At 37.9% G+C, this 114,440-nt stretch overlaps 2 protein-coding genes across 2 annotated transcripts; one reads left to right on the forward strand and one right to left on the reverse strand.

Moving 5' to 3' along the window:
• Nucleotides 1-2,100: 2,100 nt before the first annotated feature.
• Nucleotides 2,101-67,657, reverse strand: lhfpl6 (LHFPL tetraspan subfamily member 6). Its single transcript, XM_005796826.3, has 4 exons — nt 67,352-67,657; nt 64,781-65,281; nt 9,155-9,253; nt 2,101-2,878 (listed from the first exon to the last, which is right to left on the reverse strand). The coding sequence occupies exons 2-4, from the start codon at nt 65,163-65,165 to the stop codon at nt 2,760-2,762; spliced, it is 603 nt and encodes a 200-aa protein (XP_005796883.1). The 5' UTR covers nt 65,166-65,281; nt 67,352-67,657; the 3' UTR covers nt 2,101-2,759.
• A 917-nt stretch (nt 67,658-68,574) lies between these two features.
• cog6 (component of oligomeric golgi complex 6) lies at nt 68,575-97,178 on the forward strand. Its single transcript, XM_005796825.3, has 19 exons — nt 68,575-68,757; nt 69,160-69,303; nt 69,762-69,833; nt 70,161-70,219; nt 78,653-78,764; nt 79,589-79,671; nt 80,152-80,222; nt 81,691-81,784; nt 83,062-83,190; nt 85,709-85,800; nt 86,060-86,124; nt 86,239-86,330; nt 87,449-87,566; nt 88,321-88,452; nt 88,709-88,876; nt 90,254-90,361; nt 91,509-91,562; nt 92,739-92,818; nt 96,835-97,178. The coding sequence occupies exons 1-19, from the start codon at nt 68,623-68,625 to the stop codon at nt 96,980-96,982; spliced, it is 1,956 nt and encodes a 651-aa protein (XP_005796882.1). The 5' UTR covers nt 68,575-68,622; the 3' UTR covers nt 96,983-97,178.
• The last annotated feature ends 17,262 nt before the right edge of the window (nt 97,179-114,440 follow it).

Here is a 114,440-nt window from a genome sequence, read left to right on the forward strand (position 1 = left end):
GTCCTTCCTCACACTTGCACGTCATAATGTGTAGCCTGGAAAGATGCGAGGCATAAACATAAGTATGACTTAACTTTAAATATCTTAACATTATTGATCTTATCCTTCACCCGAGGTGGCTTTAAACGATCATATAAAATTTTGGCTCATATGAAGCAATATTCTGAGAGTAAAGGAAAGACCATGAGCTATTTGCAAAGCACTAAACGGGGCACTCTGACAACACAGCACTCTTTTAAAAATGTAAGGCTTTGTAGAGCTAATTGAGTCTCTCTTCAACTTCTGTGTATCACTCAAGAGGGAGCAGAAGGTTGGTTTTCTGTTTTGAACAGAATAAATTTGGTGATGACTCAGTTCATTCGTCATAGTTGACTCTCCACACAGAGACAAATAAAATTCCGTTTGAAACATATTGAATCAAAGAAAGTAAACTTTATCTAGGATTCATTTCATTTCAGAAAATGTTAAATATAAAAGATGACTACTGGCCTGTTGAGCTTGTGATTTGTCTTAGTTGAAGGTCTAACATGAAAGCAGGTGCATTAAGTAAAACTGACTTTTTCAGACTAGCGACAGCAGCAATTAGCAAACACCTCAAACTGCATGTCTGCTGAGCTAAGAATGGAACCATTTCTCAATCCATTGCTCCTATGAACAGCTGTAAGTGACTTAATGAAAGAGTATTGTTATGATGATGACGATGTTATCCTACAGGCAAAGTGTCGGGAAGAGTAGGAGCTTCGTAAAGAGACTGACTCAATTTTAAGGCGTCAATTTACAAAATCAAATTTCTTTTAAGTCATGCTTTACATGTACAACACTTCTGTAAGGTAACTGAATGTAACGTAGTTACTTGATTGTGCTATAAAATGGCACTATGTGCCTGGAAAATACATATTGTTCTTTTAAATGTTTATCAACTAAGACAAGGCTAAAAGTGATGCCCCCTTTTTAAATCAGATAGTCAATTTAAAGGACATGTCTTTTAATAAAAGAGGAAATAAACATCTTTGGGATGATCTGTGTATGCAAGAAATGTGTGGTCCTCACTACATAACCAAATTATTCTGCCTAGAGTAAACGCATTCACTTGTCAGTCTCCATTCATGACTATTGCAAGGGAGTTTTAATGTTGCTTCATCAGAGCAGCTGTACTTTCAAGTTTGCACACATTTTGCATGTTTTAATACAATCAGTCGCCGATTTCTCACACTGAAGGGTTGCACCCTGTCAGTCTGAGGTACCGGGTGTCGGAATCAAGGAGTAAGCGCTCCAACTTGACCCCAATATGTCTGCCTTTGCTGATGAGGCAGCTGGTTGACTCACTGCAACAATCGCTGCTGATATCAATCAGCGCCGTAGATCAGAGCGAGAGGGAAAAGGAAGCAGAATGCAGAGGAGCTGTGCTAACATATTAAACATCAGATCGTGCACCCAGAGATATTTCTCAAGTGAGAACGGAAGGGAGGGGTGTGTGTTTCCATTTTCTGCTCAGTGCTGAGCATTGTGAGAAAATGGAACTGCTAATGAGGGCCAAAGCACAGTTGCATTGTAAATGAGCTGACTTTGTGTACACGCAGGCGGGGATAAGGTGTTTGTTAATCAAAGGAGGAAAAATCATGGAGGAGTAAACAGCTGAAAATAGAAGGCGAAAAGCTGGGTGCAGCTCGCTCCTCTAATGACACATAAGGCCGTGGTAACAGCTACCAAGAGGTTATCGTTATTGTTATTCCCACCATGCATTCAGGTTCAGGAACTGTGAGATACCCCCTGACATTGAGCTGGTAGGCTGCTGGGAGCAGAGCTGCTCAATTTCCCAGGGTGTGATTAGATCGCAGGCTTTGTCTGGACCATTTTAGGGCTTTGAAGCTGAGAAACCTGATCAAAAAGGCAAATTCTCTGACTAGAGGTCATAAGATTTAGCTAATTAATAACAGGAAAAAGGTTACATTCACAGAGCTCATATGTAGCAAATGCTCCTAAGATAAGGAAGTTGTGGGAAAGGCTCTTTAGGAATGCGAAGGCCTTCCCCATTTTGCTCCAGGGCGTGCTTTAGTCGAAGGTGCAGGATTTGTGGAAAAAACACACATGAAAGCAGGATTTAATTAAACATTTATTTACAAAACAAAAAGCATGACAAAGAATATTCTGAGAGTGAATACAAAACACGTGATAACATGATAAAATACATTACCATACACATTGTATATCTTATGGATGTGTTAAATAAACTCTGCTTAAATGTCTGATATTTGAAAAAAGGCTGAGCCAAGGAGGGTTGGCAGCCAATTTTCTGGACTGCTTTACATTATTACAGGTATTATTGCATTTCAGGTTGTTTAAGGCAAGAATGGGAGACACAGAGGAGGTGGGAACACTTCAGGAATAATGAGGGAATATATTTTCTGCTCTTTACAGGCCACACCATCACATTAAAATTAATGAATTGAGAAGATATAGATAACAGAAATAAAGGAAAACATAATGTAACAACTTTACTAATACGCTTGGTCCATACATCTTTCATTTAGGAACATCTTTTAAGAGAAGTTTTCAGAGCCATGTGTGTGCTGCATTATGAAACAGTCCCTGCAGTCGTCAGATGAGACGCGTCCCGAAGATTGTGCAGAGCACCGTAGTGACTTGGCGTCTGCGGTGCCTGATGTGCTGTATTTGTCTGAGTCCACACAGTTGGAGTCCCCTCCCTTTTGTCATACCGCCCAAGGTCTCAGTCTGTCCCTTTCTCTCCGATTCTCTTGTCAGTATGGGTAATGCTTCTGCTTCTTCCCGGCAAAGCAGGACAGCCAGGTGCAAAGGAGCATGGCAGTGGCCGCCCCCGCCCCCGTGCAGTAGTATGCCCAGCCGATCTGACAAGAACCTGCAGAACAGAGCAAGGGATTAAAGGAGAACATTTTTTTTTGGTCTTGATTTCAGCTGCCTGTGAAGTTGGGTAGCTTCTTCGATGTCAGATATCTAAGAGAAAAATATTTTCTAAAAGATACTTTCTAAAAGTTGTATAACTAGCAGGAAAAAAAGTCAAAAGTGAAAACTTTGACATAACATAATTTGATGCAGTAAGCGTCTTTATGTTGTCCTAGTTACACCACTTCTGTCATATTTCAAAGGTTTGTTGGAACAGTAAAACAATGGTGTTATATTTCTGCTCATGTATTACATGACAGACGGTGGAAGCTTTTATAATGATGGTACATAATAAAAGAACAATGCTATTTTTCTGCTAGTATATATCATGATGAATTACAGATGGACCAAGTGGAGAGTTCCCCACCACATTCACATCAATTATGCAGAGCCTGCACCTTTTATAATGATGTAATAGACTCTCTGCTTCAGATTTCCTGCACTGCAAAAGCTTCAACACAATAGTTGTTGTTGTAGTTGTTGTCACAGTAGTAAAGTTACAGCGCTGAACTAAAATTTCACAATTAAAAACATTTATTCTTCCATCCTGGTAAATGAGATATAAGACTGTTAGTATTTAAATACTTGTTGAGGTTAAAGTTAAGCTATATATACTGTATATATATATATATATATATATATATATATATGTATATATATATACAGCATACACTAAACATACTGTATTTTATAATCCCATAAACTATAATGGTCGTTAGCAAACAATTGGATTTTCCACATACATTTCTGGGTATTTAAGAGAACATTTGGGGAAGGAACATCAACATTAATTATCCATAGTTTTATAATTTGGTAATTATATTTATGTATGTTTTTAAACTGAGAGTTGTGTTGCTTTTCTAACAAACTGTTGGGGAATCTATTATTACAAAATAAAATAAATAAATACAATTTCTGACAGGTGTGCTGAAACTGAAAGACTCCATGCGTCTTAAACAGCAGCTGGAAATGTTTCATTAAAAAAATGCATAAGATGGTGTATAATCTGTATGGTGTGTCTTGGGTATACTGTAGAATATGTTTGACCCTAACATGTTAGTGTGAGTTGAAAGGAATGGAGCCAGATGCTTAACATTTTTGTTCAGGCTGCTCCTACATTTCCCTCTTGCGTGTGAGAATCATTAAAACAAAAGTAAGGAGCAAAGTTTAACCTCATTCTCCAACAGTCTGGTATGCGACAAATTAATTTAAAGGACTTTTAGGAATGCTTTTGAAAGCACAACATTACTGCAGCATGTGGAAATAACTTTTAGAGAGGCACGTTTGGAAAAATTACGCAACATTCGCATTGGCTTTTGATGTGTTGTAATTGTTGCAACAACTTTCCATAACTATGTTGCTCATTTTAGAATTCTGATTTTTTGTAAAAAATGGGACAGATTAAATGTCTGACATCATACAAACACATCTGTTGTACTAGATATTGATTTCAGGCCACTAATTTAAGTAATATTTTGGCTATCTGAACTGTGTTAGCTAAAGTTGATGCATGCATAACCAATAAAATATACACCATAATGTTATTATCAAATAGAGAGGCTTCAAGAAATTGGCCAAAACTTAAAAACCGAATCTTTTCCAATCAATGAACGTACCAAACCTAAGAGTTTTCAGGTTAGACTAACAACAACACACTTGGGTCCCAATGCTGTTAGTAAGTGAAGAAGACTCAAATTGAGCTATTTTAAGCACGTAGCACATAAAAACCTCAATTTTATCTGACATATGCAGACATGTTTACACATTGTTGAAATAAAGAGAGAGAGAAAACGTTTAAAGCAGAAAGCAGACACAAAAGAGTAAAGTTGATATTTTATGTTTTTGAAATTTTGACCTCTACTATTAGACATACTGGATTTGAAAATCTACATTCTCAAAAGAATACATATAGACAGGTGTTTCGATATGGCTAACTAACTAATGAACTAACTAACGAACTAACTAACTAAAACATTAATAAAATAATATTGTTCTGACTTTCCCTAAAACTGTGAATTTCCATTTAATTAAGCTTTTCTGTGTTACGTCTCTTCCTCTCTCACATAATCTCCTGGTGTAATGTCACCCCAGCTTATGAATATTTAATATTCAGTCACAGTTAGACAGATTTGCTGAATTGCACCAACATCAAATAATATTGTTGGTGGATGTCGCAGCTTTTCAGACCGTTTTACCAACATTGTACACCTGATAAAGCCTTGAAGTCAACAGCAGCTGCTTTTTAAAAATATCATTACATTCTGGAATCTGTTCTCCCCATTTGCATGAGAGTATCATTCTGATGCATATTCAGTAATAAACCTGGTAAATATAAATAATTGTGAGGAAATCTGTAATGATTTCAGCAATAAAATTTAAGTGCCTTTGTGGTTCAGTCATACTGACACCTTGACCAATAATTTAAGAGTTATGACAATTTAAATATTTAAATTCAGATAGTGGGTTTAGAGCAAAATAAAAAAAAAGCTGAATAGGAAGCTGAATTGCCAATTATGCAAGAAGCTTGTTTTAAAAGATATTATGACCTAAAATTGGATGGAAATAGTAAGCATTGCATGAACAAACCCTGTCACTTGTGTTCTCAGTGCAGAAAAAACCTTCAAAGACCGAATACAAGGTAATTATTTTGCTTCATTGTCACACTCCATAAAAAATAATGGACATTATTCATAAATATTTTTGTGTGTTTATGATTTTAAATGATCAAAGTGAGAATATTTCATTTACAAATACCCTGTCTGGTCAAAGCAGAGAGAAGTTTTGTTTTTTTATGCTTTTTCATGTTGAGATCTTCAGATGCAACACACACACCCAGCGTTGGTGATCTCCAAAGGCATTTTGAACTGTCGTCTACACTCCTCATGATTAATAAATGAGAAAGAGGAATTAATTTGTGTGAAGATCTGTGTGAAATCTGCTGCTCGCATGGGACAAAAAAAAGAGAGAAAAAAATCATCAGCCTGTCATGTCGCTTACGAGAGCAACAGCAGCTACAGTCTGAAACAAGAAAAAAAAATTAATTTGCCAGGAGCAGCAAATGACACTCTGAAGCAAGCATGCTTGTTAACAATAATGCTCAAACAGTCTGCTATTTCAAAGAGGAAATCACAATGTGAGAACTGGATACCGAACATAATTACTTCTGATGGCATGCTCTGGATTTAATTGGGAAGGTAACTAATCAATGAATCATTGCGTTGATTAATATGGAGAAGGTTGTTATATAGATCCCGTCAAATTCAAATGTAGACATATTGACAGCTGTTTACTATACGAAGCCGTAATTTGTTTGACACAACCTTTTTTTTCTGCTGCGTTGGCTGTCTTTGAAAGCTGCAGAACTGCAGGAGAACAAGTATAATTGGTGTTTTTTGTCTTGTTAAAGGACACAGTGTTCACTGATCTTTCATCCAGCTGTTCTGGGTAATTTGTCAGAACAATTACTGACAGAAGAATGTACTCTCATGGCAGTTTGTGTAAACCGATGCAAAATAAACCTATTGATTCATGTTCTAAAACGTGACTTTCTTTGTATTCATGTCAGGGAACATGAAAAGGGGAAAACAGGTTGTGGTATAGTTCACGGTAATAAAGAGATATGGTGTTTGGAGTCAACCGACATCTGTCAGCAAGCTCTGCGTGCTTATATATAATCTATGATGTTGTCTGCAGAAAGAAACCAAAAGGCTGGTTAGCTTTAGAATTAGCACGAGCCAATCATGGGCGGGTCATGCCTAATAAACTGACCTTTACTTTATGTGCCCTTTTGGTTTTCCACAAATATAACATCAACCTGAAAGTTCCTCATGTATCTAAAGCTAATCAGCAGTTGCTTACAAAAAAGACTAAAGGCCAACTGGCTTGCAAGTGATAAAGTAGTAACTCCAGTGAGTAAACAGAGCAAAACTTATGAGCTCGTTTACATGTTTATTGCCTCTCAGAACTTACAGTCCAGCAGTGGCTATAAAGTCTGCTTGTCTTCTGTGACTTATTTGAATTTCAGAAAGATGGTTCTTGCCTGCCGTCCAGAAACAGAAGGGACAACATGCAATTATTGCTGGCCTATTTGAGGTGAACTAAATATAGCAGAGTAGTCTAGCATGTCACTGTTTTCACCAGGGCATTTATTATCACTAAAGCAGAGGTCATGTCATTATTTACTAAACTGAAATTAAAGCTGAAGCAGGTATCAAGAGGAGTTTAAGTTCTTCTAATCTGTCTCATACGATACTGTCTTGACATACTGACATTATTAACAAATATATAGAAAACGTTTTTTTTCTACAAAAGTTACATATTGCAGCTTTAATTTAATGATGTAAAGTACGCCCCATTAGTTGACAGACACATTTGACATGAGAATGGAGAAAGAAAAGCATTTATAGGTTTGCCACCTTAACATGATGGAGGGGTTTGTGATTCCCCCCATCATAACACCAATAACACCATTATTAGTGTTATGGTTTCCTTTAGAAAATTAGTCTAAGAGAAAAGGTCAGAATAAGAGCTACTATTCAGAGATTTTAAGGGAGAAAGACAACATTTGCTGGTGTACCCAACCCAGAATCAGCACTAGAGGGGGTTTGAAATTGTGTTTGTCATTCTGGGCCCAAAAATGGGAGAGTGGCCACCTCCACATAAAGCCCACAGGAAGAAATGTGGACTAATGGTTGACGTAAACATCGTTCTGCCTTTATAATTCCAAAAAGCAGTGTTAAGTATCTTTCTAATTGTCATGTAGTGAACTTCAACATTCACATTGCTGAAACTTGAACAGCAAAGTAAAAAAATAGATATTTTAAACTTGAGAATAATCTTTCTCACTGAAGAATGATGGACTTCAAATACTTTGGGGATGGTCTCATAATCAAGATTGATAGGTCATAAAATTGTGTTTCTAAGATCATTGCTAATGTCTTTCCTCCGTGACACTCATTGTGTTTACACAAACCTGTATACTCCAAGACAGCAAAAGATAAAACTCTGTTTTAATGTACGTGGTCAAACAGATTATGGTCAGTTATTCGTGTGCATTTGGTTAGAAGCAACTGTACAGTATATTGAAATGAAAGTTTTTACATATAGCTTTTCCTTTTTTTGTCTTATTTTTGTTCAATTAATAATACAGATGTGGAAATTATTGTGTATTTTTAGACAAAGTCAGCTGTTTAGAAACTAGTAAGGGACAGATGAGTGTAATTATATTCTATTTAATGGGGATTTACTTTATTTTTGAAGAACTAGGGTGTAATGATACTGTCAGCTAAAATAAGTTTTCTTTTTCAAGTTCCAACTGGGCACAATGGTAATTAAATGGTTGTTTCTGATCTGTGATGTTTCAGTGGCTCTTGGTGGTAAAAACACTTCCTAAGAAACATTTTATGTAATTAATAACACTAAATAAAGGTTATGTTTTATAGAAGTAAAACTACATATAATACCGGTTTATATTGAACATTTCCAATGTTCTTGTGGAGTCTAAAATCCATTCTCATACAAGTGTCCATTAGAAAAGACTTGAACAAATTACAGAATTAATTTGAAAAATGTCATTAAAATTCAACACATAACTGCATTTCTATTTAAACACAGCCTGTTTGTCAGTTGTACAATCTGAGCTCCAAATGTCGACTCTAAACACAACACAATCAAGCCAGCCTAATGAAAAATTTCAAAATGGATTGTCTTGCGTTATTTGTCTAAATCCTACTAAATATCTCTCCCTTCTCCCCTCTGAAGTTTGCTGATGAAGCAGTTCTTAATAAAATATTTAAATGAAGTAAAACATTCAGCACTATTTGATTAGCATCAAATATAGGAGCAGTGAGATGAAAAGATCTCCTGCCTCCCAAGTGTCTGATAAAAAAGCATATTACTGTCTGTGAGTTAGACCTGATAATGCCAGCTGCATACAGAGCGCAAGTCGAGTTCCTAGTTATTCTCGGCACATATTTATAGCTGTAACCAGCAGCTCACCAGCTAGAGGAGGATCGGCTGACTTTATATCATGAATTTTAAACACCAGGAAATCACGGCTCTACAGAATATGACAGCAAGAGAGGCAGGTGTCTGTTTTCTGAAAAAAAAAATGGATTGTGTGTCATTGCTCAGACAAAGTACATATCTCTTTCCTAGATTCTTCGCTTATGGGACTAAAACACCCAGTAAACACGAGACGAATTCATGAATTAATGAATTTGTAGTTTCTTACCCAATTTAAATTGGCCTGAGCTGTTGCTGCAGGTCTGCTGGACTTCTTCACTGTCCCATCCCAGTGGATAGAGTGCACAGCCCGACCCAATGAGCAGACCTAAAGAAGAAGATGATGAGAAAATGATGAGGCGGCTGCAGTAGAGGAGCCCATCACAGGGGACTCAGAAATATCACAAAACATGGCTGGAGGCTGAGAAGACACGGCTTATGAAAGGAAACCTGCATCAAGGACAGACTCTCATAATTAAGCTCCTGGAGGACGGTTGGCATTGCTTTATGGATGGATCCCTCAGGGTTTACATAATTTGGAAACCTTTCATTGATATTAATAAAAATACAAAGCAACATGTTGCGTTTTTGACATCATTATTTCATTATTAACAGTTTGCAAAAGTGTTCATGCCACTTTGACGTCAAGTTCAATTTTGAATATTCGATTTAATTTATCTGGATTTTATGTAGTCGACTTACACAAAGTATCACATAGTACTAATAATTCAGTTTTATTTTTATACACTTTTTTTTTATAGAAATAGCATACCATGAATGTATCTGGACAAGGTATTTTTTTAGTTTCTAAGATAGCCCAAGATTGATCGACTGAAGAAAACCATCTTGAACATGTTCTATAGATTTACTGCCTCCCCAACATAGTTGGCAGCAAACTGTGCACACAGTTTCCTACGGGTTTCTTCTATCTACACTTGGTAAAGGCCAGATTGTTTGGATACATGAATAATTGTTGCTCTTTTAATAAATTAACCTCATTCTTACCTATTCAACTATTCAGACAGTGTTCTTGAACTGTCTCAACTATAGTGCAAGCTGCACTTTTGTGAATGATTTTTGTAAACTCTTTTCATTTCACTTCCCAGTTATGCACCACCTTTATTTGTTTATATGATAAAATTCCAACTAGATTATTTGCTATCTGTATTTACAACATGTCAAAATGTGGAAAAGGTCATGGTGTATTTTTTATAAGCAACAGGAGAAAGAAGGATTAATTTTTATTCTTTCTTTTGTCCATGTCAGATACCAGCTTGGGCACAGCAAGCCCTAAACCATTCCCCAAAAAATTCTTTGTAAAATGACACGGATTGTGATTTCACACTTCATTCCATTTTTACTGCAGCAAAACAAAGCACTCCTCAGCCAGCAAATCATCAAACTCGTGCAAATTAACAGCAAACATTATGCAAATCGCTTGGCAATTTCTCACACAGGCAAGAGTGAAAAACACAAGCGTTTTTTTCCCCCGCTACGCAATAATTACTGTAAAACTCAGGAGAATCCTTGAGGGACTGCTTTATGTCAGTGATTAAAGAGACTTATGACTGTGCTTAAAGCTGCTCACAGAGACAAGAGTAAAATCTAGTCAAGGCCATTACATTAAGGATTAATATCCTCAATATTTGCCTGTAGCCAGGTCCTGACAAGTTATTCCCTGAATGTCAAGGACTGTCTCTTAAAATTATCCTGTGGGGGCCCCTTGTAGGTGGCTCTGCCATCACATTAGCCTAATCCTCTCTGATGCGTCTGCCCTGCTATCAGTTTTGGGATGTGAGGATGGCAGCTGAGGAGAAAAAAAAAAGAAAAGCAAGAAAGCACTGCCTTCCAACATGATTAGCTGTACCATCCAAGGCTGCCTTATTACATCTAGACTTGATAAGAAACAGAAATTAATCCACATGCTAATGGAGATGGGCCAGACAAACCGACTAACATTTGGGGCGGAGTGGGGAAAGTGAAAAAGACATCTGTGTTTTCTCCCTCCCCATCAAAGTCAAAAGGACAACGTGTTTCTGATGCAGTTGTGTGAGAAAAACAGAGTGTTTGACTGTGGTAGTGCTGCTAGAAAATCAATTCAGTGAAACTCTGGCATACTGATGAGAGCAAGGGGATATAAAACAGGCTTTGGCCAAGTCTGTATCATTACAGCTGAATATCAGCGGGGGAATCCAGGGATATTCACATATGCAATAACTCACCCATTTCTCTTCAGAGCTTTAAGAGAATTTCAGATTAGTCTTTGCTGCACCCCGAAAAATTACAACATTTAGCTGAGCATGCAGGAAGAGTAAAACACAAGCAGGGCGCATTAATCCCTTGTTCAAGCAGCCACAGTGTTACAGTGATAAACCCAACACCCAACATCCTGCTAGGTGGAAAAACACACATAAACAGCAATTTGAATATTTTTAGCTATATAGTGTGATTTAATGTGCTAAGATTCAAGGTTGTAAGCATATAGACTGTAAAGCTTGCCAAAGTGATTACATATACATGACTATTATTAAAGAAAATCTCCAATTCTCTTTTAAGTGCAAGACACAGATGCACCAGCATGTAATCAAATTGAATGTCTCTGCAGCAATACAGAAGATAAATAAAACAAATGTGTGATTAAGAAAAATATTGTTATGTAAGCTTTCAAAGAGCAAAATTTCCATTTCTTTAAGAGAAAAAGCTCAACATGTCTGCTGAAAAACAATCAAACTATTAAGTCGCTGTAGACACAAAACACACAAAAAGCAAATAAAAACTTTTTTAAATTGTTTAAAATTTTAAACAATTAAAATTTTAATTTTAAAAGGGCAATCATTTGATTTTCTCTCTTAGACCGCAACCCCCTTCCTCCATTATTATTATTATTATTATTATTATTATTATTATTATTATTATTATTATTATTATTATTATTATTATTATAGTAGTCACAGTTCTGATTACAGACGCTCTCAGTGAGTGCCAGCTGGAGACATCCTCGAAAGCTAATTTTAGGAAAGGGGACCAGAAAAAAAATCAGCAATGAAGGGATTAAGCTTCTCGGCATCCCTGGGAAGGCTTATTATAGGCACTGGTTCGTGAATAAACAACTGTGGGAGAATGACAAAGAATTTGAATTCTATAAATGTCAGAAAGGCTTACAAAAAGCACTTGCAAATTTTTTATACCCCTGTTTAGCTGAGTTGGTGGAAATGTTTGTATTCTCAACTGATAGTCAAGGTCTGAAGCTGAAAAGTTGGAGAGTTGCTGCTCTAGCTTGTTGGAAAAAATGATGCTACTGATTGTCGCACCTACTTTACACTGCATGCTTCTCTGCTCCACTATGTAATGGACTCCACAGTAATTAGGCACCCATTCTAGTCAGGGAGAGCGTTTATACTGCCTCCACAAAGCTGAGCATGACAGCGCCATGTGAAGCATATCCACGTCGCCATCCGTCAAAATTAGGACTGAACTTATTTTCCTGGACACCAGAGCAAGTATGGAGTCCTGTGGCCTCCTGGCCATGGAACATTAACCAGATCTTACCCAAGCAAGACTGTATGGTCACTTTTCAGATTTATGTGTGCTTTCTGGATGCTTACATCCTTGTTCTTCAACTGAATTTGAGGGGGGGAGTATGGGGTGCCCAAGATTCTTTTAAGTGCTACTCAGTCCCCGTACAACCACAGAAAGACTTGTGTCTACATTCTCGGCACAAAGTTGAGTGTGGTTCCAGTGGCCGTTGGATTCTGTCAGGACTGCCATTTCTCCCCAATGTTCTCTGTAGCTTTTCTGGACAGCATCTCAAGGTTTACTGTGGAGAGGGAGTTGTCTGGCTGGGGAACCTCTGGGCTCATCTTTGATGTTTTACCTATGATTTGGTTCTGGTTAAATCAAGCAAGGACTTTCAATGTATGGAGGAGTGGTTTGTAGTCTGAATGCCTCTTAATGTAAAAAGGAGGACTGCTTCCTCCAAGCAGGGGGTTGGTCTTTGAGTCAATAGGAGGAGTTCAATTGCGTTGTTGATGATAAAATAGAGTGAGAGCTGACTATGTTGGTTGGGGTCGTGTATGCAGTAATGCAGGTCTTGCATCAATCTGCCAAGATGAATGAGTAGATACTGTAACATGATGTATACATTTCACCTCTAAAATCTAAATCATGAACGAATGGATGGATAATTTAAAAGCAGAAGGAGAATTCTCACAACAGCAAATTTATTAGTCAATTTCTTTCATTTGGCAAAATCAGAGCCGGTCAGACTACAAACAGTTGCTGCTTCCAGCAATTTTAAAATGAGAACTCTCTGATCCTGCAACATTTGAGTGGGTGAAATCAACGTAAGGCCTCACAATTCACCATGACACCATTAAGACAGACATGGCATAGAACAAATCACTGTGGGGGCAGACAAATAAAAATATGAACGAATCACTAAGGTGCAATTCAGGTCTGTGTCTAATGTGGTCCCACGTTCCTCGTTTGGCTTTTATCTATTCGATTTATTTATTTTTTCTGGAGATGGATAAATCCAGCAAATCTCATCCTCCACACTCAGTATGCGGGCTATTGAAAACTGGAGGTAGGAAAGCTGCAGACTGGGATGTGGGAAAAAGATTAGTAAGAGTATAAGACGTTCTTTCACAGAATGTTTGCGAGCCAAAATGTTAAAAACATGCAGAGCTTTCAGAGGCAACTACCTTTAGGCTGTTATTCTGCATGCACGCTGCTGTGCAGAGATACTTCCTGTCCTTTTCACCAAAGCTAACACCAACACGCTACAATTTGCACAAAAGAGACATTTGGGGATTTGTTTCATTTCACGTGTGCTTGTCAGCTGCTGGAACACCTAAGAGTTTCTGTAGCTGTTTGAGCCACAAATGAGTGCAGTCTGGGTAATTTGTTTCTTTCATGAGTTTGATAACCCACCAAAACTCTATCTATCTATCTATCTATCTATCTATCTATCTATCTATCTATCTATCTATCTATCTATCTATCTATCTATCTATCTATCTATCTATCTATCTATCTATCTATCTATCTATCTATCTATCTATAGATATAATCGAAGCATTTTTCAAATTTATAGTTTACTTTGCTTTATAATAGAACTTTGTTTTATAAATAGTTTTCTCAAAGGCATGCCTGGAAAAAGCTCTTTCTGTCATACAGATGGAGAGTTTATTAAACTCTACAGGGACTTGAGGTAAAACTGAGTGCTTGGGTCAGTGCATGGGGTTAGGTTGCTAGCTTTAACTTAAAGTGATGTCAAGGTAGCTCTCAATCTACAAGTTACAAGGCAGGATCCTTTATTTTGGCTGTGGTCATTGGGTGTGGGGGCTTGCAGTGTTTGGGTGCTTTGGGTTTGTGAGGAGGCTTGCTGGGTTGTTTGCCCTCTGCCGCCTCATGGTGCTTACTGCTTCAGATTTATATCTGCCCCATGCTGTCGAGATTTGTAGGCTTGTCGAGATTAATTGTATGATAAATAAAATGAGCTCGATAAATCAAAATGTGGTCGATAGTTTCAAGGTGCAAGATTGATTGTGTGAACTCTCGCATCGGTTACTAGCCAGGCTCATGGAGTGGTACCACAGAGTGAAGTATGAAAGCCCCATGAGCAAGAGCAAGCCAGGAAATACTGGTTTAAAGTGAGGGAACACATCTGAATTCAAACCGAATGGCCGTGGTGAGCCACTTAACCCGCGGAGTCGGCATCTTGCATTTGTTGTAAAACAGAAGCAACTAAACATGGAAATACAACAAATATGTATCAACACTAAAATTGTAATCATCTGATTCAGATTTCCCAGCTTGGAAAAAATAAAAATAAACTACAACCAGCGGTAGACTGTCTTACTGACAGTCCACCGTCAATGGGGTGTATAAATGACAAACCAAACACAAAAAGTCCAGCCCAAAATTAATACCGTTTATTTAAACGATAAAAGATGCTGCCCTTTAATCCTATTATAAAACCAGCATTTCAAAAACTACTACAAATATTTGACACCCAGTAGTAGTAAATGTAAAAGTTTACACTTTTTATTAGTCCTAACTGGCACTAAACAGTCTGTTTTCCCAATCTAAGCCTAATGATTAATATATTTTGAAGGGCAAGTTTGTTTACAGCGACTTCATAATCCATTTTATTTGTTTTTCATTTATTTTTTGAGATATTTAAAATGTCTTCCAGTTCCAAATCTAAATTTTCTTCAGAAATTAGTTCCTTGATCTTTGAAAGAGTGTATTTGCATTGTTATGGCATTTTATACTATTTATTATTGCCCAGCAAAATTTGCTATAGTCACAGGTCTACATATTTGTTCTTCAAATTTGCTGACTTTTAGGGACTGCTCCCAGGCTTGGTTGAAGTGCCTTTGCTAAAGCCTCTATACTTTGACTTCAGACAACATCTGCCTTTATATCTGTGCGTAGATCAATAGAGGAGCATGTATCATTACATGAACAAACAAAAAAGCATAATCCAAATCAAAAAGCCAAATCAACAGAGAAGATTTTCACCAGACACAACCCAAGCCTGTATAGACAATCCAGGGAGATTGTGTAAAAAGGAATGGTCAAACATCTCTTTTTATATAGTCCAACTTTGTAAAAAGAAGTAATAGTCAGTATCAAAAATCATTTTGACACCAGGGTTTTTGTTTGAAACAATTCTTATCTTTATAGAGAATTGTTAAAAAACCAATTCTCCCCTGAAATGAAATGAAAGAAAAATGGGTGGTATTTTCAGATATTTTTATTATGAGACCATGCCAAGAAGAATTCATTTTAAAGCTTTTTACACATCTTTACCAGGGGGACCAATAAATGTAGCAAGCACTGTACACTTAGTTCCCTTGACTCACACTTTCTGAAAACTGCAACATGAAAGCAACAAGATTGAAACAACACTAAAGTCTTCATTTTACCACTTGCAAACCAGAGGTTACATTTAGAGTTAAAATTCTAATTTCCTTCTGCTACTAAGAACATCCTTAGAAATAAAGCATCATCTATATGAACAACCAGATTTTTTTGTGTAGTTAGCTTCTTCCACAAAAACACAGACTGGAAACCTCCCCTTTTCACAAACAACTTAACTTTGCTTCAAGCAAAAGGTCGTCTCATGATGAAATTGTTGCAAGACTTCACAAAGCTACCACGAGAATAGTTCAGGATAAATTCAACAGAGGGCTGTTTTATAGTCAACGCGGCTGCTCCATCACACTGTAGAAGAGGACGAGTTATAAAAACTGACAACACTGTACTCTTCCTGAAAGGTTTATGGTGACTCCAAAGAGCTAGTTTTCTTTAAAAAGCATCAATAACAACATCAGTTAAAAGTTTCATTTGCCTTCAGCTTTCTGGGAGTTTAAAAACGGATCCATCAACACATATCTTGGAGAACTGTTTACTTTGCACTATGTGTTTTGCCAATAATCAATTTTTTTTTGTGGCTTAGTTGCTATGGCAGCCAGCTGATACTTGATGGAGTTCAGTGGAGGAGGTGAGGATGAAGAGGAAAGGGTCAGAATGAGTGTACCATGCAGAATATAAAAGGGCAGGCCAGCTTATTCACAGATTGAGTTTCAATTGATCTATGCTCAGTCATTATCAGGCTCACTATCACAGGCCTAATGGCTCCTATGAAAGACTCATGTATGGACTGTGGAAGAAAGAGAGTTAGGTTGAATAGACTTAACCTGATACAATCAGCTGCACATATCCAACATTCAGTTCATGAGTTCTGCTCTAATATAGCAATCTTTATTCTTGCCTCAGATTTCATCATCATAGTCGAGTTGAGTTTTGAAAGGGAGGTTTGAATGCTTTAAAAAGCACACAGAGAACAGTCTTATTCTTCCAGGGCTGCGCTCTTTTTTTTCTGTCAAAGCTTTTTACCTGAATGAAAAACTAACCCCTTTTCATATCCCCTCACATTCTCTGATTTGCAGAGTTGCGATGCCTTTTGTCCGGCCCTCCTGCTCTCTTCGTTGAGACCCCAGGAATTTCTTTACCCTCCTTCATACTGAGACAATGCCATTCAAGGTTATCATTCAAGAGGCCAAAGAGGGCAAGGGGGAGAAAAGGCGTCTGTTAAAGCTGGGGAGACTTTTGGTGGCCAGGGAATTGGGGTTGGGGAAGGGCTTGAGTAACCCGGATTATTGTAAGACATTCCCTTTAGGGTATGCGGGATTAAGTAAGGAAATCTGAGAGCAACTTCAAACGGCAAAATTACAGACCTGAAAAAACCAAAATAACTTTCACTCTAATATATCATTTGCTCAGACTTTATTTCATTTTTTTCTTTATGACAGCTAGTGATTTAAAAGTCCCTGAAAAACTGCACATTCAGATCAGTTTGAGTAGATATTGTTAGTATATCAATGTCAGACTAACATTATCCTGTCTCTTGAAAACAGAAGACAGGAGACATTTTAAATTAAATACTGCATTGAAAACTTTTCCTATGTCACTCACATGAAGCTTTCAGAAGTTATTTGACTTGCATGTTTAAAAATGTATTAAAATGGACTAAAAATGTTTAGTCCATTTCCGTCCGATTTTCCAATTGTCCGACAACCTTTGCAATCGGGCTGAGTATTGGTCTAATTGTGGTGCATTGTGCACTTGGGATAACAAGAAGTGATTAACACCTCACAACTAGCTCTTCATTAGCATTCGTATGGTGGAACGTAAATCAAACCCCTTTGAAATTCTGGTGCTGAACTTTAGAAGCAGTGCCACAAGCCAAAATTATCTGAAATTCTCACAAGTCACTCACTGCAATGCTTTACAAGGAAGTATACGAGTAACTTTGCCTACTATGATTAAGTGCCACAAGCAATGTAATATGTTATAATTATGCCTAGATGTTGCCTGCTTGAAAGTGGACATGCGAGTAAAAAAGACAGGCAGAAATTTGAATATTTGAAATTATGATCTCAAAGGAATATGGAACATTCTCTTCTTGTCAGATTTAAAGCGACGTGTCGCAAACACTTGTACTGTACAAACCGCCGTTGAGTCCGAACACTGGGTTGTGCAGTGTGAGAACATGATTTGTGGGTTATAAATTATTGAACCCTGCATTGTGGTTGTAGAGTTTGAGCTGTAGTTGAATGCAACAACTGAAAATATGTCAGTGTAAGCACAGCCTAAGGAACCCTCTCGGCATGTTGAGGCCTGTCCGCTCCCTCACTTGAAACCCAAGGCACACATCAACATGTTCAGCATGCACACCTACATTTCTTATCATGTTTCAATTCTCTCTGTTGCCTGACTTGCATCAACACAGTCACTTTCAGAAGGGCTTTAAGCCATGTGGCCACTGCTTCCAGGGAAACATGAAGAGCTTGTCTTTTTCTCTCTTTGAGCGAGATGGGTATCTGGAGTTTTGTTTGAATAAAGGAGAAAGAGATGGTGGTTTGAGTGGGTGGGAGCAAAAGAGGGAAGGATTTATTTAAAGTATGACAAGAATGTGTGATAAGTAATGTGCACAGCAAATCATTTAGCTGCATTATGCTACCAATGACAAGGACTAAGTGTCATTTAGCCAATAGTCTAGGCATTGATGTTGTATCAATACTTATTGATTTATAAATCTATAATACTTTACTTCACAGCTGCTGCACATCACTGAAAAAGAAAATTACCTCAAAGAACATCCACTTTTCTTTGTTCTTAAGTTGATTTTTAAACTCAAATGAAAATAGAGGAAACAATATTTGACCAAGGCACCAACCTCAGAGCTCTGACACAAACAGCCTCCGACAGATCACGAGGACGGCTGCAATTGTCTCTAGGAAGCAAATCATCCCTCTGCCACCAAAAGGTCAAACTGATGAGTCAGACAGTGAAATATTTGGGCATATTAATATGAAATCCTCTTTTTCAGCTACAATATTACAAAAAATAACTGAATTTCATGAACTTCCAGCTAAAACTGCTGTGAACATAAACACTTAGGAAGAGCATTTTTACTTTTTACAATCCTACTACCATCATACTTGGGAGGAGTTTGGTTTTGTTTGACACTTTGGGTTTAGGTTTTGTGCTATTTTTGATTCATGTTGTACTTTAATTGCATTTTTAATTATTATTATTTTAAAATATAAACTTAAAGTAAAACACAAAAAAACAACCGAGAATACGAAGTGGTGCAGCTTGGAATAAACTGTATATTCTGATAACCGGTTCTCTAAAACACTGTTCAAGATTTGTGAAGCATTAATGCTAAAATATGCAACTAAATTATTTACATTTGTCATGAAGATTTCAGCTCAGTATATAGTGATGTTACTTCTTTCACAAAAATCAAAAGAAAACACAAAAGTGTACAGAATAAGCCAATGTAGTCAGTCTAAAATTACCTACCTATGCAATAACAATTAATCCGACAGCATACTTAACACAGTGTGTGATAAATACACAGCTGTGTGTATTTGCCAAGGGTCAAAAAAGTTGACACTTGGCACAAAATACATTTTACACGAATGTTGAGTGCAAATGAGCCTTATGTGGCTGTAAAAAATTCTTTTTTTTTCATTTTCACCTTATGGTTGAAAAGGGACGTGTTTTGTGTCCGACATTGTTTTTCAGGTTAGTTATTTAAAAATAAAACAAATTTAACTAAGACTTTTCCAAAGAACAAATTACACCTTATGCTAAGACACTTGCAGGTTTTCTGCAATCTTCCCTAAGTGCCAACATACTTGCATGGCTGTGACATTACTGCTTGTTTGCTTTGATGTACAAATGAAAATCTGAACAGCGCAGCATTTTTTTTAAGGTGAACAGCTAACCTGTCAAATGAAGTAATGAGATTATGATTATAGCTGTCATTTATCTTGCTGTCTATCTGTTAACTGTTATCCTTGCACCCAAAATCTCGTGAAAAGCATTAAAGTATGAGCATGCTGTTATAACAGTTGCTTTTAAAGAGGAGCCTCTTACTATCAAAAGTACTTGAATGTTAAACACGTGAAGTTTTTTGAAATAAGCTGCTTTTATTCTGTCTCATGTGGATATTTTTCAGATCAAAAGAATCAAATGAATTCCAAAATTATGCCCAGTGTGTGTTCACCTCATGCCTTTCAACTGTAACACTTTTGTTTCTTTTTTCTTGTTCACCCATCAGTCACCAGTCGTGGCCCCAGGGCGGAGCGAGCTGTTTGTTTCATTGATCTCAGTTCAGTGCTATTGCTACAGGCATTTGGGTAAAAGCTGGTCTTATCTAATCACACTATTCATTTGTCACAGCTCTTGCCTAAAACCAGCAATTAATAAACACACCAATTACAAGAGCAAAATTAACTCCTGCCTCATTAAGCAGTGGTCAAAACAGAATTAAAGGTCTACAGCTAAGGAGCACAAAGCACTGAAGGGATCTCACACAAATTGAAAACGGATTGCTCTAAGTGTGAAGGAAGTCATTTAATGGAGAACATTTTCTAACAAGGTAGGAAACAGAAGGTTTTTTTTACTTAAGGGCATAGATTTTTTTTTCTGTTTTTTTCACCCTTTCCAAGAACACCTGGTCTCATCTGATCTCATATTGCAAATTGAACATTCTTTTTCCTCCTTAGGAGACGTCAAATCAAAACCTGAGAAAGGTTCAGCAGCATCTAAGAAAAGATCCTCTCATTACTTCTACTAAAATGCAAAACATACCTCTTTAATGATGTATAAAGGAGAATCAGAGGCATTAAAATAGTGAGAATGTTTGATTTAAAGTCTGTTTTTGCCACTGACTGCAACTACACTCTGTGCATTTTATATTCCTATTTCATTTTTCACGGTAAATAATGAATTTCAAAAACAAATTGCTGCTCAAGTTTTAATTTAAAGTGGACTCACATATACATGGAGGTTGAGGACCACAACTGCCTGCATAGTTGAAGCCTGCAATGACTCAAGACCCCCTCTGAGAATGTTTATAGCAGCATAATGTTATAGTTCAGACACCACTTATGCTTAACATACATTAATATATAGGAGGAACCAAATTAACACTACAACGGACGCTAACATAATTATTTATGCCTGTTGCAAAAAGCAGTTAATCAATTAATTACATGATAAATAAAATGAAATTGATCATTTCAATTTTGATGATTTTTTAAGGTTTAAGGTTTTTAGCTGTGTTTGAGATCCTAGTCCAGTTGTCCACCATGTGACTGTCATTAATCTGAAAATGCTAAAACAAGCTGCACAGTAAAGCCTGTTTAGTATCAACAGTCATTGAGTGGGAAGCTCTACTTCTACTGACATCTTCACGGTAAACTTATTTTGCAGCTGCCTACATGGACAAGCCAAATGCCTTCAGGGGAAAAGTGTCATGGCTGTCAGTGTTACTGGTGCATTAGTCAAGGCTAGCAGAATAATCAAGTAGGACTAAGTCCAAGTTTCTTAACTGGACCTCAGTTCAACAGGAAGATTGTTGAAATTTGGACACAGTTAGGTGTTCCACAAGGACAATCAAACTAAACAAGTATCAAAACGATTTTAGAAATTGATAAAAGATGATAATATTTCTCTTCCAATCTCAGCTTTGTTAATAATGGGTAAATAATTCCTAAGAGATCCATTCAATTGAAAATTTATTTCTGAAGGGTGTTCAAGCATCCAGCTAGGGTTATGCAAGAAGCTTGTTGATGGCTAGAAAAAGAGTGTGGTTTCTAAAACATGATATGAAATCTTAAACCAGATTTTAGTGGGTGTGTATTTACATATTCAAGCTTTTTGGACCATTAGATTCAGACTTGTGCACCCATTTTTTTGACAAAGTTGTATGATCCTTCCCTAAAAGATGCCGATTTAACTACATCTTTAAAGCCCCACACTTAACACAACATTTGTGCCCATGATGACTGCAAGCAAACGCTACGAAAACTGACACTGACATGTATACCAGACTGAAATGAAATTCAAAAATGTGACAAGGATTCTCTCCATGAGGGAAGAGAGTGGAGTGAAGAGAAGTTGAGATGCAAACAACAAAGCCAAAGGGTATGAAAATCCTCCTCAGGGTAGGATCCACATTATAGGGTCCTGGAAGTGAGCTGTTCTAACTGGGTCATGTCTGATATGTTGAGCTGCAACCTCCTCCCACTGACACAGCCTGATCGAGAAGCATGGCAGTTGGGTAAATATACCTAAAGCAAAGCATTCCACTCTTAATTACTCTTTATAATGATCTGTAAGCATGCTAATGCCAGGCCTTCTGGGGAGAGGCATATCAAAAGATGCTGAAGTCAACAGTGTAATATTCATGGTAATCACATCCAAATATGCAATGAATGTTTTAGTATCCACCACGCATTACCGCCAGACTTCAAAATGCCTTTCTGACAGTACTGGGGCTCATCGTGTGAGCAGCTTCATACCACAAACACAAAGAGCCTTCTTTCAAAAGACAATGCAACGCTTCAGGGATCGAGCAAAAATTGACTCCCACTGGCAAGTGGACTAAGTACTTCACAGCCTGTGTTTAAAGTCCCACCCTGCTGATTTCATGCCTGCTTCTGGGGGACACACACCAACCAGGCTTAATAACCCCAGGGGGAATCGAGCTAAATTGTGCTTAAGCAACTTTACCCTCCTCCCAAAAATCGAACATTCACTAAACTATCAGGTCACTCAGACAGCCTGGATTTTAATGTCTGGGTGTGATATGAAAACCATTCTGGAACAGTAGAGATCTCAACAGGTCATGAGCCAACTCTAAAGTCTCTGAATAATGCTGAAAGCATTTCCATGATTTTAAATAAACTGCTTAGAAAAACGATTTAAACTGCTCTGACTTTTCCACATTTTGTCATATTACAATAAACTTTAATGTATTTTGGGGGGATCTTATGTTATAGACCAACAGAAACTTTAGCAAATTGATAATTTTCTTTAAAAAAGAGCAAACAAAATTTAATCAAAAAATGCTAGAGCCTGCAGTAAACTAGAGATGGACTCAGTCAGTTGTGGATGTAACTGCAATGGTATGTGGGTAAGCACAAAGTGTAAGCACAAATTAATGTTATTTTTCAGATTTTTCTTTACAGAATATATATATTTTTTTAAAACGTGCTTTTCCTTCTAATTCATAATAATACACAACACTGTATGATCTTATAATCCAAAATAAATGCATTCAAAATTGTGGCTAGAATGAGGCAAAATATAAAAAAGTTTCTTTGTTTATATAATTTTTGAATTGTACCCAGTAGAGCTAAAGCATTAAAACCTATTTAACATTATGTTTAATGCTGAATAAGTTCTAACAAAACAATTTTATTCACTTTCTTTTGACAGCTATGTCTGCTTTTCTGATCCAAAGATGCTCCTTAGTTTGTGACGTTGTTTTCTTTTTCTTTTTTTTTGTCACGCCCTTTTTGATCTGTACAGGAAAAAATAACCTTTTATGAGTTATCTCTTTTGCATTGACAGAAAGAGGTTATGCAGAAGCTCAAGTAGCTCCTCTTTCATTACACGCTCTTATCGTGACATTTGAGAGTCCCTAAGAATAAAAGAGAATGGCAGAAATAAGAACATAATATATAACATGTCAAATCATCTGAGAGCAGAACAATAGGGCAACAGGAGAGGGAGACGGAGATCAGGGTGTGCAGGGCATTTTGTATGGTATTGAATTGGAATAGCGATCCTATAATAATATCATAATATCTGGTTTATCCTGTCCGCTCAAGGATAAAAGTTATTTCTGCTTCAGTGACTCCACAGATTGAAAATAAACAGATGTCAAGAAAGGCTACCAGTTCTACTTCATATGCTTTGCGATTATTATTCTGTTTATGTAGCCATGCGGGGAGGTAAAGTGAAGGAAGAAAATGTTACAGAAGAAACTATAGCCTGCTGGCGATGGCTTACAGACAAAGTGTTTGCCCTCTTACAGATTTTTCTGTTTAGATGTTTTCAGTCACACTTAAATGCTTTAGGTTATATAAATCCTTCCTTGTGAAACAACAATTGCCCCCTAAACCCAAACACTGGTTTAACCACCCTTAGCAGGCAGCAAAAGCTGTCACCGAGTCTTTTAAATACTTGATAAAAAGCATTATGCAAAATAAACTTTAAGGTTTTTATCATGTTACAATGTCATTCCCTCATCAAAAGCATACCCAGACTATTGCTTGGACTCATTTATACAAATTTGAGAAATTCTTGAATCTCCTCTATGAAGCATTTGGGGGTGCTTTAATGCACACTTATACAAAACTCAGTCATTTTACCCAAAACTTTGCCTTGGAGCTGCAGCCTCCAGCAGAGCTTCTGCCTCACAGAGCATCCCTCCTCACCCTACAACTCCCCCCACACAGCTCCAACAGACTAGCGGCAGTAGCAATAAGCAAACATCTGGTAAACTGAGCTTGTCATAAGGAGAAGTGATGTTGTGATGACATGCTGAAGAGGGATTGTACGAAAAGGTAGGTTCTTAAAGAGACACAGGCCAATTTCTAGGCGTCAAATACAGCTATGAAGAGAAGTCAATTTTTTTCTAAGTTGTTATTAATATTTGCAGCATTTTCATTGCGGTATAAGTTACCACTATGTGTCTGGAAAATGCATAGTACAGTCCGTTTAATTTAATTTCCAGAAATAAAGTGTATTATGCATTTTAGCAATATTTCATTCTTATTTAAGTCTAAACTTGGGCTAGGACACTCCAAAATCTTAATTTTTTTTTTTTTTTGTCATTCAAACGTGAGAAGGCTCTTTATTCTCCAGTGGTTTAGGCATTGTAACACATCCTTGATTTCCATTTTTACCAAGATTATTTCCTGTCGGTCAAATGCTCACTTTAAACAAGGCAACTAAGACCTGCAGTGTTTTTGAAGGTTTTCTGGGTTCTTTTGTGACTTCCTGGAGAATCAACGATATGCCATTTTGGAGTAATTTTGGTAGGTCTGTTAGTCCTGGATGGTGCACCACAGTTCAATATTTTCTCTGTCTGAGCATAATGACTCACTGTATTTCACTGCAGACCCAAAAGCTTAGGAAGGACTTTTTAGCCCTTCAAAGACCAATAGAATTAATTTACTTTGCTTTTCATCTGTTCTTCAATGTCCTTAAATGTGTCACTTTATAATCTTATCTTAGCTTTGCATACTTTGTGTTGTCAGACAAGTTCTACTGAACTAGATGGAGTTAATCACCATTAATTAAAAACTTAATAGGGGGGCAATTACATTTTCATATAGGATCAGATTCATTTTAATAACAGTTTGTTACTTAATAAATGAAATAATTGTTTGAAAACTGAATTTTTAAAGTTTATTTATGTAGGTAATCTTTGATGTTAAAACCTGAATGTGACAAACAAAACTAAAAGCTCAGGAAAGCTGTAGAAATCCTTCTACATGGCTCTACATCTTCTTGACTGAGCTTTTAAGAAATCTTATATACAATAATAAAATCGACAAAAGAATAAATCAAGACATTTCATTATTACTTGTTTGCTTTGCTTTGGGGATCAAAAATGTCTTGTGATACAACCTGATGACGTGTATAGACCCTGCAGGGCTTTTTTCTCAATGAAGTGTTGTTTTCTCCGAGCCAAACATGATGTCTTTATTCTTGCTTTAAAATGTTTCTCCATATGAGTGTTTATGCAAACTGAAACTATAACATTTATGGAAATCAGGCTAGCTCGATGAGAACACTCAAGTTGAGTACTTGCAGGTGGTGTACTGATGGAGCAGTTTCAGTGAGCCATTACAGAAAATGCAGAAAACACACCCGCGACTATGCGAAATGAATCCACTGTTTTTCTTCTTAATGCTCCTTTGTCTGCTATAGGAAAATGTGACTAGTTATGATGTAAAGCTCAGTAAACAAATGAAGTGTTCTTCAGTGTGATGTTTTTTAATGAATCTGAAACTTTTAATGGGAATGAGTTCTGGACAAGTTTTCCGTTTTTTCATTTCGCTTTGCACAATAGAGGCCAAAACACCTTTCCTCCCACACAAACACATGGATTCAATCATGCAGAAGGCTTTCATGCCTTACGAGGCACCTTATCACATGATCCAGAGTTTAGAGCACAGCCAGAAGAATGAAGAGAATCGATATTTTTCAAAGCCCCTTTTAGATTCTATTTCTAAGAAATGTTCTAAAGTAAAAAAGAAAAAATGAAAACATTTAAGATTTGAGAGCAGTCCAACTTTCTACTGCTAGGCTTAATCAACATGGCAGTGAAAGTCAGGAAAGTTTTTACTATGACATTATTCAGATTTTGTTTTATCTGTTATTTTGTTCAGTCTTTCATAGAATATTTCATTTACTTAAAAGAATAAATAAATTCATTACACACTTGTGTTTGTTTCTGTTATTTAAAAAGGTCTAAATATTAGAACATTACTTAAATCACTTTATTGAGCCTTAAAGCAGAATGGTAATGCAAACTTCAGGCAGAAAGAGCCTCTTGCTCCAGGGCAATAGTGCTACCAACTGCATCAATGTGCAACCCAGCTGGAAACACATTTTGTAGAAGATATATAACTTTGAAAACAAATTTAAAACTGACAATCTTACAGAACCTATCTGAGGATCACTTGCTCAGGCTTATTTGGTGAACAATAAAAGCCTTGAAAATAAATAAAATTTGTGATTCTGCTGAATTTTATCCAGTTAACATCCAATAACCAGGTGACTTCCAATCTTATTAAAACAGAACAGACTATTTCAGAGGTGCAGATGGATTTGACAGAACCTTTTTGATATAGTCATCATGTATGTAATTTGTGACCTGGTGTGATTGACAATCTCCAGTTTGTTTCTACGGAAACCAACTCCCTAAACAGAAAGATTAGTGATGACATGCTAATTTTTTAGCAATTTCCTGACAGACTAATTCTGTTGTCTACTATTTAAGTGGTTTTATTTGCAACTTCCTCGAGATGCTGTGCTAAAAAGCATTACTCTATGGCAATTATATGCTAGAAAGTGTTTTGCTGAAAAACTACCACTTTTAGTTACTCTAAATCAGTGGAAGTGGTTTCTGTTAAGAAAGAAATCAGAAATTAGCTTGAAAATAGCTTGAAAATCACACATTATAGCCAAGGGTACATCTTTAGGGGTCAGCATTTTTTAAACATTATTCCTGTATCCCCTTTAATGAGACGTTTGGCAGCGAAGGAGTAAATTACAACCATGTCTCACATTAAGATTAAAATTATCTGCGATCTTCCTCAATTATACAAGTTACGCCCCAAGTTTGACTTATATTACAGAGGCAACAGAGCTTTATAAAGTCTCATTATAAACTTCCATCAGTATTCATGAACATGTGCGTCTCTCCCTATAGCTTAAAGTGAGAGATAAAATATGGGTTTGCTACACTGATGATGTGTTTGAGATCAGCTTTATGGGATAAACTGTGCAATTTCACACTGAAATTAACTTTTTCGTTATTATAGAACTCTGGCAGATGAGGCAGAAGAGCTGTCTGTAATGTCCACAAAGATTGTTGTTCACTGTTGAATGAAGTCATTCATAAAACCTCCTCCTGATTGAATCAATTTGAGTGCTGATTGCTCCATGACTGAACCGCCCAAGATCACCCCACCCCGCATATCCCAACTGCAGACTTTCAGGCATGATTATTTTTTTTTTTTTCATCCGCCGTGAATGTTGATTACTACACCTCAGTTATGGCAGTCTCACAGCCACTAAATAGCCTGCCAAGGACTGTCGAGAATGTACCGCTAGAGATTTCAGGGCTGGTCTGTGTGATTGATTGAGCCATAAAGTGTTTGTCCATGGGGCTAACAGGACTTGGATAAAAGATTAGAAGTCTGGTGAGTGTTGATTAATGCTACAGGATATAGAACTCTGGTCAGTGATGCTGAGAGACTTATATTAACAGGGTCTCGGCAGCAAAATACGTCCAAGCTCAATTGAAGAGGTTTGAAGTCAGAGAGAACACAACAATTGCAGGGTATCCCTGAGACGAAAGCTAAATCAAAAACAGAGCTGTCACAAGGTCATAATGAAACAAACATGTGAAGTAGGACAGCAGGGAATAAACCAAGCGTAGAGAAGCGAATGGCAACAGTCTGTTTTTCACCACACAGTGTCACAATTTTTCACATTATAGCCACAAATGTGGCTATAATGTCTGTGTATTAAATTGGGATTAAATATGCGCAGATAAGAAAAAATATCTATGGTTTTTCTTTTGTTTTATAAATATGAATCAAAAACGTGTCTTATGAATTTATGATTGCTTTGACATGACTAAATAAAATTCGTGACATCTATCTGTCTGTCTATCTAGAGCAGTGTTTCCCAACCCTGGTCCTCAAGGCACACTGTCCTACATGTTTTAGAGGTTTCCCTGCTTTAATGTGCCCAATTCAACTGATTGCATTTCAACAAACGCCTGTTAATCAGTCATCAATTGAAATCAGCTGGACTGAAGCAAGGAAATACCTAAAACATGCAGGGCAGTGTGCCTTCAAGACCAGGGTTGGGAAACACTGATCTAGAGGTTTGTTAGTCAGTTTCTTAGATGGCACGGGTAATAAACAGTATCAAGAAGACAGAGGAAAGAACAAAGAAACAGTAGGTAGCTCAAAGATAAAGCTTCAAGTTCCTTTCAACTTGTGGAGAAGTTCAAAGAAAGCTCAGGTTATAAAACAAAATCCAGAGCTTTGAACATCTCACTCAGTTCAGTACATCATTTGTAACAGGAGAAACTACACATACACAAAGACCGGGCTCAATGCCTGCACTGATAAGGAGAGCATTAATCAGAGAAGCAGCCAGAAGGACAACGAGGAGCTGCAGAGATCCACTGCTCAGATAGGACAGTCTGTTGGCATGAACGCAGCCAAAGAAATCTTCAAAGTGTCATTTGTCAAATGCCATGTAGGGACACAGCAAATATGAGAGAGGGTGCACTGGTTACATGAGAACTAACTTGAACTTTTTGACCTACTTATAAAACATCATGTGTAGCAGAGCTGTAACTCTCTAAAAAACCAATCCACAGTGTGAAAGTTGATGGAGGTGGGATCACGCTGGGATGCATTACTTCAGTATTTAACTAGAAATTTCACATCCCATCAGAGTTGATGGGAAGAGGGATCAAGTTAAATACAGGGCAATCATGGAAGAAAACCTCATAGAAGCTGCAAAAGACTTGCGATGTAGTAAAGGTTTGCCTTCCAGCACAACAAAACTAAACACACAGCCAGAGTCAAAGCCTAGACTGATTAGGAATATGTTGCTAGATTTGAAAACTGTTGCTCACGGGCCCTACCAAGTCAATCTGACTACGCTGAGCAATTTTACCAAAAAGAAAGGGGAAAAGAAAATTTCCAAATTATCCCAAAGGACCTGCAGCTTTGCTTTTCAAGGTGGTGGTGATCTTATTGAGTCAGGGCGGTTGAATACATTTGCATGTCACAGTTTTATATTGTGAAATAATTTTAAAACAATTTCATTATTTTACCTTCAGTTCTATGTACCACAATGTGTTGATCTCTCACATAGAATCGAAATAAAACATCAACGTAAGTTTATGGTGGTATCATCAAGAATTGTGAAAATATATATTTTTTCTTGTACAATGCATGTTTTTATCTTGATATTGAAAATCTAATGAAAATCTAATGGGGAAAATATACATTTCTCTGCATATTTATACAGAACCCTGTCTGTGTCAAGCAAGGCCCCACCCCCTGGACTTAGGCTGCCTGATTAGTATTCTGTGAATTCATTTAGACACAATCGCTGATGTCTGGGAACATGGGAGTTTTTGATGGAGAGGAGGTGGAGTTCAGCCCCCCAGCATAAGTCTCTATAAAGAAGGGGGAAAAAAACACCCCTTCCCCCAAACCTGAAGGTCACCCTGTCCTTACTCTGCTACTGATCTGATGATTAGACACACAGCAGTTTGGGGGATAAAGGCGGGGTTCTGTGTTAGAAACACATTCATCCATGTTGTGCTGCCAGTGGCGAGCATGATTCTGAACATGGTCAACTTCTAAGGGCAATCACTCAAAATTCATCACCCAGGAGTTATCGCTTTTCTTTCTTTTTTTTTTTTTGATGCACAAATGAGATTATTTCTTCCTGCAGAGAATCCGTCACTCACATTTCTCTAACAATTAAAATCAATGTTGTGATGAACAATGGGAGGACACACAAAAGGAGGACACCAGGTGAACTATTTCAGCCGCTCAAGCGTTTTATACATTTGGGAGGGCGAGAAGAGAGAGGGTTGTTGGGAGCTTTGGATGCATCCCAGCAACTTGGTGATGAATCATTCCTCAGGGAGGCACTCATACATTTCAGCCAGATTAATAAAAAAACACCAAAAAACCTGTCCCGCATGAGAGCTTTGCAATAATAAATCACAGGCATGCAGCCACGCTGCAAGAATCCAGTAAAGTTTTGCTTGGCTCTCCCCTCGCTGCTGGACTGTCAGTCTTGTGTGTGTCCCTCCTTTCCCCTGCTGTTATCACTTTGATATACTGCATCTCTTTTTCATTACCTCCCTATCTTTGGGAATAAATTCAAATTATAGGAGAATTATCAAAGAGAAGCTCAAACACTTCTCGGTATTGCTTTTATACGCCTTTTTGTCTTGTACATCAAGTTTATATTCTTAGGTTTATGGCTGCAATAAATGGTTGAAAACCTACGGAAATCTCAATACCTTTTCCATTAAGATAATTACTATAAAATATAACAAGAGAGAAAGAGAATTCTGTGTCATATCTTTTTTGTTATCACTACAGGGAAGAAGTTCTTTGATCCTCTGTCTCTCACTCACCGAGAAGAGGGAAAAACGCAGCCAGGACATGGGAGCTGGACAATTTCCATAAAGGGAAAATTAGCTGAACAGAAGAGGAAAAAAAGAAGTGAGAACCCCCAGCAGCAGACGCATCCCTGACAGGAAAGTAAGCTACTGAAGCAAGTGTCAAGCAAAATAAATTGTCAAAGTGTTTTGACAAACCTTGTGGTGTCTGAATTTGTTATGACAAGAGTGAAAATTAAGTTACCGCACACAGAGGATGCCAAATAGTGATCACAGGCATCAAAGTAATGCTGACTTCATCAGTAGAGCCAAAGTGTGTGAAGGAGCGAGCTTATGTGTGAGAATCAATTCATAAATGTGGCCCTCTTTGTTCAGTGCATGCTTGAAATTCCTTTCTGTATCTTGCACAGTTTTTGTCATGGAGCCAAATCTAAAAAAGGTTTCCTCTCAGAGAGCAGCAGAGCATTTTGTCTCCAAAGGTCCCTTTCCTACTTTTGCCTTCAAAGCCGAGGAAGGGTAGATGCATCAACTGAACAGCTCTACAGAGCCCTACCTAGGCAGAGCACTTTCATTTAGGAAGAAGGCTGCACTTCAAAGGTAAACCTATGGGGTCGAGAGGGAATAGAAGGAATAAAGAAGATCCTTTGCTGGGTAAGAAAGTATTCTGAGACTGACTCAAGCTGATCCATTAAGAACGATGGCAAACAGAAAAAAGACAGCTGCAGCCACTCAAGTTCAGGTGTGAAAAACTAGATTTAAAATGTATTTAAATTGGTCTTATGATCTTTACTTTTAGTTTTACTGTATCCTGCAAAAAGTACTAAGAAGAAACATTTGAACCCACAAACCTCAAGGTAGAACAAGCTTCAAAGTACAGTAAATAATCACAATTATCAACCAATCGCAACCATGAGTACTTTGTTGAATTACTCCTTTTGCTGAAGATTCATGTCTTTTGTGCTATGTCTATTCCTGTTTTGCACATTTAGCTTCAGCAATGCCATTCTTTTTGCAACCTGAATTGTGGATCTCTGCAGCTCTTCCAGATCTTCCATAAATCTCTTCGCTGCTTCTCTAGTCTCTGCTCTCTTTGCCAGTCTTTCAGTTAGGTAGACAGCCATGTTTTGGTAAGTTTGCAGTTCCATTTTTAGACTGAACATTGTTCCATGAAGCATTTATTAGCTTGGGATATTGTTTTAATTTTTTAAGGAACAGATCCTTTAAAATCTTTGAAAAAATATAAAGACAAACCACAAAAAAAGCAGAAGGTGAGATGTAACTATTATACAAAGTCTATCATGGTTGATTTGTGACATGTATTTGAGCAAAGACTGCAACAAAGAAAGCTGTGTGTTCCTACAACTGTGACTAAGACGAGGGGCATATTGCTAAGGTTTAAAGGTAGCCATTACTGCTGAGAGTTGCAGCAATGGGATTAGAGGTACCCGGAGGGCACAGATGGCACTGAAATCCTTTGAGTCGTTATGAAAAGGTCACTCATAACACAGGAGAGCCACCCACCCACACCTACTCGACCACCCACTGCCTGCTACCAACGGACTCTTGAGGCTAGCTCTTAGATGCCTCTACAGTCTTCTCAACAATGCTCCAAAGTAAGTCTTTAAAAGAGTCAGAAAAGATATGGATTTAAAATGGTAAATGACAGTAGCTTGAGCCTGCAGTGTCAAAGACAAACACTGAATTCACTGAGAAGTGCCTTAGAGGAAAGAGATTTGATCAGATAGCTGAACAAAAAAGGAAGCAAAGACATCAGCATAAAAGACACTGGTTCTGAAAGAGCAAAGAAATCTACTTTTGGGAACCTATTAACTTAACTTGAAGGGCAGGTTTGACCTTTTCCCATCTCATTTATGCTTTAATTTTTCTCCATTACACTGCAAGAAATTATATTGCATTTGCTGGGTTACGTATCTACAAAAAGGAGACTACCCTGTCCCTACTGTTTTGTTTTGATATACTGCTGCGCATGTTTATTTCCTGCTACCATACGGATGCCTCCTCCCTGGGCATGGGTTCCTCCAGCAACACCATATGGCAAGGCCAACGAGGCAGGCAGTGCTCTGAAAGGCAAGCTCTATGTCTTAGTTGTTTTCTTCAGGGAATCTATTGTCATTTCCAGGTAATACGATATCAATCCAAAATACAAGTAAAACCATTTCATGTGTGAGCTACTAATAAAAATGATACAATTCTATGTAGAAACACCGAACAACAGCTGGTGACCCTATTCAACTTCTAAAAACCTGGTGTATTGCACATAATCATTTCTTTGCATCTAACTATACACCTCATCACAGACTACTTAACCTTTCTTTAGACAACGCTCTTTCCTAATGATCTCAGTTCCACGTCTAAATGAGCACTCTTGGTGATTTGCAAAACATCTACAATCACAATCAAACCAGGTCACACAGGGAAGCCTTTATGTATCAATTTCATCATACCAAAAGCCTGAACTGTGGCTACTCCTGCTGTTGTAAATGTCACAGAAATGTGTTTTCGGTGGAAGAGGCTATTACAGGGACACATGATCCACATCATAAAGGAATTCTACAAATCACACAAACATTTCTTTAAAAATCTGAATGTATCCGAAGTCAGAAGCAGTATTGTTGCTGGTTGCTAACATGCTTCCTTACCTGTGACAAAGCATTTATGTTAAAAATGTACCAAGAGATTGGATAGTGTTGGTCTATTTTCGGCTCAGCTCTGACATTAACTGGCTAGTAGGAGACTCAAAAATCCAATCTTTTTCCAAATAATGAACACCCCTTATTGAGGGTGTTTCCGTACTTCACCCAAAGCCAAACAGTCAGCATGGGGTCACGTGGTTGCAGGGCGTTCATATTTGCACACACCTTTCCACTGAAGTGGGATAGATGACCGGGGGACATCTATCCCACTTCAGTATACATCACGCTCTAAGCATATAGATAAATGGTCAAAGCGCCACACCTTTCTGCAGACAGCCTCCTCTGTGCATGACTTTACAATTTCCAACCAAGAGTTTTTAGCCTTTTGACAATCGTTACAGATACATCCTGAAGAATCATACAAATGTACATAATTCCTAACTGTGTCTGATAAACACTCCTCAAAAAGTATAGTCATCTGCAGATACAAAATGAGATAGTCGAAGCAGACTAGTTGAAGCAAAATACTAACAGTACTGTCAAAGCACATTTCTGCATAAAACATGGCCAAAAATTTCCTACCAATCACACAACACATTGCAGCTGCCTCACCCTGCAGTAGAGCTGGGTGGTGCAGGTTGTGCTTTGCCCTCGGTATGAAAAAGGCTTAGAAAAATTTGCACTTTTAATCAAACCTTCTATAAAAACATTTACCAACCTTACATCTTTGATACAATATTACCATGATGGGACAAATTTCCCCGTGGAATTATCACTCTGACCTGAAAAGTGACAGCAAGTTGGTACTTTGTTCTAATTTCTGCGAGGTTCATTGCAAGATATTTTGTTTTTCACAAGTTTGTCTCAAAGTATCAGAAGTCACCTGATTTTTTTATCTGTAGCATATGGATTTAAAACTGACAGCCAACAGCTGCCAAAAAAAATCAATAAACCATTGGGAGCAGTACCGATGAAATAACTCATATTTACATCTACAGTAAAAAAAATTGTTTCATGTAGCTGCTTGAAAGTGTTGTCAGTGTCACGCTGTATATTTCCTCCCGTTTGAATTTGAAAATCTGATGTAAAGCATAATGTCAGCAGAGTGAATGTAGACTTCATCCAGTGAAGTGCAGGGAGACTTGAAAGTGAGCTACAGTACATGAGTGAAAGAAAGTACTGTCTGTCAGCTACAGCACAGCGTGGTTGAAATTCTTGCCAGGCCACACTGAGCACACTGAGTGAAAGTTGAGGCTTGGCACTGGGAGCAGACTGTTTCTTCCAAGACGCAGAAATTACAAGGTGCACTGAAACCCTATTTTTTGCTCATTGCGTAATAATAAAAGTTGGACTCAAACTTTTGCATATTACCTGGGGAATATTGCATCTACACTTTGTCCCAGTTAACACCATTTCCCCCCCTTAATTTATTTTGAGAAATACAGTTTGTCCCATTTTGGTACAGCTGATGTAACAATGGAACAAGTTTGTGGAAGGAAGTGTGAAACCAACTTTGAGAAGAAACTCCGCAAATAGATTAACTCCACCCTGCTGGCCAGACAGGAATGTGGAATATGTCTTTTTTATTGTAAAGACATAAGGATGATTTGGACTCCACAATTAAACTTTTCCTGAATAAACAACTGTCAACTGGAAGCTCATTCATACCAGTAAGGTCTTACCACAGCATGTAGAGTTTATAGATGTAACATGTTTAAAAGAGAGTTCATACATTTTAAGAAACAAATATTAATATTTTCTTTTCCACACTTATCTGAATGTGAAGATTAATTTTAATTAAACATTAGATATTAAAGATTTGCAGACATCTCCAGACAGCAACAGTCCCCCTTTTAATCACGAAAGAAAAAATATCTTTGCTGTAAAAAGATCTATGGTAAAATTGGGACTGTCTAATTAATTCAGCCGGTCCAGATTACATCCTCCAATGAACTCCTACAGCGTGAAGATGGTGTGATGGAGAGGCAGCACCACCCCTGACATCTGCGACAGATTACAAGTTGTAATGTGCCAATGATAAACGTGTTAACACGGGGCGGTGATGAATTTGACACAGTTTCCCTGTGGAACATGGATCTTCCATAACACGTCTTTTTACTGTCTCTACCTCCTGACGGCTTAATTGGTCTTCATGAGGAAACAAACAAAAACCTGCAACACAAACATCTAAAATTGTAAAACTCGCTGTCACAAATTGCTTTCTACTTTCCTTTTGCCTCTTGTTAAACATTTATTTGAAACGTAATTAGGCTCTGAGCCTGCTGTAATATCGGACCATAAAGCGGGATGATGCGTTTTATCACCTGAGTTAATTTTCATTGGGAATAAACTGTTTTTGCACAGTAAAAAACATGAGAATACAGCTCCCAGACTGATGGCATCTCCCGCTGCCAGGGATGTTTGGGTTGTGCTCTGTGCTAAACTGCACGCCTTCATGGATGACTTAGGAGGAGAAATCCAAAGCATAAAAAAATTTGCTCCTTTCTATCCACGGTGGTTGACCACAGCATATGCTGCTGCTTATTATCTTACATGTCGGCTTGTTGTGCATTGTATTTATAGCGGGGAAAAACTTGATTTACACTCGCTCCATCTGGTAATGTCGTGTGGGGATGGGTGCCACATCTTCCGTTCTTCAGTGTAAAGCATCTCCTCCTCCTCCCCCCATCCTTCACTGCTTCCTCGCTTTTATTTAAAGAAGACGGTGAGCAAGATAAGAGGGCTTCACTCTTCTCTCTCTGTTTTTCTGACACCAGCTGCTGCACCGTTTATGATGCTAGCTGGGAGGAAATGGGGAGGAGGGAGTGAAAAAAAAAATCCCTCCCACTTTCTTTGGTGGTATGTAAAGATTCCACAAGCGGCCTCCAGAGCTCCTTCCCTTCCCCCAGCCTCAGATCCCATCAACCTTCAGCAGTCCCTGAAAGCGAGTGGAAAACGGCAGAGGTAAAGATGCAGAGGCTAGGAGTGAGAAGGAAGTATATTAAATACCTTTTTAACCTTCAAATTCCACTCTGAATTTGTTTTGCTTGGAATAAAGAAATATGCAACTGATTTGTGACGTTTTTGTACCTGTACAGGTAACAAGAAAAGGCATCAATTTCTTCCATCTAAATTTGCTCAACAGGGAAGGTGAAATTATCATCTAATAAAGTGTCTTAAGTTACATATACAAAAGCTGCACCTTCAACGGGAAAAACAATTAGATAAGTAAAACTGTAATTAGGGACTGGTCAACTGTCAATATGAAACTCAGATTCAGATTACTGACTGCATCACTCTAATGGTTACTAGGCTGCCCAGACAATAACACTTTTCGGTCTGGATGGTTTTACTGAGGGAAGAATATTTAGATTAATGTTAATATTTTCTTAGAGAAATTGGAATCAGCTAAAATTCAGTGCTTTACAAAAGCTAGAAATCACAAATCAGTCAAGTTCTTTTATTACTTTACCAATAAAAATAAAGTGTTGTTCACTTCAACCGCTTAGACATGACCCCATTTCCTCTGTAACTACATTTTAGAGGGCATCATAATACCTCTTAATGGGAATGAAAGTCATCGCAATGGACAACTGGTAACGTGATCTTCCACCCATGACTGACACTTAGTTGAAATCTTTCTGTAAATGCTCTTATTTCATTACCCTCTAATGTATTCTTTACTCAGTGTACTAGAGCAGAAATAAGTGATACAGATGAAGGAAGGGAAGGTTCAGAGAAGAGCTGCTATGACAAATGCCTCATTTTGTTTGATAATTTTCTGATGATTAAATAAAAGAGCTGGAACTGGACAATCTCTAATTTCTAATAACACAATCAGTCAGCGTCTGTATTCAGTTCAAACAGGCTTCCTTTCCCCACATTGTTAGAGAATCAAATTTACTTGGGTTGTATTTGACTTTTACCAGGATAGTACAAATGCAGAGCTCTGTCTCCTTGTTGGGAATATGTCATTAATTTTACTGCAAATAAAAAAAATTAAAAAAAAAACTTTTATAGAGTAGTTGCCAAATGAAAGAATTCACAATTGACTCTGTCTGGATGTCACAGTTTGATAGAACCTACATTTTGACATGAGCCAGTATGAGAGTTAGACTTTTTAAAACTTTATATACTGGACCATACTTGGTATTTGAGAAATGAGCAATGTATCAAATCATATTGATCAGTGCAACTTTAGCCTGGATACAGTACAGTATTTAGTAGGCTAATTCAAAGTGAAATACATTTCCAGCTTATGCATTTGACCAGTTGGATGGACTCACACCATCTTTGATATGCATATCCGAGATAGTGTAGCAACTGAGATGCTCAGCCTCATTAATATTTGATGGAAAAGAAAGAGAAGGAAAATACTCTTTAGCTGCAATTGATATTGTCAATGCAATATTAAAAAGTAATGTTCAAAATATTAATGACTAAATTCATTGCCTTTTGAAGTTTAGTGAGTGCACTGCACAAGCTAATCAATGTCTTCCAAATGGTAATTTGTTGTAAAATCTTTGCACAGTGAAGAACAAACACAGTGATGGGGAGCATCTTTTGCAGATTCTCCACCATCTGTATGAGTCTGCATGCATTCAGGACTGATTTGTTTGCTGTAAGCTACCAAGCTATGACTGAAATGTACAAAACGAAGAGAATATTTAAAATGTTTCACCGAAAATGTGCAATGTGTGAGCAGCTTCCAAAACAAACTGGTGGCAGACATGATAACAGGAAGCTGCACAAACAGCCCCCGTTAGCGAGGCTTCCCAGGCTATTTGCTCATTGTCACCTCAGTGTGTGAGCACCGTCACGCCTGCTTGTTGCCTCTGAGGAGGCCATTGGGGGGGAAAAGGGCCATCTTCACTGATTTTCTTATCCATGCTCACCAAGAATGTGCTGAGGAAAGAGACAAGTCACTGGTGGCCAGATGAAAGCTTTGGGTTCAGCATCCCCTCATAACTCTGCATATGCAAGCACAGCAGGAGAGACATGATGCTGGTCTCTGCCTGTCTTAAAGACAAATGAGGCAGTGGCAATGGGCCTATAGGGCCCTGGGTTCCCTGTAGGTACCCCACTATCAGGCTGGTAGATTAGGTCTGGATCACAGTTGACATTCCACAGCAAAAAGCAATTGGATAGTGGAGAGAGTGTAGCGTTCTTCAGTGTGTTTTTTAAACTGGGTGTTCGCCCTTTGATTCGACATTTCACAACTATTGTATTTGGTTATAATAAAGATTAATTTTAAAAACCTTGGTGAGGTAGTGGCTTGTGTAAAAAAATACAATAAATCTGAAATTTGTCATCCATGAATAACATGAAGATATTATATTATGCAAAGTAAAGAATTTCCACTGCAAGTATACATAAAGGTCCTTTATATTTTGCTTTCAACAAGCCATTCCTTTGAATATTTTTCTTTTTTTAGTTTTCCTTTACATTATAAGCCCAGTTTTTGTAAAGGATAGTTTGGAGCAGGGGTGGGCACTCCTGGTCCTCGAGGGCCGGTGTCCTGCAACTTTTAGATGCATCTCTACTTCAACACACCTGAGTCAAATAATGAGGTCGTTAACAGGACTCTGGAGAACTTGACTGCACTTAGGAGGAGATTCAGCTGTTGGATTCAGGTGTGTTGGACCAGGGAGACATCTAAGAGTTGCAGGACACCGGCCCTCGAGGACCGGGAGTGCCCACCCCTGGTTTGGAGTGTGTGCTTAAAAATGAAGGACAAAAGAATTGAATTAAGCTCCTGGCTCTTAAACTGTAGCACAAGCATCACAGGTGGTACTTTTAACACAGTTTAAGAGTTATTTGCTAGATAAATACAAACCCAACAGCCAAAGAAAAAAAAAAAGATTTGTTAAAGCACATTGACTTTGGCTTCATTATAAACGTCCCTACAGGCCATTGGAGTGAAAAAAGACCTTTGAGAACTCCTTTTGTGAAGAGAAACAGATGAGATTAACCAACAACATTTATCTCTGAAGTTGGAATGTGGATTGTGGATGGACATAAAACCCAACCAAAATAAAAACTAGGTCCAAGTTTGAATGCCAGTGGGATTTACTAATTAATATTCTCTGCAACTGCTGTACCATTAGCAATACAAACTAAGAGCAAGGCTTCTTTGCTTCTTTGAACTTTCAATTACAGTGGCTGTACGTTCATTAAAGGAGGTTAGCGTAGTACTTTTTTAAAGAAGGATACACCAGGATAAACATTTTATAAATTTCAAGCTTCTTTCAATGAATTTTAAGTTCAAATCTGGAGTTAAAATGGCAGTCCTACTTAGGTGTAACCTCAACCTTACACCTAAGTAGGTGTAAGGTTTAATGAAATATAAATCCTCTTCATTGATTGTTATAAAATGTCTGTCAGGATGATGTTAGTAGGAAAAGCTTTAAGTTACTTAGGTGGTACTCATAAAAAGTTTGAAAATCATATGTGTATTTATTTAAATTGCAGCCAAATAACTTGACATTCACAGCTTCACACTCAACATATTCTGCATTACACAGATTGCATGTAAAAAATAATGTCTGCTGAAAGCTGTTGGTTATACTGAAGATATAACTGAAGGTTATACTGAAGCTATATCAGGTCAAGGATGTTGCAGAATGCATAATTCATCCTCTGCTCTAGCGAGACCTCCAAGTAATTAAATAAACTGTCTAAATTGTGTTTAAAAACATAATGTCATTAGCATTTTGCTAACTACTCTGCATGAAAACATTATAAAATATTGTGACATATTTAGGAGTCTGTGGCTATATGTGTTGAGGCAAATATATTTTTAAAAAGAAATGTAAAATCTATGTGTGATTTAGGTAACATATTGACAAACGATAATGGCAGTTTTCTTCATCTAGCTAACCCCATGTTGGAGTTGCACATTGGGATGCTCTGCAGGAACTGTGGAAGGTGCTACATGTTCACACTGCTGATGTAGGACATGTAATACTGATGAAATACTGTGATATTTCTATGTAAAGTCTTTTCTGGTTGTTAGTATTGGTATTGACAAATTTCTGTTCCCAAATGCCTATTTTTAAGAGCCTATTTCCAAATGATGTTGTGTTTGGAACAAAAATAAATCCAGTGTAGATCAGCCCCTTTTTTTAAATACACTTGAACAAGAAATTAGGAGGAAATTGTGTGTCCAAAGATCTAACAAAAATTTTTACATTTCTTTTTGTCTGATAATGGTTGGCAATTCAAGTAAAAATTAGTAAAATAAAAAGTCTGTGAAGCAAAAATCTTATTTAGAACAAGAAAAATGCTTGGACATTGATATATGATTACAAATCAAGTACCTCCCCTGGGAAGCCTCAAGCTTGTCATTTGTATAGTCTAATCCATTAGTGAATAATAAAATCATGTCCTATTCCCTAGTGTTTAATATCATTAGTGAGCGTCTGCATTAGCAGTCATCAGTCCATTTTCACCATGTTCATTTTACTACCTCCACCTATTCCTCTTTCCCTGAAGATATACAGCCGACCATTTACATGCCAATGAATCACAGCCCTGCTCTGCACACGACACATCGCCCTTGGTTAGGAGTTACTTCTCAAGATCAAGGTCTAGCAAAGGGGTAATTATCACACGGGGTGGAGATAGAGAAGGATGTCAAAGGATGATAATTTTAGGTAATGTTTGAGTTTGTCTCGTTAATTGCATGGCACATGGTTTGGGATCAATCGTTTGGTGCATTTTAAAGTCAGAAAGGGAAGGTCAATAGATGGGTGGCAGAAAAGGAATCAACAAAACGCTGCGTGTGAAGAATGCAGATTAAGACGTTGGTGAGATGGAGAAAATGAAACATCTAGGCATAAAACACTCACTCCTTGCTCCCAGTATGTCAAATAGTGCTCTGCTGGTAGCTGAGGAGAGACTGTAGATCTCTCTTCACAGATCAATGGGTCCTGCAGATGCTGCTGTCACACGCCTGAGCCTGGTGCCCTGTTTGTGTTGGTCTCCACCCTGCACTGTTCCCACAGTTGCCATTGACTAACCACAGGGCTCACTAAGTAGAGAAGAGTCGACTCAAAGCAATAAACCCTCAGAGAGAGGACACTCACGAGCTTCCAGCTGACAGATCTGAGCTTTGATCGTGATTACAAATTGTTGTGGCTCAGGACAGGTGTCTTCGCAATTCTGCAGTATCCTGCTGAGAGCCTATCAATAAGGAGTAGGAAAAATGACTGTCTGGACACAATACTTAAGCTACAACAAGCCCTCAAGCCCTTAAACCTGAGATACTTCTTTTTTACTTGCTGTTGTCTTTAAAGTTTTCAGTTGCAACTAAAAGGAAGTTTGTAAAAACCCAGGAGGGTAAACTTTACTTCTGTGAAGGAAAGTACAAGGAAGTTTTTAAGAAGCCTGGTTACTTTGTGCCTCCATTGGGGTTTTGTTTTCAGCTTTACTGACAAGGATCACATTTCAGCAATGAAAAGACACAGTGACCACACAGAAATCAATTGTAAAACTCCAGTGCCTTTTTCAGTTTGAAGTTTGCAGCGGAGGGTGTGTGCGTGTGCGCAATCGAAACGCCTCTCTTCAAACCCAACGCATGCCGCCGAGGGAAATCTCCACGCACCAGTTGCCAGTAACTGGCCAACAACAACTGCCAGGGAGAAAAGTGCTGAGCTCCTCTGAAGTCTTTCACGGCGAGTATCTCTGAAGCACAGAAAACAAAGCCGTGGAATGAGCGGTAACCACATATTTACCATCTTCCTTTGGTGTATGCTTTCTTTATGTGGAAAAGATAAAAAAAAGCAGCAGGGGACGTGAATCTTAAAAGAGGTACATGAAAGCTCCAGACTCAGGCAAATACAGTCGTTTAAAATGATAAGCTGTCAGATTTTCTTAAGTACCTTTGACTTTTTATTTCAAACAGTCCCCCTCCCCTTCTTTCTTGCTCATATACTCGTATTTTACACCCTAATTTTAAGATTTTAAAAGTGCTTTAAAACTTCGCTCAGCTATAAGCATGCTGGAAACTTTGAAGAGATAAAACCCTAAAAAGGCATTAGTGGGTTGCAGAAATTGTTCAGCAGGATGGCAGAAAACCTACACTATGTGATGCTATGACCATTTTTTTAGCTGAATACTTAACCAACTGTTCACACAACTTGAAATTGTTTTACTTTGTTTTGCAATCAAGCCACAAACAATTTATTCTACTGAAATTTGATGTCATGATCACAAAGCGGTAAATAACTTAAAAGTGTAGCATGCATGTGTAAATCTGACAATTTCACTCTGATGCAATTAAATAAAATCTAGTGCAGCCAAATACCCCCGGAAGTCACCTAAGAACCATATACAAGTCCTACTTCGCAAATTAGCATTTTCAGAATGAATCCTGTTATTTTGTGAAGGCCTCTGAGGTTTGTTAGAGATGATTATTAAACAAGATAAGGAATAAAACTATGAAGAAGTTTAAAGCAGAGTTGGATTATAAAAGAACATACCAAGTATTGATTGTCTCAAAAGACAAAATATGTCTTTTGATACAAATATGCAAATGTCAGCGGTCACTACAATGCCCACTACTAAATAGATACAAATCTGCAGTATGTGAGTACATTCTCCTACGTGTTTCAAAAATGTCCGGCTTGAGATGTCTACCAATTTAGTACATGTAGCTCAATTGTTTTTGTGAATGCTGCTACAAGCCTTTGACAGTTAAAGCAAACATGCAGAAGAAGCTGCTTTGGTCAGATGAAACCAACATGTTATGTTTTGCCAGCACACCTGATTCAAATGGTTGTATTACCTCATAGAATGATTCTAATTGCAGCGGAATCACCCACTCATTTAAGCCAGGTGCACAGCAGCAGGGAAGCACCTGAAACATACAGGTTAATGGCCCCATACGACCAGTCCTTTGGACCTCTGGTTTTGGTCAAAGCAAATGCATGTGTTGGAACGGCCCTTTTTAAGTCCAGACCTAATTTAAAGCCAATTAAGAATCTGCAGCATGACTTGAAAGCTGGCATTCATATATAATATTCACCCAGTCTGACTGAGTTTGACATATTTTAAAAGAGTAGTGTGCAAAAACATATCTTCTGTATATGAAAAACTGGTAGACACATAGGCAAAAAGACTTACAGCTGTAATTGAAAGGTGAAGGTAAATTTTCTTTTGGTAAAGTTAAAGAAAAACATTTATCTCTTTTCCTTCACTTTACAGGTTTGTGCTACTTTGTGTCGGTCTCTCCAAGAATCATAAAATCTCCTAAGTAAAAAGGTCTAAGTTGTGTGAATACTTTTGCACGGTGATGTTAGTATTTTTTGCACATAGTTTCAAAAGAGGACAGAACATTTAATCAGGCAGAAATCCGGAGTGGGATAAGAAGCTTCTTAAACAATACAGCTTGCAAAGCCTTGTGAAGGTAATGAGAACATGCAGCTCATGCTGTGCAGTCTGATCACAAAGTTTGTTTAATTATACAGGACACATTTGCAAAGATCAGTGATGATATTCTGCTTAGACCCAAGACGATGTTGCTGCATAGATTAGCAGCAAGTGAGACGTTCCATCCACTGACAGAAATAATATCTAAGTTCTTGTGACTGTATTAGAGCAAACTCTGAATTATTGCAGAGCTGCAGACACAGGCAGAAGGACACAATGCTAAGATAATGACAGTTACTCTCCAAAACCCAACTGGGTATTCCAGGGCCTCTATATACCACATAACGGCCAGTTACTGCTTTTATTGACATTTTGTGTGTGCCACTGGAGTCAGCTAACAAGATATCTTTGAAAATAACCTTCCTGACGCTCCTTCCTTTGGGTGATAGCCATTGAAATCTACAAAATGACTCATGTCAAACTTACCCACCTCTGCTATGACCGCCACAGCCAGCATTACTAAGGAAAAATATCTATCTTGGTTTGTCAACTGAGATAGAAAGATGCTGGTAGAGATATGAAGCAGACAATCAGAACAGTAAAACCCACACTTTGTCCACTCTCTGCTGGCTTGACAGCCTGCGCCGTGTTAGTGCTGGTGTCTTCTGAACTTCCGTTATCTCCCTTTTTGCACATGACAAGCTATTCGGCATCCATCGTGAATGGGGCTGAACGCTCGAGCCCACACTCTGGCCACTTGCCCGGTCTCGGTGGTTATCTTCAAATGTCAGGTGGTGGAGCGCATCACGGTCAGTCAGGAACACGTTGGGCAGAGCGGCTTTGACGGATTTCACGTTTTTAGCCAGCGGCTTTCATGGAGATTCAAAGATGTTCCGAAAATTAACTTTGACTTCTGACCTGCTCTCCTTTTGTAGGAACAGTTCAGCCAGTAACTGATTTAGAGAATCGTTGTGAAGACAAGAGAATTTACATAATCTTCTTTTTATTAGGTGTAACTTATCCTTGAAAGAATAAGTTGGTATGGTTTGCTTAAAGAAACCAAAGTATCCCAAGGTTTTTAAAAAGGAAAAGTTTCGAAGTTGCTGAAATCGTTCACTGTAACATTCCTTTAAAAGCCTTTTAAATGAGATTCCAAAGAATGTGGGCAAGTAAGCAAAGTTTTCTCCATATGAATGGCATACACACAGGGTAAAACAGCTCTGCCCATCCCCCACATGTTTCTGTGTTGATGGGTGTTTTTTTTTTCACTTTTCCTTTGATTTACAAGAAAGACAAATTTGAATGTCTGGAAATTTATCCAGTCCCAAAAATATTTGGAATCAGAGTCACATTTAAGCCATAAAACTAAAGGCTTCTTGCTTAACTTAGACTATACAGACTCTATACTCAGTTTTTACTGTCTCATGAATCTCATGAATCTTTATCTCCTCTAATGCTGGGTAAAAGTAAGTGGGCAATATTAATCACTTAGGTAAGTGATTAATATTAATCACTTAGGTAAGTGATTAATATTACCGATATGATTTGTCTTAAATAAAGTATAAATGACCAGTGGGCATGGTAACATCATACATACTATTTATGGGTTCTGTGTGGTGTTTCTCGACAGTTTGTGCCATCAAAAGGATTTAAGAGCAAGTTTGTCTGTTTTTATTGAACACTATTACAGTAAATAAGCTACACACTGCAGCTCAGTTTGAAACAAGAACATTATTCTGTTAAAGGATGTGTTTGTTTTATCAACCAGAGAGATTTGTGCATCCTGGGTTGTTGATGAGTAATAAAACCTGTTCCAGATAGGTATAGCTTTATAAAAATGATCACTTGGATATCTCTAAAACTGAACGCTGTGTCTTTGGATCATGCTAAAACAAAATAAGCTTAACTTGAGTGCTACTGGCACAATGTTAAGATAATGTCTGCAAGGGCATTTGGTTCTTCAAAATAAATGTACGACCTAATTGATGCATTCATATTTTTTTACTTTAACTGATGTTAACCTACATGCATTGTTTATCTTCAAAGATAAAAGCACATTTATAATTCCAGTTGGATAAATGTTATACATTAATACTTATAAAAAATTAATTTTCAAGAGTTTTTTTTTCCCTACTTAAAAAAGCAGTGAAAAAGATATGGACTTTAACAGTTCATGTATTCATGTATTGAATTAGGATTACAGATAATGGTTTAAATTCAGAACCTATAACTACTTTGTATTTTAGGCAAACTAGATGAAATGTGTCTAATGAAAGAGTATTGATTTTAGTGATTAGCACGTGAGATGTGACTAAGGAATAAAAGTGAACATCTCTGCTTGTATTACGCTAAAGAGCAGAGGGGACTGAATCTGTTCAATAAGAATTTGAAAACTACCACTAACTTTATTGCTAATTCTATATTTAGTCTATCCTAGTCACAATAACAAAATAAAAATGCATAATAAACAGATGATATTATAATTGTGTATTTCAAAATATTATTTTGTTAAGTTTCAGATGGCATTATACATTTTTTACAATTTAAACAGTGCAATATAAATATGTTGCAGATAAAAGCAAACTGTACTGATTTGAATTAAGTCTGCTATGGTAGAAAACTGGAAGATTTTCTTTCACGGTTATAATACCTTGAGAATCTCACATTGGCCTATCTCTGCTTTAAATTCGCAGTATACTATAAATGAGGCAAATTCAATTTCACTTTTGTCTTTGGTTTCCCAGCTTTAATGGGGAAAAGGGACGCTGAAGGAAGAAGGAGTGGGAGTTGCCTTGAGGGGAATTCCAGCAAAGAACAAGCATTAGACTACCCCTATCGAGACAGTCATGACAGAGACACATTCAGTAATGATCAAGGCTTAGCTGCCAGTGCAGGAGATAAGGAGATGTGAGTGATACCTCTGCTAACGGAGCGATACAGTAAAGCTTTAAAAGACCTGACTCCATATATAATCACCTTATAATTGGAAATCCCACATTCAGCCTCACCTTCACAGGTTTTGGTCTCAGTTATAACCTTGCTGGTTCCTGCCCAATTTGCTCGCAGGGTTACAAAGTTAGGCAATAACACCTTTGGACTATGTGACGGGGCTTATGATTTCGTTTTAGAAAAAAAAAAAATCTATACTCTGTGCTGAAATCAAAATAGCTCAGACACAATAAGAGTAGAATTAATTTGATTTCATTTTCACTTTTGAACAGATTGAGATTACTTTATTCTGCCTGGCTTTAGTCACAGTGAAAGAAGCAACACAAACAGACAAATGATGGTGGTCAGTGTTTGCGTTATCTTGGAGCTTCTCAGCAAAGATTGGTGTTTTCATTACACTGCCGAGTCTATACGAGCTGAAAATAACTTCTACTTAATCATTTCAACTGATCCACACCATCTCCTGCATGAGACATCAACTCATGGGCCAGCTCAAGCAATAGCTGGAATATGTGATTAAAAAGGCCCGGGTTCAGGCTCTGTATGAATCTAAATCACACCCAGGAAAACTCTCTGCAATATTTGGATGTAACTAGAGCCAAGTTGCCATGGCATTGTAGGGAGCCCACTATGATAGGCCTGGGAACCACAATGGAAATCACAATGGCTCAAACCCAGAGACACAGCAGAGAGCAAAATCATTCTAGAGGATCAAAGAGCACCTTTGTTCCCACATTCCCCTTGGAAGCCGAACTCAACTTTTAGCTGTGGTTCTCTGGGATATTTTGTTTTCACTGAAGCAAAATGAGCCTAGACAGGAGTGAAGCAAGAAGTAAATGAGGGAGCATGTGACTAATGGTAATAAAGTGGATGAAAGTGGCAGCAGTGTAGGTGGAGTAGGCATGGAGCGCAGACTTTTTTTCTAATGTTCTCTGCTCTTATAGCAGGTGAAAAAAACCTGCTACAAGATAAGGTATCACAGCTGACATCAGCGTCTGCCAACAACCACGAAGCTATTTCTAAATCACATCTGACTCAACTCATCACAGCAACAGTTTAGTTTATGATCCAATATGGATGCGTTTTTCTAATAACAACTGTTTGTTTATCAATAATCGGTTCCACAGAGGCAGTTTTTCCTATATTTGGCCATCAGCTCTCAACAACCTTTATGAGTGCATACAAATAAGGGGGAAGCAGTTCTTTGTCCTGTTTATAGCCTCCCCCGACCCTCTGGGAAGAAGCTTACTTTGTGCATTCCAGAAACCTTATGTTATGCTTACACAAGATCTTATTATGAACCGAATGCCTTAAAATACAACCAACCACTTTGTCATCTGGTGAACAGCGTGGGGATTCCAACTAAGGGGCCTCTTATTTCAGAGTACTTTTGCAGCCTTTTCTTGTTACTTTGATACACTGTAAAAATCTGTAATCACAAAAAATTTCTTTGGTTAATTTTTAGGACAGCTCGGTTATGGTGTTATTTGCATTCATTTTTCTAAAAATGCATTGATTTATTAAAAATGAAATCATATTTAGCTAGTTACTACATGCTTATTATTATTCAATACGACAAAAATAAAGAAATTTGTATGGAAATGTCATAAGTTTTTCAGGTGTTTCGCAAAATAGACGTCGTCCTTCATTGTTGTACTCAAATAAGTCAAGAAGTTAAATATCAACATGCATTCCATCTCAAATATAATTTTACTTAAGTTGCTTAGGCCAATGTGGTAACCTAACATTACGTAATGTTAATTTTGTATTTGTGTCTCTCTATCTCTATTTTTTTCTATCAAGAATGTGATTGTAAAGTTTACAATGTTCAGTTTTTTATGGAAATCCAAAATTCTTTCTATATCATCCATATTTCCAAAATAATTTATTTTTTTACTAATTACAAAATAGTTTGGAATCTATATAAAATATAAAAGAAAAGCCAATAGCCAAACCACCTAGCTCTACCTTGTGAAGTATATGTAAATAAAATAAATTTAAAAAAGATTCATCAGAATTTAAATGTCTGCTGTAGCATAATGTAAAAGATAAACATAAATTGAACCAGTTCTGTCTCGTACAGTGGTCAGATATCCTGCCTGACTCATGCTAGTAGTTTGTTAATGGCAGGAAAAAGTGCGTAATCAATATGCAACTTTGTAAGAAGCAGTTAAAAAAAATATCAGTGAAGGTGTATATTTGTAGATGAGCCTATATGTATAATTTTGAATATACAGTGTTGGGTCTCCACAGGCGTGGCTTTATCTGGTTTCTTCCTGCTTAGCCCCAGGCTAGATTCGGATTTATATGCCAAATTTAAAATAATATGAAAACCCCTTAACTGTGAATAAACAGAGGTTTAACTCAGAGACTTTAACAGAAACAGACAACACAGAAACAGAAACACATTGGGAGACTTAGCATCATATTAAAATTACACTATATTTACTTTTACAAAGTAGGCTGCACAGCCAAACTGGAGTTTTATTGTTCAGGTTTGTTTATGTCTTCATGCTGTTGCTAAATATTTTCCTCTTATTCAAGTTCACTTAAAGGGCAGTCGCCACAGCGCCATTTAACTGTTGAAGCCTGAAAACAATCTGCCCGAGGAGGACCAAAATAGACTCGGGGAGCAGAGTGTACTGTTAGCAGAATGGTGGCCTGTTGCCTCCGAATCTCAAGGCAACTTGCAGCTCAAACTGTTTATCTTGAACAGCAGATCTCAAGCCATTAGAAAACTCCAGGGACTTTTCCACATCTTAAAACTTTCTCCATTTTCTCCTCTGTGTCTGCACCCCATGCTGCTGTGGAAACAGGATCCTATTAGAAAAGCCCACCCAACTGCTGCTGGCCAGCTGGAATGAGAGAGAACCCTGGGAAGTAAAGCAAAGCTAAGTTCTACCCAAACAGTCAAAAGATTCCCAGAGTCTACACCATATACAGCCATAAGCTACAAGGGGTGATTATTCACCAGCTTATGCCAGACTCAGAAAAAAGAAAAGGGAAAAAATGAGGGAAACACTTTTTTTTTCTCCCAACATACTTAATTTCATGCGGCACATTTGGAAGCTGTCATTCTATGATAGTGATGAGAATGACATTTTGCTTATTACTGCAATTCACCAAAGTGCCCTTGGTGTGTTTCCCCCCCCGAGAAGCTTTGAAATTAACTTAAAAAAAACCCCACAATGTAAATGTACCAATTTCAAAGACGTTCTTATTTGTATTGATCACTCGACAAACAAACTCAGTCACACTGTCTCTCGGGGGAGCTGTCATTTCTACTTCACATGAGCTGAATATGTAATGGGAAAAAAGAATAAATTGTGGACTCTGTTATCATTCAAATCACAAACTAAACAAGATGTACGGATGTTCATTTGAACATCATGTCCCACTTTAAATGTGTGGTAGTGATCTGAGGCAAGCAGCAGAATATATTTACCCCTAAATTCCCAGCATTCCTTGAGGCAGACAGGAGAAGGCACAGAGGTCATTGATACACTAAAGCAAACGCAGAGCCACAGTGGGTATTAAAATCTATACGCTCCTGTTACAATACCTTGTTTTTGTGATGAAAAAACTGATTCCATGATGAATCATTTTAATACTTTTTCCACTGTTAAAGTGACATATAATCTGTACAATTCCACTAAAATAATACCAGTCTCTTAAAATACAATTCAATAATTCAATTTATTAACTTGAAATTACTTCTGGTGACGCCATTTTCATTTGCACTCAGAGTGGTCCCTTCTTCTTTGCCTTTCTAGTGGACAGCTAAAGGGTCAAAACTGAATAATTTGCAAAGTTTGGTTTCAGTTAAATTATGCAAAGGAGCAAATATCCAAATTTAAGGACAACTGAACTGTGTTACAGGTTAATCAAATTCACTAGTATTGAAAGCAGGTGGGAACAGAAGACTACTAAATGCTGGAATTAGAATGTGCTGACTTATTAGCCACTGAATATTTACAGAGTCTTTTAAAAACACACTCAGAGATACGAGAAAATTAGCAATTCTCATTTCAAAGGGTAAACAAGACTTTCAGACCTGCAGCTGCTGACATCAGATCATGACAGGATGCCTGACAGACAAACGCCTGGGCACAGGTGACCCACATCCCCCGCTGAGCTGATCTACAACTACTTTTTACGCCTTCCTCACCTGTTGTCGGTGTCTGGGAGTGTGACGGCAATTGTCTGGGTGACCTTTCCCACTGGAGTAAACTGATCTAATCCTGCATAAAATGGTGGAAACTCATTTATATCTTTATATCACTGAGAATCTTGAACACTTAGAGAAAAAAAAGTAATAAAGCATTCCCAACTTAAAGGGAAAAAATTACTCTCTCCTATGAGAGTGTGTGCATTACCCTGTAGGATTATGAAGTGTGTTTGTATCAGTAGATTTTTTTAAGGTTAAAAAAAAAAAAAAACTAAGAGAGGAAGAACTGAGGCTGTTCTTCAGTTGATACAGAGTCATCTCTGCACTGTGCTTCATATTAACCTGTGAATTTGCCTCCATATATCCAGCACCAGTTCTGGTTTCTCATGGCTCTGCTACTTGACCTACCAGAGGGCAACACAAAAGAAGTATTGACCCCACATTCCCCTCTTCAGGATGAACGAGATAATTAACTGTAGAGTTAAAGGCATGGTGCCTCTGAGACTGTAAAACCAGGCCATGAATACTGAGCAAACTACTTTATCCCACAGGACTTATGGCCAATCTATACTTCTACATTTATTCAGTCTCTGACTCAGTGGAAGGTATCTGTAACGGGTCAAATGCGGGTTCCCCCGGTTATCTCGTTTATCTGCTATTTGTTACAACATGTGGTGAATGTTTTCCTCCTGGTCTTCCGTTTGTTCGCCTGCTTGAAAGGACTTTGTTCTTGTTTCCATAGGTGACTAAAGTATTGCTCACTGTGGGCGCAGGCTCCAGCAGTGGCATCAAACATGCCCTCCACATTGTGTGTCACCTCTGATACAGAGACGTGGAGCCTCCACCATCTGTTAGGCATCTGTCTGCCGGGTGATTCATCTCCTCACACATATTCACTGTTTCAGGTGTCTGTAGCAAGGATGTGACAAGTTAACAGCTATTTCCTCTGTCTTTTGGTCCCTATCACTGTTTTCTCTTCAACCAGAGAGAGCTAAAACAAACCCTCCCACACAAAGAGATTTTTAGCATGACTAAATGAATACAATATTAAAAAGACCAAAAAATACAATTCTGACGATGCAAATATTGTGTTTCTAGGCTACCACTTTGGCCCAAGAGACTTAAATAAAATAAAATCTGAGATTGATTCACATTAGTTGCATGTTAATGGTTAACTTCTTGTTTATTAGCCCAGAATCATTAAATTAAAACTCTATTTTGTGCAGCGCCTTTAAATGAACAACATTTCTGAGCACACTAGTTTGTTTTTGTTTTGTATATAATGGTAATAAGGATGCAATAACAGACTGAACATGGATATTTAAAAGTGAAGGTTCCCGAGTCTGAAAATATTCAGATTTCGGCAGTGTCACTCCAACTTCTAATATTAGAATGTAATAGCAAACGCTGGAACTCCATAATGTAAAGAAAACACATGATTAAAAAACACTCGCTTAAAATTGTGACAAAGACACTGATCATGATTCACCATTTTTCTCTCTTTTCTTCTCCCAGTCAGATGAAGTTCATCCAACTGGCCATATGCAGGGTGTGGATTCCTCTCATTTTGAATATAATAACCTACAAAATATTGCATCTAAGCATTCCTTGGCAATTGCAATATTGCACACATTGAAGTGATGACAGCTGCAATTTAATTTACTGTGCAGCTCCAATAAAAGCAGCGCTGTACAAAACTAAAGCTGCTTTCTATACACAAAAAAATGTAGCATTAATGGCTTTTCAGATTGTAGAGGTGTCTAATCTAGTGAGACCTAATGCCAAAGTCCTCAGATTTTTGTTTCATCAACATGTTTACATAAAACTCAGTTGTGAAATCTCTACTGGGAATGGACAAGATAAATTGTATATAGAATGCCTAGCCAGGCTGCCATACTGCCTCAATTTTTTCACTTTTTGTTAAGTTGCAGTCACAAATTTTATTTTATCTATATTTTATATTTCAAATCAACATAAAGTAGAGCAGAGCTGTAAAGTGGAAAATCTAAAATTCTGTTGCAACTCTGTCTTTTATTTTGGATCATTGTCCTGCTGGAGGGTGAACTTTCCCCCAGTTTAAAGTTTCTTGAAGCCTCCAAAATATTTCTTTGCAAAATGTTACTGTATTTTACTCCATCCATGTTCCCATGAACTCTGACCAGCTTTCCTGTCCCTTCTGAGAAACAACATCCCTACAGCCACTACCATATTCCAAGTTGGGGGCGATGTGTTCAGGGCAATGGAAAGTGTTCGTTTTCTTCCATACATAAAGTTGCTAAAAATGCTAAAAATGTGAATTTTGGTCTTTTGACCATCCACATGTTTACCGTGTTCTCCTATTTGAACTAAACATCTAGTCAACAGATTCTCCCACCTGAGATGTGGATCTCTGCAGCTCCTCCAATGTTGCAATATACTGTACGTCTTGGTTGTTTTGTAATTAATGCTCTCCTTGCCTGGTCTGTCAGTGGACAGCCATTGTGTGATACTGAAAGGGTATGAAAACTTTAAAAAGGCACTGTATAGGTTTTTTCCTATTTTAACTCAGTAGTAAGAACCCTGAATGCTTTCTTACACTTATAGTTAATAACACAATGCTCATCAATCTGTGTTAATTCCAACTCCCCTCAACCTGCCAAAAAAAGACAAAACACATCAACAGAGCTTTCTACCCATTTTCTCGGCTCAGGTGTTGCGATAAAAGATGCTGCTGGTGCAGAACAAAATAAAGCAAGGGTAGCACGACTTAGCTTATCTTTAATGTGACAATATTCCATTCTAACACGCTGCCCTAAAAATGATACCGAAATGTTACAAGGTACAAGCTGAAGCTCTTTCGCAGAGACACACAACAGATTATCACTACTTGTTCACAGAAAACCGCCCACGTCCTCCTATCGACAGGCTGACATGCTCAGCTGAAAAGCAGCGCATATCTGAAAAGAACCTTGCAGCCCAGAACCCGCCACTTTGCCACTGTCTGTCATATTTTGGGTATTTTTTTTTTTTGTTTTTGTTTTTTTTGACACACAAAAAAGGTGCAAAATAAAGGTTGTTGAAGGTTGATGAGTTTATGTCAGAGATATAAGTCCAGATGGGGGATTCTGGAGGATTTTAAAAAGGCAGACAAAAAATATGATCTCACTGTAAGGCCTAAAAGGGTCTTAAAAATGTTAATTTCTTAAATGTCAACCTTTTTCCATTTTTTTTTTTTGGTGAGAAAATCCACTGGCAGAAATAATAGTTTCTGCCAATTGATATTTAAAAAAAATGTGCTGAGAAAACTGGCAATGGCAAAGCTTAAAGAAAAATCAATGATTGGAAACCAAGATAAAAGTTTTAATTGGGGAATCTTTAGATCTGACTCAAAAACCTCACAGTAGCTACAATACACCACTAGATATTTTGGTTATTGATTTGTTTTTAAGCCGTTTTCTGTGAACAAACCAATCCTTCACTAGATTATTTTTTATACACAACCAAATTTCTATGCTTTCTGAATTCATTCTTCTGCTGTCAAACTCCCCCAGCTCTCTGTTTTTACAGCTGCAGAAATGCCAGACATGACTGCAAACACACCAGACATGCTTTCTGGACCAGTTTTGTACCCAGTGACAGAAAAAAAAAACAGCTCAATATGCAGCACGCCTGCTGCTGTACCAGCAACAACAATGACTTAACAGAGGGGTTTACTGAAATAACCCTTCTGTCTCTTCTTTGGTTCCACACACTTCCTGTTTGACAAAACTAAATCCCTGCTGATGCCAGTCTTTCCGCCCTTGTCTCTGTTACTGTCTCTCTCGTTGTTTTAACATGATATTTTTTGTATCTTGTTCTTTTTGTTCTGTGTTTCTGAACCCTGGTCCATTCTTTGGGTCACTGGTTGCTGACCTCATCTGCAGGAAGGAGGAGATGAAGGAGCAGAGCAGAGGGACAAATGGGTGGACAGAAAGCAGGAATAGGGGGAAAGGTGAAACCAGAGTTAAAGACCGAAGGAACTGGAAATAATACAGAAGAAACAAAAACCGATAAAGGACAGAAAGAGGAGAATCTGAAGAGAAAGTGAGGATAGACTGAAGCACTGGGGAGAACAGAGCGCCTCTGGCACACAGGCTACGTTTCACGGCTCTCTGACTCCAAACATCCTCGTAGTCGGTGGGGGTTTGAGAGAACTGTACATCCAGAAAAAAAGGCTGCTGGGCTGAATGAGCATATTACAGTGCAAGAGTGGTCTGTACTTTAGGTGATCAATCAACCCAGAGGACGATAGATCCACTTTATAACCATTAGAGGCCGGAAACGTACCCAATGAAGAGCGAGAGAGCGTTCTAAACACCATTACACAAAGCTCATGTCCACAGCAAAAAAATAAAGTTGTGGTATAAATATATGTGCTACTGTAATCTCATTTGCTTTATGCATTCGCTGCACGACAAACAAGACAACGCCGTTCATCATCATCATCTTCATCCCACCACACTGGCAGGCCTGTAAGGAGGAAGGAATACAGCGCAACAGGGAAATGTTTATCCAGTTCTCCGGAAATGTGTTGAGATGTGACACCATTAAACAAAGAGTGTCAAGAGACACTGTTCCAGACAGAAAAATGAGCTCTTCATCCTGGAGCCTTCCTCATATGGATGCAATTTCATGTTGTTGTACCTCTTGAAAATGAGAGCCGGCGGTGAGAGGGGAGTGGAAGCGCAACATTCTGGAGCTGGGTGGGATCCAGCTGGCAAGAGCTCCCAAAGCCGGCACAAGGACAAAGCTCCTGGCGGCGCTGGTATAGCTCTGACACAGGACAACACGAGACAAAGCCAAACAACCTTTGGCAAAATTATGGTGGCAATAAAGGCCGCCCATCTGTAATTTATAGATGTGTCTTTATAACTATAACTCGTGCTCATGCCCTTGGTGTACCCTCTGAGCCTCAAAGGGAGTGCAGACAGACGTGGAGCAGTTAATTTCATGTGGCCTCGATGGCACATGACCAGACTTCTATATTACATGTTGTGTTTAACAGGTCACCTTTACTGGCAGTTTAGATACCTGGTAAGTTCTACATCTAAAGGGGTAGTTCAGGTTTTTGAAATGAAGTTTAGTTAAAAGTTTGTTGGCAGTAAATATCCAAATTGTTGGACTTGTTTGTTTAATAATATTGGAGTTTAGACAGTAGGGGGGGGGGTCAAGAACAGACCATACTGCTACTGTCAAAAAACATCACTAGTCTCTAAAACAGTTTATATAAAGGATATTTTATGAAGCTTTAAATGTAATTATGTTTGCATTGGCCACTTAGTATGTCGTTACCCCTAGAAGGAAAATATGAGACAAAGAGACTTTTTTAAAAACTGGGGATTTGTCTTCAATTGAAGAAAAGAAAATATTTAAGCTGGTTGGGGAGACTGCCGAAGAAGCTGAAAGCAACACGGAGGGAGCTTCAAAAGTTTATAACAAGTACTGGTTGTGTTTTACATGTAAGAAAAATAGTTCATATTCTTCATATGTCTAGATTAAGGAGTACGGTTAAAATATTCTATGGAAAACTTTTAGACGCAACAAAAAATCTCTCTAAACAAAGTGGAAGTATGTGTTTTGGCCTGAAGAATCCAAAGTCGGACCTTTGGACTATGACTCATGCCAAATGATCTATTTGGTACACAACCAACACTGTATATTACAGCCAGAATATTTTATCCAGAGGGAAACATGGTGGTGGCAGCATCAGGCTCTGTAGAGACTTTTCTTCAGATGGAACTGAGGTGGTTAAAGTTATGAATTGTTCCGAATACCTGTCAGATTTGGCCTGAAATCTTCACTTAAGTGATTGCAGGTCGATCTCTGTGGTATCACCTGAAATGTGGACAGCATATGAAAGATTTGGAGACCATTTGCAAAGTGGAGTAGGCAAATATTGTCAAGTCAAGATGTTGAGTACTGACAGAATCATTCTAAAGATTGACTGCTGAAACAGAAAAAACGTTTTTTCAAAAGGTTTTAGTTTAAAGGTGTGCATAGGTATGCTACTGAGTTATCACACAGTTTTTGTTTTTCATATTTCCCCCCAACTAACCCTTTGAATCTTTTGTTTTGAAGATCCACAGATAATACTCTTGTGTGACTAACTGAAAAGAGAATGAAGCTTTTCCTGTTAGAGTAACTGTCATACATAAAGCAGAGTAGTAGTAAACGCATTAAGTTTAGAGCAGCTGGAGTATATGAAGTATAGCTCCAAAATCCTCAGCTACTCTTTTTAAATAGGCATAAAACTCAGGCGAAATAGTTATATCTGTGAATCCTCCAGGCATATTGTTCCTTTCCCGACATTCCACACCAGTGTCTGCAAAAACGTAGCAAACAGAAGTAAACACAACCATTCAACCAGAAAACCAAACGGAGAAGGTTTCCCAAAAGGCACTACAGCCAATTATTTGATATTTCAGATCAACTGCAGCTTCAGTGGAGGCGGGGTGGGAAGTATTCAACCAGAGCTGCCAACAAATCTGTTCAAACTCTGGAGGTAAGAGCCAAAATGCTGCACAGTTTCCCTCCACAAACACAGCCTTTAGTTCGGGGGGAAAAAATCTGTGTTTTATCAGCTTTGGCTAAATTATTTTTTATTTAAACCTACTTGAAAGTTCAGACACTTTCAAGTAGGTCATAAGGTCAGAATCCAAAGCTTTGCAAGTGTTCAAAAGATAAATACGTGTCAACTGAAAGACAAGTTTGTCACTTTGCTCCAGAACGCTTCACAGGGAAATGGAGCCGCATAAGAAAACCCACATTTTCTGATCTGAGTTTATCAAAGAGCTGTCAGAACTCTTTACTAATGTATAATGTAATAGACATTAAATGCCTCTAATCAATAATTTAATCTCATCGCACCCTGACGACATTAAATTTCCCCTTATAAAACCAAACAGCTCTTTGTACTTTACCCAACGTTGACAGAAATATTCAGATTACAGAATTCCCTTCTGACCACAGCCCTCCCTAATGATAGTGAAAATGCTGCATGGAGCTATTTCAAACCTGAGCTTCATCCCTGAGGGACGCAGCACCTCGTAAGTTCACACAGCAGCAGCCTGTAAGAAAGTCCTCTGCGTCCCCACCGCAAGCTGTCCCAACAAACTCCCGGAAAAGGCCGTCATGCATTGCAGTGTTTGTCTTGTTGTTTTCACCTTCATTTTCTGCAGACTCAGCAGTTTGTACACGTCCTCAATGAAATATGGTTTGCACCCTCCAGCTTCGAGCGGCCGTCTCGCCTGACATTTTTATCAGGACCTAAAATGAGTTTGGTTGCACTGATATTCTCTGCAGGTCAAAACAATATTTTTGAGAGATTCAGTCATGTTTTGAAAGAAATGTTTCAATTTTGATTCCTCTGAACCAATACTGTTCAAATAATCTTTTTTTTTATTCACTGTCTGAAAAAGAAAAATAATATTTTTCTCACATGAATTAAACCCATAAGGTATCATATTGTTCTTGCTTGTTCCTGAACGGATCCCGATGCATGAAGAAAATAGGCAAGTTCCTGTATAAGTATTTAATGACAAAGAGGCTAAAAACTCTCTTTTTTTTAATAAATAGGTTTATTTAAAAACATAATTGCTCCTAAACTTTGGCAGCAACATCTATCCACATGTGGATAAATTCTGTTTTATTGGTATGATTGTTTCAAACTCAAACACACCGAAGTTTTTTTTTTTTTTACATAAATAAACAGTTTAAGGTGACATCACATATCAATCAGAATTAACATCATATTTTGAATAGGCCACACTACATCCTTCATGTTATTTTCCTGAGCCATTTATGTATTTGCTGCAAAACGCAAGTGACAGCCTACGGGCCAAACATTTCCTTTCAGACTTTTCGTTTTGAGGATATATCATGCTTACTTAAAGGAAGTCAAAGTCTTCAATTTCCCTAAAACAGCAAAAGCAGCTCCAAACCATCACGCTACAACCTTCATGTCCAACTGTAGGTATGATTTTATTTTTCAGAAGAGCTATAGCAAATGCTCACCTTTTGTGTTTCTTTTTAGTCAGCAATTTTGGTAATTTTTGCTATACCCTCTTTTTTTATTGATGAATCATGGAAACTATCTTTAACTACAGCAAGTGAGTGGTTCCAATTTTGTTTTGGGTTGTTTCTTGGATGAATCATCCATGCTTGTTTTGGACTTGTTTTGATAGACCGAACACTTCAACACACTGTTCCCTGTTTGTGGTTAATAATTCTTATCATGGTTTCTGGAATCCCAAAGACTTTCTAACTATTTATAGGTAGCCAGATTTCAATAATACGTTACTCATCTGTTCTTGAGTTTCTTTAGATCAGTGTGATGAGTTACTTTTTGACATTATTTAACCTACTTCACATTACCATGTAAGTTCTATTTAAGCAGCGTCCTCATTCTACAGGCATAAAGATAATCAGGGCACTTTGGAATTTTACATTTTTTCAGACTATCTTTGTATGCTATTAAAATTTGATGGACAATCTGAAAAATGTAAAAGTGACAAAAAAGAAAATACTTTTTCACAACACTGTACTACAAAGGATAATGTGGATAAGCAGAACCAAAGGAAATACAGAACTCAGACAAAAATAAACTCAAATCCACGTGAGAATTTTTTCTGAAGTTTCAGTTGATTGTTTTTCTCAACAAGATAACCATTAAAATATGCATTGCTTTATGTGCTGAGAACAGATGCTGTTGCCTTTTGTTATCTTGTCATGCACTAATTAGCCCACCATTATTTTTGAAAGCAAAGCAACAAGGGCTCATATCAGGTGCAATGGAAAAATGGGTCAGACTTCTGGGCTTCTGGCATACACCTATCCCTTTCTCTGCCAGTTTGAAATTAATTTTGAGATTTAATTTTTAAGCTATCATTGGCTTTGGCATCTAGCAAATCTACAATATAAATCCCTTAACCCTCTATGGCATGGCGTTGCCCTCAGGCAACAAACCACATAGCTGTACCTCACATTGCTCCTTTATTTTATTTTTTGGGGGGCATGATTTTTGACATATTTTTGTCCAAAAAATAGTTCTTTTATGAATATAGTTTTTGTTTGATTTGTATTTCATTTCTCATAATCAGTGTAGACAATCTTGGTGTTCTAGACCAATGTTACCCTGAGGCAACAAACCCAAATCTGGTTCCAGGAGGTGTCAGAGTCCGATTTTATGATTGACATGTAATTAGGGACCACCAAGCTCCCAAAGAATGCAGGAAAATATTTCTTCCCCACAAAAATAAAAAGTCATGCCATAGAGGGTTAAAGCCAGTCACACAGCGAGAGAATTAGACTGTCTCAGGCAAGGTTTGGCGATCTGAAGCAAAAACCCAAATGTCTGAGCCAGTTCGCAGCACATTTTGCTAAAATCGCCCCATGTAATCAGTTCTGAGAGGCAGCCACTGCTAGGAATTCAGAATTTGGAAACATCTGCAGATTTTATACTAATGAAAATATTTAGCATTTAGTCTGCAGCACTTTTTGATGGTTAAACAAGACGACAATTTGTCAAACCTAGCTGAATAGGGAGAAAGAAAATTTTATTAAAAGTTCAGAGAAATTAACCTCCAATGAAATTTAAAAGGTAAAAACATTAAACTGGAATATAAAGAGATTCATTGTTCCCCAGCATATCTCTCCCCCATCACAGCACAACTGTGTTTGAATAAAGTTTAGCAACTGTTTTTGAGCCCTAACTCTACCACAGCTATTTCTTTTTGAGAAACATTCCTACAGAATAGGAAACAGATCAGATACCATCTCTGGTATAGCTGTGAGAGGTTCTGCCAGTCAGAAATACTTCAAATGAAAACTGATTCTTCTTAATACTATATAGTATTTAAAACTGTCTCCAATGGTTTTTATAAAATCTTTGATGCCTGAAAAAAGTTGCTCACAAAGTTCCACGAACGTGTTGTGTTCAGGGTGATGAGCTGTGTTAGTTTTTGCCAGTTTCTGGTAGTTCCTAATTATTAGAATAAGAAATGTAAAACTGTCACTTATATTTAGGTAAAACCTGCAGTGTATCACATGTCTTTGATGGGGTTTTTTTTCTTGTTCAAGTCATGTGAAAATCAAATGTTCAAATGAATTATTCATCACAAGGCCTTTGCAGGTCTTTTTGGGCCCATGAGGAGGTTTCAACTATTTGGTTCAAGCATACCACAGCAGGGACAAATCCTGCAGGACTCCAGCCACTGAGACCTGGAGTTGGACACCCCTAATTTAAACCATTCGATTGTAGCTCTAGTTGTAGGTGTGTCAAAAGTCACAAGTCTTTTCTAGCCACAAACAGATTTTCTTCCAGAATTCACTCGGACTAGCTACATTGTTTTTCTTCCACTCCACAATAATGTGCTACTTTGTTTTGGCTTATTGCACAAAATCCCAGTAAAGAACACTGAAGTTTGTGGTTACCACTTGTCAAAATGTCAGAAAAGTTTAAAGGTATACAAATAATATATTGAGCCACTCTTGAAATGGACACACACAAGTACTTATTGTGATAGAAGGATACACACAATGTCGGAAAAATGGGGTTAGAGTTGGCCTAAATCGTGACTGTTAAAAACAAAGCTTAAACAGCTTTTCCTCCTGCTGTGTGCGGTTCTGCATGAGGTGCCCGAATAGACAGGGCAGGCCTCTGCGGGAGGGGGTGAGGGACCAAATCCCCTAACAACCAAATCCGAGTCAAGAATCTTTAAATGTCTGAACCGCTCGCCTGTGCCACATCCGTTCCAGTGCGTGCACCGCTGTGGATGACTAAAACAAGAAACTGTGAAGCAAAAGGGGGGAAAGCTGTTTAATGTAAATCAGATGAAGCTCTCAGGCCTTTGATTTATGAATCTGATAACATTCCATGCTGCGACTAAAATCCACAACCATTAGCAACATTCACTTCCTTGTGCTGGGATGAAGCAATTGGAGAGTTTTCCTATCGGGAGCTGCGGTTTATCAGATAAAGAACTGATGAAACCTTTTAGGTCTGATCTGTTTCATAGAAATGAGATATATTGCAAGACAATCTCAGCTTGATATTTTATTTGTGGCAACCTCCACAACGCCCTGTCTTCTCTTAATTAATGGCCCTCAAGAGGTTCTGGGAAAACACAGAAGGATGTACAGGATCACCATCAAACAGCCAACCACGAGGCTCACACTTCGCTTTCACTGCTCGTCACATTTACTTCCTCTCCCTGTTCCCGCTAATCACCGATATCTGATCGCACTTCTCGCCCCCCCGCTTCCCTGCGGATCTTTATTTCTCGCAGCTAATAAGAAGCGAACGCCAAATGTTTCAATCACTCATTTCCCCTTGGCCTCCGTCGCCTGCCTGAATATCTCGGCACTCTTTTGGAAGTGACAGAAGACAATGCATGCAACAGCCCACTGAGCTTCTCAGTTGTGTCACTTCCAATTAGCCCTTCTGAGACATCTCTGCCCTTTGGCTCGCTATAGCATTCAGGATGAAAAGACCTGAGCGGTGTCTCTTGCATTGTATGCCGCCTTTCTTCACTCTCCCACTGTCTAAATTCATGCGTGTCTGGATTTGTGAGTCTGTGAGAGGAAAAAAAAACTGCAAAAAAGACAGACAGGAATTTTTTAATCCTGCAACCAAATATAGCAGCTTGCATATAGCTGTGAAGCTTAAAAGAAGCTTTCCTTATGTAAAAAGGGGAGACTTCAGAGTAACCCAAGCAGCCTTCACCTTAATCATCCGCCGTATTATACATCATTAATGCTAAAGAAATTCCCAAGAAGCTAAGCCTTTTAGAATTAGGACATGCTAGTCTTCTGTAGATTCTTTATTTGTCCTTCTGGAAAACGCAGCAGCTCCGTCAAATCAGCAGCTCGCAACCTGCTTCTCTGTCCCGTCACGTTTTAAACCCAAGCCGAAGTGATGAGGATTGTAAACAGCAGAGTGGTGAGCCACAGTATGCAAGCAAACGTTTTCTGAGTTAATGAGAGGGACTGGAGCGCCACAGCTTCTTAAACTGGGGCGAGGGGGAAAATTTGCAGCTTCAGTGGAAGCCTTCCCTCAGACCTCCTGTCCCGAGAGAGCACATGTGCAAAAAGCCAAACAGCGCACGCACACAAACAAAAGCTGGTGCCAAGCCAAGCTGGGTCTAACTTACTGCAAACAGACAAACAAAACGTGGTTTCTGCAGCGTCTGTTTCTCTGAGAGGAAAAAAAAAAAACCAAAACAAAAGGGCAGAGACTTCTTTAAAACTTAAAAGAATCAAACGGAGAACCGAATTTGAGCTCATTTGATGGCTTTCCATAACTTCACAAGGCAAGATTACCAGACGCAGTCCAAATGTTTCAGTGAACGGCAGCCAAACACTTGCAAACACAGCAAGACATTTTGCTTCATTAGAAACCCAGTTTGATGTGCAATGTTTAAAACTATTCTAACAACAATTTTGCTTCATTCCAAACATAAGTCTGCAGAAAAGAAAATAGAAAAAAATCTAAAAAGAACTTCAGAAGCATAACTAAAGCTCACAAGGAGACTTCATTTCCTGTCCAGCAGAGAAGCAGGGTTTACTGGGAAGTCAGCAGACCTACAATATGTATAAATCTTTTATTTCCTCACCAATGCTTTGTTGAAATCTCTATAAAACTATGTTCATAGGAACACAGCCTTTAAAACTTGAATAACTTCCTCTTGAACTTTTTCACATTTTGTCACATTGCAAAAAACAAACTTTAATGTACTTTATTGGGATTTTATATAATGTAACAACACAAAATACTGAATAATTTTAAGGATGAAAGAAGATACATGTTTTTACAGAAAGCAAAACTTTGTAAAACCACCTTGAGCTACAAGTCTTTTGGAATGTACCTCTTACTGTTGTGCACTACTAGAAGTTAACATTGTGACCAGCAGTTTTCTGATATCACTTGACTTTCCACAGATTGTCAACTGCACCTAGGTCTGGACTTTGACTGGACCATTCTAACACATAAATATGGTCTATTCCATTGTAACTTAGGCTGTATATTTAGGGTCATTGTCCTGCTGGAGCATGAACCCCAACCCAGGTCTCAAATTCCTCCCAGCTTCTAACAGATTTTCTTCCTCCCATCTTTCCATTAAAGCTAACCAACTTCAATATCCGTGCTGAATCAAAGCATTCCCACAGCATCACCCTACCACCACCAAGTTTCAGAGTGTGAAATATTGATTTAATCACATCACCTTCTTCACAAACACATGTTTGTTGTATTCCTTACACATGTTATGGCAAACCTTGGACTAGATGTCTTACAGATATTTTTTTCTACAATGAATTTTTACGTCCAGTATTCCATAAAGGCCAAATTGTGGAGTGCTTTGTCCACAGATTTTTCCACCTGCGCTACATATTTGAACTCTTCTTGTCCATTTGGAGTTGCTCTCCTCAGATATCCAAAGTTCAGAACATTGTTATTAGTTTGGTTTTTTTTGTGTGTTGATTTTGTTTCTTTTTTTTTTTGCTAATATTACAGTACACACTAATGGAGTCTATTTTCTAATTAGGTAACTTCTGACGGTTGCACTGTATTATGTTTAGTAGTACTAGAGTTGGGAAACTGAATACAATTTAAAAAGAAAATGAAAACCCTTCTTAATTATTCTTCTTTGTGTTGGTCCATCACATGAAATCGTCATGAAATACAATGAATGTATTTGAAGTTACAATTAAAGGCAAATATACGTTTATAAAAATTCATGAAGAATTTCCAGACCAATAAGTTTTTAAATACAGTAAAAAGTTTTTATTTATTTATTTATTTTTTAATTTATTCATTTATTTATTTTTTATCAAACTTAATATGCTTTTCCTAAATATCAGCCCAAATCAAAACAGGGAAAGCAGAGTTCAGCTTCACATCATTTTGCTCACCTCCAACAAACTGGATTCCACCAGCCACACGGCCGATCGTACGGGAGATGAGGTCGGAGATGCAGCAGCCCATCAGACCTGTGAGGGCCACCAGCAGGAGGAGGCCACAGCCCACGCCCGTCACCACCGTGCAGATCCTCCAGTGCAGGCTCGGGATGCCGTGGAAGGACGCGTAGCGCCCGCACTGCTCCAGCATCACCGTGATCTGCTTCTCCTCATCTCTCACCGGGTAGGAGCAACGGCGGAAGGTGCCAAAAGACACAGGCTTGTCCATCTGCGTCCCCAGCAGCCAGTAGGGCATGAAGAAGCCAACACAGGAAGCAGCGGCACATAGCAGGGACAGCAGGGCCCAGATTACACCCGTGCACGTCAGACTGGACGCCATCGTAAATATGGTCACTGAGCAGGACAGCAGTTAAACGAGCAGTTGCTGTGTCGCTGGAAGGCTTGAAGCGAGCATTTAACACGTGCAGTCTTCACCTACTCATTGACTCTGGATCCCTGTCAGGAGGAGGAGAAACAGCCAGATTGAGTGCTGATGCACAGACTCTCCATGCAAACAAGTTATCGGGTTGTAAAACAGCGAAAAAATAAATAAAATTAATCGGCTGGATAAGGGGAAAAATAGAATTGTGTTATCCGGTCATTATAAAAAACAGAAAGTGTCAAAGAGGTTATTATTTCTAATTAACAGCCCTCCTCTAATGGTTAACTTTGTGATTAATTGTTGTTTTTTTGCTATAAAAAGTAATTAAATATAGACAGAGATATAACAGAAATTGGTTTGCTGTTTATGTTAAAATCCAACGCCTTATGCAGTATAGATTAGACATAATTGTGATTTGATTAATAGTAAACAAAACGGCGTCATGATCAAACTCAAACAGCTGCAAATGGTTTAATCAATTCAACTTAGATGAGCAAAGTGAAACTATTATTTTTGTATTTCATTTATTTCCATTTTTATCTACCGCCAAGTAGAAATGCACCGATCAGGCTTTTTTTCTGACAGATATAGATTTTTTCTTTTTTTTTTTGTGACTCTTATTTTGACCACTTTAGATTTTTCCACATATAAAGAGGAAAAAAGTACTGCAGGTTATTTTATACAAGTAATGTTTTTGAATTCAGCAGCAAATGAAGATATTACAAGATTGTCCGCATTGAGTATGTCAAGATAACTCCTAACTGATGTTGATTAAACTAAAAAAAACACTAAATTCGTGCTGTTGGTTGGTGCACTCAATCACTGAAACCTATGGGATTTCTTTCTTTGATTTGTTTAGCAAATGCCAACAAAATGTTGATTGTTCAATATTTTACCTACCTAATACTGACCAGAGTTTATAAAGACAGATTTTGCTGTTTCTGATCACTGAGTGACTGACTGCTGCTTCAAAGATTATTCACATATGTGTGATTTTTGTTCATTACTCAAACGGTTGCAAGATAAAGATGCACCGGCCAGACTTCTCTGGGCCAATTTAGATTTCTGATTTTCTTGGAAGTCTGACTGATTCAACTATTCTGTTTGTTCTTTAAAGGGCAACACATTCAACAGTTGAAATCCGCAGGACTTTTTTTCATAGTAATGGTTTTGAATCCAACAGAACATACAACACATGCATACCAATCTCCAAACTATGTATCCAGTTTTTCTACAAAACTAAAAGGATTACATACAATTACATGCTACTGATGGGTTTGTTTGTTGACCAATAATTGTGGGACTTCATAGTTTTGATGTAACTAATCAATGGGAAAAATAAATCAAATTTGTCCAGCAGATCACTGTTCAGAGTCAGTTAAAGGAAAATTGGACCAATGTGAGCTCTAATTGATAGATACAACCCTGCAACATGAGGATTTAATTATTTTTCAGACTTTTTCTGACCTATAACAGTTTCCCAACACATAGGAAACAAAATCATCTTGCTTCCAGTTTTTGATAGAGGAGGTATTTTCCAGCACAAAATTAAGGCATTAGACATTTCTTTCCATTTGCACTTCAAAGCATATTTGTCCTCAAACTTAATCTGATTTTTATCCAACTCGAAAAAGAACATCAAAACACATGCTCTGCTATTAAATAATAATTTAAAAAACTATGCTTTTCAGTATTTGACAAGCTCTGATCAGAGCTGATCAAGGAATTGGCAGATTCCCACCTCTGGCTGATTGATTGGTGCATCACTACAACAATGTCATGTGAATAATACTTGTCAGAACTTATTCACATGTTTGATTTGTTGCCTTTGCATACACGTGTTAGACATGTTGTTTAATACACAAAGTTACAGATTCGTGATAAACTGTAGCACTTTATAACACACGCACGTGCCATAGTATAACTTTAAACACTGTGCCTTATGTATTGTTAATTAACAACTATGCACCACCAACATAATCTGATCCTGAACACATTTAGCTGAGAAATGAGACTTCAGGTCCCTGCAAGAGCTGCCGCTTCTTCACGAACATGCAGGGATCTCAGGGGTGACCTCATGCTACACAGATTTACAGATTTGTTTCAATAATTAAACGGCAAAATGAAAAAGGGTGAATTCTTACATGTTGGACGAAATCCGATGTAAGGTGCGCTCGATGTTGGAGAGGGTGTTTACATCTGCAGAGTCCAGCTGTGTTTGGGTCTTAGAGGAAACTTTTCTCCAGCCGAGTAGGTGAGAAAATTATTCCGATCGAGTAAAGAGTCCAAAATGCGACATATACAAAACGTCTCCGCAGAATCCGCACACAAATCACTTCCTCCTCGTCGATACAGGCGAAGCGTTGAATCAATGATTTACTCCTGCGCTGCGCGGAGACAGACGAGCGGAGCGGCGCCCACTGACCGGACTCCAGATCACACATTCCTGCTCTCAGAAAGAGAGAGAGAGAGAAAGATAGAGAGAGAGGCGGGGAGGAGGCTGCTAGGAGGTGACCATCAATCAGACAAATCCCCACCCAGGGGCCAGAGTCAGCGCCGCTCCAGTTGCATTTACAGATACTTTGAAAAGCAAAATTGTCTCATGTATTTAAGTGTTAAGCTAGAGGAACTTGTCTAAGAATATTTAAGAAACTTTTAATTATACGGAAGAGCTTTGATTGATAAGAACTTTTAGCCATGCAATTGTTTAATTGAAATTATTAAACGAGTCCATCATATTTTCAAGATTTTCAATTTAGAATTTTTAAACGTACCTAAATATCTTAAAGTGTCTCTTATTGTGTCACTCTGTTCTCATCAAGCAGGGAACTGCATGTTTTATAAAAAATCTCCAACATGAAATTATGATAGTTATATCTCCCACTGTCCATAATAAAGCATATTGTGTTAGATATATCAAGAAACCTATAGCAGTGCAAGAAAGTTGTTTGGTATAAACAACTTATAGGGCAGAACTCACAGCTGCCAAATTGTATGTTTGTTTGGTCAGTGTTTAATAGATATTTCAAAAATAAGTAAGCAATGAATAATACACAAGATATTTGTAAAATTGTTCAATTTGTTTGGAAGCATTCACTTAATCAAATCAGTTTGCCATAATTTCTCCAAAGTATTTTTGTCCTATTTGACAATGTTTCCTCACGATATAAGTGTTGAATGAAACTGCCATTTTCTTTCAGAGTTGAACCATCTAAAATATATGGATAACACAGAAAAAGTATTTCTGTAATATTATCTCTTTAATTTAAGTATTTTTACAGCACTATGTTTACACAACACAATGTTAGTTTCAGTCGGAACGTTGTGACGCTCGCCAAGCGGTCCGACCGAACGTTAATTCCACACGGACCAAAACAGTCTTCGGATTCAGTTGACGTGGAAGTAGATTTTCAGAATGGCAAATACTAAAATAGAAACTTCAGTCGATAACGCGACTATATCTTCAAATTCAAATATGCCTTCTCAGCCTAATAACCCACTATCGAGGAAGCTGAATAAAATCCTGGAGACCAGGCTGGATAATGACAAGGTATGCTGGAAGAAGTTTAGCTTCCTGCTATCAGGCTAAGAGCAGCTGCGCCTGTAGTTTATCGTTTTATTAATGTTATATGCTCATGACAAGCATTAAATACATGTGAGTAATTATCTTCGCGTTAATATATGGTCTTTCGGACGAATAAAACCCAACCGAAAGGCTAACAATTGTATTTTAACTATTAGCATTAGCGTCGCAGGTAATTTCTTTTGGTTATTTTATTTACTTAAGACATTAAGAATCCAGCACTGTGTGAAAGCACACACAAGTCCCTGAATCCGAGCTACCATTTATTTATCTATTTATTTTAATTGGTGGGGTTTTTTTTGTCTGTTCAATTCTTAATTTCTCAAAGCACTTTAAGTTTTATGGATATTTTGTTTGATATGTTTTCAGGAGATGCTGGAAGCTTTGAAGGCGCTTTCTGTATTCTTCACCGAGAACAGTCTGCGCACCAGGAGAAATCTACGAGGTGACATAGAGCGGAGAAGTCTGACGATTAACGAGGAGTTTGCACGGATATTTAAAGAAGTTAAAGAGGTAACAGAATTCCAGTTTAAAAGAAGAAGAAAAAAAAAACCGTTCCCTTCCGGTTAGTTTTCTTCCCCTATTCGTTCCCATGCGTTCCATGAGAAGGAATGTTTTCGCTTCTTTTTTGCTTCGTAATCAAACCATTTTCTACCCATGCTCGTAGACATTGCTTGTCTTTTTATTTTCTTGGCTGTTTTTTTTAAATATATTTTTCGCTCACTAATGGGATCAGACCTATAATCAATGGAACTAAACAATAAATAAGTGATTATTCGTGTAAGTATTTATTTCCAATATCAGTTTTCAAATATCAGTCATGAAACACCTGTTAAGATTGATCTTTCATGTTTTAAATGTTCAGTTTGCATGAACCATGCATTCAGTAAGACAACCTATCATATTTGTTGTATTTATGAACTTTTTCCAACCAGACTTTGTTACCAGACTTTGTTATTCATTCTCTGTAGGAGCTTGAAAGTGTCCATGAGGATGTTCAGGCCATGAGCACGTGCTGTGAGGAAATGACCAATAGATTAAAGGTATGAAAGTCTGATTTGTATTCTGTTTGTAGTTTTTAAACATTTATTTTTATCACCATTGTTGGAACAATACATGGCGAGATACCTGCAATTACAATTACTGATTTTGAGAAGGAATCATCTATCTGTAAATGTTTTAGCTGAGCAATGTTTTCACTAATTAATTTATGATGCTGTTAACTTTTTCTGCTTTGATGTGAATGTTCTGTAAACTCTATGTGCTGCTGCCAATATTCTATTGTAAAATATGTTTTTAATCCTGGTGAAATAAAGGTAAATAATAATAAAAATAATAATAATTATAATAACACACTTTCTCTTCAACAGGCTGCGAAAGAGCAAACTCAAGACCTCATTGTAAAAACTAACAAGCTGCAAGGAGAAAAGTGAGTTCATTATTTTGCTACAAAATAAATAGATAGATGGAACTATATTGTCATTGTATGCCTAAGGCAATACAATGACATTTTGTTGGGAGCAGATTGTTAGGCAGCAAAATCAAAATTGTTCAGAGTATAAAATTTAAAGTTAAATAAGCAGACATAGTTAAAGCAACACATTATGTAAATGCATATGTTTAAAGTCAGTTAATTTATGTCCAGACATAACTCCAGTCTTTAATTTTAGGAGTAATAGTCACTTTATAGATTTTATAGATTAGTAAATCTGGTCAAATTGGCAGTTTAAATATGTGCCCGACAGTGTAGAAGTTGCATAAATATTGAATAAAGTGAAAAGTATTCAACAAGGTATCATTAAGTGTAATTCAGTTTACTTTGTCTTCTTTAGCGTCTAATGACTGTCTCTCCCTATGGAGTCTCTCAATGACTGATGGCCACCTGACAAGCCATCAGTCTTTCCTATTGTTGCATATGTCATTAACTCAACATTTATATATTAAAAATCAGTTTTTAATTGGTCTTACTTAATATTTCAAATTTACACAATTATCAGAATGATAAAAAAATAAATGTTTAAAATTTGTAATTAATCTATCTGAAGTGAGTTTTATTTTTTTTAATTGATTTTCTGAAATAAATTTGAGTTTTCATTCTGGTTTAACTTTCGTTTTAACAGGAATTGTCCTCAGATTCATAATCTCTTTTTTAAAGACGTCTGAGCCAAAATGGTATTGTTGAGATGTGTCAGTACAGATCTGCAATCTTAGAGCCTCATCACTGAAGTCAGCTTATTTTTTGTTGTTTAAAGTAATATGAAACATGACATTTGTTTCTTCTTCTTCTTGTATCCAAAGTGACTCAAACTGTAATTTATGCCGACTATTACAACCCTCCAAATACATCAACTTTAAAGTTTGCTTGCTAATAAGTTGAAGATTTTCATACTTGCCTTTTGTAGTTTGAATGATTTGGGGAAATGCTGTAAGGGCTGATTAAAAAGCTGTGGGAGGAGAACTGAATAATTTATGAGGCTGTTATCAGTTCTACAGATGTATCATAACTTATGTTAAGGAGACCAACAGTCAGCCTTAATGAAATAGGTGTTTGTTTTTGTCTGAATGTTAGGCCTTGATAAACTTCAAAGGCCTGCTGTAGGACTTTGTGTCTGGGAGTGTGCGTTTAGTTTTGATGATGACATAGTTTCAAAAGAATCAGTAATTGAGAGCTAAAATATTTAACCCATCATAACACTGAGTAAATGTGCAAACAGATAAGATATCTTTAGTGCTGTATGTTTTCTTAGGCTTAACTGGAAGGAGCTAAATGTACAAGGAGTGCAATATGATGCCTGATTTATGTGAATTCCGAACCTTTCTTCAGCAACTATTTGTTTGGAGACAAAATGACTTTTAAAAAAAAAGTGATACATACTTTGAGACAAAAGACATTTTTTACTGTGTATGAAATGCTTTTAGTTATTTTCTTCATATTCCATTATATTTTTTCCTCCCAAAAATCTTATTTTGGCTGTTTTTATTTTACATGTTTTACAATTATTTGCATTCAGAGAATTTAATCAGAATGATAATGCCAAAAATTTCAACAGTGTAACATAATATTAAAAAAAGTTTTGCGTGAAAGATTTTGCAGAAATGCCAGATTATATTTATTGTGCTTTTAATAATGCAGGATTTCTTACAAAGAATCAGGTTTTCCAAGTTTGGATAAGTTAAAACATTTTTTTAAACACTTTATTCCTCATTCTGTTATCTGCAAGTTTTTAAAAAAGACAATTTCTTAAAGGAAAATAACAAATAAATAACATTTAATAATCATGTCTTAAACTTTAAGGAAAATTCAAGTCTCTAAAACTAACTTTTATTAAAGACATCTTTTGTACTTAGTTTACCACATCACAGCTTACATTTTTACAAAGAGAAAGATATGTAAGGTAACAAGTTCTGCTTTGAAAGATATGATTTATTCAAGATGATCTAGTCCTGATTTGAAAATTGTGTCCAGAAATGTATAATGATTTGAGTCTAAAAATGTATACAATTAATGTGCATGACCAACAGTGCAAGGAGCTTCCATAAAATATGCAGGGATTTTTCAAAATGACTTGTGAAAAATACAACTTCCTACCAAGGTGTTTTGCACCTTGTTTTACTGACATAAACACAACAGAATTTACCAGAATGTCCCATTGCCTTCTTCCAAAAGAAACAGATTTGCACCATTGTCTTACAGCTAATCAGTTCTGATATATTTATTGTGGGGCTGATACTGTGTAGTCCTCTGCTCAGCACAAGGTCAACATTTTAGTTGCTCTAATTCATAACATGTCGTATGGACAGGATGTGGAGTTTGCATTCATTGTTAGGGTTTTATTAAAAAATAAAACAAAACGACAGCTTTATCAGCTTTTGCGTATCATATCTTAATGTCTCACTCTTTGCGCCATCAGTAGTGACAGCGGCAGGAAAATATTCGATCTGTTCTTGTCCACTGGGAGTTGCCGTAGGCTGGGGTTCATTAGCATTTGTAACAGATGTGATCAGTGACCTTGTGTTTTGACATGAAGGTAGGGGTGCTGCAGAGGTTGATGTAAATTTGTGGTGAGGGACATTTGCAGACATTAGCGACGTACCACTGCAGTTCACGCTCCAGCGCTTCACCATCAGCACCTTCCTTATAAAGAGGTGACAGAGATGGAGAAGCCTGAAAGTTGAATAGACAGGCAAGCAAGAAAAGACGGGAGTGGAGACAGTCACCAGGGAGCACATGTAGGAAGCGAATTAAGACCATGTACGTTTTGTGACGTGTATTTCCTGGAAGTACTCAGACGCTTGACACAAGTGTCCTCCTGAGTGCTGAGTGGTTTTTGTCCTTTTTCCTGCGCAGCGCTCCCTTCGGGACCTGCTGTCTGCCTGTGTGACATTTTCATGCTTAGAACTGCAGTGACCCCACAGCCACATTGACTAGTCTGCACACACTGGGCTTTGACCTTGTCTCTCGTAATTTTGTCTCAGAAGGGCTGCCGGCAAAACCGTGCCGGCAAGCTGTCGTCCTTCAGTTTGCGACGAGTTGGCTCTCTGCTGTCTTCTTGGTCAGATCTTTTTTCAGGTCACACAAGACTCTGCAGTCTATGGTTTTTCTCTTTATGTTCCTTTCTTGTTGATGCTTATTACAACAGTATCACATTACTCATGGGACAGTTCTGTTGGGGGAGAACAGTGGTTTCCAAGCCTCTGCTGATGTTCCTGATTTGCCTTTTCTTTGCCCCTTATCTGCCTCATCTGCTCGCTACATTGTGTCATTTGTCAGCTCTAATGAAACAGAAAGAATCTGCTGATAAAGTCTAGTTCGTGGAAGTGAAGGTAGGGGCTGTGAGGCAATGAGCTGCAGCTGACCTGGCTTTCAGTCACCAGGTTCTTTTGTTTTGGGTTGGCACTGTTTAAAGGTGCTGTCATCAAAAGCGCTAAATAGATGTTGTGTGTTACTCTGTAATGAAATACAATGCTGCCCACCTGCTCCACTCTGTGTAATCTTTGCATTAACATGGCATGTAATCATGCAAACACGTCTCATAAACTGATGTTTCTGTTGACAACGTGAACTCACAAGCAGCCAAAGCCAGAGGTGATGGTGTGGTCTCCAATGCTAATCTGTTCATGCATCTATTCTGGACCTAGCTCATTGTATATCCAAAAGGGAATAAAAGCATTCAGTGTCCTGCAAAAGTGATGATTGCCCTTGAACTTTTCCACATTTGGTGACGCATGAGCACAAACCTCAAAGCATTTTATTTAGATGTTATGTGATGGACCCACGTGCAGCACATAGTCTTGAATAAATACCTGAACAGTGTGATTTTTATTATCCCTCTCTAAGTCAATACTTGCAGCACCTGTACTTTGCTGCAAATTACAAGTCTTTTAGGGTATGGCCCTACTGTTATTTCACATCTAAAGACTAAAATGTTTACCCATTCTTTGCAAAGTAGTTCAAGCTTACTTTGATTGGATGCAGAGAATCTGTAAACAGCTATTTTAAATCTTATAACAGATTCTCAATTTGAATTAAGTCTGGGCATTGACTAAGCCATCTAATACATGAATATACTTTGCTGTAGTACCACTCTGGCTAAATGTCACTTTAATGTCACTCAGAAGAAATGTTGGTATTCATTTGCATTTACATGTAAATGACTAATATCTGTCCTGTTGACAGATTGTTTGTTTGTAAATAAGAAATATTGAAAACTGCATATCATTTACTGCATAGTAAATGACTTTACTTTGCGTCGGCTTTTCACACCCCATTGAAATGCATTGGGCTATTTGATTATAACAGGACAAAATTAGGAAACATTAAAAAGTTTGAATACCTTTTGCAATGGATTGTAAGCTCACAAAAATTCCTACTAACATGTGACAAATAATCAGATCTTGAGCCTTGTGCGGTATGAGAACTCTTGTTGCTGAAGAGAGCGAATGTTCTCAGTATGACTTTTGTACAGTTCATTAATAAATAAAGAGGGGTGAAATCCCAGAGAGAACAATGACTGATATCAGAGAGTGCATGCAACCTTCGTAATATGACACTTGAGCATTATTAAAGCCCAGCTTGGTGCTAATGAGGCTACAGCAGTCAGCATTCCTTTGTGTTTCCTGATGTAACTGCACGCGCTCTTTGATCACGGTGCGTAACTAACCATCTAACAGCTCTGTGAATGCCAGATTTTTATGCAATTCTTTGAAATGCCCCCCATAGATTCTCATGAATATTCAACATGATTCACATCTTATGAGCTTGTTGAACTCTCTCCTTTATTACAAGGGCTGTTGTTCACTTTTCCTTCAGTTTTCTTTGGTAATTCATAGTTGTGGCTCTCTGATCAAGCTGCACTATCAGCCTAGTGTTGTGAGATAATTAAATGGGCACTGCAAATGTTATAGGGTGTTGTAGTTCATGAACAATTTCTGTGCTTGAACAGACTGAATCCATCGGGCTAAATCTGAGCATGTTCACATGCAATAAGAGACATTTCATCCAATCACAGCACTCTTCTTTAATATTGCCCTTGCTTGAGATTAATAAAATAAGCTTGTTGACCTCTTTTTGAAGCACTAGTACAAATATGTTGCGTAGGTTGGATTGTGTTATTTGTTGATCCAAGTATGCTGCATTTCTGTGGTATTCAGTGATGTCAGCCTCGAGGAGAACGGATCGTGTCCGGACAGAGGTTTACAAAATTACCCCTCCAGTTACTCATTTCTGTTCTTGCTTGTTCTAAAAGGAAAGTTTGTCTTTGATTCTACCCTATGTTCAGGTTCTCGTTATTCTGATTTATGATATTTCCAAGTTGGTCATGTTTAGTCTTTCTTTATGTACAAAATTTAAGGCTTTTCTCAAGGCAGCTCATACAGGGTGTCCACACATCCTTAAAATGTCTTAAATTTGCATGTCAAAAATAAGGCCTTAAAATGTGTTAAATTCATTTAAAAACATGCAAGTTAGATTTTAAATATGTTAATTACAGGTCTTAAATGTTGTTGTGGCAGAACTATTTAAATTTTTTATTTGCTTTTCTATGGGGGCTTTTCTGTAAGAAAAAAGTCTTAGTTGCATGGAAACATCTTCATTTCCTGCTCCAGGTTGTTTAGCCTATCGGTAACAAACTGCTATAATACCCTTGTTACCTAGGGAGCTAACTAGCTTTTTTGCATCCGTCATTGGTAAGTGCAAGTTGGCTGGATGACATCCACTTTCGCTACTAGCTCACTTCTCTTGCCGACCCGTAGGAGGCTATTTTGAAAACAACTTTTAAGGGTCCGGGTCAGCTTGATTGTAATGCAGCAACATTTGTTAAATTTATAGGTTTTTTTTCTCCTATATATTATTCAAGGTGGTATTAACAAGATCTTTAAAAGTCTTAAATTAGACTTGATATTTGTATGGATACCTTGTCATAAATGTGATGCTTTAAATTTATTTATAAACATCCCAAAAAATAATTAATGTGGAAAGGTTCAAAACAAGTACTTTTTGAAGCTCAAACAAATTGGACCATGCTGTATTTGATATGGGAACTTAATTGAGTAGTAGAATAAGTTGTTTACTTAGATATATCACTAACATGTAAACAGGTCCCATTTTAATAAACTGCATCTGACAGTGTTATTTATTTTCATTTAGAGTAACTGCATACAGTTCCTTGCAGATGTGTTCAAACCCCTTGATTTTTTTTTTCATATTTTGTCGTTTTAGAAACGCAGATTACAATGTTTTTCTTTGGGATTTTGTGTGACAGATAATGCAAAATTGAGCATGATTTTAAAATGAAAGGAAATGAATCTGTGGTTACAAAATTGCTCACAAATATAAACCTGAAAAAAGTGCCATTTGTTTGAATTCAATATTTTGTAAAATCACTTTTTGCAGCTCCATGTCTTTTGGTACACATCTCTCCCAACTTAGTATGTGTAGGGATTGAAATTTTTGCCCATTTTTCTTTAGCAAAATAGACCAAAGTCTGTCAGAATTTGTGAGAAATGTCACTTTATAAGTCTTGCCCTAGATTGTTCGCGAAGTTTAGGCCTGGACTTTATTTGTTCCGTTCTGCTGTTATTCTTTAATTTACATTAGATTGTACGTATCTCGGGCTGTATGTTTAATGTTTCTGTATTATTCCAGCAGGTTTTCTTCTAGGATTTCCTTCTATTAAGGTTTATGCATCCTTTAAAATTCAGTGACCAGTTTTTTTTTTACCCATATTGAAGAAAAACAACCACACTGCATGATTCTGACTCCTCCATGTTTTATTGTTGGGTGTTTTTCAGCGTTTTTTTGTTTTTACCACACAGGTTTTTCCATGCAAAACAAAAGGTTGAAATCTACATTGTATTAAAGTATTTATTAACTAATTGATTTCTAAAGGTAGTTGATTGCACTATATTGAATATAAATGCCTGCCACACCTAAGAACATAGAATTACTGGATCCAGAGTCGCAACAGTTAGAGGTCTTACTTTATGACTCCTTGTGCAGAATGTGAAGCAAGCATGTTCACATACTTCTAATATATGCAATCGTTAATATAATTAATGACCTCATTAGCATAACAAGTTTTTTTTTGTGCATTCAGTTGTCCGTTGTGATCCATGCTTTTTAATCCGTTTTGTTCTTTGTTTCTAAGATCTTGTAGATTAGTGGGTTTTCTTTCCGGCTTCATTCATTTTAATTCAGAATATTTTTCATTATTTAAATACGAGCTTCTTGTAATTGCAGACATTTAAGAAATCCCACAGTGAAAGCACATACATCCAAAGGCCATTTTAATTATTTGCAGGAGTATTTTATCTCTGTGAATTTTGAGGGGCGGGTGGGGAAACATTAATATTCCTCTTACACTTTTGATTGTGTTATTTTTTTTTTTTAAAGACAACTGTGAGAGCATGACAAGTTTAACGGTGTATCTATTGTCTTTGTGTGTTTGGCAGCTAAAATAGCAACACGTAAAATCACAAAGGGCGGAGGAGCCTTGGGGTCCCTCTGTGTCAGGCTTGGTGCGAGCCACAGAGAGAAAACTGAATCAGAGTTCTGGAACCGTTTTACAATCCCCTGCTTTCAGCAGCCTGAGCTCGGGTTGTAGGTATGCGCGAATCAAAGGTTAGATAATCACCAGGTTATTCAGCTCTACCAAAATACTCCGGTGATTTACTGCTCATGGTTGGCTCTCTCTGTGAATGGATGGAAAATAAACGGGATGGTTTGGCCAGGAAGATGGGAACAGAGGGAGGACCTGCTGTTGTTCTGCCGCCCTGTGACGAGTTCCCCGTTTGACTGGGACCGTTGCCATGGTCTCTATTGTGATGAGGCACTTCCTGACATGATAGTGATCGCTGTTATTTGCTGGCAGGGGTCCAACTCTTTTCTTTAGCTCTTGGCTTTTGTCCTGCTGATCTTCCCACTCCTGTGGATGATATTTTTCACTCAGTGTCCCACCCTGATGAAAGAATGTAGGCAGCATAGGAGCATATATGGGATCTGTAGAGTCTGACTGCCATCTGCTGGAGATCCTTAAGCATTACATGTTGTTGACAGCATTCCTTTTTTTATGTGCAATAAAAGCCTGGGGTGTTCCTCCAGCTTCTTCAGTTTTTTTTTTTTGACTCAAAGAATTGAAGGATGAGAGAATACACAGATGAAACTCAATGATAGACTAAAGTGTAAACTCTTACATGTAAGTGGTAAATTCTTCATAAGAATTTGCCATATAAGAAGAAACGTAAACCAAAATCTTAAATACATTTACTAAAATCTAAATGAAAAGAATGTGTTATATGTTGAAACATTTAAATAAAACAATAACAAATTAAGTAAATGATTTTCTCTTTCTTTTTGTCTCCGCAGCCAACGACTTGAGGTGAGAGCTCAGGTGGCTCAAGCTTTTCTCGCCAAGTTCCAGCTGTCCAACGAGGAAATGGCCACATTGCGAAGGGCTCGAGATGCACCTGTTACAGAGGTAATCTTTATCACAAAGCCCAATGAATCAGACCATGTGAGCAAAAATGATGTCCTGTACCTTGCAAAAGTGTTCACATCCCCTGAACTTTTTCATACTTTATCACATTACAATCCCAAAATGTAGCATATTTTATTTTATGTAGCAGGGTCAACTCAAAGTAGAAAATGTTCAAATGTTCCAAATGCTTCACAAATGAAAATTTGAAGAGTGTGGTGTGTATTTTTATGATATGCTCTGATAATCTGCTGTTATCCCAGTGGATTTTTATTAGGGAAAAATATCTGCTGGAATAACAGTTTAATATCTTGTCGTTATGACGACAAACTGATAAGGCATTGAATCTTGGGTAGGTTCACAATTTGATTCGTTTACAATTGAGCAGCCAACAGTGTGAGTATAGATCGATTATTGAAAAGACACAAAACTTCCACCCCACCCATCCAATAAAAACAACTATTCTCTAAGGACTAATGTCTAATACAATAAAATGTAACTACAGAATACATAAAACTGTAAATAAAGTAAATAAATGGGACTGGAAGACAATTTATATGTAAAGTACAACAAACAAAAACAGTTAATAAAATAAAAATAAACACTTGCAACCAAAACCGTAAACAAAATTGCCCTTCAAAATGTTAATAATCAGAATGGAAAATACAGAGCTCATTTCAATTTATCATGCAATTAGTTGCTTATTGCGATAGGCTTAAATATGTCATTACATCATTACTTCAAAGCCCTGCCTACTAAATGTATGTTCATTAAGTTTTTGATTATCTTGCTAATGAATGTGATGTGTTTGTTGCTTAATTTCTCAGGATTTCTTCAAGGTTCTCAGCCGGGTTAAGCACATCCACGAGGATGTGAAAATCCTCCTACGAACCAACCAGCAAACCGCAGGGTAAGGTTCACATCTGACTGCACAATGTCTCGCAATGCTTCACAATCAAAGTATAGACAGGCCTAACTTTAAGGGTTGAGGTTAACTGTCTTTGAAATGTGATACTTGAAAATAGAATTTGTTGTTTGTCCAACAATAATTGGGCTCCCATTGTTTTGTAAATATGTCAGAAGCTGAAGAGTTTGGGATTCACTTGTATAATCCCAACTATAAAGCATGTAAAGAAAACTTTAAGGAAGAATTTTCAATGAATAAACAGCTTATAATATGCAGAAACAAATCTCACACTTCAACAACAGCATAAAGCAGAACTGTGCCAAGAAGGTGATTCAGTGAGGCGTGCAGTTCTGTCAGCACTCTGAGTGTCCTGGCCTTGATCCTAAGTTGCCAAAGATTAGTATTCATATCACTGTCAGTTTAACACTCTGCTACAAGTCATATGTATGTAATGTCTGTCCTTGGCATGTGTGCACGTTCTAGGTTAGAGATCATGGAGCAGATGGCAGTGTTGCAGGAGACGGCGTACGAGCAGCTTTACCGCTGGGCTCAGAGTGAGTACTGCACACGATTACCATCAGCTGCTTGGTGACAACTCACTGTGGACCAACAGTATGTTCATAACTTAATCAAAAGTCAATTTCATTCCTTGGCCATTGATTTATTATTTTTTTTTATATTTCTAAAGTCTGTATTAAATATAACAAATGCAAACCTGTGCTTTATTTGCACATTATGCCTTGCTAAACATTTTATACTCCTTTATCTTTTTTGCAATTTATGTTCCAGATTCAAACTTCTGTTTTCTTTATATGAATTTTACATGATTGATAAACACGAAGTAGAACAAAAAAAGATGAAAGCTTTGTGCCTGCTGAAGGAAATCGCTCCCACAGTATGATGCTCCCACGACTTCCAAATGACTTGTGTCTTCTGAATTGTTTAGGTGGAGAAATGCAGCAAATAAAATTTTCCACAACTTGTCATTTTTTGGAAATTAAACTGGAAATTAAATCTGCACCAGATATATTGTATCATAATTAATAATTAAAATGTTCATATTTGCAATATCACAATCTCAAAGAACTGCTTGTGCGCTTTTTTTTGGTTATAATTCTATATTCTATAGTAATTCTAGTGTCTTACATTCAGATTCTTCTTGACAATTTGACCAGTTGGATGGCACTCCATTCCCTTTTATGCCCAGAGCAGATATAGAGCTTAGTGACCAAGATGCTGAAGCCCAGAGAGAGTAGAGGCTTCCTGTGATGATGGGGGAAAAAATAGAAAGGAGTGTGGAAAATGTTAATAATCAGTGTTGTCAATAAAATATTTCACCAGGGCAGGACATAGAGTGCAACTATTATAACATCATTTCTTGTCTTCCTAATATCTTGCATTCCCACTGGAACTAGACTGTTTAAATCACCGAAAAGCTGTTATTTATTGTTGTGCAGAAGCAAAATACAGAGAATAATTTAAGCAAAGCACCCGTGCCCCTGGGACTAGTTGTACTTCACCAGTAGAAAGGATTTAACATTAGCCGTTCTGAATATTCGAATCAATATGTCAGTGTTTTCTAGGGCTAAATCTTACACTCCTGACTGCTCAGGACTGTAGATAATGTTTTATGTGCATAGGATAGTATTTTATTTGCTTTGGAAAGGGTAATTGTTATATGTATTTGCAAAGTACAGAAACATTTTGATAACAGTTTTATTTCCAGCATAATACTGGAGTCTCTACCGCTTTTTTACGTCTGGATAATTGTTCAGTTTGTTTTATATTGGATAATAAAACTGACTTCTTAGCAAAAGCCCACGAGAAAACCTGTTAGCAAGATGACCTGAAAGCTTTGATTTGCATGTGCTCAGGAAGGTAGCACATACTTTTGTTCACTTTTGTGATCAAAAGTATTCAGAAACTCTAAGTCTTATGTCGCTCAAGATGCCTACAATAAGAAAAATAAAACGAGAGTTCAGAAAAAAATGCATTCTGTGGTTCTACTTTTTTTTCCCCCAGATGAATGCCGGGGACTGACTCAGGAAACGTGTGATATTAGCCCAGTGTTGACTCAAGCCATGGAGGCTTTACAAGATCGACCTGTTCTTTACAAGTAAGTAAAGACACACTCACAAACCTCACAAACAGAGACATCTTTGTAAAAATAGACACTCTAATCTGTTTACTGACCTGTATGTTACACTTGGAATCTGTGATTTCTTGGATCTATGTTTATTTCACCATAAGTCTATTCTTTGGCCAGTCCTAAGTAAATTGTGAAACCTCGGGGTATTGTTGCTGCTTTGTTCCTGGATAGAACAACAAGGTTCAGTTATAAAACACCAAAGTAAGCAGCCTGAAGCAACACAAAATGTCACCATCAGCAGAGAGCAGATCCTCTAAAATTAAAAGAAAGACGTCTACAAATACAAAATGTTTAAAATTTTCACGCAAAAGGATTCATGACCGTTGAACTTTTTCACCTTGCAGCCATAAACTGCAGTGCAATTTTATTGTGATTTTATTTGATAGATCAGTGCAAAGTAGTGCGCATTTTCGAAGCACAAGTCTTGAGATTATTGTTGCGGTTGATCTTATGTGAGCATTTTCATGTGTTTTGAATGGTCCAGTCAAAATCCACACACAAAATCCTAGCATAAAGAGAAAATATACTCTCCGAGCTATTTGACTACAGCTGCTTTAGAAAGAATAATATGCAAAGTCTCTGTAGTTGACACAACACAAAAGACTTGCAGCTGTAAAGGCAGCTAATGGTGTTTCTACGAAGTTTGACTCAGGGGAGCTGAATATAAGTGCATATATTTTATTTTATTTTTTTTCCTTTCATGTTAGAATTATGTTCTACTTTGTGTTGATATATCACATAAAATTTTAATATAATGCAATGAAATCTCACCTTGACAAAATGTGCAAAAAGTGAATACCTTTGCAAAGCACCACAGATATAGACCTATTTAACAAGCGTTTATTTTTGTCGTGAAAGAGGTGGGTAACAGCAAAGAAAAGTTTGAAACTTCAACATGTTTTCTGATGTTTTCAAGGCTAAGCCCTTGTGTCTGTGTTTTCGGATGTGCACCTGTCTCTGTGGCCACAAAGTGTCCAAGGTCGCCCTAAGGCTGAGGATGTTGAGGCTGGATCCTGTAGCTCTCTGTGTCTTAATTTAGCCAGCTATCTTCTGTTTAGTCTGTCGCAAAGGTCCTTACCACCGAGCCATCAACACTGCTCCAAACTCATTCTTTATGGAAAAGCAGGCCCCAACTGTTGATCTTAGGAACTGACCACAGCTTACAGTCTTCACAACAACACCATGGCTGCTGTCTTTTCTCATGAGGTCCGGCTGTTGAATATTGCCTCCTCTTCTTTGTTCAGGTACACCCTGGATGAGTTTGGGACCGCGCGCAGATGTGCTGTGGTGCGAGGCTTTATCGACGCCCTGACCCGCGGTGGTCCAGGGGGCACACCACGACCCATAGAGATGCATTCACATGACCCTTTGAGGTACATCTTCTGTCTTATTGAGATATCACTCCTAAAAAACACTTTGGGACAAAAATACAGAAATAATGATGACTTTTTGTGCAAAGAGAGGCTTTTCGGTTCAATAGATTTTAATTTTACTAATTGGTGTTTAAGCAGTCATATCTAGACTAAGCTTTTTTATGCTTAAACCACATAAAAATAAAATCTGTGGAAAAAACAGGTAAACAGTAAACAAGTTCAAAATCTCTTCAGTTAATGTTGCTTTCTACCATCTGTTTTCCTCCCTTTCTTTTCTGTTTGTCATCCTATACTTGGATGTTTAAAGCGACCATCACTACCTTACAAATACAAAATCCCAGTTGTTTCCTTTATTGTGTGAATTAAAAAGTGAACAGTTCAGATTTGCAGAACAAAAATATGTGGCTGTGGGTTGTGCACAAATAATTGTATTGGTTTTTCGGTCCTATTGTAAACTTTCAAATTCAATCATATACATTCAGCCTTAATTTACTAATGTACATATTTTTCTGATCCTCACTCTCACTTTGGATCATAGAGATATCTTTGCACCTTAAAAGTGAAAGTATATTGAACTTAATCCTGTTAAGGATGATAGATACCACTTTTCAAATTGCACAAAAGTACTTATTTAAACTACAACACATTTTTTAAGCATTTTGAATGTGCGACGGCTCCTCACTCATTTATGTATAATCAATGTGTTCTGTGTCCTTAAATAATCTCAGACTGAGGTGGAGCATCTCATCTTGGGTTCTCCTGGGATCGTACCAAGTGTTTCAGGGCTTTAACTCGCTGAAACTGATGATTCATGGCTGGGTGTATATTTAGGCTAGCTTTGAGGCTGCAGAACAAATTAGGAAAACATTAGGCGGTTGCTTGATGTTATTATATGATGGATGGGATATGAGTCATATAGTATAACAGCTAGCTTAAAGGGACAGTATAATTGAAAAACAACTTTTTTTTAGCTGTATATTAGGTTATAATGTTATTACCTCATCAAAAACATACTTGGAGTGTTGCATACATGATTCTTTCATGCACATTTGAGGAGTCCTTGAATTCATTCACGGGTCCCTAAACACTTTCTCCCACAAAGTCCCACCTACTTCCGCAAACTCCTCCTTGGAGCTGCAGTGTCCAGCCGAGCTTCCGCCACACTCAGCTCCTCCAGACCAGCAGCAGAAGCAAATATCAAACACCTGGTGGAAATGCAAGTTTACTGAGCTTATCATATGAACTACTTCTCAGTCAAACGTTCCTAAGGACGGTTGTAAACAGAATAGAATTGAAACAGAATTGAGAAGTTAAATTTCTTTCAAGTTATGTTTGGTTTACACAGCATTTTTTATTACAACTGAAAGTAACAGTTTCTTAATTGTGAGTGTATGACTTTATATTTTTGAGTTTTTTGACGTAAAGCACTTAAAACTGCCTTGTTTCAAAATGTGCCATACAAATAAATTTGATAGATTAATTATACAGCGTTTTAAGCCTCTACTTGTGATATCTCTAAAATTGACATTAAAAAAATATTTGAAAGTGCTTTGATGAAATAATACATATTTCCTATGTTTCTATTTTTGACAAATATGCTCTTAATGAGACAAAGTAATTGTCCCAAAACCCCTTATTTTACAGTTACAGGAAAAGTTATTGTGATAATTGATGTATAAATAAATCAGATTAAGTGCCAATCTGGTTATAGGTCATCTTGCAAAATCTTGGATTGTGCCTGTTTCCCTTTGCACCATATCTTCTCCCTCTTTTACCCTGGAGCCAAATAGGAGATTTTCTCAGAATATCAGCTCTGTGTGGAACACAAAAATCCCTTCCACTTCATCAGGGACATCAGCATTTCTCAGAACATCAAGTTCTTTCTCACTTCCTATGTACTGACACCCACAAATTCACGCCGTCTTGCCAAGTTTAAAACAGCAGTAGAGAATGTGTGAATCTTAAAACTGTGTTTTTGACTTGTTTGATGTAAAATAACAATACATTATGTGCATTTCTGGGTCTGAAACAGAAAGGTGAGAAACACAAATATTGCTTCTGCCTTGAGTTGTAAATGAGCTATTCTTATTGTAAAAATGCTTGCAACACATGTATTCAAAAATAGAAACAGGAAGTGGTAGAATTTTAACAATATTTTTTTCATCACTACATTGCTTGTGTCTATTGACACGTTAGAGTTTATAGGTATCACTCTTTCTGTTATGCTTCCCTGAACCTTTATCATGAGCCTTTCATCTCCTCTGTTCCATTTGTTGAGATACTTTTCACTGTTCATCATCAGTCCTATATTTAATCATAGAAAGATTAAATATTAGTTGTTGGGGGTTCTTTTTAAACGGGAATTCATCGCATAAGTGAGCTCAAGAACAACCATTACTTAAAAAGCCAACAACTCTTGTGTGTGACAACAAAAATGAAAACTTGGCTGTCCTTTCCTAGAGGCATTTCACTACTGCCTGTGTATTAGTACTGATTTATTCTTTCTTTTTTTCTTTAGATATGTTGGGGACATGCTGGCCTGGCTGCACCAAGCAACTGCCTCAGAGAAAGAGCATCTAGAAGCTCTACTAAAACAAGTCACTCTACAAGGTATTTCAACTTTGAGGGGTCTAATATTTTATGATCTGATTTCAGGATCATGTGATGAATGTAAAGCACATGAATGTAACCAGCATTTTGTAGGTGTTTTACTAAATTATATTGAAATAGTTTATCTCAGTTACTGAAGAATAACCTCCACGAAATAAATGATTTTACTAGTGAATGCCTCTCTTACCATTGTTATAAACACATGCATTAAAGCTGTTGAAGCCTTTATTGAGTTTTTAATTCCTTCCCTTTGTATTAGGTGTGGAGGAGAACATGCAGGAAGTGGTGGGGCACATCACAGAGGGGGTTTGCAGACCACTGAAAGTGAGCAACCAGTTATGTTTTAAACACCATTTTAGTCTGAGCCGCCTGCACGCTGTGTTTTTTGTCAGGTTTTGCTCATCAGCCCAGCTGTTCTGTTATCGATCTTCTCCTCAGGTACGGATAGAACAAGTCATTGTGGCAGAGCCGGGTGCTGTCCTCCTCTACAAGCTCTCTAACCTGCTGAAGTTCTACCACCACACAATCAGGTATTTGAATTTTTGCTCCAGGAAGCAAATGAACAGTCAGATTTCTGTTTTTTTTTTTAGTTTTTTTTTTATAAAGAAAACATATTCTTTATGATCCATTTTGTAATTTTCTCAGGTTTTTTGTAGGTTTTTTTATGGTGTGTGGCAGCTTGAACAGTTTTAGTTCTGTCTGTTGTTGCAATGTATTGTGATTGGCCAACAGAAAGTAGTGTCTAATCGTGAAGTGGAAGGAAAATGATGCAAGGTTTTCAAAGTCTTTCAAAGTCTTTCAAAAATTTGAAAATTGTGGTGCTGTTAGTGGAAAAACCCATCATAAAGCCAAATGAATACACAACAGAGAGGTCAGGAATAAAGCTGTGGAGAGGTTTAAAGAATGGCTATATTTTTAAACGATATCTAAAGCTTTGAACATCTCACTATGAGCTATCTACTGCACAATTCTAAACTTTATGGTTGAAAAAAGTAATTGTTGTAAAAAGGCACAGAACCATACAAAGGCATATTTGTAGTTGCCACAGGCAGACAACTGCAAACATTTGTTATAAACGTGTGAAAGAAGAAGATCTGGTCAGATAAGACCAACATTTTACTTTGCCAAACAAACCATCCCCATCTTCAGGCATGGTGGTGGCAGCTTCATCCTGTGGGAAGGCTCATTGACAGAAGGGACAATGAAGTTAGTAAGCGCTGATGGGAAGTCAATGGTGCTAAATACAGAGAAAAACATTTTAGAGACTATAAAACACTTGAACACTAACATGAAATACACAGAATTAGCATGATTTAGATCAAAGCATTTGCATGTGTTTAAATGGTCCAGTCAAATTCCAAATTCAAAATCTGACTTAAAATACACAGATCCTTGTCATTCATTCTCTGTACGATGAACATTGGGGAAAATTGGGAATGTTTTTGTGTGTAAAAACCTTCATTTTGTTTCCACTTTACAATATTTCACTACTGTAGTTCATATATTTCTGATAAGATATTGTTGTAGACTGGCAAAATGTGCACAAAGTGAAGGACTGGGCACTGCCTGAACAGTGCCCAGTCTGCCTGTTGTGTTGTCATTAAAACAATCAGAAACTTCTAACTTTCCTGATCGAATCTTTGCTCAGCTCCATCATTGGGACCAGTGTGGCCTCCATGCTCATCACTATTGAGGAAATGCACCTCCTGAGCAAAAAGATGTTCTTCAACAGCCTGAGCCTTCATGCGAGCAGACTAATGGACAAGGTGCTGGAAGAACATGGCAATTTCATTTTCTATTTGTTCAGACTGGTATTAGAAGAAGATTGATAGGAACATATTATCCTGCGGAGAAAACAGAGGCTTTATTTTCATAAATAGAGATGATTTGCAATGTTCTTTTGTGAAAATGCTGAAATCACAGTGCAGCAGAGTTTAGCTTTGCTCCTTGTGAACATGCGTATTTCTCCTTTAGGTGTAAACTCTCAAAGTCAACAAGGCTATTTCTGCACCACTTAAGCTGGTAAACAGTTTCAGCCTCCTGGCCACAACAGCAAAATGGCGCTAGCTGCCAAGAAACGCTCTCCTTCGAACTGTTTAGTTAAATTGGCTTCCAAATGTACCGTAGCACGAGCATGAGCTCCTTCATTTTCCACGGTGGCTCTGCTCTGATCAATATCAGTTACAAGAATTATCCCTGTGGCTCAGTGTTAATCAAATTGGATGCCCTTAGGTTTTGGTGTCAATTTCAGCTAATCCCAGGAACACAACCTTTTCATAATTTGCTCTATTAGGTGGACAAAGGTGCCCTTGGTCAGTTCTGCAACCTGTGTACTGAGCCCAATGAAATCAGAACTCTCTTCATCACAAAAGCTTTGTAGATTCAAACCCAGAGAATAGAAGATTTTTAGTGTAAATAAGTTTTCATGTGTTTTTATATTTTTAAAAAACTAATTTGATTGCCTTCTGTCATATTTCTCCTGTATTGGTGTTATATTTTACACTCTGTGTGTATACGCAGGTGGAGCTGCCGCCTCCGGACCTTGGACCCACAGCATCCCTCAATCAGACCCTCACCCTCCTCAGGGAGGTGCTAACATCCCATGACTCGTCTGTAGTTCCTCTGGATGCTCGGCAGGCTGACTTTGCGCAGGTAAAAATGCAACTGCAAATCTCTAATTTAAGCGTTGAATTCAAATCTTTTAAAACACCACTTGTTTTTGTTTATCAATATGGGACCAGAAATGCAGGATATCTTTTATGCTGTGATTACCCTAAAAAAATTTTTGGCATGAAATAGATTTGACTTTGTCAAAGCACTGACTGTTAATATTTGAAGCTCTCTTTTCATTAAAATCCAATCTATTATACGCTGTTCTTCATGTCTTGTCTTACTTTATCTGTTTTAGGTGCTTTCTTGCATTCTGGATCCCCTCCTACAGTTATGTACCGTCTCAGCCAGTAACCTTGGAACAGCTGACATGGCCACTTACATGGTCAACTCCCTGTATGTCATGAAGACTACACTAGCTCTGTTTGAGTTCACTGACAAGAGGCTTGAGATGCTCGAGTTCCAGGTACATCCTGATTATAACCAATCATCTCTTAGTGAATAGGGCTGCACTATATATCCCAAATGTATCGTCATATCAAGAGAAGAAAATAGACTTCCATAATAACTGATATCATCAGTGCAGTATTTGCCGATATTGTATGTACTGTATGTATATTCAAAATTATGTATAAAGCTAATGTTAGCTTAAATGCTATCACTATCATGTATCATGGTGTCTTAACGTATCTTACACGGTAAGACACCATGTCTTACCGTGAGATATAAGACATGGTGGCTAACAGTTAGCCACAATGCTAGCAGTTAATGTTAGCATGATGGTTAACATTAACTCAGTCCATTCAGTGAGTTAACTAGTTTTTATGTAAAAATTAGCAATAAAGCTATAATGTTAGGACAGTCTTCTTACCCTTTGGTGCTATCTACATTTTTTCATGCAATAACTACAAGCTTCAATTTATTTTAAGATTTTATGTGACAAAACCACCCAAAGTATCATATAATTGAGAAGCAGAAGGAAGATTAAATTGAGTTTTAACTGTGAGTAATTTAATCTCAGTATTAAATTACTCATCTGTCCTGTGATGACCTTGGCTTTGGGAACAAATAGTATCATCAACACAGCCGACAGGTCAGCTCATGAAGTTGTGGAGAAGTTTAAAGTAGGTTTAGGTTATTAATTACAGAAGCTTTGAGGCTTTTGTTGTACACACGCAAAAACTGCATGATAGAAGCATCCCTACTGTGATATATAGTAGTGTCAGGACTAAATTGTGTGAATTAAACATTTTCTGTTTTATAATTATGTACCAGTTTGTGTCTTCCTGCTAGTTAAACCTCATAGAAATTTATAAAAGATTGTGGTTTTACATGACAAAATGTGGACAGATTCAGTGGGTATAAATACTTTTGCAAAACACTTTATATGACAATGTGTTGATCCATTTTATTTGTCAAATATGTCAAGATAACAATAATTGTTGTGGTAAATCATGCCAGTCTGAAGCAACAGTAGATAACCATGAAACACAGTTAACCAGCATAATGGCTCAGCTTAAAGTCACATTGACTGTAGGCTTATTGTAAAAAAAAGAACTATTCCTATCCCTCTGATTAAAATCCACAGCTGAAAACTTTTACTAAAAAGATTTAATTTGCCGTCTCATGAAAGCGAATGCGTCATGTATTGTTGCTCGTGCTTAAACGCGCCATCCATCCTTTTATTTTTAGCACGTCTTTTGTAATTGAGCACCACAAGAGCCTCCATACAAGTTTCAGTATCAATAGCACGGTAGTTCTCCATTAACCACAAGTGCCATTGATTCACAATGCATGGAATCAGTTTTCAAGCCTCTCTCTCCTTCTGTGTCGCATTTTTCAGATTGAGGCTCACCTTGATACGCTGATCAACGAGCAGGCGTCCTACGTGTTGACCAGAGCCGGACTAAGTTATATTTACAGCTGCGTGCAGCAGCACACTGCTGAACAGGTCTGAAACACTTACGTTTTACATCCATAATGGTTCTCTTGTTTTTGTGGGTGTTTTTTTTAAATGGCATATGTCCCCTGAAGTATGGTTTGTGCTCTCTCTTTGGGCTTCAGAAGTGTTTATAGGCTTTCCTATTGCTATGGTTACCACCTGACCTGCGTCTTTGTTGGAGCATAATGGGGTTTTTATCAGATTTACAGATGAGAAAAGGAGAGAGGAAAGACAGATTGTGTCATGTTCTATTAAAATATACTGGCCTCTCCAGAAGTGTCTTGTGCAGATAAGAGCCCTGTCCTGGAGCCTTCCTCTTCTCGGTTTAGCACTTTCCATTGGGCTGAGTGAAACTCATAGTTGCGGTTTAGCTTGCGAGTCCTGCCCTTGGGTCATGTAAGGACACACCACGCCCCACTGATGCTACTGCTCGACACAGAACGGTTACAAACCATCGTTTTCCTGCAGACCTCAGCCCTACCTGGGTGGCCTTCTCACTTCTTCCTTATTGTTGTGTACTTTAAATGTCTTGCTCCTTAGTCTGCTGGACTAAATCTCAGGTATTAGTCACAAGCAAGAATCCATCCTAACAGTTGTTAATATTATTAAAGCATTATGTTTATTCCTTATTGTTACCCTTCATGTAACATTTTCTTTTCTGTCATACATAAATTAAAAATCGGAAATAAAGCTGTGGTGTGTTCCATTAAAAAATCCTGCAGCCTTCAGCGGAGGCTTTATGATTGTTTAAATGTCCGTAATTTTCCCGTGATTTTGAACCTTGCACTTTTTTTTATTTGCTGGATTTAATGTGGGCAATTTAGGCATTTAAGCTTGCCTAATGTAGCCGTTTTAGACTTACAGTGAAAGCTAATTGCCTTAAAAGTACCCGTTGCTGTGTACATACAGGCAGTATGTATTTGCTTTGTCTTCTTTGCATTTGTATTCAGGTGAAGGCTTCCCTTGTTCTCACATCCAAACTTACAGGTTCAGACACATAATATTTAGTCTTACTTTTATTTACATGTAGTTTCAGTTATTCTTATGAAAAATACATCTTTGCAAACATAAATAAATGTAGTTAGTTATTGAAGTTCTAGTGATTGAGTACTGTTACTGTTAAAATGAAATCTAATATTTGCTTCTATTTTCCCAGGGTCCTCTGTCTCTCCTCCCCAGTATGGACGTCTCTTCGGTGAAAACGGCAATGGTGGGTTGGCCTATATGTACAAGTAAAGCAAATTTATCTTCATACATTGCAAAACTGAACTCTTAGAAAACTTGTCATCATTTTGTCTTGTTACAGTCTCTCGCCTGAACATATTTAATTCAGATGTTATGTGATGAACTAACCTGGTAACAACCTGCCCCTTCATACATAGGGTCTGGACACTCTACTATTGAGATATGACGATTGTTTCTTGGAGATGTAGACATTATTGAAATTTTAAATTCTACTGGATTGCTAACGTTTTGCCATGACATATGAAATGTGGCAGTTCAAATATATGAAGCTTATGGGAATTGTGTGCACTGTAAATAATCATCGTCACTGCAAAGAGAGAAGTTCAGAGCCGAACAAGATGGCCGGTAATGCAAATATATTTGGAAGCATGGACTGAATAGCTCAGTTCACTTTCTCTGATGCCATCGCTAAACTTCAATCCTATATAGGTAAGCTACAATTCCAAAACATCACAAAAAAATTGACGTCATCGTTGAAATTTAGCCTGAGAAATCAAGCTCAATGGAAGAAATCCCAGACGAACCACAGAAGGGAGATGTTAATTGAGTGGAATTGCTTTGGAAGGCAATGGTCAGGCTAGAGAGGAACTATAAAGTTTATATTTAGTTTAAATTTTATATTTTATAATTTATAGCATTTTATATTTTATTTTTTTATTTTTATTTTATCTACAACTACTACTCAGTGGTAGTTGTTATTGTGTCTTGTCTCTATGCTGTAACTGCGAAGTAATTTCCCTGCTGGGATGAATAAAATACTTCTATTCTATTCTATAAAGTAGTAAAAAATTATGAAGTAGAAGAAAAATCCTTCATGTTTTTTTTAACTCTTCAATAGTGTGCCTTAAATTTTTGTTTAACCCCCTTCACTCTGATACTACTAACAAAAAATGCAGAGCAACTGTCTTCAGAAATCACCAAATTAGTATGTAGGCTCCACCAGTCTGGTGTGTAGTTGTCCACAGATTGCCTTCCATGTGTTGTATGAATGCTTCAGAACTTTGTTAAAAAAGCAAAAATAAAAAAATAAAATCAAAGGGGAACAACCTAATTAAAATACATTGCCATTTGTGATTTCGTTGGGTGTAAATACACTTGTAAGGCACTCTATACCTATAAGGTTTCTTTCATTTCCGTACAGGTCCAGTTTGATCGGTACCTATCATCACCGGACACTCTTGTGATGCCGCAGCTCAACTTCCTTCTGAGCGCAGCCATCAAGTGAGTCTGAAAGAACACACAAGATGAGCTCAAATTTTTACCGCATTACGTGAAATAAAAAGGAGAGTTTAAAAATAGAACAGGAGCTTTTACCTAATGATGGTCAACATTTGTTTTTCAGATGTAACAGAATCATTTCAGCCTTCTGAGCAAAACACTCGACTAAATGCACGAGGAGTTCGGACGCTAAATTGCTAAATCCACCAACACACTGAGCAAATATTCAGCTGGACTGCTTCTATTTGTCTCACTGATCAGAAAACGCCCATGCTTTTAGCTCAATCCAGCTGCTGCGTTTCAGGGTTCTTTTTGCGAGTTGTGCTTACGAGGAAAGCGCAGCAGGCTTGAGAAGCACTCTGTACCTCAGGTTAATGTTCTCTATTAATGGACACAGCAGAACTGATGTGCAGGACGCCATTAATTAGCTTCTGCTCCATTTCTCACTCATACTCGTAGCCTGAAATCATTCGTCATCCCTGCCAAGCTCTCATGCTTCTCTGCTCACATAAATACACAAAAACACCCTGAAAAACGCTATAAATGGGGAAGTAATCTTTTTTTTTGGGCTTCCTTTCATTTGACATTTTATGATGTTACACTTGGTGTGGTAGAAGGTGTTATAAACTCCACTGTGGTACCAGGCTCTCTGCGGGCCAATTAAAAATATGGATCCTCAAGAGCCTGAGAGGGATACAACCGTGTCCTCCAGTCCTCTCACTAGGCTCCTATGCATTTATGCAAAACTTATTTATTTATTTTTTGTTTTACTTTTCCTGAAATCTTAATTAGAGTACTTACCTAAAATAGAATAAATGCAAAAAGAAAGAAAAGCAAATGGTGATAATATGGAAGTAATCAAATTAAATTTTTATTCTATACATTTTTATTATTAATTTTACAAAACATGTGGAAATGACATCATAGTTTAGCCTAATTCCCATCTTCACACATTATGTTCTATTAAACCAATTGTCCAAAAATGTCTTTCTGCTGTGTTGAAAATTAAAAAAAGATAAAAAATTCTCTAAATCAGCATATATATATTTCAAACCTAAATGACATTATCAGTCAATCCAGGTAGGTAATATAACCGATAGTAATAATAAATATTTAGATGCTTTTGTCTGAGCCAGTCAGCTGTGAATGTGATCTTTATCTATAGATGGCAGTGTGTACCAAACACTGTCAAGATTTGTATCAGTCCTGCCGGGATACGCACACGGAATAAAATTCTGACTGACAGTCCATTGGAAATTTATTTATCAGCTGATTCTCATAATTTGTATACACAAAATATTAAACTAAACTTAAATTAAAAATTGTCATCTAAATCATGCCCCAGGCCCAATTTAGTGCTTTCATCTTTCAGCGTAATTACACCTGCAATTCTTTTTGGTTTTGTCTCTAACAACCTTACACATCTAAAGACCAGATGTCTTTTCCCATTCTTCTATGTAAAGCTATTGCTAAAGTTCAGTCAGATTAGATGGAGAGTGTCTATAAACACCAGTTGTCCAGTCGCAGATTTTAAATTAGATTTGGGTCTGGACATTGTCTATTGCCTCTAACAAATTCCTTTATTTAGTTACATTCAGGGTAGAGTTTAGGGTAGAGTGCCTTCTCCGGGTCAGGGGGGGTGTCCTGCCCCAAGTGGAGGAGTTTAAGTATCTCGGGATCTTGTTCACGAATGGGGGAAGAAGGGAGCGGGAGATCGACAGGCGGATTGGCGCAGCGTCTGCTGTCAAGCGGGCGCTGTACCGGTCCGTCGTGGTGAAGAGAGAGCTGAGCCAAAAAGCGAAGCTCTCGATTTACCGGTCGATCTACGTTCCCACCCTCATCTATGGTCATGAGCTTTGGGTCATGACCGAAAGAACGAGATCGCGGATACAAGCGGCCGAAATGGGTTTTCTCCGTAGGGTGGCTGGGCTCTCCCTTAGAGATAGGGTGAGAAGCTCAGTCATCCGGGAGGGACTCAGAGTAGAGCCGCTGCTCCTTCACATCGAGAGGAGCCAGTTGAGGTGGCTCGGGCATCTGGTCAGGATGCCTCCTGGTGAGGTGTTCCGGGCACGTCCCACCGGGAGGAGGCCCCGGGGAAGACCCAGGACACGCTGGAGGGACTATGTCTCTCGGCTGGCCTGGGAACGCCTCGGGATTCCCCCGGAGGAGCTAGAAGAAGTGGCTGGGGAGAGGGAAGTCTGGGCCTCCCTTCTGAAGCTGCTACCCCCGCGACCCGACCTCGGATAAGCGGAAGAAGATGGATGGATGGATGGATGGATGGATGGATGGATGGATGGATGGATAGTTACATTCATTTTCTGTTTACTTTCCCTGCTCTCGCTAAAGAAAAGCATTCCCACAGCACAACTCTGCCAATAGCATGAATCCAGCTGGGGATGCTGTGTTTGGACTGATGTGTTGGTTTTCCACCATACCTAATGTTATCCATGTAGATGAAATAGTTAAATTTTAGTTCCCCCTGACCAGAGCAACTTCCTACCACATGATTAGTGGGAAACTTTAACAGGAACTTCCTTTTGCTTTCAACAAAGCCTTTTTTTCTTACCAAAATGAATTACAAATTTACAGAGTGCATGACTAATAGATGCCTTCTTAACTGGGGATGTGCGGTATATTGCCACTGGCTGACATTGAAAAATTTACATATCCTTATTGGTCATGACCAATAATATTTCCATCTTGTTGCCGTCTGTGTGGTTTTGGTATTTATTTGGGTTTGTGGCCATTGTAGTGATGCAGCCAGACTGTGGGGTGTATAACTGAGGTAAGGAGCCATTGTCAGTGGTTTGGTCTTTTTTTTAGGGTGTCAAAAGGGCAGGAAAATAAGTCTAACATTGGTGACCGAGGGTGTCTGTATGTCCTTAAAAAGTTTTAAATATCTGTATTTAAAATTAAGGCATTTAGGTCTTAAAATTATTTAGAAAATGCAAGTTGGCCTTAAATGCATTAATCTCAGGTCTTAAATGACCCATGACCTGCGACTACTAATGACTTACACATAAGGAGTCACTAATCTGTGGCAGTAGTCCTGCCGATTTTGTGGTGGTAGGACTATTTAATCTTGTACTTTCCACTCAGTTATTTTTTTCTTGCAGGTCTTTGCGCGCAACTAAACCTTCGTCTGACAGAAGACTTTTTCAATACGTTCTATGACTCGAGGTTGTTGAAACTACCAGTATTTAGCTGCTAGCTTGATTTTTTGCGTCTACTATGGGCAAGTGCAAATTTATCGCTTATTGACTGAACGATGTTCGTGTTCACCACTGGCTCACTGCTGTTGCCAACCCAAGCACTGCTACGTACATTCTGCGCACAAAAGCTTGGCACTGCGGGGGTTAAGACTGTAGAGATACATATGCAGTGAGTAGCACACGGCTGCTACCAAGAGCTACAAACAGATCCTGGAAATGTCACAGTTTTGCTCCCCTGAAAATGATCACTGCGGCTGCTACTGCTCGCACTGATCTAAGAGCAGCATTTGGTGCGACAAACTCTGAAGTCGGAGTTAGTGGATTTTAAACTTGGTGGTAAAGCATCAGTCATAGCTACTGAGGTATTTTAATGTAACAAAGTTACAATGGGGTAAAATACAGCAGAGAAGGATGAAAAAAAGAAAAGGAATAGAGAATAGAACCAAAGAGAGAATAGAGAGCCACAGATGCAGCTATAAGGAATAACATTAAAAGGAGCAATCTTTAAAATGTATTAAATTTGAGTTGGTGAAACCTGTAGGATAACCGCAATAGTAATATCGGATATCAATATTGGCCCAAATTTAAATATCGGTCCATCCCTACTGTTTACAGATTCTAACCTCAGCACCTTCTTATGAATGCAAGTCCCACTTTTCAGGTTTTTAATTTTACCCATAAATTTAGAAAACCACGTGTAATTTCCTCTTCACGATTAATTACATTATATCAAATTTAGAATCTTTCCACTGAGCTATGAATTGTTCATTAAGCGCAGCCTCTCAAGTGTTTTGTCTGTTTTTGCAGGGAGCAGATTTTCCGTCAGTCCACAGAGCTGGTGTGCAGAGCCTATGGAGAGGTTCACATGGCTCTGACCAGCCCGGCTAACGCCTACAAGGACCCAGAGAACCTGGTACCCAGATCACCTCAACAGGTCCAGACTTTGTTGTCTTGAGAAACCTTTATTTGCCTCGTCTGCTTCAAAGACTGCATACAAAAGAGGCATGCCATCTGTGTAGCGTAATGACCTAAATGTGAATAACAGAAACGGGATGGGTGCAGCTCCTGCGAAATCAATGACGTCAGAGAGATGTGCCTGTATATAAAGCTTTGTGTGTTTGGAATTAAAACTTCACATGCGAGTCATGCAACCATTTGTTCTGTGACTCCTTTGTATTTTTATATCCTTTACACATTTTTGTATTTTATAATTGCAGCAAACAACAAGAGCTTTTTATATATTTGGAAAGCTGAGCTCTACTTAAAACAAATGAAAACACTCAAGTGTAAGACTTTTATTGTTTTCCACACATAGAAGCGGTCAGGAAGAATTTAACAACAATGCCAAGAAGAGCTTCTGAGGCTTAACTGCAAACATAAAGTTGACTTTAACCTAAACATGTTTGCTGTGTCTTCTTCACAACTTCATGCTTTGGTTCTCTCTCTCTCTCTGATGGTATAAACAAATTGCAGTGGCCCAACTCTCAAGAAGAGATAATCAGCCTCTTTTGTTGTTGATTTACTTGGCCCAAATAAAGCCCAGCCTTTATTGTTGATATAAATAGCCTCTAGATTTAGGAAGTACAGTTCATCCCTGTTATGTTTTTAATCTCTTAACAATAAACCTAATTGTCGCTTCTGGCACCGTCTCGCAATATATCATTATAGATCTAACACAAGCCAGCCAATATAATCTCCAATAAAGCAGCAGTGAAACGGTAAAGATAAGTGAATATTGATTCACCGTTCTGCTGTTGCTTTCAGCTCTGAGAGGCAGTGTTTCATTTTTGCTATCTGACATCAGGGTTCATGGCAGCCAGCCCAAACCTGGCAGCACTTTCTGCGCAGAGTCCCAGGATTTCCCCCAGCTCACCGGATATTCCTCGGATATCATTGGCCGGGACATCGAGTACTGGGAATAAATGGAATACCACAAAGTTCAGCATCTGGACAGCGTTGTTAAACCCTTTAAATAGTAGGGTCTCTCTTTTTTTCCCAGTTCTGCTTGACTTTGTCTGGACAAAAACAGAGAGTCGGAGTCTGTTTGCTACACAGTCCCTGTCAGAAAGTGGGATGGAGTTTTAAAAGTAGGAGTATTTTAATAACAATCCACTTTATGATCCACTTTATGAGTAATAACACACCCACTCAGTCACAGATGTGTTCTGGGTTCAGAGTGTGGGATCTTTGTCCTCTCTGCGACTTTATTAAGCAGTTGGCAGAATTGATGGAGTCTCCACAAATAGGCAGGTAGTTGTGACCACAGCAGCGGACATTCATCCCATCATCCGCTCGATATGACACCAGTTACCGAGCTTTTGCCTGCTGGAGCATGAAACCAGCAGGAGCCCGGGTTAAAGGATAATACCGCCATTTTGGGGTTTCTTTTTCCCTTTCTGCAGGGCAGGGACAAGTGACAAGAGGACAAGTTATCTTTAACTTTTTCACGTTTTGATACATTACAACCCCACATTCCTAAAGGTGAAAAATTATTTAAGATTTTCTGTTGTCCAACAGTGGTGTTGAATTGTGAATGAGAAAGAAAATGATTCATGATTATTGGCACATCTTTTATAGATACAAATCTAAAAAGTGTGGCATGCATTTGTATTCAGCGAGCTAGATTTCTTTCACAGATTATCTGTCTCATACTGCACTGTCACAATATAGGGACAGCTTAACAAATATGGAAACATATTTTTTATGAAAGTTATGCGTTGCGGCATTAAATGGCTGAAAGCAAATGCATGCCACGCTTTTCAGATTTTTGTTTGTAAAAACAGGGGAAAAAAGTTGAAAAAAGCAGGTATCATTTTTCTTTACTGCAATAGATGCTACTTTAAAGTTTCAAATCAAATTTTATTTGTATAACACATTTCAGCAGCAAGGCATTTCAAAGTGCTTTTCATCATACCAACACAAAAATACAAAGTCATGCAACAGAATCAACAATCAAAACATTACATTAAGTCAAGTGCCATCATTAAATTCATAATTGATTATGTTTCAAAAGAAACTCTAAACAGGTGGGTTTTTAGTCGAGATTTAAAGGAAGTCAGTGTCTCAGCTGTTTTACAGTTTTCTGGAAGTTTGTTCTAGATTTGTGGTGCATAGAAGCTGAAAGCTTCTTCTCCTCATTTGGTTCTGGTTCTGGGGATGCAGAGCAGACCAGAATCAGAAGACCTGAGGGGTCTGGGAGGTTGATACAACAGCAACAGATCTTGAATGTATTGTGGTGCTTAACCGTTCACTAACAACAGTATTTTAAAGTCTATTCTCTGAGCTACAGGGAGCCACTGTAGGGACTTTAAAATTGGTGTTATGTGCTCTATCTTTCTGGCTTTAGTTTGTGGTTTTAACAAGAGAACTTTTGAAAAAGTTCAAGAGGTGTTGTAAGGTTCAATTTTAGAAGTCTCAGGCTAAAGCTTTTTTCCTGTTTATTTCAGTTGAGAATCACTAAAGAAATGACATCATGGTGCACGTGTCACTTTTATAATTAAATTATCTTTTTACAAGTAGTTGTCTTACATACAGTAAGTGTTAGTTTTGTCTCACAGCATAGACAAAACAGTGCGCTAAAGAAAAATTTGTAACCTATTTACAAAAAAATTAATTCAGTGTAAATACTGGAAGCTTTATTCTTGCTTTGGGTTTAAATTTAGACAATATATTTAGGCTGAAAAGTTAAAGGTGTATCAGTGGGACAGAAAAGAAAATAAACTTACTACCTACAGGTAGTTTTGTCTATCAGTGAGACCACATTTCAGGGAAAATGGCTTCTGTTTTGCAGCGCTAATCTTCTCACACAGATAACCTTCTATCCAAAAGGAAGCTGTTAGGAAATCAATTACGAAATGATGGACTTTGTGACACTAAATATTCAAGTCAGCACGGCGATGTGCGCAGTGTTAATGTATCATCTGTTTTGATGAGGCTGTTTGTGTCACAAACTGTCCCGTACCACCACTGCCTCGTGTCCACGTTCTTCTGGTAAACTTTGAACACAAGCTTTCAGCCTGAGAGGGCGGTTTAGACACCCGGATCTAATTTATCAGTCCTTGGACATAACATGGGTCTCTTTCAGTTCTTGGAAAATGTTTTGTTTCTCAACTTCACGATCCCTTGCTTTTGAACTAGACCAAAAACCATCTGTTTAATATGGTTCCACTGGCAGCTTATTTTACTTATAAATAGTACTTTTTCATCAATACTTGACACATTACTGCCAGATATGTGGAATCAATCATTAACAAGAACTTGTCTGACAACATCAAGCAGGCTAAAAGAACTTGAAAACCATCAAATCTTTCCCCAATTTAAAGAAATTTATTGACATCTGTTACTCTTGAAGGGTTGCAAAAGCCGTTTGGGATTGTCATACACTCATCTAGTATATCACAAAAAAAAAAATCCCTCATAGTAACATCCAAAGCACTACTGACGCATTCACAATTCAGCACTAAGAAAGAGATTAGAGGAAAAATTAAACCAATGAGAAAATTCCAAGGCCAAACATTGGTCTTCTTTGAAAAATATCTCATGTAAAACTAATATTCAATTTTAAAAAATCAACATCATATTGACAGAAAATCTGGTGGTAATATGATTGTCTGAACATTTCAAAACAAAATTGATGAATTCAGAATTCACCATGAAATTTGCTGTCTGGCAGAAAATCCAGAAAGAAAATATCTGGCCATCAGTTTGTTCCATTTATTTTTCTAACTTGGAACTTGGAGCTTAGAGGGAGGAAACACTCTAGTTGAGATGCATTTGGAGTGACCTAGTTAAAGTCTGGACCTAGGTGCAATTTAAATGCTTTGGTATGAGCTTAAACCAAGATTTCATAATAAAAATATCACAATATTGCTAAATTAAAACAACTCTACCTGCAAAACTGGACTGAAGGTTTACCACAGCGGTTTAAAAGACTCATTGCCAGTTATCAGAAAAATCCTAATATATAAAATTATCATTTAAAAACTGCATTCTGTATTAAATCAAGATAATTTTGTCTGCTATTAAAATTTATTTGATAATTTGAAGCATGTAAGTATGACAAAAAAGAACAAAAAAAACAAGAAATCTTAGAGGAAAAAACTCTTTCACAGCACACAACTTCCAGTGGTTGTCCATTTCACTATGGAGCTGAATTACTTTGTATTTTTTTCTCTGCTTCTCCTTTGTTATTCTGAGAGGTTACCTTATGTCAAAGCTCCCTCTCTTCAGAAGCTATTATGTAATTTGTCTATTAGCACAGGAAGGGGAGCACAGTGAAGTACTGACTGAAACAGGAGTGCTCCGTAATTAATTTTCCCTTCTGATTGTCTGCTGTTCCCATTGCCCCACTCTGCCATTCATTCACTCCACTCACCCATAATACAGCTTTCAATGCTTCAAAGCTGCCTCCAAAGTCACCACTCGCCACTTGTGATTTTGACACATAAGACGCCGTTATTAATGCACATCCATCTGGCTGTGCTATTGACAGGCCTGCACACCCCGGCTGACCAGATGCATGTCCAGGTGGCCTGATAAATAGAGCACATCGGAGCTACTAACAGCCCAGTGTTTGGATAGTTGTGGGATGAGAGGAGAAAGCAGAGCTGACTGGCTCTTTCCAGCCAAAAATTAGCCAATGACGACGCTGTTTTTCCCGCACACTGTTGGAAAAAAAAAGGTCGGACCCCCTGATGGTGCCCCAGAATGCTTGTACACTATTGCGTGTGGTTGTGATACTTCATTGTGTAAGCTTTTTTCCTCCCAGCAGAAACATGTTTGCTTTTGCTGGTATGAACACTTTGTACTGAGTGCTGACTGCACACACGCTTGTTTAGAAATTTCCAAATTCTGTCATTAATGACCACATTTTTCCTAGTGTTGTTTGAAAATCTTCACTTTTTTTATTGTCATTCCTGATAATTAAATGGGGTGTTAAACTAGAGCAAATTTCAGCTCAAGTTTTCCAAACTCATGAAGCTCTGAGACTGACAGAGACCTTTTCACACTCATAATCGAGAACAAGAACACGCAACAAATTTGCCGTGACTAATGCATCTGTGAGCAATCCGATACTCTGTCAATCATTACTCACATAGTGAACACTGTCTTCGATCTCGCTGGCCTACATGCGGCCTTGCCTTGGCTTTCTTCAAAGCTCGGTCCTGTGACTCTCCTGCCGAAGCAAAACAAATGGGGCCAAGTTGTGTTTATGTTTGAGTGGGGAAAGGAAGAAAGACGGCGATTATATGAGCAGGAGTTGATGTGGCCACTGGGGTCATGGCTGCAGACCCGGTGACCCCACTTTCATGTGCCCCCTTCTACTCTGGGATGGTAAACAAACGGGACCATCAGAGCACGCTCTGGCTGCATCTAACACACCTGTTGAATTGTTGCCACACGTCCCTGGATGGTGATCCAACAGTCACCAGTCTCAGGTGGCAATATCCTGCGTGATATCAAAGATTTTCTACGGTGTTGAATAAAACTCTTTGTTGTCCCACTGTGGGGAAATTCCAGAGCAACAGCAGCAAAGTGACAGGCAGTCGAAGCATTTAGCTTCAAACAAAGAAAATAATATATAAAACACAATTGGAAACAACAGAAACAACAGTTTTTATTACAGCAGTTTATAAAAACAGTGTACTCCAATAAAAAGTAACATCCAACTGAGTAGATGTACAAAATGTGTGTGTATTTGTGCAGATAAAGCAACAGACTATTTACAAAAAGTAACAACAAAATCATGCAAACAACAGCAGGGATGTACACACATTGAGTTTATTGGGAGCAGTGATGGTTATAAAGTCTAGCAGCTTCTGGGAGGAAGGATCTGCCGTAACGGTTCTTTGTGCATTTAGGATGTAGCAGCCTGTCACTGAAGGAGCTCTCCAGTTCAGCAACAGAGTCATGCAGGGAATGGGAGAGATTGTCCAACAGTGATCTTATTTTAGCCTGAGTCCTTCTGTCTCCCTCCACCTTCACTGAGTCGAGACGGCATCTTAGAACAGAGCTGGCCTTCAAGATGTGCTTATCTAACTACTTCCTCTCAGCAGTAGATAAGCTGCTGCTCCAACATACTACACAATAGAAGATGGCTGAGTGCTTCCTGCATGCCAAGGCTACATTCACCCAGCCTTCTCATCCCCTTGAAAAACATCAATGCAGATTTTTTGCTGAAATCTGCTTTTTTATTATTGCTTGGTCGTTCTTAATACTAATTAAACCCGACCGCAGGGAGACGTGTGTGAACGGTTTACATCCCAAATGCGACCCACATGCGCAGGAGAATGTTAACATCACACATCCATGCGCCATTTGCAGAAGTAATAATTAATGGAACCATTAAATGGCATAAAAGCCGGATAAAATGCGACATGACAGACACTTTGAGATCAATTGAATACGTATCCAAATTAATACCACATAGTGCAGAGATTGGATATTTGGGTGGGTGAAAAGATCTGAATTAGGTTGTTCAGACTGCAGTGAAAGAGCTGGATATAGGTCACATATGGGCAAAAAAACCTGATACAGATTTAATTTCCCTGCTGTGCAAACATAACGGTTGTTTTTCTGGAAGGTGGCACAAGTCTTTTGAACCCTCAACGGGTTTTCTTCCAGGTTAAATATGTATTTAGTTCCTTTTATCTTCTCATCAACTCTGTTAGTTTTGTCACAGTTTTCTCAGGTGAACATTATAACCACTCTAAAATATGTTGGTTTAGGCTTCTGACTATGTCCATGTACTTCATCAGCGCCGCTTGGTAAATTGTAGATGGTTAATATCTGCTGCTATAGCCCGGATACAGGTAGGGGAACTGGTAATTTCACAAAACCTGACTTCACTGACTTAAGACAAGAACATTTTTGGAGAATTTTTTGCCAAACCACAAAGATCTTATCACTCTAGGCCTAAGTTTGAGTTTGCCATGGGTCTCATCCTTTACCCTCTGCACCATTTTAAGGCATCTCTATTTTCGTAATAAAGTCAAACTAAACCCACACAATCTTGCATCCGTCTACAGTATAGAAACATGCTCAAGCAGCAGTTCTCCTTAGAGAGGCAGTTACTAAATAACCCAAAGCCACAGCCCTTTACTCACCTTTCCCCTAATAGCCCTTCACCTTTGGAACCACGTGAACCGAGCCTGTGTGCTGACTCCCTACAGTGTGCGCTCAAACACTCTCACACACTCAAAGAGCTTAGCAAGGGAGAGAATCTGAGCAGCACATACTAACCCCACAACCTCATGCAGATCTTTTTTTCAATGCATAACAAGATAAATGCCCTAAAGGTTAAATATGTTATTTCTACTGTCTTATCCCCTAACTAAATGAATAAAATGATTTCATCTTAAGTTTCAGCTTAGATGTCACTCAGTCCATATGACTCACCGTTAACTTTTCATGCTGCTGACGTTTAAAAATTCTTGTTCACACCTTTTTTGAGCACTGACGGCACCAAGCTGTCGGCTTCTACTGGGCTCAGGACTGTGCTCACAGGTCCAGAATGAACATGTATGTTGGCAGTGGATGTAGTCCATCCGTCTGTGGCTTTTACCAAATGACAGGTGGAATCTCAGCAGTTATTTCTTCCATTTCCTTTTAGTATTAAATAGGACAATTTATTGACAGGACAAGTATTTGTTTAGGCAGTCCACAAACACTGAGCATTACAAAAGAGTGGTTCACTGAAACTTTTTGGTCCATGTTAAGCCCATGTGTTGTTAAAAATAAACATTGAATAATGCACCATCATCATGATGAAACAGTTTTGGCAGCATCCTTCTTGGAGCTGCATTCTCCAGCCGACATTCCAAACTAGTGGAATGTCAGCCGGAGAGTTGTTTGCTAATTGTTGCAGGGGTTTGCAACAATTAGCAAACACCTGCTGGAACTGTGCGTCATCATACAAACTACGTCGCAGTCCAACACTCCTAAGAAAGATTGTATAATGAGAATAATGAGATGCATTGTTGTGATGACGTGCTGAAGGCGGAGTGTCGGAAAGAGCAGGAGCTTCTTAAAGAGACAGAGGCAGATTTCAAGGCATCAAGTGGCGATATCAAATTTCTTTTAACTTATGTTTGATATAAACAGCTTTTTTAAAACGACAGAACCTAACAGTTATGTGATTCTGCTACAAAATTGTACAACATGCCTGGAAAGTACATACTATCCTGCTGTTTAAGCTAAATTCTTGAAGAAAACCTGTTTGGACCTGCAGTCAGTCCAGACCTAAATCCAATTGAGAAGCTGAAGGCAACAAGTGAACATTTTTGCCTATCCAATTTGTATGAGCTTGAGCTATCTCAGAAAGAACAATGAGCACAATTTTCAGTTTGTCTTTCAATATGCAAAACTGATACACATACCCCACAAACTTGCAGCTGTGATTGCAACAAAAGCTGTTTTTTCAAAGTCTGATGTAAAACAAACTCATGTTAAACATTTTACTTTTTAATTTGAACCACCACATATCCTTTTCTCTCCAAGTCTTGTTACTTTGTGTCAATCATCTCATAAATTCCAGTTAAGTAGATTAAGGTCTGTGGATGTGATGTGATAAAATGTGAAAAAATTCAACGTCCATAATTAAATCTTTTGCAAGACTGTGCAGATGACCAGTCAGACATCATAACTAAAAAGGTCAACAAGTCTGATCGTGTCTCCAGTGCATTGCTAGACAATGGTTCCTTATTTAACATCAATGTCTTTTAAACCAACAGTTTTTTTTTCCACTTCACTTCACATGATAAGAAATGCACAGCTGAAATCTGAGGATCTAAAACTACAGTTGCACAAGAGCGGATGAAAAATATTTGTGTGGGAATGTGTGTCAGCAAAAAGCCACTCCTTCCCATTGTAGCGTCTGAATGAGCAAGATGCCGTTGGAAAACATGAGTCACCAGACCTACAACTCATAGCAATAATATTTAGCATGAATAGGGAATTTGGAGCAGTTTGTCGAAGGTAGATTGGTGATTAGTGGCTTTTTACTCAGACTGGGTGTGGCTGTCCATGACAAAAACTGTTGCCCTGACATCATTAATCCACTCCAACGCACGCATTCCACGCATGAGCCTAGTAAAAAGTGAAGCCCAAACTGAAAGTATGGTGCAACTAATTCAGGAGCAGAACCAGAATGATCCGGATCAGTCACACTAAGAACATTACCCTCTTCTACGTACCAATGACATATATCAAAGGTTGATGTTAATCATACACTCTAGCACGGATTATTTAAAAAGAAATGGGTTGATAATCACCCTGATCTGATACTTGGGATTGGATTGGGACATTCCTATGATGCATGACGCAGATTTTTTGTGTGTTTTTGGCAATCATATTGCTACAGTTACTGGCTGAGACAAAACTGGTTATGTAAATGTTTTTAAGCCCGGTTTTAACAGTAACATACCACATTATGATTTGCATTGATTTAGCTGCTCTTCCTAGTGTGATTCAACAATGATTTTATGATAAAATGCTTTCAAAACTGTAATTTCTTGAATGTAAACAAAAAGCATGCCATCTTGTTCTATTTTGGGGAAAAAAATATTTATTTTTCACAGGCTGTGTTTGATACACAAACATTTGCACACATTGAAGTGAGTAGTCATCATTCAAATTTACAAATTTGTCTGTGAATCATGGCTGAATTGAGGTTGAAGCTCAAGCTCACGGTGTTGACTCAGAAAATGAATCACGGAACCTGCAGCGGGCCCAGATTCTCCGAGCAGCTGTCCCAACAAACCGGGTGCGGTGGCCTGGTCCACTACGGGTCATGTTTTCACGACGGGGTGGGATGAATGTTGAAGGGTCACTTTCAAATCATGGAAGCAGATCAAATCCGCACAAAGAAAAACAACCTCTGGTGTTTAACCTGAGTGCACAGGAGCAAAAGAAAGGGTGTTATTCCTGAATGGCTGCCTTGGTGATTGAACTCTCCAGCTATTTCCTCCCATTCATGCATGGAAAGGTCCTGACTTTCTCCTAAGTGGTAACTTGGCTCTAACATATGATTTTCTCCAGATTCATCCAAAAGTAGGAAGCTTTGTTTGACCTTAAATAGGAAATCACAGCAGGAAGTCAGATAAAATTTAAGAATAAAGGATTAGACTTTCACAAAGCACTTTCCCGCATCTGATTTATGAGCATTTGGGATGTTTTTGACTTTGTTTGGTTCTTTTAAGGCTGTCAGCCAAAATATCACAAACATCTGTTTTCAGAAGCTTTGTGAAGCCTGCCTCTCAGTTTATGGGTAGTGCACAGAATGTCCTCATCTAGGTTTAGCATTTTTCATACTCTTATGTGACAAAAACTCAACGTTTGTGACAGCGTGAGTCAAAATGTTTGAAAAAAAGAAAGAGTTTTGAAAGGTATGAATTATAGTTGTCGTGGAGACAGTGTGTGATCTTAGCTTGATGTTCTCATTCGTGGGTGGCCCAGATATGTGAGTCACAGAAAAAAAAGACCACTCGCTTAGCATCTGCTGTCACGATATGAGAGGCTGTAAACTCTGCATTTTTTTCCCCTTTTGTTCCCCAATAAGAGGCCATATGGTGGAGCCCTCTTTCAGCCGGTGCAACCCTCGAACTCTGCTGTCTGGACTCGTCTTGTCCAAGTTCAGCTGAAAGATGAGCAAACACTGAGTCAGGGCCCAACACATGCTGCATTTTTTTTCTTGAAGATAATCAGCTTCCAACGTAGGCATGTATCATGTTTTTTTTTTCTGCACTTGGATGGATAGTGTCAAAAAAATGCACAGTGGAAACATATGCTTTTTGATACAAGTACATTTCTCTTTTAACTGCAGTCTGACATGTTTGAGTTCCATGTAGACGTTCACTTGTTAAAATTAACTTTTACATATACTCTACTGCATAATTAGTTTCTGGGCTGTTATTGAATGATTCACTGATTGTTTTTAACCTCTAACCTGATGGAAATGCCTTTTCTACAAAAAGGTCTTGATTCTGTTTTCAGAAACTGTCAAACTTAATATGTTGCATCAAGAGGAAACAAAGCTAAGACAATTAATTATCTAGTTAATTGAGCCATAGTATCATGTTTTTCTAAATAATTATCATCAAATTCCTGAATTAAAATTCAAAAGCATACCAGGTGTTGGTCTACTTTCTGATAGTTTTGTCAACTAAAAAGTTCATTTGTTGTTCTAAATATATGAATGATTTTATTGACTTTTTTTTCATTCCTCTCTCCTACAGATTAAGGAAACTTAATCTAAACTTAATCTTAATCTTAATCAAAATTTAAACTTAACCTAGCAACTTTTAGGACTTCCAGTAGATACTTCTCAGTTAGCAACTGAAATGCTTATGGCTATCCTTGTGATAGAGCTGCACAAAAAGCAGCTGAAACATATTAAATTTTACAATGAATTTTACAACAATCCTCTCTCTGAAGGCCTCCACAAGCTCATTCCATATTCTCATGGCGTTCACTCTGACTTCAAACAGTCAGGAGCACAACAAACTAAACACCTGAGATTTAAACAGACCAAGCTACTTTTAAAATGCCAAAGAACTGCGTTGTGGGGTTGTCCTTTTTAATCCTCACCAGAAATTGCTTCTTTTTTTTTTTTTCATTACACACTGTTTTGTAAAACTGTAAAATTTTATGGGAACTTTTGGAGTTTTCATCGTTTACTTATATAACTGGAAGTAGTCTCTATTGCTACAATTAAGAGCAAATATCCACATGTTCAAATATATTAGAAAAACACAGGGTTTTATGTGTCATAATTAATTTCTCATGTCTGTACAGCGCACTGTTTTCAGTGATGAAAAGTTCAGACTTTTGTGTCAAGATCTGCCCCCAACCAAAATGCAATTGAAAAGATGACACGGGTCAAAAGTAAAATTTGAAGGCGCTAGCCTAAAGATTGGGTTGAAAAGTTGTGAATCAAATCAATACTCATTTTAAACAATGTCTTTGAGACTAAACTTGGATTTGTCAAGAATAATACATTTTAGGCCAATTAGAAGCATGGACTGGTAAAACCAGTAACTGACCAAAGTAATTAAATAAATATTAAGTTGGGTGGTGATTAAGTGACTTTCAAACACCTAGGAGCTACAAATCTTTCAAAGGAACTTGGATTTTTTCAAGTTGTGGTTCTTCTATCACTTTTTCCAATCCCAAAATGTGCAGTCAGTGTTTTACAAGCAAATGTCAGCAAATGAAACCAGCCTGTTTCCCAAACTGGCAATTCAACCAGCTAGAACAACTTATTTATAGAGGCCTGGTTGAGATAGTTGGATCAAATGTTGGAAATTCCCTTATTCCAACATCAATTGGAACTTAGTTAATGTAACATTTTTGGCTAGTTTAGGGATAAAAATCCGTTTATTTAAACAAAGTGTGAAAAAGCGGCTATTGCAGAAATTCACTTGCTTTAGTCAAATGTAATAAATTTCTCTACAAATTCACCAAAGACTGTGTTCAGAAAAAAAACCCATGGTTTGAGGCCTTTTATCCTCTGTGAAATATCTGTGGCTCTAACAAGCTCAGGGAGTGAAAAGAAGGGAGCCCTGTAGCCTTCCCACCTGCTTACTGGCACAAGCACCTCAGGGAGCAGGTTTGGATTACAACTTGCCTTAAGCGCTCCAACCCCATGAGACATCAGGCCACAGAAAGCCTTGTCCAGACTTGCCAGTGTACAGTAGGATTGAATCCCACCCTACAAGTCAGGCCTGTTTTCCTGTGTCTAGCCTGCAGCTTTACGTGGGATAATTAGCCAACTCTCAAGGATGGGTGAACCATTGGATTAAGTGTAACACCTGAGCCTCTGCAGTAAAGGGTGTCCTTGTGGCAGTGTGAAAAACCAGTTTAAGGTGTGTATGAAACCACTTCATGGTTTTCTTTTTGCTTTTTCTCAACTTATTATAAACAGATTGATTATGTTAAAGAAAAAAAAACACTGGGGAAAAAGTCAAATTAAACAATTTGCCTACATTTTCTTTGTGTAGACATTCTAGATATCTTTGTTATTCATATCTTATTCATAGACGTTTTTAGTAGTGTCATATTTGCAGCTGTTGTTGAAATGGTCTAAGTTTAATAACTAAAACACATACAAAGTTGATAAATTCCAACCAATGAATTACAAGTAGTTATTAGTCGCAAAACAATTGTTTTTCCCCCTCTTATTTTCCCTCTAAATCACAAGAAATTTAATTACACAAATTATTGGTCTTTTTCATTCTGTTTCATAGTGGCAATCTTAAATCGCAAAATATGTTCATATTTTATCAAAAAAAATTATGTTTAGTCAGTCACTTATCAACAATGGGACAACAGCATATACTTATTTAATGTCTTCTGACTAAGAAGCAAAGAATACAAGTTGGTTTGTAAAAATTTCTTTCAAACATTCTAGATATTCTGTACAGCAAAAATCTGCAAATACACCGATGTTTCATAAATTATTTGCTGTTATGGCCCACTGAAAAATCTGCAAAACTGTTTACCTTGATAAGTAGTTAGTTTCTGATCCACTCCAAAATTCCTTTTTTGTTATTTGGTTTGGTTATCCTAAACGTAAAATAAACTTGGGATTCCTTGCAGTCTAATGCATTGGACCTTATGATTGCTGAAATCCCTAAAGTGGAGTATCATTAGTTGGAGGCTTTTGAATCCAGTGGGCGTAAATCTCAATTAAATCACAACAAAAAACATGAGAGCCTCCTCAAAATAATAGAGTTGTCCTGCCTAAGATTTCAAAATCCCTGTGATTCAGTGTATTGTGTTGCACTACGTCCACCATGCACAATCCTTTGGGGACTACGAATATGTGTCATACATATTGTAAGTGTCTCCTAAATCCAACAGTGAGAGGCATTAGTGAACATTCCTGACAAATCCTTGCAGAGATCACTGTAGCATGGCTGCATTACAGGCAGCCCTGTGGGTATCAGCTGGGAAAACAACTAGAGACTGATAACAGATCAGACCCACATTCCCTCCAGAGCCGTGCTGAGGGGCAAAGCAGACCGCCGCTTTTCTCATGCACTGAGAGCCGCAAAGTTTCGCTGCAAGTGTGAGGCCTGCAGAGGCCGAGGGTTGGCGGCGTCTCACACAACTCCTCCGCTTTGATACACATCTCATGTTGCGACCAGGTTGCATGCGGCCGTGTGAATGCCTTCGCGAGAGCTGAAAACAAAAACATACGTCTCACTGACTTCATTCCGAGTCGGTTTTAGGCGAGTCTGTTTCCAATAATGTGAGGAATGGTTTGGAACTGTAAAGCCCAGGTGCTGACAGATCTCCCTCCGAGCTGAGCAAGGCTTTGGGGGTCCATGCTGCGCAGGCCTGGCTGGGCCCTGCTGGACGGCTGAGTACAGGTTGCTCAGCAGGCTGTGTTGTCTCAGCCTTCAGCCAGGGATGATAGATGGAGCTGGAAAGGCTCCCAGAGAGGGGGTGAGCACGTGTGGCAAGCAGTGGCAGGTGGTGAGCGCTGACTTGACAGCAATTAAATGTACAAATCTTTGATTAAGCGCGGCGGAAGGCAGTCATTAGCGAGTCTGAATTGGCTCTCACACACAGGCTCAGCTTCAGTTTCTCTCAAGGCACACAAACACAGACACACATTTCTTATCTCAGCGCTAGCACTAATTTATGACTAGAACTTATTGAACTGAAACAGTCTTCATGTCAGTCTTATTCTTTTGATTTCTAACAGCAACACACTCAAACACAAAACAAAACAAAAAAGATCAATAAATTGAAAACAGAAATTGCTAATCTCTCTCTCTGTGGATCTATGTAATTTTTGTGCTGGTATCAATAAATGCACATAAAAATTACATATATCAAAGGCTAATGTTTAATATAACATGCACTTTTTTGGATTTTCTCAAGAAGCAGTACTTCAGAAAATAAAATAATAATAATAAAAAAACACATATGAGCATGTAAACATTTCCACAATATTGGTTTGGAACCTTTGGAACTTCTCTACTATCCATAAACAAAGTGCAGAAAACACTGCAAAAAAGTTTTTAACTTTTCATTCATTGCTAACTTTTCAAACAGGTAAAATTACAATTTTTGTTTCTAAAGATGGTGCCATATTAGTTAAGATCTAAGTCTCAAGATTTGTACATCCATAAACTCAATATCTGTCTGCTCTTTCTATGTGACAGCTAAAGCTTTGTCAGATTATGCTATTGATTCTCAGTTGTATTAAGCTCTAATCTTGGACTAGGTAATTATAACATTTGCTTAGGTCAAAAGAGTTCCATTATATTCAGGGTAAGTGTACGACTAAGTCTAACTAGCTCTGCCTATCTCTCCATCAACCGAAAACCACATGATGTAGCCACTACCATGTTTCATGATGGAGAATTTTGTTTGTTTGGTTGACTTGTTCTTTTTGGAAGGTGCACCTTCAAACCCGTCTCAAGTCTTTTGGAGCCTCTTAACATGTTTTCTTCCGGTATATTTAGCTCCATCCATCTTCCCATTGAAACGTCCTAAAATTTCCATTAATGCAAATGTTTGTTTTCCAACAAACATACTCTATCTGGGATGTCTGGACACAGTTGGTTGCTCAGGTTTTAGTGGTAGCAGAGAAAAGTGGAATACAAATGAACCCCACACTTTTAAAAAAAAATTTCATTTACAGACTTTTAAATGAAAATGCAATTGAAAAGCCAATTTATTTTAAGAACTCTTACTAGTCACTAAGTGAAACACGCTAGATAGATTAAATCCACACGGATGGGTTGGTAAGCCTTTATTTCTTTTAATTATGATCATTTTTTACTTACAGCTAATAAAAACATGACATTTTTTATTGGTCTGATGTGTAAGATTATTACATCAGACCAATATTTTTTTTAAACAGAAAAACATGTTTAATGCCTTATTTAATAAACGGTTCCATGTACTTTTCTAAGACACTTTACTTGGAAGGATGTATGACTTTACATAATGTCTCATATATCTAACAAGGCCCTTTAGAGTTGCCACAGTCTTCCTGAGGGACTAAGAGAGGTAATTGCTACCTCCTTCTCACCTCACTAATGAGCATAAGGTTATCTCTTATTCCAAGGCTCTTCTGAAATATCTCACTGTCTATATCCCATAATCCCATCGTCTAGGAAACACAGGAATTTTTATGTGGCTTTGCACCTGAGATTCCTCCTGTGAATTCTGTCAGCTCTCAGTTGCCACACAGGATTACTTAACATCTATCAAGTTTCAGTGTCAATCGCACACCCAGTGTCTGCTACCTGTTATTCATCTAAAAATGTTTGCTTAATATTGCTAATAGCACACGAAAAAAAAATTACACTGCAAATGTTGTAGTGCTAGCTCTGCATGTTTCATGGGAGTCTGTAACCATGGAGATGTGAATGTTCTTCCTCCCTGTCAGAGCCAGGAGACACTGCAGCTCATCCCACAGGACCAAACTCATCCAGTGATGAGCTAATCAAACAAGGACTTAACTGTTCCACACCTGTGGGAGGGTAAATCATCCCAAGTAAACGGTGTTCTATGTTATACAGGATACATTTTACTAGGATCATAAGTTTTTTTCAGTGCAATGAACTATTTCAGTTTAGCAGTTTATTTTATTAACAGCAGATACGGAGGGAGACATAATGATAGCAATATGAATTCAACTTTTTGTCATATTTATAAATGGTAGAAGATCAAAAAAGATTGATTTTATACCTAACAAAGCATTTCTGTGCTGATCTGGTAGTTCCCTCCAAAGCAGTAGCAGTTTCTGATACAGGCGACCAGAGCAACTGCCCAGGGCAGGGGGGGCGCCAAACAAGACAGGACCGCCTTTGAGAAGCTCCATGATTCCAACAAAAATCCCAGAGCTTTTGGAAGACAGCCATGCTCACAACTTTACACCAATAGTGAGCTTTTGCTTTTCCACTGATTCATCCTTTGTTTCATGTCACATACACTTGGATTGATCGCTGCCAAAAAGCTCAATCGTTGTCTAGTCTGACTAGATCACATGGTTCAAGTTAAAAATCCACGTTTGTGTTTGTGTTGGTAGGACTCAAATGATTTTTCACCTGGCATGCTTAACAAACAACTGGTTGGAATGAAGATGTTATCTAATGGTTGTTATGGAGACTCTGTGGCCTTAAGATGCAATCTAATCAAACCTGGATGCTCAATCTTTCTAGTTCGTCACAATTTTAGTAATTGTTAAAGTTTATAAATGCGTTCACTGGCTGTAGATGAGGGCAAGTTTAGATCATCAGCAATGATCATGCACCCACTTCCCGAAATATGGTTTATTTTCTGAGTGAATCCCTTTAGTTGGTCCAGAGGCTTTTTGACATGATTTATTTAAAATGTAACTGTCAGATCTTAAAGTATTTTATAAGATAATTTAATTAACAGTAATTGTGGAA

The sequence above is a fragment of the Xiphophorus maculatus genome, chromosome 18 (assembly GCF_002775205.1).
Source record: "Xiphophorus maculatus strain JP 163 A chromosome 18, X_maculatus-5.0-male, whole genome shotgun sequence".
NCBI classification, from domain to species: domain Eukaryota; kingdom Metazoa; phylum Chordata; class Actinopteri; order Cyprinodontiformes; family Poeciliidae; genus Xiphophorus; species Xiphophorus maculatus.

Excerpts from the sequence above, each read along its gene's own strand:
- lhfpl6 (XM_005796826.3), bottom strand. The coding sequence starts at position 65,165 with ATGGCGTCCAGTCTGACGTGCACGGGTGTAATCTGGGCCCTGCTGTCC. Across the intron at positions 9,254-64,780 it reads TGGAATCCAGTTTGTTGGAG|GTCTGCTCATTGGGTCGGGC; the intron begins GTGAGCAAAATG and ends CTTCTTCTTTAG. Across the intron at positions 2,879-9,154 it reads CTCAGGCCAATTTAAATTGG|GTTCTTGTCAGATCGGCTGG; the intron begins GTAAGAAACTAC and ends TCTGTTCTGCAG.
- cog6 (XM_005796825.3), top strand. The coding sequence starts at position 68,623 with ATGGCAAATACTAAAATAGAAACTTCAGTCGATAACGCGACTATATCT. Across the intron at positions 83,191-85,708 it reads CATTCACATGACCCTTTGAG|ATATGTTGGGGACATGCTGG; the intron begins GTACATCTTCTG and ends TTTTTTCTTTAG. Across the intron at positions 88,453-88,708 it reads GGCAGGCTGACTTTGCGCAG|GTGCTTTCTTGCATTCTGGA; the intron begins GTAAAAATGCAA and ends TATCTGTTTTAG.